At 38.2% G+C, this 117,486-nt stretch overlaps 7 protein-coding genes and 1 long non-coding RNA gene across 16 annotated transcripts; 5 read left to right on the top strand and 3 right to left on the bottom strand.

Moving 5' to 3' along the window:
• Nucleotides 1-1,695: 1,695 nt before the first annotated feature.
• mtx1a (metaxin 1a) lies at nucleotides 1,696-19,253 on the top strand. Its single transcript, XM_023284606.3, has 8 exons — nucleotides 1,696-1,800; nucleotides 8,549-8,618; nucleotides 8,711-8,790; nucleotides 12,963-13,055; nucleotides 13,133-13,315; nucleotides 16,639-16,715; nucleotides 16,917-17,074; nucleotides 18,532-19,253. The coding sequence occupies exons 1-8, from the start codon at nucleotides 1,720-1,722 to the stop codon at nucleotides 18,759-18,761; spliced, it is 972 nt and encodes a 323-aa protein (XP_023140374.1). The 5' UTR covers nucleotides 1,696-1,719; the 3' UTR covers nucleotides 18,762-19,253.
• A 5,134-nt stretch (nucleotides 19,254-24,387) lies between these two features.
• On the top strand, nucleotides 24,388-70,986 carry thbs3a (thrombospondin 3a). The gene is made up of 23 exons (XM_055013453.1): nucleotides 24,388-24,766; nucleotides 30,091-30,297; nucleotides 36,988-37,241; nucleotides 40,305-40,407; nucleotides 40,508-40,534; nucleotides 40,629-40,711; nucleotides 40,893-40,944; nucleotides 41,047-41,195; nucleotides 41,614-41,751; nucleotides 43,551-43,625; nucleotides 45,052-45,204; nucleotides 47,011-47,121; nucleotides 48,021-48,128; nucleotides 48,228-48,387; nucleotides 49,052-49,170; nucleotides 49,506-49,558; nucleotides 50,845-51,026; nucleotides 52,218-52,396; nucleotides 52,664-52,712; nucleotides 52,803-52,999; nucleotides 53,858-54,030; nucleotides 68,767-68,906; nucleotides 69,623-70,986. The coding sequence occupies exons 1-23, from the start codon at nucleotides 24,685-24,687 to the stop codon at nucleotides 69,682-69,684; spliced, it is 2,856 nt and encodes a 951-aa protein (XP_054869428.1). The 5' UTR covers nucleotides 24,388-24,684; the 3' UTR covers nucleotides 69,685-70,986.
• On the bottom strand, nucleotides 55,280-74,228 carry LOC118471259 (uncharacterized). 2 transcript variants are annotated; one of them, XM_055013455.1, is made up of 3 exons: nucleotides 71,762-74,228; nucleotides 61,099-61,170; nucleotides 55,280-58,523 (listed from the first exon to the last, which is right to left on the bottom strand). In XM_055013455.1, exon 3 carries the CDS (start codon nucleotides 58,475-58,477, stop codon nucleotides 56,828-56,830), a length of 1,650 nt encoding a protein of 549 aa, XP_054869430.1. In that variant the 5' UTR covers nucleotides 58,478-58,523; nucleotides 61,099-61,170; nucleotides 71,762-74,228; the 3' UTR covers nucleotides 55,280-56,827. The 2 variants fall into 2 exon arrangements, with proteins under 2 accessions (XP_054869430.1, XP_054869429.1); XM_055013454.1 differs by having other exon boundaries at nucleotides 55,281-61,170; nucleotides 71,762-74,227.
• Nucleotides 74,229-76,307: 2,079 nt separating this feature from the next.
• hjv (hemojuvelin BMP co-receptor) lies at nucleotides 76,308-89,136 on the top strand. 7 transcript variants are annotated; one of them, XM_035958620.2, is made up of 5 exons: nucleotides 76,308-76,520; nucleotides 83,029-83,079; nucleotides 84,030-84,152; nucleotides 84,964-85,534; nucleotides 87,674-89,136. In XM_035958620.2, the coding sequence occupies exons 3-5, from the start codon at nucleotides 84,097-84,099 to the stop codon at nucleotides 88,301-88,303; spliced, it is 1,257 nt and encodes a 418-aa protein (XP_035814513.2). In that variant the 5' UTR covers nucleotides 76,308-76,520; nucleotides 83,029-83,079; nucleotides 84,030-84,096; the 3' UTR covers nucleotides 88,304-89,136. The 7 variants fall into 7 exon arrangements, with proteins under 7 accessions (XP_035814513.2, XP_054869431.1, XP_035814511.2 ...); XM_055013456.1 differs by having other exon boundaries at nucleotides 84,025-84,152; XM_035958618.2 differs by having other exon boundaries at nucleotides 76,309-76,520; nucleotides 84,996-85,534.
• Nucleotides 89,137-90,800: 1,664 nt separating this feature from the next.
• Nucleotides 90,801-96,984, top strand: LOC129349620 (uncharacterized). Of its 2 annotated transcripts, XM_055013458.1 has the most exons (5): nucleotides 90,801-92,637; nucleotides 93,653-93,810; nucleotides 93,914-93,973; nucleotides 96,329-96,454; nucleotides 96,831-96,984. In XM_055013458.1, coding segments are annotated over exons 1-5 (492 nt in total). In that variant the 5' UTR covers nucleotides 90,801-92,636; the 3' UTR covers nucleotides 96,978-96,984. The 2 variants fall into 2 exon arrangements, with proteins under 2 accessions (XP_054869433.1, XP_054869432.1); XM_055013457.1 differs by having other exon boundaries at nucleotides 96,329-96,984.
• A 1,212-nt stretch (nucleotides 96,985-98,196) lies between these two features.
• LOC118471849 (uncharacterized) lies at nucleotides 98,197-104,765 on the bottom strand. The gene is made up of 6 exons (XM_035958624.2): nucleotides 104,681-104,765; nucleotides 102,684-102,983; nucleotides 101,030-101,335; nucleotides 100,693-100,806; nucleotides 100,511-100,548; nucleotides 98,197-99,971 (listed from the first exon to the last, which is right to left on the bottom strand). Exons 1-6 carry the CDS (start codon nucleotides 104,718-104,720, stop codon nucleotides 99,906-99,908), a joined length of 864 nt encoding a protein of 287 aa, XP_035814517.2. The 5' UTR covers nucleotides 104,721-104,765; the 3' UTR covers nucleotides 98,197-99,905.
• On the top strand, nucleotides 100,573-116,513 carry LOC129349729 (uncharacterized). The gene is made up of 5 exons (XR_008602843.1): nucleotides 100,573-100,892; nucleotides 101,079-101,489; nucleotides 102,721-110,184; nucleotides 113,853-114,029; nucleotides 115,865-116,513. It is a non-coding gene; the product is annotated as an uncharacterized LOC129349729 (long non-coding RNA).
• si:ch73-139j3.4 (tetraspanin-19) lies at nucleotides 105,890-114,952 on the bottom strand. Its single transcript, XM_023293202.3, has 8 exons — nucleotides 114,727-114,952; nucleotides 113,936-114,014; nucleotides 111,187-111,299; nucleotides 110,066-110,140; nucleotides 109,292-109,390; nucleotides 108,991-109,188; nucleotides 106,800-106,883; nucleotides 105,890-106,674 (listed from the first exon to the last, which is right to left on the bottom strand). The coding sequence occupies exons 1-8, from the start codon at nucleotides 114,790-114,792 to the stop codon at nucleotides 106,417-106,419; spliced, it is 972 nt and encodes a 323-aa protein (XP_023148970.2). The 5' UTR covers nucleotides 114,793-114,952; the 3' UTR covers nucleotides 105,890-106,416.
• Nucleotides 116,514-117,486: the final 973 nt, after the last annotated feature.

The following is a 117,486-nucleotide window of genomic DNA, read 5'->3' as shown; positions in this document are numbered from 1 at the left end:
ACAGTTTCATGTTTTGGATTTTTCAAAGTAGCAACTGCAGCATAAGACAGAAAACAACCATAAAACACAATACAACTGTAGAGGGATATAAAACAGCTATAACGAGACATAAAACGATTGACAAGAGAGACAAAACAACTGCAAAAGACATCACATGACTGCAGAGAGACACACAAATCGATGAAGAGATGCCAAATGAACACAAAGAGACACAAAACACCTGCAAAGAAATCCAAACTGTCAACAAAGAGATGCAAAATAACCACAAAAGACAAAACAACTGCAAAAAGACACTACATGATCAAATGACCCTGAAGACATGCAAAGTGACTATAAGACATGAAATAACCACAAGAGGACACAAAGAGAAAGAGAACAGACACAGAAATTCACAAAACAGCTGAAAAAAGACACAAACTGATGAAAAAGAAATACAAAAGGAACACAGCAACACACACTGACTGCAAAGTGATGCAAATGTACAACAAAGAGATTCAAGACACACAAAAGAGACAAAAAACAAGGACAAAGGAACACTGAACACCTGCAACGAAATGCAAACCGACAACAGAGACACAAAACAAATACAATAACATGCAAAATGATGGCAAAAGACATGAAACGACTGCAAAGAAACACAAAAAGTCTTAGGAGAGACTGAACACAAGCACATAAAGTTACAATTTGACTGCAAAGAGACACAAAATGCCTGAAAACGACATGAAACTGCCATAAAAAAACACAAAAGAATTGAAGAGAAACAAATGAGTGCAACGAGACGGCATGGGCACAAGTAATCATAACACAAACATTGTGAGTCATCATGAAGCAGCTGAATATTCAAAAGGCACAAACACAGCAGAGTTGTATGATGCTGGGAGATGAAGCAGAAGGTGTCATAGAATCATCACATATACAAAGATGGCAAAATATTTGAACAACAGCGGTGAAAAATACTCGAAAGACACAATTCATGCAAGGAGCAATGAAGATGTTTGTTCTTTTACTGCTGATACTTTCATTACACGAAACTGATAGTATTTTTGCATTTTTACTGTGTAGTTAGAGCTTGTAATTAACTTTTTAAGAACCTCTGTGCTCCCATATACTGTATTTAAATACAGTAAAAAAAAACTCAAATAAACTGTCCTCATTTACAAATTATTTTTGTTTGTTGCTGTTTACAGGCAGCAGAATGAGTATGAAATAGTAAGTGAAACACTGCTGTTCTGCAGCTAAAGTCCTGATTTTATATCATCACCTGACAATCTCACCAAACACAAATTAAAGAAGACGGCTGTCCTATAAATTCAACTGTATTTTAAGATGAGGATTTTAATAGAAACTTGGATTTCTTTTTGAGTTGCGATACAGACTTACACAATCACTCGTTTTCACACCGCTGCCTTATGCAATAAGATACAGCTTGTTAGTACAAAATAAAGTTAAATAAAATGTTTATTTTACTTTCTTGAAAGAAAATGAATCATTTGGATCAATCGACTAATTAGTTGAAAGATTAATCAAGAGAAAATAATTGTTGTTAGTAGCAGCAGTCTATATAGCTATATAAATAATCATTTATTTAAAACATTTGTACAAACAGTCAATGATTTAAACTTTATTTTATTTTATTTACTTATTTATTTATTTATTTTGTAGAGTGAGCTTTTATGTTGGTAGTCTGTGCTTCTCTTCCGGTGTGAGAGGTCATCTAAGATGGCGGCTCCGGACGAGCTGTTCTGTTGGGAAGGAGACTGGGGTTTACCGTCCATCAACACCGACTGTCTGGTGGTTCTGGTGAGTGTCCGTTCACACCGACACCGGGTCCGGTCACCGGCTGTGTGTCGGCGCCGGTCTCGCTCAGAGAGGCGGGTTAAAACGGCTTAGCTACCGTTAGCATGCTAACGGCTCAATGAACGATGCGGTTCACGGACGTGAGTGGAGTGAAAACAGTGAAGACAGGCAGAACATACAATGAATAGAGGTATCGATAAGTTGAGCACTAAAAATATTACAAGGAATCATAAACTGTCTGCAAAAAGACACTGAAAGACCATAAAGAGGCACTAAATTGACACAAAATGACCATAAAGAGGCATTAAATTGCCATAAAGAGACACAAAATGACCATAGAAACACTAAATTACCGTTAATAGGCACAAAATCACTGTAAAAAGATGCAAAGTGACCATAAAGAGACATGAAACAAGCATAAGGAAACACATAACAACTGCAGAGACAGAAAACGACACAAAGTGTCTAAAAGAGACAAAACTACTGGAAATTGTTGCAAAAGACCGTAAAGTGACACAGAATGACTGTAAAGAGATGCAAAGCTGCTGCAAAGACGGATATGAAACAACACAGACAGAGCTACCATACGGAGACATCAAATGACAATACAGGGATGCAAAACAAGTGCAAAGAGACAAAAAACGGCACAAACTGTCTAAAAAGAGTACAAAGAAACATAAAGGGACACAAAACAGCTGCAAACAGACACAAAACAACTACAAGGAGTTAAAAACGGTCTACAGTGAGGCACAAAAATGACAAAGGGTAAACAAAACAACCGCTAAGAGACACAAAATGACCACAAAGGCAAACAAAACTAACTGAAGAAGATACAAAATGACTGTAAAGAGGCTTAAACTGTGTACATAGAGACACAGAGCCAGAACAGGGAAGCAATCAATGACATTGTGATATGCATGGTCAAATGGTCATCTAATACTCTAGTGTATATGTATTTATTCTGAAATTAATTCAGTACTAAATGTTTTCTAATTCAACCTTTATGTTTACATGTACCTACGTTAAATAGAAAATTCCTAGTTGACCTGCATCTAATGATCATTTCTGTTGTTTAGTAAGCAGTTGATTACTTTCTGGATGGTCCTTTGGTGCTTCTCAAGGACTGAGAATGTCTTGTTTCATCCACAAGTCAAAGATATTCAGTTTACTGTCACAGAGGATGAAAGAAACCAGAGAATATACACATTTAAAAAGCTGAAGTTAGAGAATCAAGTCTCTTTGTTTACTAAAACAAGCTGCTTGCAGGTTGGTTTTGTACATACAGCACTGTGCAGGCAGTGACTAAGGGAGGATGTTTCCAAAAATAATGCCATTAGTAGATTTCATTAATCCATGAACCAGATACTCGGGGAAAAAGATTGTATTTGCCCCTAAAGTCTATTGAAGCATTTTCAGAAACACAGAGCTGATTTAGATCTGGCTGCTGAACCTAATTTGGAACAATTCTCAGGAAATGAACAGATTAATTGCAATAATAATAACTGGCAGTGACAGTCTTACTTCCAGCCAAAATATGCTGAAAACAACATAAAAGTTGTGCATAAATACAGAATTGCATGCACTTTCTGTCCACTAAATTTCCTTAACTGGCTTTTAGAAGGTAAAAGCTGCAGGAAAACAAAATATTTACTTGAAACTATTTGCAGTACAAACTGGTAGAAATCCTTGATTTTCTAGACCTGTTCTGTGCTGGAACTGGTGGTAAAACCAGAAGTTTTTTGGTGGAAAAAGTGTCCGAGTCCTGGTCAGAAAAATAGTCACAGATAAATGTTTGTAATTCTTCCGACCACCACTAGACAGCACCAGTGTGTGTTTAAACCATGGTTTAAACTGATTCTCCACCTGAGTTCAGCTGTTCTGTGATGCTCTGTTTCTCCTCCATCTGACTGATGTTGTTTTTTACCAACTTACTTTTTCACTTAAATAATTTAGCAATCAAAAAAGCGTAAATGCTGTCTGCTTCTGTCTGCTTTTCCTTGTAAATGTAATTATGAACTGAATACTTTTATTCTTTTGTTTTGAAAACAAGAGTCTCATGTTGTTGGGCTTTAGGATAATAGAATCACAACACATCTATGTAACTAATTGATTATGAGCTTGTTATGGTGTCTGATGCCAGCAAAGGTGCTCCATATTCTTGTGCTTGATCTATTAAGTGGTACATAATGAAATACTTTTAAAAGTAAAAAAAAAAAAAAAAAATCCACAGCGACTCTTTAGTAACAAGAATGCAAGGTATATTTATTTAAAGTTGTAGTGTCCAGGATTAATCCATTAATTTTGACACTGGGAAAACCAGCTTATTTCATGTTTACTGAACGTTTACTGAAAGTCAGCTTCTAACTAATTGTCACTAGAGCTGCAATGAATAATTGACCAGTTAATTAATCACCAACTATTAAATTAAGTGGATAATAAACTGTATATAATAAAATAATAAAACCGCTTTAATATTTGGTTTGAGACACTGTTTATTGAAAGTCTAAATTCTGTCATTGCAGCTTCATAAATATGATTTTTTTTTTCTTCCCACCATTATCCCAGTAAATTGAAAATCTTTGGATAAAACAATACATTTGTCATCTTTGGCTTTAAGAAACACCAGCTGACATTTTTTTGCTAATTTCTGACACTTAATTGACCAACTATTCGAGTAATCCAGAAATTATATCATCAGATTAATCAATGGTAACAACAATTCTTCTTTACAGCCCAAATCAAGGAAACTACGACCAATCATTTGGTTGAAAAGTGGGTATTGCTTAATCGGCTTCAGTAATTTTTTAAGAAGAAATGTTCAGATTCATGATTACAGCTTCTTAAACATATATAGATAGATAGATAAAACCTTTGTTGATCCTGCAGCGGGGAAATGTTTGATGTTACAGCAGTGAATACAAGAAATAATACAAGAAAAAGAAAAAGCAGCACACAATGCGCACAGTGCACAGATATAATCATTTTCTCCTTCTAGAAGAAATACAAATATTTACAGAAAAGTTTCTGAGACATTGCACATAGTGTACTTATATACATATATATCAAAACCAAGTAGTATATACACTATTTTCCAGTTTCTTTCGTCCTCTATGAAAGTAAACTACGTATCTTTGGATTGTGGACTAAACAAGATATTTGTCATCTTGTTCCTTGCAAGACACTGATGGACATTTTACATTATTTTCTGATGTTTAATGGACAACTCTTCAATTATTCCATAAAGTAAAAAAATTAATAAGCAGTGAAAATAATTATTTGCAGCTCAAATCAAGATAAAATGCAGATTTTTTTTGACCACATACTAAAACAAGAGCAGATATGACTTCAGTCCACCAAGATTTTTTTTTGCCCAAAATTGAATAAATGATGTAGAAAAACCATCCTGTTAGGCTTCACCAGGCTGAAACACGGCAGATTGGACCTTTAAGTCAAGTTCCTGGTTGTAGTTAAGGACTCGTGACCACCCAGAATGCTTTGTGGCTGCAAACAGTTTCCATGACTGATGTGGTCCTGAGAGTCTTGTGACAGCGTGGATACGATGATCCTGCCTGCAGACCGCCCTGAGGGCTGCATCGCTTCTCTGAATAATTAACTTTGATTGAAACATGTTTGTTTTGGACTGACATCACACAGCAGAGTAGCAATGCAAGCTGGGTAATGATGCTGTGGTTGGAAAACAGTAATGTGTTGCTGCTGCTGAATCACAGCTGGATTTTCCACACCGCTGCAGGAACGGGAATCTGCTGCCGCAGTTTGTCTACTGCTTTTCATCGTTGGCTTGAAAATGACTCAAAAATCAGTATCATCAGGTTACAGCCGACCGGACGGGAGGCGGGCTTGGGGTGAAAGTGACCTCCAACACCTCATCACGATAAATGACGTCTTACTATTGGACTGAAACAGCTTGATGAGGAGTGTTTTTCCTGTAACTGTCCCTCAGCCCAAGTTATTATTGGATGCTCACAGCTGGACAGAGACAGTAATGACCGACTGAGTCTGAGCCTGTTAGCGTTACGTAACAGCAGCTTTTACAAACACATTTCTGATGATTTTACAGCATGTTTGTGTCAGCAGGAGCTCTTTATTAGGATAAATGGTTCTTTCCCATAAAGCCAAATTCATTATAAAGGACCGTTTCAGTGTTTATTCATGTTAAACACATTAGTTATGACTCGCTTGTCTTAATACTGCAGATCATTATTGTACACAATGTGGTGAAACAGGCAGCCGTAGATATTTACTCTCTGGTTTCTGTCAGCTGATGCAGACAGCAGATATTAGACTATATCGTGCGTACAGTTTTCCCGCCATACTTCCCCCAAATGAGGAACTTTTTAAAGATTAGGGGCTTTGTGAGAGAGTTATATCGTCAGGTTTAAACCCGCAGAATTATTTCACGGCTGCAGTTAGTACAAAACATGATTCTCAGCTTCGTAAAGAGCACATCAGTCCTATTTCAACCTTGCTCACCCTTAACTAAATAGTTTCACAACTGATTACTGATCATGTTTAAAGACTCTGTATAGCAGCGAATTAATCAAAATCTGTCATGTCTCTCATTTCAATGGTTTAAATTAAAATTTCTACCAACTCTGAAAGTCCCACAGTGTTACAGTTTCTGCAGAGCTTGGGCATACCATTAACGCTACTGTTAGCCATATAGCACGCTGATACGTTTTTACTGTTGTGGTGACATTTCCATCAATAATAACAGTAATCCACTGGATGTTAGTCCCTCAGATGCTGGGAGTTCATGCAGACTGTTGTGTTCACTCTTGCAGCCAACAGCAGAACATCTGGGGAGCTTTGGTAGTAGCTCAGACATTTTAGAGTTAACAGAAGCTGCTCAAAAAATAAACAGACTTGGTGGACTGTTAAGCAGCTGCTCATCTGAATGGTTCACCTAGATGTAGTAAGGGGGCGGGCCTTGACAAAGCTGGACCACTATTGGTTCCTCAGTTTCTACATAGAATAAAGTTCATACTGACTTGTAAAGCTGGGAAGCTATCTAGCTGAGGAACAGCAGGACTTAATGTTGTCATATCTTAACATATTTAACTTTACATCTCCAAGTTTTTAACAAAAAAAAACAAAGAAAGAATTTTCACTATATGTGACCTTTAATGCACTCACTAGTTCTGATCTCTATCACAGATCTTTTTAAAGAATAGTATATTTTTAAAAAGCCTTTTACGAATGTAATTTTTTTCTTTGGTCTGTACATTTCATAATATCTGATAGATTGTGTTGCCCTCTTTATCTGAACATTATTATTTAATTAGTTTTTAGCTGTCTGTACTTTTCTTTACTTTTAACATTTAGTTTCTTTTATTACACTCATTTATTTTATCTGGATTGCTTTTTGTAAATCAAATCAATGTTTTTGAAAAGTGCTTCATAAGGACATTTCTTGTTATTGTTATTACTTGGAGTTTTTAGTTCCAAATGCTTTATATTCAATGTTTTAGATAAAGTTTCTCTTTCAAAAATATTGTTGTTTTTGCTGGAGATAACCAAAAAACCATAACAGATGCACACAGTCAGTAATCCAATGTAACCTGACTGCACAGCATCATCTACGTGAAGTTATTCTTCAGCCTGTGGTCAGTTACTCTGTGTTCTTCCATTACTTTAACACACAGATCCAGCTGTGCAGCCACAGCTGTGTGTCAGTTTCTCTCCGTGGAACAAACGTCTTCACCTTCATCAAACTCTGACTTCATGGCTGCACATTTACGAGGAAATTCCTCCTCAGTTTTTCTGGTTGTAAAAGCTAAACGACGCGGTCGACTCGGAGCGAAACCTGTATTTTTTATTTCCAGAAGAACTGAGTCATCTCCAACTTTTACTGTAAGAGCAGCGAGACTCAATCCTTCACTTTTTCTTGCTCCACACTAAGCCCACAGTAAACTTTTATTATGTAGTTTTTTTTTATTTTAAATGACACTTAACAAATGATAAACTTAAAATGCCACTTTGAAACAAACTGAAATCCAGCATTACTCCATCATATTTTGAAACACAAAACATCATCAATCCCAAAATCCAAATACGCATCAAGACATGAATGAATACAAAAGAAATGCTTTACATATGAAGACGCGAATCAGAAATCAGCATAAATACGACAACAAATTCATCTCTTCCACGTAATTCATCTGTAACTTTAATAAGCCACTCCCACTTTCCAAATTTTTATTAATATGGTTGTATAGGTTTGGAATGTGTACATTTTCATAAACCTATTGAACTGATTAATATTCAAGAATTTTCCAAACTGTTGCATGATCAATTAGAGGTCCGTTGCTGTTTCATGTCACCTGAATTCCTGAATTCCTGCAGTGAAAAATTACCTTTTAGTAATGCTGGATGCAATAATGAAGACAAAATATAATTAAAACAGTTTTTTCTGTCCGTCTGTTTGTGAACTTTCTTACGACGCTCCGAACCTGCCAGATACTAAGACATGGTGTTTTAGGAGCACCTCTTAAGCATAAAGATTCCCTTTATTTTCCAGACACGTTGACAGTACATATTGTAGATTTTATCCAAAGTTTTTGTACTACCTGGTTCAAGTTGCCTGTTAGAGCTGGATTTGGCCAGATTCTGTCTAACCTCAGAAACTTCAAGCTGAAGAATCCAAAAAAGTGTTAAAATGTAGGTTGTGATAATGTTCAAGTGCAGTTAGTTGCTTGTGTAGCTGACCTGTAGTTGTGTTTTCTTTTTTTAGGCTTACGCTCAGTTTGCTGGAGCTCCTCTCAAACTTCGGAAGATCTCCAACCCCTGGAGGAGTCCCAGCGGTAAGAAACATTAGACACATATTAAAGCTACACTAGGGAGGCTATGCAGAAGAAACTCTGACTTTTCCATGTTTTTTTTCTCGTCTTCAAAGGTTCTCTTCCTGCTTTGAGGACCAATCAGAAAGAGACTCTTTCCCGGCCCTCTGACATCATCATCCACCTCAGAAAACAGGTAACCACCCCCTCCATCCCAGTATGCCTGAGGACTGATCAACCCCGCTGTCCAAGAGTCAGTCCGACAAGTGGCATAAATAGTATAGAGTAAAAATACAAAATGTTTAAAATTTCTGCTTTTTGTCAGGTAGATTAAGAAAGTTAATTCAAGGTTCATCTTATGTTCCATTTGTTTTCAAGGTCTTCAGAAATCATTATAAATCTGTTAATCTTCTCTGTTAATCTTATCTGTAGAAATTAAATAATGGAGTGATTTTTTTCTGACAGTTCTACGTCTTCATTTAATATTTGAAACAGTTTGTATCTAATGCATTATTCTAACCACAAACTGAGTTTGTTCAACCAACAGATCAGAACAAAGGAGAGGCAGAAGCCCAGTACAGTTCAATTTTCCCACAATAAAAAAGTTTATAGTAGCAAATTAAAACTCGATTTTTTTTTTTTATTTTCTAATGTTGCCTTTTTGTATGTGGTTCTTACGTTTTTTCACTATTAATATTTATTTAATGATTAATTGTACTTCAGGTGACACAAATAAAGAACTATTATGTTCAAACAAAACGATTTACTGTAGGTGAGCATCAACAAACACTTTCATTTTCCCTACAGAAATCCCATTTTTTCCAAAAACAGACCATTTTAACTTGAGTAAATCTGACATTAGAGCAACTTATTTCACTGTTTTCAAGCTAGTTTCCTTTGGCTGTCTGAGCTGCTGCAGTAACTGATGGAGACTAGAGGGTTTTCTCTGTGCAGCCACCAAGTTAGTTTCTGCTGTAGCCTTGTGACACATCTAGGAAACATCTGCAAATTCTATTATTTATACATAAGCAGATAGTCAATCAGTGAGGTGTTTTGTGTTCACTTTAATTAACATTTTGCCTCAAGGAGATACACAAAAATATATTTTATGTCATATTTAGGTGGTAGTTCCTGTACATTAGCAGGGCATGGACGATACAACTGCTAGCAGGGCTTTTTGGTCCTGTCCCAGTTTTCCTCAATGTGGGCTCATTTTTCACTGCAATGGCGACTCTACCAAATGTAGATGTTTAACTATGAACAGTTTTACAGCCTCCCCAAACTGTATCACTCTGTTCAGCACGTCAGCTGTAGAAAGATGTTTCACTATGCTGAATGTATCTTCCAACTACTTGCTCCTCTGTTTACTATTTTTGAGCCACGCTGCATTTATTGTATTGATCCAGTTTTATTTTCATCTCGGTCTCACTTGTCGTCTCCCCTCTGCTCTGTGGCGACACCGCCTGCAGTTCACCTGAAAAGTCAGATTTTTGACTGTTGGTCACAGCTGAGGTTGTGCTGAGGAGCTTAGAATTTTTTTGTTTTGTCAGAATTTCATCAAACGCTCTTTTTTGGCAGACTTTAAGATGAAAGATGTAGAATAAAGTGATTTTGCTGAAATTTCACAATTTCAAACTTAGATTTGGTTGATTTTCCTGAAGGAACCACATGTCTTATGGTTTTTAAGTTTCTGGTAAATGGAGTCATCTTGGTGATGAGGATAACCTCTCTTGTAGGTTTTAGCAAAGCTGATTTGAATAAAAGCTCAAATCTAGTCATTTTTAATTTCCCTTCTTTCTATCCAACAGTCAGTAGATAATTATTTGTTGGTCTGCTGAATGAAAAATACAGTTTGAGGGAGGCAGTAGTAGTAGTACACCAGTTGTGGAGTAATAATAATGATACTTGTACACAGACAGTAGTTTGATATGCAGGAGGCTCAGTGTTGATGGGATCCAGCTGACAGAGCTGTAAGGAATAAAACTCGGAGATTCACTTGTTATTTCTACAGTTAGAACTTTTCTCTCAGGCGTACGGTGTAGTACTAGACGTGTGTGCGTGTGCGTACGTGCGTGCATGTGTGCGTGTGTCTCCAGCCGACTGGAAAAACTCATTAAACAACAGGAAGTTGCAGCAGAGACACATTCCAACAGAGCTGATAATTCTCATAAAGCTGAGCAGGGGGAAGCAGAAAGAGAGCAGGCGATCAGCAGCATATGGATTTACATCTTTAAAAACGTGCCATGTGGATGAAAAGCTTGTTCTGGTCGCTCTAAACACAACTGGACATGTTAATATCACACAGAAACACTGATCAGAGGCTGGATGGATGAGGTTTTTTGTCTCTTTCTGGTCTCACTTTCATCCAGCACGTTCCACACAACAGCTTGGCAAGTTGTGTGTCAAAATATCCACTAACTTTCCAAGTTGCCGCTCAGACTTGAGGGGGCGTTCGCATCAATTTGTGTCTTGTCTTTTGTTAGTTTTCATCTCTGTTGTCATTTTGTGTCCTTTTGAGGGTCACTTTTCAACTCTTGTTAGTCATTTATGTTTTTCTTTTTGTGAGTTTATGTCTTTGTTGTGGTTATTTACATCTTTATGTTATGTTTTTGTCTTTTTATGGTCATTAATGTCTGTCTTGTGAGTTCACATCTTTTTTTGTTCATGTACATGTCTTTTTTCTTGGTTTTCATCTCTTTGTGGGATTTCTTTCGTCCGTACAGGACATCGACAATTCGAGAAGTTGTGTGCCAAAAATTTATACCAAATTTCTAAGTTGCTAATTGAACTTAGGGAGGCATTCACTTCATTTTGTGTTTCTTTTTTTTTGCATCTTTCTTGTTGTTCAGTGCCCTTTTTGGAGTCATTTTTTATGTCTTTTTGTGTGTTGCATTTTGCATCTTTTTGGGGTCACCAGTGTCTCTCAGTGGTTATATGAAAAAACTAAATTGTAAACCCAAAATCAAAGCCCTTTTCAAAAAAATTGTTCGAAAACAAAGGGGAACAACCCAAAGAGAACAGATGATTCATAAATCTGCATCCTCTTCCTTCAGTTGGTTGTCCTCTGACACACATTCCCCTCGGTAGAAGTCACGTCTCTGAGCCAAACGCTACCCCCAGCCTCCATTCAGCACCAAACGGGCAGCTGGAAGACATTACCCAGCATGCTCGGTGCCTGCACGCTGCGGTAGGTTGTTCAGAAACCACAGTGACAGGAAAGCTGCTGAAGAAGCTCAGAGGAGAAAACTACTGGCTTCACGCTCGGCTACAGAATTTAACTCGCGTTTATTCCCTTCACTCACACTCCGTTCTTCTTTTTCCGTCCTTCTTCCTCATCAGCCTTTCCAATAAAACTTCCTCTTTTTTCTCTTATTTTTGGCTGTTTTAAGTGCCTTGTAATTTTATATATTTTTTGTGGTCATTTTGTGTCTCTTTGTGGTCGTTTCGCGCCACTCTGTTGTTTTGCATATTTATTTGGTGAATTTGGTGTCTATTTGTCATCATTTTGTTTCTTTTTGTGGTCGTTTTTGTGTCTTTGAAGTCAGTTTTGTCTGTTTGTACTCAGTTTTGTGTCTTTGTGGTCATTTTGCACCTTTGTTTTGGTGCTTTTCATCTCTTTATGGTCATTGTGTATGTATTTGTAGTCATTTTGTGTGTCTTTGCAGTTAGTTTTGTCTGTTTATAGTCAGTTTTGTCTGTTTGTAGTCATTTTGTGTCTCTTCACAGTTGTTTTGCACCACTGTTTTTGTTTTGCAAATCTATTTTGCTGGGTTTTGGCTTCATTTAGTCTCTTTTCGTGATCAATTTTGTTTCTTTCAAGTCATTTTTGTGTCTTTGTGATCATTTTGTCCCTTTTTTGTTTTTTCATCTCTTTGTGGTCCTTTTGTGTCTGTGTGGTTATTTTCTCCTTTTCTATGATCCTTGTGTGTCTGTTTTTGTTAGTTCATGTTAACTCCCATATACTGCCTTTAATGCAGCTCAGTTCCCAATAAAGCTGTTGTCCATTTTTATATTTCTATTTTATATTTTTCTCTTTTTGTGTAATCAGGCAATGAAATAAGTCATTTATTTTTCTTTTTTGTTTGATATTTAAGACATTTTTTGTTACTATATTGACACATAACATTAAATGTCAAATTAGAAAAATATCTGACGCGTTCCAAATGAAGCTGTTTCTCATTCACATATTTTTCTTTTTTGTTTTTTGGAACATTTGAATCAGGTGTGGTTGGACAGCACCAGTACTTGGTTTGGAATATTTTGAAGTCTTTAATGTGTATCAGTGACCTGCTGCAATGTTCTAAGTTTCTTCAGTGTCAGCTGTCTTCTCAGCTTCTCAACATGAAACGTGTTTTGTGTATTTTTTAGAAATACAATGCAGACTACGATCTGTCGGCCAAAGAGGGAGCCGACAGCCTGGCCTTCATCTCTCTGATGGAGGAGAAGCTCATGCCGGCACTGGTGAGCCACGTTTCTTTCTTTTAACATACACCGACTGAAAATCTGCTGGTGCTGAACTCGTTCCTGAATCTCTGCAGATCTACACCTTCTGGATCGAGCCAAAGAACTATGTGGACGTGACTCGCCGCTGGTACGCCGAGCACATGCCGTTCCCCCTGAACTTCTTCCTGCCAGGTCGAATGCAGCGGCGACAGCTGGAGAAACTGCAACTGCTGCGAGGAGACGAGAGCCTGGAGGCCGGAGAGGAGCTGGAGAAGGAGGTGAGGAGGTCGGAGTCGATCTGCTGTTTGTGACCACACATCTGTCGGGCAACTTCTACCTGCTCACAGCCAGGACAGGAGAAGTACTCAGTCAAAGTTTCATCTGTGGTTTGTTCAAAAATCACGTAGAGATCATTCATTCATTCATTCATGTATGTGTGTGAAAATCTGCAGGAAGAATTAAACAAATCTTCTTGATGTATAAACATATACATAAGCAGGAAAGAAAACAACATGGATAAGTCTGTTTTTGTTTTTCCATTCTTTTGTTTTCTTTCTATTTAATTTTTTCTTTCCAGACTTTCTTTTACTCATCTTTTTGTCTTACCTTTAAATCATCATTCTCCTTCTTCTCTTCAGTTCTTCCTGTCATCTTTCATTCATTAGTCCTTTCTTTCTTTCTTTCTTTCTTTCTTTCTTTCTTTCTTTCATCTATCCTTCCGTAATTCTTCCCTTTTTTCTTTGTTTGATACTTTCCTTGTTTTTTCTCAGACCTCAGGAAAATGTCAAAGTGAAAGAATTAGGATATTTCTTCTATAATTAAACATGAAGTCAAAACTGCCATGAGGTCACAACATGCACCAAATGTTCATCAGAACCACAGAGAGCGTTTTTGTCTGTCTGTGAGGAAACAGGACAGACTTTGATTTTGTGTGTCGGCCAGCTGCAGTAACTTCAGAACATGCAGCAGTTTTCCAGTTTGTACCGAGATATCGTTTCCATGTGTTCGGGCCGCTGAAGTGGTTGGAACAAATGTAGAGCGAAAGGAAAACTTTCTTCAGTGGGCTTTTCTGCTGGAAAACTACTGGTGTGGAACAATCAGCCCACTGGACAGAGGTCAGAGGTCACACAGCGTTCAGGGGAATGTCACTAAAAAAAAAGTTGTTCCTGTCAGCGGGAGAAACCTTCAGAGAGGCGACTTTTGAAAGCCAACCTTGGTATCCATGTATTTTTCCACAATGACTTTCTCTGTGCTGACTAGGATTATTCAACTTTAGATCACAAGATCCAAATACCAGTGTAGAAGGCTGTTTAAAGCGGCCACTAACAACTGTTTTTGTATCAATTTATCTATTACTATTTCATGAATTAGTCAATTAAACTAGGGATGTCCTGATTAAAATGTTTTTGTTGTAGGGGTTTAGCTATTAAAGAGGCACCATGACAAAGATTTCTGTGACGCCTAATGATGTCCAGTCAGAGCTCAATGTTGAATCAAGCTGGGGCGATTACATACGTCCCTGCCTTAAAACAGCAATGTCTGCACAGGACATTTGTCCAGGGTGCCTAATTTAACAAATGTGTGTCATGAGGAGAGACTCTTAAAAGAAGATTCTCTGTCATCCACACCTTTATAGTTCATCATTAGTTGCTGGAGGAGCTTTAGAGGAGCTTTAGAGGAGCCTTGCCGGCACAGCCCAGCTGTACTGTGAACAGAGCCACATGCATCCTATCAGATCAGTTTAAAAAATGCCTCGATCAGGACATTTCTAACCGAACCGATTAATTTTCCTCCAAAAATTCTAATTGGTTATCTAATTTAGGTGAATTTCATTTTGGTAAACTGTATACCATGGCAAAAAAACATGTCAACCGAGGTTACACAAAGAAATGTGCTTAAGATAATAGCAAAAATACAATTGTTTTTAGGTAAGGAACACTGCATGTCAAAGCAGAATAAGTCCTAACATTGCAGCCTTAACATTTTCTCTTATTTGATGGAAATTCTCAGGTAGCAAGCAGACAACTTTGGTGCTTTGTGAGTGTATTTAGTAGCTACAAGGACAAAAGATATCACCAATGAACAGACATCACTTGTGGTTTTGCCTTTTGTGTTTTCTCATCAGGTATTGGTGCATTGCATTGTGCTGCTGTGGTCTGCAATCCAAACTGCGCGGTGCACAAACCACCTGTTGGTTCTGTGATCATTTAAAGTACTCCAAGACTTTTGCAGACTTGGGTCCTTGGAAACTTTTACACTGAAATGACGTGGAGCTTTCAACCACATTTTTAAGTCTTTGGAACGTACAATGTTCCAACTGCTTGTTATTATGCGACCAAAATTTGTGATGATGGTTAAGCCAGCTGAGCCAATTCACTGATTAAAACTGAAGTGCCTTTTAACACTCATGAAAAGGCTTCCTAGTGGACGATGAGTAGAGGATAATTTGAGAAACTGTTTCCTAAATAATTACCTTTTAACACTTGGATGATTCCTTAACTTGTGGTGACCTCTTGGCTTCACATTGAAGAAATAACCCATATATTTCTTTTTGAATTGCATGAATCTGCCACCTGTTCTGTTATTTCACATATATGTATACATTTTCTGTCTACTGACAGCTTCTGCAAACTGTTTAGTTTAGTGATTTAACCTGAGATCACCTGCTCTAGTACAGAGATGTGACCTTAACATGGCCTTTAGAAGTTAAGCAGTGGAGGTATTGGCAAGTCTCAAAACCCCACTGGTCATAAAACTCATCACAGAGAAGACAGTGGAAACTTTCAGTTACAGAAGTTGGAAGAAAGCTCCTAATACTGGGCTGAACTGAAAAGATATTAATGATGAACACATCTGTCATTCACGACCTTTTTTTACCACCACCATGTACATGTTTAGCTCAGGCACTCCCATTGGGCTTTAGACCTTTGACCTTGACCATGTTAGTTTCTTGCCTTACCTTCCACAGTGTAATTTATGGTTGCCTTTGGATCTTTAATGCATCCTGTCAGCAGTAGTAAATCAGAGATGCTGGCCGTTGTACAGCTGTGTACACAGCAGGAGGATGAACAATGAACTGCACTAAGATTTGCCCTGGACAAGGAGGAATAAGGTCAGGGTCAGGAGATCCCAGTGGGCCATGTTCCAAGACTTTGTTGTGCAATCAGCTGGTTTACGGCTGAATGCTGGTGGCACCTGCTCTTGAACCGCCCTTGAACCTGCTAGAGGAAACCAGTTGTGAAGACCCTCCTGAATCAGGCCTTTTAGGTTTAACTAGATTTTGGAAATAAGCTGGCAGGTCTCAATGGACCAAGATGACCCCAGCTGATGACTCTCAAAAACCAGTAGAAGATCATTAAGAAAGAAGGAGTTGATTGACTGCAGAGTGGTTCTGACAATCTAAGAACTTTCTGGTAGATTTTGGCTAGTCTGGACCAGATTCCATGACCAAGAGCCAGGAATAGTTTTGAGATGTTGACGTCTTCGCTCCAGATTATGTTTTGCTGTCTTTGTTCACAGCATTGCTGATTTGCATCCATCAAAAGACCTGCTGGATTGTGGGCGGTGTTTTTACTGTTTGTCTTGGTTTTGTGTTTTTCAGTTGTACCGTGATGCTGCAGAGTGTATGAACCTGCTGTCCCAACGACTCGGTTCGCACAAGTTCTTCTTTGGAGACTCGTAAGTTCATCCACGGTCGTATTCATGGAAAGGCAGTTACTAAAGGCCTGTAAATACTAAGCCAACATGACCTCTAAAACCTGCCGAAGCTGCTGTAAACAAATGATGCAGTGATTGATATAATATCTCTGGTAAAGTTCTTGTTTCTTGGTATTGCAGTAAACGTTGCAGTTTGTAAAATCCTTAGCTTTTCCTCTGTAGGCCCTCATCTCTGGACGCCTATGTGTTCGGTCACTTGGCACCCATCCTGAAGTCCAAACTGCCCAACGGGAAACTGCAGCAGTGTCTGAAATCCCTTGACAATCTGACCAACTTCTGCACCAACATCTTGCTGCTCTACTTCCCCAGAGATAACCGAGGTAAAGCGAACACACCCAGACTGGAAATGTGTGATGATAAGCAGCTGATTTATTGTAAGGAGTGACGTAATTTACTGAGAGCTGAACTTTGTGTGTAAAGACTGTACAGACTTCTTATTTTCAGGAAGAAAAGGTTTTCCTACTCATTTCAATATTCTTACGTTTTCTGACAAACCACAGGCTTTAAAATCAAACTCACCAAAGAATATCATGTTGCGTTTTGTTTTTAGAACCATCGATTTTTGAAGTGTTTGACAGAAATATCCGCTCAAGTTTGTTCTGTCTTGAGTCTGGCTACATTTTTGTACCACTGAGATCTTTTGGAATCAAAATGTGTGATGTCATGTAAACCGTTGCTGTAAACAGATTGTCTCATTGAAGACAAAAAACACATGGAGACATTTGCTGCTCAAACAAAGATGGTTGAAATCATTCACGCATTTTGGGAAAAGATGGATAATGTGAGAAGACATGTATGTAATGACGTTGGATCTATTATTATTGGACCAGTGTTTCAGGCAGACTTTTTTTTTCATATTTCATGGTCTAATTTACAGATATTGCTTCCCCACTGATGATTTCTAGAAAGTTTTGGTGTTAAATTTATACCGTCAGCAGCACCAGCGTCTGAGAGGCTCCCAGTTTGCTTTACGTTTGGTGTTTTTATGCTTCTGAGGTTAGAAAGTTGAACAGATTAAATCCCAAACTCAAAGTGTTCCAAATCAACATGGGTGGCATGTCTTCTACAACCTATAGGTAGATTTGACTTCAGTAGGCAAGTTGTCCATCTTGAAACACATTTAACAATCCAAGTCGTCCATTAAAATAGAACCTGATTTACACATCATGATTCAGTTGGAGTCGTGGTTCTGGTCACCTGAATGACTCTCAGCTCTGTTTTTGCTCTCAAAAACAGCTCTTGAAGAAAAAATGTGACCGTTTCGCTTCTATAATGCTGCTAAGTCATGTCAGAGATAAAGAATACAATTAAATAGAAAAGAAATTGATTCAAATCAAGTCAATAAAATTTTGGACTGTTGTGTGATCTCAGCATGAAACCTACTGAGGAATATAACAGACAAGTTAGCTGCAGTTTTTGAAAGATGTTGGTTGTTGAGTTTGAGTTTACAAACTCCTGCCTGCAAAATTTACACATGACTTTTTGGCCATCAGTTTGAGCAAAATACAGCCACTCAGACGACTTCTTTGACATCAGTTAGTTTGGAGGCGACTCCCAGTAAACGATAAATAAGTCAGACCTGAACCAGTTGAGATAGTTCAGGCTTTTGATAAAACGGGGATGTTCACAGGTTTCTGTTCCTCCTGCAGCTAACTAGTCTAGAGATTGTCCGGTCTGATGAGAGCATATAGACCTCAATCTGTCATACTTGTTGAAGTGTTTCCTTGAACGCAGCAACAGAAACATGGCTGGCATCCTTCACATTGTGTTTTTCCAGAGAGCTCCAGCCAGAAGACGTCGTCCCAGCCTGAAGGTGGAGACTTCGACCACGTCCCCAACAAGCGGAGGAAGCAGATCCTTTCGGCCCTGGTGGCTCTGGGTGCCATGCTGAGCTACGCCCTCCTCACCGGCATGGTGTCCATCCAGCACGTCCAGCAGGAGGCGCTGGAGGAGCCACCAGACTTGCAGCCCATCGGATCTCACGACGACGAGGAAGGAGACGGCTGAGGTGGACAGGCGTCATCACAGGATTTCATGGACAGAAGTAAAAGTATTCTGGATAAGATCTGGATGTTACAGATAATTGATTAGCTGTATCTCACCAAAGAGAGCCACAAGAGATGTGTTGGTATGAAATTTCTCTTACTAAAAAATTATTTATCGACACATCGAGCCTTTCAGTGGACACAGAGCTGGTGCTGGTGTATGTACAGAAATAAATTTTAAAATTATTCACCAGATATTCATCAAATTGGGTACCATTGTTTCTTAAAATGTAGTTTTGTTGAACTTCTCTTAACTTTTGTTGCATTTTTTACAAACATTGTTCCTTCAGTAAGTAAAGTTAGCTTAGGATTACTTTGTCATTTAGAATGGGTTCGTTCTGTTCCCTAAACCCAAATCGTGTTCATAAACAATCAACACAGCTTCTTTTCTGCCTTCGACAAAATTAATCACATGACAATGACAAAAAATAATAAATCTACAACTTAAGACTGATGGGTTTTTCATTCTGTGGAGATATTCAGCAAGTTTCTAATGTGACAAATGGGATTATTCTCATCACTTTATTGGACTCTGAGATTTAATATTCACCAGTAGCTGATTTCATGCGTAGAAATGGCCAGTTGTGGCCAGTATTGATGAGGATAAAGACAGAAATTAGGAGTGACAATAAAAACAGGAGCAAAGGCAGGAAAAAACAAGGTTAAATTTTCTCATTTAAAAATATATTAACCAAGAAGACAGAAGATGAGGGACGTGCATGTCAGAAAATGTAGATTAGCGGTAGTACCTGGTTGCACCTCTTTCTGATAAATGAGATGGAGTTACAGGTGTGTTTGCTGGCCGCCCATCAGGGTCCATAAAACAAGCGCACCTCTCTGCTGTTTAACTGTGGCAGTCGTGGTGATGGACTCTGCAGCATCAGAGTGTTTAGAGGTGTCTGGTCTGCTGTCCAGTTTAGCTAGCTACCTGAGGCTAATGCTAATGCTAAGTTAGATATTTTTTAATGCTAGCAACATCACAATCAATGCTCTCCACTCGCCTTGCTTTCCAGATGTGGCTCCACTCAACTTTTTCCTCCTCCCCCAAATACAATTCAAGTGGAAGGGCCACCGTTTAGACACAGTTCAGGGAATTGGAACCTGACAAAAAATGTCACCTGAAATCCTGACTCATGACTTCCTGAAACTTTTAATCAGAGCTTGTGTATTTTGCACAAGAGTAGCTTAAACGTACACTATCTAGTCGTGATGACTGCTGTAATGGATAGATGTGTGTCCTGCTCGCTGTTGCTCACGGGTGTATTCATCTGTTACTTAACTGTTTTATTATTCATCAACTATTCACAGTCACATCATACGTTCTGAATGTGAAGATTTTCTCATTCTAAAGTTCACAACGATTGAAAACCTCCTGTTTTAATTTTCTGAAGGCCATGATAATGTCTGCAAATGTCTAGTTTTGTTTAAACATTCAGTTTACTATGTATCTGACGTGTTTACTTAAAAAAATGTTTTATTTTAAATTAAAATAGTTGCAGATTAATTTCATGACAGCCATTAGTTGGTTCAGTTAAAGAATGAATTAAACTGAGTGAAAAGTTTTTATTGCAACTGAAGAATAAAACTAAACAAACAAAAATACTAAAAGATGAGTAAATGAATAAAAAAATTTCAAATTCTATTTTTTAAGCGTTATATTTATTAAGTTTTAAAGGTTTATCTGAACGGAAATATGAGATTTAGTTTATTTGGTGGGGTTGCACTATTATTTATTATCGTTTTTTTTTTCTTTTTTTTTTTACTGACTTCAAAGGCTGCTCCTGTTTCTGTATCGCCTCCAGGTTTTCTGACATTTTTTAAAGAAACTTTAAGGGGTTTTCTTTCTGACAAGAACTCATTCATCAGAACAGAGTGGTCAGGAGCTACAGTCACTTTAATTTGGTCATGTGGTAATTTTTTATCTAAACTAGCAGAGTGAGTGGAGGTTAAATAGATGAAACCCGAAAAAGACACACTCGTCTAATTACCTGTGTTAACAATACATGAAAAGCTGATTTGATTGTACTTTATGTGGTGTGATTCAGTGAAAAACTACACATAATCCTCTGAGTGAACAGTGCTTTTATTGCAACCAAAGAACAAAGCTAATCCAACAGGACACTTCTGGCAGTGAGCTACTCCAACCAAACAACAGACATCCACATGTGAAGATAATGGAAAGTCATTTTTTTGACTCCAGCTTGCCCAAACGCCCCTCTTCCCTTCCCTCACCCCTCCACCCTGAGCCTCCACCCGTCCTGACCGGGTCTGGACCCCGGGGACGTACAGCTGCACATGACGCCACCACACAGGAATCCTGGCCTGGCTCCTGTTCGCCTGCCGCCGCTGCTGCTATTAATGTCCCGTCACTGCAGCGTTTCCCCTCCTGCTCTGCTCTGCTCTGCTCTGCTCTGCTCGAGGCTTAATGAGCTGATCTGGAAGCAGTTTTTGGATCTGAGCTGTTTCTCGAAGTGAAAACACTGTTAAAATACCAAGAAAAGACCCACATTTACACCGTCTCTCCCTCTGCACACACACCTCTGTTTCAGGCCGAGCAGAGGAAACAAGTCGGAGGGGTGGGAGGCGGAGTTTCCTCCCTCCCCTCACCTGCTGTTAAACGCCGGTTTCCACGACAACGCTCCAGAATCGGAAACAAACAGTCCCGAAGTGTGAGAGGAGGCCTGCGGGGAGAAACCTCCCGCTTCAGATCCTCCTCTCTTTGTTCCGCTGATTTCAGCTCTGAAAAATCACTCCAGTTTTTACTGATTTACTGAACTGGATCATGACTTCCCCCACCCTGGGGCCCCTGCAGGGTTCAGGAGCCCGAAAACGTCTGTGAGGGTACTTGGAGTTGAAATTTTGACATCATGAATACGAAGAGACTTTCTCTTTGTCATTTGTGTACTTGTTGTCATCGCCAGTCGCCTGTTCAGTAACCCTTCAATGCACCAAGCCATATTATAGTCGTCATTATAGTTGTTTTGTCTCTTTGCATTCATTTTGTGTTCCTTTGTTGTCATTTTGTGTTTCTTTGTAGTCATTTTGTGTTTCTTTGTAGTCATTTTGTGCTCCTTTGTTGTCATTTTGTGTTTCTTTGTTGTCATTTTGTGTTCCTTTGTAGTCATTTTGTGTCTCTTTGTATTCATTTTGTGCTCCTTTGTTGTCATTTTGTGTTTCTTTGTTGTCATTTTGTGTTTCTTTGTAGTCATTTTCTGTCTCTGTAGTCATTTTGTGTCTCTTTGTAGTCATTTTATGTCTCTTTGCATTCATTTTGTGTTCCTTTGTTGTCATTTTGTGTTTCTTTGTAGTCATTTTGTGTCTCTTTGTATTCATTTTGTGTTCCTTTGTTGTCATTTTGTGTCTCTTTGTAGTCATTTTGTGTCTCTTTGTAGTCATTTTGTGTCTCTTTGCTGTTGCTTTGTCGATTTTTATTTTTTGATTTGCGTTGGTGTAGCTGTTTTGTGTCTTTATGTAGTCATTTTGTTTTTCATTGTAGTTTTCTGTCTCTTTGTGGTTGTTTTTGTGGTTTGTTTTGTGTATATGTTACTATTATTTGTAGTTTTGTCACATCTTTGTAGCACTGCTGTTTGCTTTGTTTCTGTCTCTGCTGTATTTTTTTCGCCGAGGCTGCAGTGAGGGTTCTCATCATCTGGTTCTGGGCCCTCTGCAGGCCTGAATGGTGGTCCAGGGTAAAAGCTGAACGGACGAACTGAGAGGCAGCTCCTGACCTCCCACCTGCAGGCTGCTGTGATGGATGGAGGGGCCTCCACAGCTGCATTCATCTGTTACTTAACCACTGAATTATTGATCAAGTATTTTCAGTTAAATCATCTGGTTCCAGCTTCTGGATGTGACAATTTTATAGCATAATTAGTAAAAACCTCTTGTTTTAACGACAATCAGTTAGTCGACTGACAAAAAAAAATCATCAAAATATCAATAATGAAAAAAATTCATGTGTAATTTTATACAATGCTTCAATTTAGACAATAAACTTAAAAAATATTGAGTTTTATGAGTTACATAAGTTAAAATCTTTAATAAAATTTTAACGTAAAACAATAATTAAATAGAAAAACAACACAATAATTACAGCGGCAATTAAAATGAAGTGTAGACTGAGTTAAAAAAAATTCACTCCATTCATGTTTGTTGTCGCTATGGTCATTTGTGTCTCTTTCTGTGTTTTTTGTGTGTGCGTATTTTTATGTTTTTCTTTCTTCCTTTATGGGCTAGTGCCACTGAAGTAAACTTGTGTCCCTTTGTAGTATTTTTTGTCTCACTAGTTGTTTTGTGTCCCTTCGTAGCTGCATGTTTTGTTTTTATGTATCACTGTGTGGTTGTTCTGTGTGTCTTTGTGGTATTTATGTCTTTTTGTACATGTTTTATGTCTCTTTGTATTTATTTCTTCTGTTTGTAGTTGTGTATCTTTTTAGCTGTTTTTACTGCATTTTACGTCATTTATGTCTCTTCGTAGTTGTTTTGTGTCTTTTTGTAGCTTCATGTTTTGTTTGGTTAGTGCCACTACTGAAGTAAACCTCCGTCTCTTTGTAGTATTTTTTTGTCTCTTTGTAGTAATTTTGTGTCAGTTTGTATTTGTTTGTGTGTCTTTGTGTTAATGTTTGCCCATTTGTAGTAGTTTTGTTCTCTTTGCAGTCATTTGCGTCTTTTTTCATTATTTTGTCTGTCGGAGGTGTTTGTGTGTTGCTTTGTAGTAGTTTGTAGACGTGTCTCTTTGTAGTTGTTTTTGTATCCTTGAAAATGTATCTATTTGTAGTTGCCTTGTTTCTATTTGTAGTGGTTTTGTGTCTCTTTGGTAGTGTTGTATCTCTTAGTAGTTGTTTTGTGTCCTTTTTTTGTTTTTTTTCTCTCTTTGTACTACTTTTGTCTTTGTCGTTTTGTGTGTCTTCGTCCTGTTTCGTTCTCTTTGAAGCCATGTTAGCTTTTTTGTAGTCGTTTTGTGTCTCTGTAGTCGTTTTGTGTCTATTTGTTGTCGTTTTGTTTCAATTTGTAGTTGTTGTGTGCCCATTTTTAATCATTTTGTGTCATTTTGTTGTACTTTTGTTTCTTTGTACTTATTCTCTGTCTTTGTAGTTGTTTGTAATATTGTAGTTGTGTGTCTTTGTAGTGTTTTATTCTTTGTAGTCATGTGTATTTTTGTAGCCTTTTTTTGTCTTTGTAATACTTTTGTTTCTTTGTACTTGTTTTGTGTATCTTTGTAGTAGTTTGTCTTTGTGTAGTTGTTTTTCTGTGTGTGTCTCTGTCATAGTTTTGTGTGTCTTTGTAGCGTTTTATTCTCTTTGTAGCCATGTGAGTTTTTCGTGTCGTTTTGCCTCTTTCTGTAGCATCTATTTGACGGAAATATAAAATTATCACTTAAATTCTCTTTGTTTTCTTTTAACTTTAACCAACTGCAGATTGACTAACCTGTGGGGATTTTTTATTATTATTATCAAATAATGTAATTCGGTTTAAAGTTGTTTATCTGGTTATGAACTCGATGCGCTCCCTCCTCGGTCGCGCGCATCTGCTAATCACGCTGCGCGCACGCGCCGCTCGGAGGCAAGTTGAGCGCGCGCCAGCAGCAGCTTCCAGCTGTGCTCGTGAACCGGACCGTCAGTGAGTCCTCCGGTGGACCAGGCGCTCGGTCGGTCGGTCGGTCGGTCTGTCGGTGCTCTGTCTATCCGCTCCCCGCAGCTGTCTCCCCGGTGTGGATCCAGCCTGTTGCCACGACCCTCCTGCTCCTTCCTCCGGACTCAAACTCTCCATTCCTCGGTTCCCCCCCGCTGACAGCTCTGGGAGCTTTTCGGACCGGTTCTGTGTGTCCTCTCCGAAGCTTTGAGACCCGGTTCTGCTGGTTCGGACTGCCCTCCTCCTGCTCCACCATGGGCTGGAGCGTCCCGGTTCTGCTGTCAGTCATCTGCGCTCAGCTCACGGCGGGAGTGCCGGACGGACCAGCCGTTCAAGGTAACCGAGAAGTGTCTGGAGAGTACTTTTACTGCACAGATGCTGCTCTCAGGTCCCCATCTGAACTACTGCATACCGTTTTAGAAGGAAACGTATTTGTGTTACTGTAACACTAACATTTTATAGAAAACGGCTGGTATACTGTCTTATGTACGTTTATTTAATAAAAAACATTTATTATTGCACTATAAGCGATTTACGAAACGATAATATTTTACTGTATTTTTACTTAAATGGTTAATGTATACCTGATGGCAATACTCTCCATTAGAATATGGAATTTGCCGTTTAATACTGAATTATATGCAGTATTTATCTACTGTTGCCATTTTAATCATTATTAATTAACACTGAGTCTTTAAAGATGTATAAACACTACTCTGAATTCCAGACCTATACCATAAATGATAATCCCAGCAAACAGAAACCTTCAAGGAACCTTTAGGGAGCTTTCAAGGAATAGTCTTTGAAGGTTTCTGATTGCTGGCATGTGTCTTTACTCTGTATTTACTCATTGGGGTTGCCAGATTGTTATCAATCCTCCCTTTTTTGTGTTTTCAGCTCTTTATTTGACTAAATTCGAAATTTAGAAATGGATCCGTAGCACTTATATCTGCAAAAATGTCATGATCTATTGGCCGTTTCCTTGCTGCAAAACTTATAATATTCACATGTAGTTGTAGTCTTTGGTTTTGTGTCTCTCTGTAATTGTCTGCTCGTTGACATTGGATTTCTTTTAGTAATTGTTTTGTGTCTTTTTTTTGGTTGTTTAGTGTTTCTGACCATTCGTTTGTCTCTTTGTGGTTGTCTTGTGTCTCTTTGTAGTTGTTTTGTGTCTATTTGCAATTTGTGTGTCTTTGTTATATGTCTATTTGTTGACTTTTGTGTGTCTTGGTAATTGTTTTGCGTCGTTATGTAGTTGTTTTGTGTCTCTTTGTTTCTTTGTAGTTGTTTGTGTTTCTTTGCACTTGTTTTGTGTCTTTTTGTGGTTGTTTTGTGTCTCTGCAGTTGTTTCGTGTCATTTTGTAGTCATTTGTGCCTCTGTCGTTGTTTGTGTGGCTTTGTACTGGTTTTGTGTCTCTTTACTGACATATGTGTCTCTTTGTGATTGTTTTGTCTCTTTGTTGTCATTCTCTGTCTCTTTGTAGATCCGTGAATCTTTGTTGATATTTGCGTTTCTTCGCAGTTGTTTTCTGTCTGTTTGTGGTACTTTGTCTCTTTGTAGTTGCTTTATGTCTCTGTAGTTGTTTGTGTCTATGTCGTCGTTTTGTGTTGATTGTCTTTGTAGTCTTTTGTCTTTTTGTGGTCATATTGTGTGGCTTAGTTGTAGTTTGTATCTGTAGTAGTTTAGATTCTCTTTGTAGTTGTTTGTGTCTTTTCACAGTTGTTTTTTGTCTCTTCGTCATTGTGTGTCTCATCAAGGTTAGTGTCGTGTTTTTCGTTGTCACGTGTCTCTATAGTCGTTTGTGCCGCTTTGTAATTGTTTGTGTCTCTTTGGAACTTGCTGTCTTATTTGGTTAGTGCCAAAAGTAAACAAAAAAGTAAAGTAAACCTCTGTCTCTTTGAGGTCATTTTTGGTGTCACAATTCGTTTTCAGTTTTTTTATGTGGTTTTGTTTGTCTTTGTTGTCATTTTGTGTCTCACTGAGGTCATAGTGTGCCTCCCTGAATTTGTATTGTGTCTCTTTGTAGTGGTTTTGTGTGTGTTTGTCATCATTTTGAAACAAACCAGAACGTTTCCTCCACCAGCCTTTACAGATGGCGCAAGGCTCTTCTCCTGAAGAGCTGCCAAACGTGTCGACTGTTACTGCGACCAAGCAGCTCTGTGTTTGGCTCGTCTGTCCAGAGCTCATTATTTTAAAAAGCCTTCTCTTTGCGTGCGTGTTTACTGGTAAAGGCTTTTTCCTGGAACACCTCCCCTGCAGCTCAAATGATCACTTGCTGATTGTAACTGCAGCACTTTGACACCAGCAGCTGCAAAATTACCTGCAGATCCAGGGCTAAAACCTTTGGCTTCTTGAGGACTCTTTTTTCAATCTCTGCTCTTGGGCTAAATTTGCAGATGATTTTTTTTTTCCTGTGGAATGATTGATTTTAAATCATTTGGAGATCTTTATAAATCCCAAATACATCTACAGTCATTTCATGATGATGCCACACACTTCATCTCTTCAAAAAGAACAGCAGAGCCTCTAAGTGGAGGTTTAAAGAGCCCATATTCTGCAGTTTCACCTTCATATTGTATATCTGCTTTTTCTGCATTTATAACATCTGCACAATTACAAAGCTCAAGTCCTGTCACCCACAGAAAACCTCGCTCAATGCCTGACTGAAATGCCTTGTTTGAAGTTCACAAGTTTCTTGTGTTACTTATCTACATCACCACATAACACATTTACATAATGCCTGCATAGAGGCTAGTTTGGCAAACAAACAATGAGCAGCTGCCTTGTGGTCCAACGTTATTTGCTAACTAGATTTTCTCCTGCACGGGCTACAGCCCTCACATCTCCACAAGATTACTGTACTTTCCCATACAAATGAAAACATTTTGTATCAGTCTTAAATTTTGAAAACATCGAATGAAATTATGTTCAACCAACAAACTGCACTGAGTGAGTGAAATTAGCTTTTCCCCCAAAATCAAAAGCATTTTAAATTTTTTAATCATTGGTAGCATAAATGCAAGTTTTTAAAGTGATTGCACATAAAAGTTAGTTATTTTAAAGGAATGTTTAAGTGTAATGTACATAATTAACATTGTGATGAACACAAGGTTTTAAGTTGGCAAATTAAAAAGATTAAGTTGCTCCAGTGTGAGGTAGACAGGTGAGTGGATTCAAAATCCTGACCTCAAGGTGAAGAAAAAAATAATTAAATCAGTTTTATTAAGTTACCTCAACTTGAGTTTAGGTAAAAATCAACTAGTGCAGAATTTTACTTTAAGTTACACGTTAAGTCGATGCAACATTATTATGTCAACCATTTAGATAATGTTAACTTAATATTAGTTCAGGGGATATAATGGCATCTTTTCTAAATTTTCATTGAGGTGTAGTCTTAGATGTATAGCTTTTTGTGGCTTTAGCTCTTAATGCAGTTCGCTGAAGTCAACAGTTACAGGAAAGTTTGCGTAAAAGTTTTTTGTTTTTTAAAGATTTTGCACAATAAAGGAAAGCAGCATCATTTCAGTGTGCGTTTTTAAAAAAGCGAAGATAAAAGTCATGAATCCAAAAAAATACGCTACCAAGAACCTGTAAGATAGGAATCAGGCAAACTAAAAAAACTGATAAATAGAATAATGTAAAGCATGTTTGAGCTCACATTTCAAATTTTGACTAGATTAAAAGCTGTTTTCAGATTTGTAAAACCTTAATTTTATTTATTAAAGAGAAATCGTTTATGTCCAGATTAAACCAAACACATGATGGTTTTACAAATCTGAAAACTGTGCCTTTAAACTCTCCCCATTCCAAACTGTGTTTTAAACAGTTAGTTAATCAAGTCCAGGTTGGACAGACAAGTGTAAATGTGGTCTGTGGAAATTGAGGGCTTGATCCCATCTATCATACCAGGCTCATGTCCTGGAAAATCATTTATTCAAAAGAGAGGGAAGCCTGTCAAGTGTGCAGCTGTGGGTTTTGGGTTACAGATGTGCTGCAGCTCTTTTCCAGAAGGTAAAACACTGCACTGGAAGAATCAGATAAAGAGCTAAAGTGTGTTGAGCTGAAGGAGGATTTCCACAACCTGGCAACCTAGAAATTACTGTAAACAGCTTAGAAATGGAAAAACAGGTTGTAGAAGCATCAACACTGTAAGGAATCAAAGAATATTTATTCAGATCATTCAGTCAAATTCAGTGGGAGAGTCTGAGCAGCACAGCAGAGGAACAAAATACATGTTACTGTATCAGTTTATTGTGAAGTCACTGTTTTAGTCCTGAGGTTTTTCTACAACTGTGAGGTCTTGTGTTGACATGTGGTAACTCCAGATGTCTTGATTAATGTTTTTGTCCCCGTCCGACATTGGATTTTCCTAGAAAATGCACACTAACACACACACATTAAAATTACTTTAGCCAATCCAGTCTCTACTGAGGAGGTTCTATAAGTTGTTCAAAAGGTTCTGTTGGTCATTAAGATGTTCTAGGGGTTATTTAGAAAGTTTAAAGTCATTCAAGAGATTTTATTGGTCACTGAAGAGGTTCTTTGGGTTGTTAAAGAGGTTCTATGGGTCACTGAGGAGGTTCGCTAGGTTGTTGAAGAGATTTGCTTGTGGTCAGTCAAGAGGTTCTAGAGATCACTGAAGAAGTTCTGTGCTCACTCACTCACTCTGAACATTTTCACTCAAAGACTCAGTCTCAGCTTTAGTCATACATCAGTGTGTTGTTTTAATTTGGACAAAGGCGTCCTGAATGGAGGACAAGCTGAGACAGATCATCAGCTTCTTGTTGTTCTTCATCCGAGGTGTTTGTGTTCGCCAGCTTAAGTCAAATGCACTTTACTTTTATGAAACAAGCCTGCAGGGAGACATTTCATGTATGAACAGGTAAAATGAGTCCCTCCTTTTAACCACATACAACATCACTTGTAACCATAGCAACAGTTACACAAAATATGACAGACCTTGGAATTTTATTCCTTTTACCTGTATTATTTTTAGTTATCTGATTTCACTGCCTCATCGTATTCCTTCAAGTTTTAATCCTGGTTTTAACATTGTGTGACTTTACTTAGAAAAGTGCAGTTTAATTACAGTTATTTTTGTGAAAGACCTGTTTAAAAAGATCTTTAAAAGGCTTTAAGCTGATGAACCTGCAGAATTCCTTTAGCTATTCACTTGTCAATCTATTCCCTTGTCAAGCATATACATTAGATTGATTTTAATAACATTAATGTACTTGATGTGTGTACTGGCTTTGAAAATTGGACTGGGACCAATATCAGCACATACTAAATTGTAAATGACTGATCAAACCTGGGACCATCCTAACTTTTCTCCCTCTGAAATAACACCAGTAATTTTCTGACCACTGACAGTTTGTTCAGATGAGAACATATCGACCAACCAGACGACCAGTCCACCCGGATGTTACAGCTCCAGTAAAAAGCTTTTGGAACAGGTTGTTGGAGTTCTGGGAGGAATCTGTGCTGTAGAGATGGATTTAAAGTTACAACTATTGTCATAAAATAACAGATCAGTTTAAAATGCAGTCAGTGTTCATAAAAATGAACCAAATAGTGCTATAAAGCCAGATCTTTTCTGAGTTCTTTTCCTCTTTCTTTTGGTGTTAACGACAGGTGTTTGTCCCTCTTTCTTCCTCAGTGATTGATGTGTTGAGCCTTCAAGACTCGAAGCAGAGCATTTCAGCCGTGGAGAAGCTGGCAGGTGGTCTGAGCGCGCTCAGTGACGTCTATGTGGTGTCTACGTTTCGACTGCCAGCGAAGCTGGGTGGAGTCCTGCTGGGTCTCTACAGCAAACAGGACAACAGAAAGTACCTGGAGGTCGCCGTCATGGGGAAGATCAGTAAAGGTTGGTGGAAACATAACTGCTGAGCCTGACGGCACTAAGCCAGACTCCATTCAAATCCTCTTCACTTTTAAATCTCAAAGTTTCCACAGATCCTAAATCTGTCAGGATGAATTAAGGGGAACATGTGTGACATGAGGCAGCAGACCTGTAGAACATTTCCACAGAAACATGGAGTCTGTGGTTTGAATATTTCACTCAGTGGAAACAGCACAGATTCTCAGAGGAGGTTCCAGGTAATTAGGATGAAATGTAAGGAAGAAATCCTGGTTCTGGAGTCAGGGGGCAAGAAATGTGGTAGGAAATAATGTACCTTCATTTTGTCAGTGAAGGATCTGTGATATCTGACAGAACTGAGCACAAACCTCTAAATGTAAGGGAACCTGAAGATTTTAAGATAATACGCCATACGTCACTAGGAAACATATCAGAGTCTTTTAGAAAGTTCTAGTGGTTCTTTACAAAGTGCAGTGGTCCCTGGAAAGTTACCCACAGGGGTTCTATGAGTAAATGAAGGGTTCTAGTGGTCACTGAAGAAACTCTAGTTTTTCCTGGGGTTTTTTGGGGAAATCTAAAAGGTTCCAGGTGTTAGTCAGGATATTCTGTCAGTGATTAAATATGGAAGCTCTATGATGAGCCTCTAGAGGTCATCAAGGAGGTCCTATGGGTCACTGAGGAGGTTGTAGTGGTAGCTTGGGATCTTCATGGGGATACTGAAGACCTGATGGTTAACTGATAAGTTTTTATGGAGGATTGAAAGGCTATTTATGGGTCAAGAAAGAGGTTTTAGTGGTCATCAAGAAGTTCTAACTAAAGACCTTCTGTGGTTCACTAAAGAGTTGTTATGGTTTGTGTCCTCTGAGTGATGGTCCTGTGGGAATGTTCTTTGGGTCTGCCTCATTATTTTGCATACATCTCCCTGGAATCCATCCTACCAGACCCCAGACGTGTGGAAACTCTGAGATCTCAACTAGAACTTAATAAAGATGACGACGATGGTCGACTGCAGAAGAAATATGACATTTAAGGCAGATCTATCAAGTGCTCAGATGATGCTTAATGAAGCTGTGTGCGACGGACTCATTGCTGCATCTCGTTCTCAGAATGCCCTGAAGTTTTACGTTTTTGGATCTGAGGATTCCGTCTGGTCTGATAAGCCGGTCTGTGCTGGGCTTCAGAGCCCTGTACAGGAATCCGGTTCTGGCTGTGTTGTCGTTTTAATACATTCTTTATCCAGATAATGACAGAGTGTGAGTTCAGCCTGCAGCTGCTCTGACAGCATGATCACTATAATCTGAGCCGACATTTCATAAACTGCTCTGTGTTGATGTTTGGGCTCAGCGCCACCTTTGACCTCCAGACAGGAGACTGAGTTCAGCATGAAACCTTCATCTCTCCTTCTCCTGCTGCTTCCTGAAGTGTTGTTTGTATTCTTTGTATTTATATTAGATTTATTTCAAGGTGAACAGTCGGTTTGTTGATATCTGCGGTATTCAGACAGAGCAGCTCTCAGCAGTGTCTCATTTAAGTGAAATGTTAACATGGTTGTTGCTGATTTCAGCTGGTGGGTGGCAGTTGTTCTGTTGAATGTATATTATTATCAGAACTGGGAAGCAGCAAAATTCTCCATCAGAGTATTAGAGAACTTTCATTCACTAAATCAGTACAATCACATTTTTGTTACCACAGAGCTGCAACCTAAATATTTTATCTATTAAATTAAAAAAAAAAAAAAAGTGCCTAATAACGTTTCTTCTCTGAAGAGGTGCCAGTGGTAATTTTAGAGACTTTAGGGACCATGTGATGTGTGATTTCTTCTGAGCAATATCTGGCACAAAAATCTCCCTCATGATTCATACATTTCTGTCTTCGGTTCACAGTATTATGCTCTAGACATCATAGAGGAGGTTCCCGTAGGTAGTAAGGATATCCTAATCCTATCTTCATCCTAAGTTACAGAAGAACAGCCAGTGGTTAGTGAGGATGTTCTATTGGTCGTTGAAGAGGGTTTGTGGATTCTTAAAGACTTTCCATTGTCCATTAAAGAGGTTCCCGTTTCCATTGAAAATGTTCTAGTGGACATTAAGGTGGTTTTATGGGTCACTGAAAAGGTTCTATTGACTGACATCTATGAAGGACACTCTAATGGTCATTCAGGAGGTTCTCGTTCCCACTGAGGATGTTCTTGTGCACAATTGTGCAATTAGAAACTCCCTAATGACTACTAGAATGTCTTCAGTGAAGATGTTCTAGAGGTCGCAGAAGAAGTTCTATGGATCTCTAAAGACATTTTAATGGTCATTAAGGAGGTTCTTAAGAGGAGGAGGAGCATTACCTATGAGGTGGTTATTCAGGAGGTTCTTAGGGTCAGTTTAAAGGTTCTAGAGGTAATGGGGAGGATCCACTGGCTGGTGAGGATGTTCTGTGGGTTGTGAAAGAGATTCTGGTTGTCTTTAAATACATTCTATGGGTCACTGGGGTAGTAAAAATCTCTTCACTGAAGAAGTTTTAGGGGTTGTCAGAGAGATTCTAGTGGTCATGTGGGAGGCTGGAAGGGTTGAGAACCTTATATAGCTCACTGTGGAGGATCTGTGGATTGCTGAAAAGGTTCTAGTAGTCACTCGGGATGTTCTAGGGGTTATCAAAGACCTTTTACAGTTCACTGAAGAGTTTTTGTGTGTCACTCAGGACAAAATAAAAACAGAACAGGGAAGCAGCCAAATCCTGCATTTCTTGGAGAACATTCAGTCACTGAATCTAACTGTACAATTACATTTTCATTACAGCAGAACTGCAACTACTTTTTGAAATAGTTGATCAATTATTTTATTTCTAAAGTGTCAAGAAATTGTGAAAAATATCTGTTGAGCCTTCCCACTGGCAAATGTTTCACCTTCATGTGTCCTGTTTTGAACAACAGCCTAGAATTCAAAAATATTCAACTGACAGTCATGTTTGATAATGTAAAGCAACAAATTCTCAGATTTTTGAAGCTGGAAGCATAAAATATTCATTTTTTTGTTGTGTATCGCAACAATAATTGCCAAAAAATTTTGGCACGCAAAATATGTCTTGTTTTGAACAACAGATTTAATATTCAACTTCTGAAAGAACCACATAAACTTGTTTCCTATTGAAAATGTAAATGTCAAACCGCTTCACGCATGAATTGTTTCATTTTTTAAAACCACTTTTTTCTTTAACAGCTGCTAAATACAGATTTTATTAAACAAGGAAATGGTTCTGGGGACTATTTTCAGTCATGAATGAATCGACATTTGGAATTATAGACTCATTCCATTTAAATTATCAAATTTTTGGAAAATATTCAACTTAATCATCTCTAATTTGCCTGAAAATTACATTAAAAAAATATATTTATGAAGACACTGGTGAAATTTTACCTTGATCTATCAAATACTTTACAAAGCTTAAAGAAAAGAAAAATGTACCTGTCAACCGTCTTTCTGCACATTGTTTTGCACATTAAAATTTAAGGCCATATCTCAGGATAAAGGTGTCCTTAAAAAAAAGTACTTTTGTAGGAGGACCCTTTTGAAACTCGAGAACTCTGCTCTACTCTGATTACACTATTTACCAATATTTTTGTCTTTATAGTACAACTTGTCATGCCTGCTCAATCAGTTAGTTGAAGACACATGCAGCTTCATATGGTTCAGAAAATATCATGAGTTAAGCTTCATTTTTTGGGATTTCAGAGACTATTTGATTTTTTTGTCCAACATTGCAGATGCTGAGTCAATGACATAATGAGAAATAACAGTGAAATTTGCAGACTATTGTGGAGATATTATGGTTCAAACAACTTCCAATTTCAATGTGCAAAAATAAAGCATGCTGAAAGTGAGTCGATGGGCAATTTTTAAAATGATTTTAGTTGGAAAATCTTGGATATATCAATCTAAAATGTCTCAGATACCATTTTAAATATCTATAGATTATAATAACTAAAAAAGAATCAAGACCCTCATGATTTATGATGGAATAACTGTGTTGTGAGTTTCTGGGGCAGCAGGATGGTGTTTTTAATCATTTTTGAAGATCAGTGGAGCCCCTCACCCCTAGACTGGAATTTGTGTTGTTTTTTTTACACTCTAGTGTTTTTTCTTTTCATGTTGTGGCCCTTTATTGGTCAGCGTTCCTTCTTCGTGCTGCCAACAGTCCACTCCTTCAGGCTGTTTACTCTCTTTAATGTTTTCCATGAGGTTTGTTCCATTTTCTCATCCGGAGTGCAGATGAAACTGCTGCCTGTTCACAGCCTCGCTCTGACCAGGGGCAAACGTCATGTTCTTGATCAACCCTCAAATGCATTTTTCTGACACCAGAACACCCAATACCAATATTTATTCGAGGCAGATGAAGACACATAATAAAATCATGTTGCTGTAGCCTGTTTATAGCTTGTTACTAACAACAACAAGCTCAATAATAGTAATAGTAATAATAATAGTTTTTATCTTGATGATTATTCTTCAGGTCAAACTGATATATTTGATGTTTCTACTGTCTTATGTTGCTCTTCTCGTAGAGCCACACCTAACAAATCAGTCAGCGCAGTAATCATAAATCACAGTCATGTGTTCTGCAGTGTTTCTTTGGTCCGGATTCTGTATAACCTAACCCTACCCAAGACTTTTTGACTTTCATCGGTTTTTGAAAGTCATGGCTCCTCTTTCCTTTTCTGCAGCTTATGGTTTACCAAGAGACTTTGTCCAATCTTCTGGCTTCACAAGCTGCAAATTTGACCTTGAAAACTACCTGTGTGTTTATAGCAGCAGGATCGATACAGCTGAGGGAACTATAGGACGCTAGATGATTTTGCCATCTTCAAGCTCTGGTTCAGCTTCTAAATGATCTGATAGCTCATTTTTATCTTCATCTGCAAATACTTCAGTGCTGTTCTGCACTAGGTGCTGTAGCATCATGTGACAAAAAGCCTAACAGACACACTTCTGCATTATTGTGTCTAGATTTAGGTGAGACAACACTACGACTATCAGGTCCCACTCTAATTACTATCCTATCACTCACACACTTAATGAGGTCAGTTAATGAAAAATCTATCATTGTCTCCTACTTGACCTCCTCAGAATGAGCACATTTTTTTTTAAAATTACAATAACTTTAATATATTTAATGAAGCCATGCAAAGTTTTGTCTTCATACTATGAATATTTCCAGAGTTACAGACCCTAATGTTGGTGGGTAACAGTCCTTAATTTTTGTTACTTTTCTATTATTTCTGAGCCTCATAACTTAATAAATACAGGAGATAGACACAGGAAAGTTTAGGGCAGAAAAACACATTTGAGTTCTGTTAAAAACTACAACCAAATCAATTTTACATCCATTCCAAGTGTCATAATCTAAAGTTATGAATCTAAATATACTGTTTTTGTTTATTTTGTCTGTGACCAGCTATGGTCCAGCTACAGTTTAATGTCTATGACATATAGTCACAGAAACAAGCATCGGTAGCCTGGATGAGTTTTCTGTTGTCAGATAATTCACCAGAGAAAACTTTAAACAGTGCATTTTGATATGAGGCTCATCTTCTAGACATATTCCGTCTTTGGCAAAATAATAATTTGGTTGCTATGTTATAAAGATTAAATGTGTCAATCTTCTTCATGTATGGAGTTATGAGTCTCAAAAATGCTGGAAAAAGCAAAATAAATAGTGCAAAATGTCAAACCACTGTTAGGGCGAGGGGTGAACCCGAGCAGAGAGCACACAGAGGAGGCGAGACTGGATCAAAGACGGATTTATTATACAATGGTAATTCTGGATGGAGTGCTGGGGGGGCGGGGGGGGGCTAGGGAGTGTGAAGACTGAGTGACTAACTATGGGGAAGTGGTGGGGGAGGAGGGTGATGGTACCAGGGACCGGCGGTCCGGTTGGCGTCTTCGGTGGTGGACGCTGGTTGGCGGTGGAGAGCGGGCAGGAGAGCCTAGTTCCAGGGAGGCAGCAGGCTGGGTTTTCTGGGGACAGAGGTGCGCAACTGGTGGGATCCTTCCAGGGGCTGGAGCTCGGCTGATTGGGGTCCAGGAGCAGGAGGGGGGGAACGAGTCCAGGGGGAGAGAGGTCTGGTCAGGAGGGGAATCCGGACACTGCAGGGGGTAAGTGGGACTGGAGAACCGGGCAGCTGGTCGGCGATCTAGGCAGGAAAAGATAATATTCGTACAGGGTTTTCTCATGAGAAACGAACTATAGGTAGCTAGAGTGAACTGACTGCTATAGCAGAGTTTACGATCTGGCAGAGTGTGACGTGAGAGACCGGCTTTTATTGCGAGGATGATTCTTAGGTGTGCAGCACCACAGCTGCCCGGAGTTCTGAGGATGACAGATAATTAATAGTTATTAATTATCAGGCATCAGAGGGAGAGGGGGAGAGAGGGAGGAGGAACGGAGGTCAGGCGGGAGCTGGAGCAGGGATGGAGGTGGGGGCCCTGACACCCACTCCTGTATACAGTACTCCAAGGGCTTGTAACACTAAAATAATAGAGTATGATGGTCTGATTTTAATGAATATACTAAAGGTTTTGTCCAAAAAAAAGCAGCTGATTCTGAGGGGTTCAGGAGGGAACTAGTTTGTACACAGTTTGTTGATTTGTATGGAATGAACTTGATACCATCAAACCAGATATCAGACTAATTTTTCTTCTTCATCAGTCCTGGTCCGTTACGTCCGCGCTGATGGGAAGCTCCACACGGTGAACCTGCAGAACGCCAACCTGGCCGATGGGCGGACTCATTCCATCATCCTGAGGCTCGGCGGCCTCCACCGTGAACAAATGCAGATGGAGCTCTACGTCGACTGCCGATTGGCCGACTCCAGCCAGGGCCTGCCACCACTGGTTCCTCTGCCCAGGGAGGCAGACATGGTGGAGATCAGACATGGACAGAAGGCATACGCCAGACTCCAGGTTAGAGAGATAAATGAATAAAAAATAAATTATTAAGTCTTTAATTAAGGAAAAATGCTAAATATCTGTTGTGAGGATATTCCTTGTTATGTGTAAACTGGACTAAAGACAAAATCAAGAATAATGTTGATATGTTTAGCAAGAATATGAACTTTGTGAGGACTGAGCAGTGAGGAAAAGATATCACAGCCTTTTGATGGTCAATATAAGTCGTTACCATTAGAATGGAGGTACTTTGATTGCAGAAAGATCCTTCATACCCACCAGTATGGTTCTGTTAACCCTTAGAACCCAACAGATGCATTTTGCATTGAAATTTAAATCCCTTCTTCTCAGCTAAATCGCTCTTGAAGTATTTATTGCAGCATTGTGTGTCACATATCAAATGAAACCGAATGAGCTGACATTTGCAACAATGTCAAGTGTTTCTCTGTGGGATGAAGTGCTGTCGAGAAAAATACATTTGAAGTTATAACAAATTTAATCATAGTTAGAACTTGCATACTGCTAAGTGTACATCTCAACAGTCATTACTGTTACTGAATAAGTCATCATTGAATAGCTACATTAATATGTGGATATAATGATATCTATGCAATGCAATCACTGCATATTAACATATCTATGTATTTTCAGGCCTGGCTGAATTAGTTACCAAGCTCCTATTGTTCCATAAATATGGATTGTTCAGTCAATATAAACAGCAGGACTTGCCCTCTCTGCTGATACTAGTTGTTTCTTTGTGTGCCAGATGGTAATAATGTTTAGAAATGAAAGCACATTTCTGCATCGTGTCTGAAACAGGGCTGATATTACATCATTACAACATTAGCCTGGTTTGCTGCCTCTGCAAGTGGACTATAGGAACACATCAGTAGAATAATGACAGTTATTTCTGTCAAGTGTATATTTTTCCAGTCATACAGTATTTCACCATCATGATTTTGATGATGCCAGATTCCAAACAAACTCTACACAACTATAAAAAAATATATATCTCTACTGCCAACATTTTACAGTGAGATATATGCTACCAGTCAAAAGTTTTGAAACACCTTCTCATTTGATGTTTGTATTGTTTTCTACATTGTAGAATAATACTGAAGATTCACACTTTTTTGTTTACAACATAATTCCATATGTATTCTTTTATAGTTTTAATGTCAGTATTAATCTACAGTGTATAAAATAATTAAATAAAAACCATTGAATGAGAAGGTGTGTCTAAACTTAGGACTGGTAGTGTATGTAAAAACATAACATTTCTATAATCCAAAATAGTTTTTTTCTTTCTTGATTATGACATTAATACTGCAACTATGGGTAGTTCTTCTAATGACTAAAATCAAAGCATTTAAGTAAAGCTAACCTGAAAATAACCAAGGGCTCATAGGATTAAACAAATCCACATGATAGAAGGTGTGTGTCACTTGGACCTTTGTTGTCCTGATTGTGGGTGATGTTGTTGTGGAGCATCTAGTTGTTTAAAGTCGGACTGTAATTATAATATCTATTGTGTTGTGAGTGAATTTATCTGACAGTTGCCATAAGCACATAGGGACTTTCTGGAAGAATAGTAAACAAAGATAACTATTTGGCCATGCTACTTTGGAAGAACAGAGAAGAGATGAAAGTACAAGGACGTGGCTCTGGATTGGATTTAAATTACAGGAGGAGTGGCAGCCAGTTTCAGGAAAACAGGAGGTAATTTCTGTTGTAATTATATCTGAAGAGAGGGCTGAAAAAAGACTCACCTACACTCTGGAGTGGATTAAAATCACTGACCAGGGCAGGTAATATTAAAATGACTCCACCTCCCCATGAGACATAAATCCCATCTGAATGGGCCTTTATGTTGGAGCCATAGACAGAGGAAAGACAATAATACATACAAATATGATGTGCAGTGAAGCAGTGGTTATGAAAGCAAGCTCAACTGTAAGGTCTTTGGTTAAAATTTAGCTATATATCAGTGATGTGTTCATAATGACTGACTGACAAAATGTTTTTTTGGGTTCAAGCCTGCAGTGATGCCTCATGTGTTTGTATTACACGAGGGATGGAGCTCCAGTCTTATTAAACTCTCTTCTCAATGTGTGAATGTAGACTTTGTGGTGTGGTGTTGAACCACTCAAGACAAGCCAGTGGAAAAGGGGTTTTGTGTTCAGTGTCATATCTTAAAGAAGCTGTCATTTTTTTATATTATTTATGAGAGCTGGATTGATTCTGCACTTCTTCTTTTTGCATTTGATAAAAAATTGATTTAATTTTCAAAGTTTTAAGAGTCATAGCGGCATTTCCACAACATTTTCTGGGGGCTCGTTTAAAAACACAAAGTGACCTTTGCTAGGCCAAATTATTATTACTGTTTTAGGAAACACTTTTAACTCTGTGTTGTTGTTGTTTTGTTTTTTCTTTTTTTTTATCTGGAAGACTAAAGTTGTTCTATTTAGGAGAAGGTAAAGCTGTAAGTGACCCCCCTGGTTCTTAAACCCTCTGAACTTAAAGCAGTTTCTGTCTCATTTTTCCTCACTGTAGGCTCATTTTTCATTGCAATATGAAGTCCTGCACCTCTATGGAAACAGCAGACAAAAGTAGAGAGAACTCAGCCATGTCTTCTGTGCAGTGTGACACAGTTAGAGTGCTATAAATGATAAAGAAGAAGAAACAAAAGTTGAATGTCTTTGATTATTTGGTCTACAAAAGATGAAAAAACTGGAATCAGCATGTATAACATTTTTCCAAGTGCCCACAGGTGTTAGTGGAAAACATGTTGGCGCTATATATTATGGATGTTTTAGCGCTTACATTGTAAGTTTGTTTCCATTCTTGTGTTGGAAACAAACTGAAAATGTTGAAAATGGGATTTTTTTTAATGACACGTAGAATAATGTGATTTTAATGAAATATCACTATTCTAAGCCTATTGTTGTATTTTTCTGAGAAAGCCAAAAGTCATGCGATTCGTTGAAGAACAATCTGACCACTTTTACAGTTTCTTACTATGATAAGTGGTGTAGCATTAACAGGAGGTGTTATTTCATCTCACACTTTCCCTGTCAGGGGGCGGTGGAGTCCCTCAGACTGGCTCTAGGGGGCAGCGTTGCTAAAGCTGGAGCTCTGACCGACTGTCCGTTCCAAGGAGACTCATCAGCCTACAACTCAGGTGAGCTCAACTCGATCTCAGTGTGAGCATACACCCCTTAAAGCAGCTCTCTTATGGCTTGTTGTTCTCATCCTGACCGACAACGTTTTTTGTTTTTTAGTGAACGGCGACGTCAACTCCATCCTGGGTGAGATTTGTTTTGTTCATCGAAACTTGTCAGTATTCACCTATATCAGCTAGTGTTCTGATGACTGATTGTTTGTCTGAAAATTTCCTGACAGGCGATCACACGAAGGCTCTAATTGGTCAACTCATCATCTTCAATCAGATCCTGGGAGAGCTGCGACAGGACATCAGAGAACAGGTGAGACAGAGTGTCAGACAGGTAAAGGTAAATGATGGAGGGCAGGTGAGATGGGACATCAGAGAACTGGTGAGAAAGGACATTAGAAAGCAGGTGAGACAGGACAGGTGAGGATTTATGTCAGAGGACAGGTGAGACAGTAAAGTCACTGAGGAGTTAACTGCTGTGTGCTGGTCCTCAGGTGAAGGAGATGGCTCTGATCAGGAACACCATCCTGGAGTGTCAGGTTTGTGGTGAGTCAGCAGCTGCATTTCTTCTTGTCACCGTAAACTAGTGTATAAAATCCGAGGACCTGATTGAAGCCAGTCTGTTTGTGTGTGTGTGTCTGTGTGCAGGTTTCCACGAACCTCGTTCCCGCTGCTCTCCAAATCCCTGTTACAAAGGAGTAACCTGCATGGAGAGTCTGCACTACCCTGGATACACCTGTGGACCCTGTCCACCTGGAACCACCGGCAACGGAACACACTGCAGGGACGTGGACGAGGTGACAACACAACTACGCAGCAATGCTACAACATACAGCAACACTACATCATAACACAACACTACAAAATGCAGCAACACTACAATAATAAAACATACAGCAAGACCACAATAACACCACAACATATAGCAACACTACAACATACACCCACATTACAACATACTGCAACAAAACTACAAAATGCAGTCAACATACAAGAACACTATACTACACTATACTACAAAAAGATGCAAAATGACCACAAAGACACACAAAGCAACCACAAAGAAAGTCTAAATGACCATAGAGGCACACAAAAAAAACACAACCAGACACAACACTATGACAAAGAGATGCAAAATGACCGCAAAAATGACACCGGTACAACAACAACAGTAGAACAGCAGTAACTACCAGTAACACCCTCCTGCTCTGTCAGTGCGAGCTGCAGCCCTGCTACTCTCCTGAGGCCTGTGTGAACACTGTGGGGGGGTTCAGCTGTCAGCCTTGTCCTCCAGGCCTGTGGGGGGCGCCACTGGCTGGAACCGGACTGGACTACGCCAAAACACACCGACAGGTCAGACACATGAATGAATGCGGCTTGTTTAGGAATGTTACATGTGAAGTGGTGGCTGACAAAGGCGAGCTTGTTTCCTACCTCTCTGGGTGTGTGTTAACATGTTTCAGTGTCCAGACTTCACACTCAGTCGGAGCAGTTTTACAGTCTGAGCTGTTTACACTGGAAAAGTCAGTATTTGAGTGCAGATGGAAACAATTAAAGCTAACCTTGGATGGAGGTGAAACAGCTCAGAGCACCAAAATACACTATTACATCCTTGGAAAAAACATCTTCTGTCTCACTGTGATGTTATTTTCTACACATATTGCATAATAAACTGCTCTGTGTATTATATTTTTAGCTAAAAAACACATACTTTAGCCTGTGATTTAAAAATGCTTCTCAAATTGTCTGGAAGAGTTGACATTTTTCTCCTTTTTGGTTTACAGTTGATCTGTAATGTTGTATAAGAACTTAAACATGAACACAAGTGTCCCTTAGGAGACAGAAACAACATTAAAAACGTCACTTACTTTAGAGCTGCAGCAATTAATTGACTAATCGATTGGTTGTTGATTGTTTAATTCATCTGCAACTATTTTGATATTCAGTAAATCAGGTTGAGTTTTTTTTAAAGGAAAAACAACCTAAGTTCTGTGATTATAGCCTCTTATGTGAATATTTTCTATTTTTTTCCTCTTCTGTGACAGTAGACTGGATAACTTTTTGTTGGGAAACAGTAATCAGCAATTTTCACCATGATCTGACACTTTATAGACTAAACAACTTATTCATTTTAACTCATAATTATTAGTTGCACCTCTCATGGACATACAGCAAACCTAGAATTTACAATTTTGTTTTAAAATTATCCAACATATTTACCTTTACATAAGTTATTTTATGCCTCAAATTTGTTTACATTTGAAGAAAGAACTTTATATTAGCTCCGATAGAAAAAAAAATAAATTATGCTGTTTTAGATGTCTGTTTTTATATGAGGTGCAACTAATAATTGATTAATTGTCCACTAATAAAATTAATTTCCTACTGTTTTCATAATCAATCAGTTTGAGTCTAAATTCTGTGATTGCAGCCTCTTAAATGTGACTATTTACTGGTTTCTTTCCTCCTCTCTGACAGTAAACTGAATATCATTTTTCACCATTTTCTCACATTTTATAGATTAAGCAGCTAGTTTATTAATCCGGAAAACAATAAAGAGAATAATTGACAATGAAATAATTTGTTACAGCCCTATTTCACACCGTATTCAGATGCAGCAATGCCAAAGAACTCAAAAATCAGAAAACAAGAGCAGCAGAGTTTTATTATTCTTTTAAACCTGACAATTGGCACCTGAAACAGAATGTAGTTTTGTCGGATGTGTGTTCTTGTTTGTGCATTTGTCACCAATTAAAACTCATAATAATAAAAGTTGCAATTTATTTTTTTGCTTTTATTGTGTGAAAGATCAAGTAAACAACTAAACATTCTTCTCTTGGTTGTATTATTAGAATTACGCAGTAACAACCAAAAACTCCTTCTCTGTTCTAATTATTTCTCTTAAGGCTATAGTTTATTGTTCGACAAATAAGTGAGATAAAATAGACACCAAAAAAAAAAAAAAAAACCCGATCCCCTTCACCACTCACATTTAAAAATTAGCTGTAGATGTGTTTACTTTCTAGCCCGGCTGAGGGGAGAGTTTGAATGTTTTGACTTGTCAAAGCAGGAAAATCATGAGTCAGTCCCACCTGTGGTTTTCCTGCAGTGACAGCGTGTCTGTGAAGTAACGTGCTGAATGTGTTTCTCAGGAGTGTGCGGATATTGACGAGTGTGTCGACCTACCTGACGCCTGTGTGTCCAACTCTGTCTGCATCAACACTGTGGTGAGTTTCTGTCACTGGTTGTTTCACACAGACGAGCATCACTGTGCTGTTACTGTCAGGAACATGAATGAAACTGCAGCCTATTTCTATCTTTTAGCCTCCAGTTTCTACAGCAGGTGTTTTAGTTTAACTGGTGTGAGATTAACTGTGGGGCTGCTGTTACAGCTGCGATGTAGATTGTAGTTCAGTCTACGAGTATCTTGTCTCATTTTTCGTCACTGTGGGCTCATTTTTAAATACAATATATAATCCTGCACCTCTATGGAAACAGCACAACCATGGATAGGAAAAGAGAGACCTCAGAATTGGCTTCTGTGCAGTATGACACAGTTACAGTGACACAACATTGTCAAGACATAAGAAAAAGTTGAATTTCTTTATTTATTTTACAAAAAAAAATAAAGAGATTGATGAAACATTTTTTCATGTTTCCACATTTTTCCAACACTGAAAAAAGACTCCACAAACTACAAATATTTAACTATTTACATTTTTACAGCCTCTCCAAACTCTTTTGCTCAACTCAGCACATCAACTGCAGAAAGATGTTTCACCATGCTGACAGTATCTTCCAACAACCTTCTAAACACATGCTCCTCTGTCTACTGTTTTTTTAGCACATGCTGTATTTAGTAACCACTAGGAGACACAAAACGACCACAGAGACACGAAACAGCCACAGACTGATGTACATCACTTTAATGAAACAAAAACAACCACAAAGAGACAAAATGAGCACAAACAGGTGCAAAACTACCACAAATAGACACAAAATGACTACAGAGATGCAAAACTGACAGAGACACAAAACAACTACAAAGAGAAGCAAAATGACCACAAAGAAACACAAAACAACCATAATGAGATGCAGAACAACCACAAAGAGACACACCGCAACCACAGAGAAACAAAATGAGTACAGACGTATGCAAAACAATCACAAAGAAACGCAAAACAACCACAAAAAGAGGTCAAACAATTGCAAAGAGATGCAGAGCAACAACAAAGAGACACAAAACTACCACAAAGATACAGAAAACAACAAAAACAAAGATACATTCAGCATGGTGAAACATCTTTTCAAAGTTGATATGCAGACTACAGTGAAAAAGTTTGTCTTGGTTGTAAAAATGTAAATAATCACATCTTGTCAACATTTTTTCGAGTACTGGTAACACCTGCATACACTTGGAAAATTGTTGTACATGTGATTGCAGGTTTTTTCAATTTTTGCAAAATAAAAAACTCTAAGAAATTCCACTTTTTGTATTTTTTGGGTTGTGTCATTTTAACTGTGTCATGCTGCACAGAAGACATTCCTGAGTTCTCTTATCTTCTGGTCATGGTAGTGCTGAGCCTCAGTGAGACGGCGCCCTCTCCTGGACTCTGCTGATGCAACATCCTGCCCTCTCTGTCTCTCTCTCAGGGTTCGTACAAATGTGGAGGTTGTAAACCTGGTTTCCTCGGCAACCAGACGTCTGGTTGCTTCCCCAGAAAGTCGTGCAACGCGTTGACGTTTAACCCCTGTGACACCAACGCCCACTGCGCCATGGAGAGGAACGGGGAGGTCTCCTGTAGGGTGAGCAGAGATCCTGTTTAATTCAAGTTTATTTAATACCATTAGGAACACACGAGTGTCAAGTCACCGTTAATTATACAGCAAATTTAAAACAACAGCCTTCAAGTCAAAGTGCTTTCCAGGAAAAAAAATATGATCACTCTTACGGTAATTAAATCCACACAAATATAATATAAACACAACTTTACCTGGTTCCAGAACATACTAAGGCTAAGACACATCAGCATTATTAATTATGGGGATTCACCTGACTGATTTTGAACTAAAGTTATGGATTCCCAAAGATTCCTGGATCCCCTACAAGCAAGCTTTGCTTTAACAATTATTTTACTTGTTTGTTTGTTCATTTGTTAGACAATGCTCCTCCTCACAGGACTAGCATCAAAATAATAAGTAACAAAAACATAAAATCATCACGTGTGTAGTTGTCAAATGTGGCAGCAGAGTGAAATATTCTAATGCTCAAAAACTGTAGCAAATGTTAAAATAATGGCAAATGTCTGTATTAAATACAGTAAAATTTGTAATTTTATGGTCACACATTGTGAAAATACAAATTACTATTTGTAAAAAATCAATTTTAGTGTGTTATTTACAATTTTGGCCTTTTTTAATCCTTACTATGTAAACAGATGCTTTTTTCTCTGAAAATCTGTAAAATTAGTTTAAAAAAACTATTCTCTCAATTATTTCTTTTCAAATAACAAGAAAATAAAGTAAACTGGTTATTTTTTGCAGATTACATATAGTAAACATTATGCAATTTTGCAGTCAAATATAAGAAAAAACATGTTATTATTTATAAAAATGTAGTTTTTTTTGTTGCAAACATTATTTTCAGTTTTTGTCTGTTTTCTTATCATTAACATGTGAACTGATACTTTTAAAAGTGGTTTGTTTTGCTACTTGTATTTATTATATGTATTTATGCACATATCTATACATGTTTGCCACACTCATTCATGCACATACTAACCCATATACTTATACACACAAGTTCACAATAAGGATGAATATTTTTCTCTAAAATAAGACATTTTCTTTGCTGGGAATCCTGGAGCATCGACTTGTTTTTATGGTATTACTTCAGCTGCCATCAAAATGCTCTCTGTTTTGCAGTTATTGTTGCACCTCTGCATTGTTTTACCTGCTCTTTGCAATGGAATTATAATACATCCAGCATTTTTCAGCAGCTGAAATAACTTTAAAGGACCAATTCAACTCATATTTTGCAACTACCAGGTGCAGCTACTCTGACTGACATATTTATGCACCAATAGGACTTTATTTCATTCATGGATTTTAATTTAAAGGACATAGTTGAAAAAGAGATAATTTCTTTATTTTATATATAAAAAACTCATCTATAAATTAGGATTATCTCAGTGTAGTTTCCACATTTAAACAATGGTGTTAGACATTACCAAACATATACAGGTTAAACACTGGAAACAATATTATAGCATTGCTTATAATGTAAATGTAATTATGAGAAAAACTTCCAACATTTCTTTGGTCACAATTATTTGGTTATAAGAAATCTTTGCTATCACCACATATATAAAGTTATGTGTATTTGCAGACTGTGATTGATCCATACATAAATAAAGTTCTGTTCTGACTTAATGTCTTTATTTGTCTCAGTAAATTGACTTTTTGGAAGATTACGTGTTTTGATTAGTCCTGCATGGGCCAGTCCTCCTGGTACTGTCTCTCTGATAAAAAATGTTGATTATTTAATGGAATCGTCTTTCATGATTTACTATGAGGCAACGCTGACAGCATGTGAAATGTGTGTGTTTATAGTGTAACGTGGGCTGGGCCGGTAATGGAAACACATGTGGAGTGGACACGGACATCGACGGATATCCCGACCGCTCGCTGCCCTGCATGGACAACGACAAACACTGCAAACAGGTCTGACGTGATCCATAATTAATCGATGTATCCTGTCCTGTCACATTCTGTCATGCATTATTTCCCTGTCAGATGTATCATAATATAGAATAAAATGATCACAGTGTCAAACAATGGAATGTAAAATCACAAGTTATATACATACAGATGAAGATTAAAAACATATTCAAGATATATTCCCAGCAGCAGGTTAAACCTGTAGTGCTAAAGTTTCATTTACTTAAACAGATATTCCCTTTTAAATGTATCCAAAAGTTCTTGAACCTGTTAAAATCACAAGAAATGACTTGGAAAATCTACAGTTTTAATAAATGTATTGGATATTTTGTTGTTTAATCACTTGATCCATTCTTTTATCCTTCCATCAGTTCTTCCGTCAGTTAATGACATCCTGTGTGTAATTTTAAATGCACAAAATGATACTGCTTGACTTCAGCTCCTTTCAGAGCAGCAGATCTCTCTCTTCATGTGATGGCAGTTTAACAGGTCGTCTCCTGTATGAACAAACAGCAGCTCTGCCTTGCTGAGTTGAGATTTCTGTATTCTGTATTAAACAAATCTAAATGAATGCGATCATGTTGACAGATAAGCAGCACAAGGATATCACATATTGACGTTGGATTTTTTTTACCTGCCGTGTGTTGACCAACCAGGAAAACAACAGCTAGCCAATCCGAGACAGCACTCAGTAATAAGTTAATATGCTCTGGGTGTGAATTCTGTTTTTATACCACTCTAACATAAACTGACATGGGTTTTGATTTTGGTAAATTAAATTAACCTGCTGCAGCAGATGTTGTTAAATCATTGTTTTTGTTTTAAAGGTGAATTGACAATGTCAGAGTCACTACTTTAACGACATCAGTGTTGAAGTTTGACATGGTGTCTTTGTCCTCCAGGACAACTGTGTGTTCACTCCGAACTCCGGTCAGGAGGACGCCGACAACGACGGGATCGGTGATCAGTGTGATGAGGACGCAGACGGAGACGGCATCAAAAACGTGGAGGTTTGACAAAGACTGTGTCTGCAGCTATAACAGACTAAGATTATTGCAGCTGTAACAGCTACTATCATGTGACCACATGACGTGTCCTCTGTCCTTCAGGACAACTGCCGTTTGGTCCCTAACAAAGATCAGCAGAACTCAGACAGCGATTCGTTTGGAGACGCCTGTGACAACTGTCCCAACGTCCCCAACAGCGACCAGAAAGACACCGACAGCAACGGACAGGGAGATGCCTGCGACCAGGACATTGACGGAGACGGTAAGAGACAACCAGCCTGTCCTCACATACATGATCTGATATTGCAGATAGACCAGGAGACAGAATCTATACTGTCCTCTACAGGTAGAGACAGGAACTAGAGAAAAAGTTGAGCTGCAGAAACACTGCCCCGGACATCAAATTGATATTGTTCATTTCCCAATACGATAGTATAAAACACTATTCTATAAACAAAATAACCAATAACTAAGCACTGCTTTAACCTTAAAACATTTCCATACAGTAAAACAGATGTCAGAAAGCCAGACATCAAACTTGTAGTTCCAGAGTTTTGGCTTTGTAGAGCAGATACACATCATGTAAATACACATCATGAAGGTTATTTGATTCAAGGAAATATAATTTCTGAGGGTGAAGGTTTCACAAAGAAAGAAAGTCTCCACAGCTACAGGTCTTCATGAAATATGTGTGTCTGCTATCGACGATAACCTCTAGAACATTCCTCCTACGCCCCCCTCTGGACAAATTTTACATTTGTAGCTCCACTGTTGGTTTAAGAGCAGATGAACCATCAGAATTTTGTTTGTTTGGATCAGCATCACTACCAAATATGTTTATCCAGAAAGGAGCAAACTGACCAGCCTTTAATGTCCAAAAACAGACCCGGTGAGTGAATAATGTTTGCATTTGTGTGTGTGTTTAGGTATTCCCAATGTTCTCGATAACTGTCCGAAGGTACCAAACCCGATGCAGACGGACAGAGACCGAGACGGAGTTGGAGACGCCTGCGACAGCTGTCCTGAACTCAGCAACCCAATGCAGGTACAACCAGTCAGTCAGCATGTGAACCTTAAAATCAAACCATGTTCTTTCACGACAAATGTGTTTCAGCCTGCATACCTCTACTAAATGTGAATAGCTCAGTTTTTTCCATACTCTTTAGGGACCTAAAACACAAATACACAATTAAAAGAAAGACTTCATATTATGAATTTATGTACCAGGGTTATTTTATCTTTATTCTGTGACCTGTTGATCATCTTTGGACCACTGTGATTTATCTCTTGGCCCATATTCAGGGACTTCATGTCTTTCTCTTACGGCATTAACAAAAAGGTCATAGTGTGTTTCCATGAACATCTCGTCTCTTTTTCCAGACAGACGTTGACAACGACCTGGTGGGAGATGTTTGTGACACCAACCAGGACACGTATGTCGGACACACACACCTTCTTCTGGTTCTCTAGTTTGTCTGGTTGTGTTGAATAAGAATAACCAAATGAAACATACATATCACATACTTGCAAAAAGATACCTGATGACAGGCTTGAGTTTCTTCATACCTACAGTTCACTGGGATATCAGCTATGTAAATGTGTTACTTGCTGGAATTAAATGCTTTAACCTACATTAAGTTTTAGCCCAGTGAAATAAATTAACCTACCAGCACGAAATGAACAATCATTCCCAAATATTTCTTCTGTTAGTTAAGTTGTCGCTATTTCATTTTATTTCTCCTTCTCCCTTTTCACTGAAATAGCTGTACTTGTTTTCTCAATAAGATAAAATTCTCTGTAAAATGTCAGAAAACAATTTAAGTGTTAGGTGTAAAAGTGAATATGTTGGATCTTTTTAAATCAAAGCAGTAACTACTAAGTTCATGTTATGTGCATTAAGACGAGACATGATTATTTCTGTTGTCAATTAAGCTGTTGATTTTTTTTTTTTTTTATTGTCAGGGTTTTGCAAAAGCCCGAGATGACAAATGTCTTGTTTTATCCAACAATATTCAGTTTGTTGTCATAGTAGAGGAAATAACTCGGAAAATACTTGCTATTAGGAAGCTGCAATCAGAAAATTTAGTCTGTTTTTCTTAAATAATTACTCAAAATGGTTATTAAAGTAGTTGTCGATTAACTTAATAGTTGACAACTAATCAATTAATAGTTCACAATGACATAAACTTGTTTCTAGCAAATGTCTTTAAATGTACACAAATTCAAGTCATAGAATAGCTTAGATGTTAAAGCATATATGTTTATCCATCATCTAGCTATTAGCTGTATTTTCATCAGGGCTGCTATTAGCAAGTATCTTCATGTTCCATTATTTTCTGGATTGATCGATGAGTTGTGTAGTCAATAAAATGTCCAACAAATTTGTAAAATATTGATCATGTTCCCCATCCCAAAGATGTTCAGTTTGCTGTCGTAGAGGAGGAAAGAAACAGGAAAATGTTCATATTTTAGAAGCCTCAATCAAAAATTTTAACATAAAAAAGAAGAAAATTGATCAACTATTTTATTAACTGGTTAATCATTACCACTCTACAGCAGTTAATCTCAAGCCTGTTCCATGTTGTCTAAGGGTCTCTTAATAAAAGAAAGAGCTGATACACAAAACAAAGACAGAGGTATAAATATTTTAAACAGTAACAGTTTTAAATCCTGAATTGTGAAGCAGGATGAAAACAGTGAAAGTTTTTAATCTCCGCAGGGATGGAGATGGTCACCAGGACAGCAGAGACAACTGTCCCGACATCCCCAACAGCTCCCAGCTCGACTCCGACAACGACGGCCTCGGAGACGACTGTGACCACGACGACGACAACGACGGCATCCTGGATGACTACGACAACTGCCGGCTCATCGTCAACCCCAACCAGAAAGACTCTGATGGTGAGGATTGTAAAAAAACACGCACGGCTGCCGGACGAACAGCACTGATCAATAAACTGTCCATCAGATTTAGTTTGTATTGTCAGCACATACAGGTATAGCATTTTAATCTGCATTCAAAATTAGTTTTCTGTGGCAAACTCCAGTAATCTGTGGTATATTTTAGTTTATGTGCCAAGGAAGTGACCATAAAGTTGGCATTTTACAGCTCCAGGATGCATTTGTGACTGTATGTGAGGCCTTTAGGGGACAGCATTAAAGTGTAGTGTCTACTGGTAGCCTGCAAGTGAGGCATTTAGGGATGGTCTGTAAATTTTACCATCTACCAATGTCAGACATCAACAAATTGTTGAGTCTAACAATACATGGAAGGCATTTATCGAACATCGGTGAAACATAGCATCTCAGACTAGTTAGCATGTGAGGCGTGTAGAAAACATCTACCGATAATTTGCATGTGGGGCTTTTGGTGTAAACTGGTTCACTGTAGCGTCTACTGACAATGTGTGTGTGACATTTAGACAATATTAGTAAACTGTAGCTATCTAATGAAAGACTGCATCTGAGGTGTTTCGGGAACATCGGTCAATTTTAACATCTTACAATAGTTTGCGTGTGAGGCATTTAGGGAATATCTGTGAATTGTAGCACCTCAGAACAGTGTGCATGTGAGATGTTTATGAAACATCCGTAAACTGTAGCTTTTACTGGTAGTTTGCATGGGAGGCGTTAAGGGAACATCAGTAAATTGTAGCACCTACTGCTTGTCTGAATGGGTTTAAGGAACATTGGTTCATTGCAGTGTCTATCGTAGTCTGCATGCGACGTGTTTAGGGGAGATCAGTAAATTGTAGCATCTAATGATAGTTTGCATGTGATGTGGTTAGGGAACGCTGGTAACTTGTAGTGTCTACTGCTTGTCTGCGTGTGTGGCAGGTATGCTTATGTGTACCAGAGCTGACAAAAAAGTTAATGCTAAAAATGTATTGGTTATGGAGAGAAATTTTGGGTGCACCTGAATTAAAAATGGTTACTGTGGAGCTTCGCAGTACGACAGTTCTGCTGTGAACCGCAGAATTTAATGCAGCCACAGATCTTTGAACCACTGCTGCCATATCATTCCTGTAGATACCAAACAGTGTTGGACTCCCATCTGTCCATAGTTCTGTCTGACTGTCTGTCTGTCCTCAGCGAACGGCGTTGGCGACGTCTGCGAGAACGACTTCGATAACGACGCTGTGATGGATCTGATCGACGTGTGTCCAGAAAGCGCTGAGGTCACGCTGACGGACTTCAGAGCCTATCAGACGGTCATTCTGGACCCGGAGGGCGACGCCCAGATCGATCCCAACTGGGTGGTCCTCAATCAGGTGAGCTCTGGTCTCAAACGCTGTTGTTTCTGTACCTGTTCTCTTCAAGTTGACAGGTTTTCAAATGAGAGGATTTGATGCTGTTGTTTGGCTCATATCACAGTAAACTCAATGTTTTAAAAGCTGTCCTCCTTTAACAGAAATAAATGTTTAGACAAAAGAGAACTGTCAGATTAATGACTGGTACTGCACATAATTATTCACCCCAGCTTTCCTAGAAAATACTCCTCAAGATCAAGACTAACTCAAGCTCTCTTTGCTCTGCAGGGCATGGAGATCGTCCAGACGATGAACAGTGATCCTGGTTTAGCCGTGGGTACGTGTTTTACTTTAACCTGTTTTAAATCACAGCCATCCTCTGGTTCTGGTACTACAGCAGGCCGTCTGCTCCTCCGTGCATCTGCAGGCTACACGGCGTTTAACGGCGTCGACTTCGAGGGAACGTTCCACGTCAACACGGTGACGGACGACGACTACGCCGGCTTCATCTTCGCTTACCAGGACTCATCCAGCTTCTATGTGGTGATGTGGAAGCAGACGGAGCAGACGTACTGGCAGTCCATCCCCTTCAGAGCCATGGCCCAGCCTGCACTGCAGCTCAAGGTCTACTGGCTTCTACTCGTCTTTATTCTGCTGTTCAGAGCCATGGCCCAGCCTGTGTTTCAGCTCAAGGGGTTCTATTCTTTATTCTGTGACTCTTTTTGTCACTGTTTCATGTTTTTTTTATTCTCCTCTACTCTGTTCTTCATTCACTGGTCTTTATCCTACTGTTCTTTATTGTACTGTATTCTACTGCTCCTTTTTTAGTGTTTATTTATTCCACTGTTCTTTACTGTTTTTTACTCTACTGTTCTCTGTTTTGCTGTGTTGTTCTACTCTGTTCTGCTGATCTTTTTTCCAATGTTTGGATTTGACTGGTCTTCATTCAACTTTGTTCTAGTGTTCTTTTTCTACTTTTTTAAAATTCTACTGTTTGTTATTCTACTGTTTTTATTCCATTGTTCTTTATTTTACTGTTCAAAACCATGGCTCAGCCTTCTCTGCAGGTCAAGTTCTCTACTGTGTTTCTCTGTGTTCTTTATTCTGCTTTGTCCTGCTATTCTTTATTCCACTGTTCTTGACTCTGCTGTTCTTTATTCTGCTGTTCATTATTCTGCTGTTTCTACTGGTCTAGATGTTAGGTCAGTCCTCAGATCTGGGGTCAGCGTTCTGCAGTGGTTGACAATGTTTCTGGTGCCATCATGAGTCAGTCTAACAGGTGTCAGCAGGAGGGAACAGGTAGCAGTGATGTAGAACCTGCAGGTTTTCAGTTGTCTCAGGTAGTTGGACTCCTCAGCTGTTGTCTGCACCACGCACAGTTCTGCTTCTCTGTGTTCTCCTGGTTCTCCTCTCAAACTGAACTGAACTCAGTGGGAATGGTGTAGAAACTGAATACTTGTTGGTTACATGTTGGTCTTCCAGGCGGTGAAGTCTCGGACTGGACCAGGTGAGTTTCTGAGGAACGCTCTGTGGCACACTGGAGACACCCCTGGAGAGGTGAAGCTGCTGTGGAAGGATCCTCGAAACACCGGCTGGAAGGACAAAACCTCGTACCGCTGGCAGCTCAGCCACCGGCCGCAAGTGGGATACATCAGGTAAGACCCCAACCAGACTGCACCTGCAGGGGGTTGGACTAAAACTACACCTGCATGGGGTTAGACTAAAACTACACCTGCAGGGGGTTGGACTAAAACTACACCTGCAGGGGGTTGGACTAAAACTACACCTGCAGGGGGTTGGACTAAAACTACACCTGCAGGGGGTTGGACTAAAACTACACCTGCAGGGGGTTAGACTAAAACTACACCTGCATGGGGTTAGACTAAAACTACACCTGCAGGGGGTTGGACTAAAACTACACCTGCAGGGGGTTGGACTAAAACTACACCTGCAGGGGGTTGGACTAAAACTACACCTGCAGGGGGTTGGACTAAAACTACACCTGCAGGGGGTTGGACTAAAACTACACCTGCAGGGGGTTGGACTAAAACTACACCTGCAGGGGGTTGGACTAAAACTACACCTGCAGGGGGTTGGACTAAAACTACACCTGCAGGGGGTTGGACTAAAACTACACCTGCAGGGGGTTGGACTAAAACTACACCTGCAGGGGGTTGGACTAAAACTACACCTGCAGGGGGTTGGACTAAAACTACACCTGCATGGGGTTGGACTAAAACTACACCTGCAGGGGGTTAGACTAAAACTACACCTGCAGGGGGTTGGACTAAAACTACACCTGCAGGGGGTTGGACTAAAACTACACCTGCAGGGGGTTGGACTAAAACTACACCTGCAGGGGGTTGGACTAAAACTACACCTGCAGGGGGTTGGACTAAAACTACACCTGCAGGGGGTTAGACTAAAACTACACCTGCAGGGGGTTGGACTAAAACTACACCTGCATGGGGTTAGACTAAAACTACACCTGCAGGGGGTTGGACTAAAACTACACCTGCAGGGGGTTAGACTAAAACTACACCTGCAGGGGGTTGGACTAAAACTACACCTGCAGGGGGTTGGACTAAAACTACACCTGCAGGGGGTTAGACTAAAACTACACCTGCAGGGGGTTGGACTAAAACTACACCTGCAGGGGGCTGGACTAAAACAAGCCTTGTGGGGTTAAAAAAAACTGCAGTACGCTTTAATACCAATACTTTAGTACTGTGTGGTACACATACTAATGAACTGTATACTACAAAATACTGTCGTACTATGTACTACAAAATATTGCAGCGCACTGTAGTACAGCTTATAAAATAATCTGTAGTACACATACTGCAGTACTGTATAGTACATATACTATAGTATTGTGTAGTACTATAGTACATATACTATAGTACTGTGTAGTACAGATACTGCAGTTCTCTGTTGTACAGATATTGCAGTACTGTGTAGCATAAACACTATACTACTTTGTAGTACAGATACTGCAGTGTTCTCCGGTACAAATGTTACTGCACTCTGCAGCACACGTACTTTAGTACTGTGTAGTGCGCATACTGCAGTATTGTGCAGTACAGATATTGTAGTACTACACAGTACAGATACTGTAGTGCTGTGTAATGCAGATGCTGTGGTATTATATACTACATACCTGCAGTTTGGTGTAGTATAGATTTTGCAATATTCTCTGGCAATGTTCCCTGTATTTTTTCATGAGTCTGAGCAAACACACAAACTCCCTGAGCGTCCCTTGGACCACTGTGAGCAACATCAGACGTGTGCACTGTGGTCACACCAGCATCACATCCATTCAAGTTACATGGTTCATTCAAAGAATCACATTACAGCATTTACATTTCTGTTAAAACACTTTGTCAACAGGAGCCAGTTGAAGGCTGCAGTGATTTTAGTGACACTACAATGTATAAGAGTGAAGTTATTGAATATTTGTCTCTCTTTACTGTTGCAGTGGTTTTGCAAATTGCAGATGGACCCTGTTCACTCCATAGACACCAATGTTATTCCTGTAGCTTGAAAGACAGCTACTTTTGATAAAACTGGGCTTGTAGCACATTGTCTGCCTTGCAACAATGGGAAAGAGACACCGTTTATGTTTTGACAACCTATATCTAATGAGTTATTGATGCTGGAAGTCCGAATCTGTGAATATCTTTCCAACTTTACTGAACTTGGGGCCACTACCACCTAAGGAGTGATATATTTAATTTTGAAAAAAGCATTTAGCCATACTTAAAGCTTGAATGAATATTTGTTTTCTATGACCAGAGCTAATGTTGGTTCAAACATTTACTCAGTGAAAATAGAAATTAATATTCATGTATAATATCTGTCAGAGTTTTTTTTTACTGAAGGACATTTGTGTAACTTTTTAAAATTAAAGCGCAAGAGTTAAAATAATTATTTCAACCTGAGTTTAGTCACAGAGCAACCAAAATCTAAACCTATTTTCAATGTTAATTCATTTCCTTTTACTTCACTGATGTGATGAATTGAAATGTTGAAACTAAAGTCTCACTGATAAACCTTCTACAGAAAACACCTGTCAGAAAAGTCTGTTAAAGTCACTCAGAACAAACAAATTCTGAGGTGAAACTCATGTTGTTGGATTGAAGTGAGAAGAAAGAATTCATGAAAAGCTGCTGCACTCAGTCAACAAATAGAAAACATGTTCTGGTATTATGATTTTTATTATTTTATTTTTTTTTTGAATTTTGAGTTCATTTGTTTTAGTTATATTTTAAATTTGAAGTTTAATTTTTGATCTCTGTTTTATTATAAAAGTTTGTTAATCTAATTCTAAAAGTTTGTTAATCTAATTCTAAAAGTTTGTTAATCTAATTATTAAAGTCTATTAATCAGATCATCCATTCATCTTGAAGGAAAGATGCTTTCGGTGCTGTTTTCTTAAGATGGATGAAGACATTATTTTGAAGAGTCATCGTTGGTATCTTGCTTGTTCCTTTTGAACCGTCTCTTGATCGCTGAGAGGAACCTTTCAACTGCTGACTTCATGCTATCTGGCCGAGGAATGATTTTCAAATTAATTTTTAAAATCATCAGCAGAGCATAATCAAAAGATGGATCTTCTGCTGTCAAAGCTGCCTTCAGCAGATTTTCTGCAGATCCAAACTCCTTGTGAAGATCTTTCAACATGGACTTGGATATTTTCTTATTCGTCTCGCTGATTCTGCTGGCAGAAACGCTGATATCATCCAGCGGCAGGGCAAGCACACGGTTCAGGACAGTCTGGAAGTCCTTGGTGATCACAGGGTCTCTGGATTTATCAAGGGATTTCAACAGCACCCTCACTAGCAGAGCATTGATAGCATCGGCGCTATCTTGGGACTTGTTGGAACGAATATCTGGGGTTTCGGTTTTAGCTTCAGGTTCGGAAGCAGCGATGAGTTTGGTCATCGGTTCTGCAGAAGAGGAGCTCTGATGGGGCTCAGGCTCTTCATGGACTGAAACCAAACTGCAAAGAGACTCAGAAAGAGACTCAGAGTCCCTGAGGGCTACAACCGGTGTAGACACTTCAGCTGGACCCTCATCATCACCCTCATCATCACCCTCATCATCACCCTCATCATCACCCTCATCATTACTGCAGACAGATTTGGAATCTGCTGCAGCAACAGCGGGACTCAGAACAGGACTCAGATCGGCGGGTGTTGGAGAACGTTTGTGTCCAGCAGCAAGAACCTCTGGCTCAGTGATGAAGTTTTCTTCGTTACATGAGCTCACAACGATGTCCTCCTCTACAGTTCCAGAAACCTCCTCAGTGTGAGCCTCCTTTGGTTCCCCTGAACAGAGCAGCAGGTTTCCCACTGAGCAGTGTGTGCACAGCTTCTTTGCATATTTTTTCAGACATGCAGCCGCTTGAAGCACCAACTGATTCAGGTTTCTGATGCTGGACTCGGAGCCGCTGATATTAGTGGCCAGTTGTGATGGTAAAACAGAACTGCTGATGGCCAGAGACACAGCAGAGTTCACCTGCTCTGAAACTTCCATCTCAATAAGTTCTGTCAACTGTTTCATGCTCTTCAATTTTCTCTCTGGGAGGCTGAGAGACTCTGCAACACTGGCAGAGATGGAGTCTCCCAGAGAAAGCTTAACATTCTGTCTGCCAGCCGCTGATGCTGCTTTGAGCTCAGGAATGTCACGGACTACCCGTCTGACGACTTCTGCACCAAGAGCCTGAGTGATGTTGGATATCACATCACTCAGAACTCTAACCGTCGCACAGTCGGTAGTACCTGCAGCCAACAAGTTCCACTGCAGTTCCGAGATTCTGCTCAAAGACAGTTTTATGATTGGCAGAACATCTTCTTTGGACAGACAGACAGTTTGTTCTGTCTGCAGTTCACACTGGTCCACTGTGGTCGGTTCAGATTGGTCGCTGCTTGTGTCTAATGGAACAATACTTTCCATCAGCGCTTCCATCTCATTATCAAAGTCAACAATGGTCTCCATCATGTCTTCCCATTCAGGTCCTAATTGCTGTTCATTTCCCGACATGTTTTCGGTTTTCGGTACACGGTTCTGCACGGTTCTTCTGGTTGGTTCTCGGTCCATGGTTCGGCGTCGTCACGAAGGAGTGTGGAATCCTGAATTTTCTGACCTGAATTTATAGCATTTTCTAATCACTTATGACATCACAGATGACATCACAGATGACATCATAATAAAGACATTCAAAATGTACAGTGTAGGCAAATGAGCCTTATGACATCACAGTTGGCATCATCGATGACATCATGTCATCAGTACAGCAGATAGACAGATGACATTTTAGGTGGAAAAACACATCTGAATTCTGCTAAAAACTGACTCCAGATCAGTTTTACATCCATCCAGGTGTCTCAGTCTGAAGAATAAATCTGGTTTCTGTTCTTTTTCTCTATAACCCTCTTTGAGCATCAATATTATTAGATGCATCATAGTATGAACAGCAGTTTAAGTGATGCAAAATGAACACAGCAAGATGCAAAACAACTCCAATGTGACACAAAATGAACAAAATGTGACAGAAAACAACCTAAATTTGATGCACAATTATCACCAAAAGATGTAAAACAACCAAAATGTGAGAGAAACAGACTAAAATGATCACAAAATGTTGCAAAACAAAACAATTTCATCCATCCAGATCACAGTCTAAACATTAAATATGATTTTTGTTGATTTTCTCTAGAACCAACTGTGATCATGGGCATTATGGGATGTATCCTAGTGTGAACAGTTTAGAGTCCTACAAACAATCATTGGTTTAAAAAGGTCATTCTGGGTAAACTTTAAGGCTCATATCAGCATGTTGGTCAGAACTATTAGACCATGGAAGGATCGTTTTAGTGACACTACAATGTAGAAGAGTGAAGTTATTGAATATTTGTCTCTCTTTACTGTTGCAGCGGTTTTGCAAATTGCAGACGGACCCTGTTCACTCCATAGACACCAATGTTATTCCTGTAGCTTGAAGGACAGCTACTTTTGATAAAACTGGGCTTGTAGCACATTGTCTTCCTTGCAACAATGGGAAAGAGGCACCGTTTATGTTTTGACAACCTATATCTAATGAGTTATTGATGCTGGAAGTCGGAATCTGTGAATATCTTTCCAACTTTACTGAACTTGGGGCCACTACCACCTAAGGAGTGATATATTTAATTTTGAAAAAAGCATTTAGCCATACTTAAAGCTTTAAGTGCTTTATTAACACGGAACTAAAAATTTTGTATTGTTTTATTATCACAGGTTCTGTCTGAAAAGAGGTGGCATCATTTTAAACAGTGAAATCAAACTAATAAAATGTAATGACCAACCAGTGAGCAAGACTGGATTCTGCAAAAACATAAACAACTTTTTTAAAAATCTAAATCTTATCTTAACACAGTTAATGTATTAACTTATTTTTGTGTGTATGCATGTATTTATTGATTTATTTAGTACTGTTAACATAGAGTTCTGAGTGAGTTTTTCTTAAGATAGGCAAAGGCCATTTATTGATTACATATAGGCCATTAAATGTTTATTAAAAACTAAAACGCATTTTAAAAAAAACTATTTAGGCATTTATTGAGTCACTAAAATACTGTAGAGTACAGACCACATCAGCATGATTATAAGCATCCTCTGGTAAATTAACAACCAGATACTGATGTCTCTCACCATATGGACTTCAGGAGATGACTGGGGGATGATAAACTGTGACCTACTGGTTGGGTTCTCTCTGTTCTCATGTTTCTTACATGTTTGTCCCCTGACAGCCGGGTCCTAATGTTTTTTGAGCAACACACCATACTATGACGTTTTTACAATGATGGTTCTACTATGGAACCAGTTTGACATGTTCAGGTGTTCTTTGTGTGAAAACTCAGAGATTTCAGGTATCAGAAGGTGGTTTTCAACTTTCTTTGTTAACTTTCTGCTTCAACTTTAAACTGAATTTCCTTCACTAACCCAGCCCTCTGGACTTCCAGTAAGCTGTGTTCCTATTGGCTGTCCAGGTGGCTGCTTGGTGTTATCAGGAACACCTGAGCAGCTCAGTGTCTTCCTACTTTATTTAGCTGCAGACAAACATTTCCTCTGCTTCTATTCACCACTGAACTGGGTTTGGCTCCATTACTTTAGTTTGTTCTTTAGGCGTTGGCTTGCAGCTTCCAGCAGTAAAATAGACTTTAATGTGTTTCTTGGTGTGTTTTAGGGCTTTGTACTGGATAGTTGTCTTGGTAAATGTGGTTCTTTAGCTGCAGTTAGCACATGGTGCTAATGTGTGCAGTGATTAGTGGATTTGGTGCAGCTGAGTTGTGTCTTTATCTTGGCTGTAGTGAGTCTTCAGAGGTTTTTGGTCAGACACATTCTGTATTCTTGTTTGAGAACCAACGTTGGTTGTCCAGAAGGTAAGAATTCCTGTCCTGATTCTCTGTTCTCAGAGGTTCTCTGGTAGGCTGCAGGAGACTTTAGTGTTTGGGTTGTGCTAGTTTGGTTTTTGTATGGTTTCATTTGGACGATTATCTTGAGGCCCCTCCATGTGGTTTAGTGAGGTTTTCTGCAACAGTTCTACAAAGCAACCTGCAGCAGAAGAGACTTTGAGAGTTTTTAGGAAGTTCTGGAGACCAGACTTTAGAGCAGCAGAAACATTTGTCAGCAGTTTGAGCAGGAGAAGGTGAGCTTCAGAGTAGAAATGAGATGGAAACCTTCTTGACCCGTGTGGTGAGGTCCTGTACCAAGAGTTTGAGCAGGTTGTGAAGAGTCTGTAGTTCTTTGGTCTGAAAGCACAAGAAGTCGACTCATTAAAGGAGAAAACAGGAGATATTGTTGGTTCTTCTGTCGCTCTGCAGTTTCCTTAGACTGAATATCAAGTTTATATTTTAAATGATTTCCCATGTGAGCCCAAGAAGACTTCAATAAACTCCCTCCATCCCCTGGACACAACATATTTTATTACCATATTAAATCTTTTTTTTTTTTTTTTTTTTTAATGTTTTTGAGTTTTAATCATAGTTTTAGCATGTTTTTTTTCTCTTTGCTTGTTTAGTTTTGTCATCTGTGTAAAAGGTGCTAAACAAATAAAGTTGAATTGATAAACTGAATAATTGACTAACTCATGATTGTGACAACAGAAGTATTTTCATTGTGATTTAAGGGTTTATTTAATTTTTAAGGTTGGGGTTAAAATCTTGACAGAAAAAGAAGATTAAAGAAATAAACTACATTTAAAAAAGCAATTAAATCAAAGGAAAAAAAATTAATCCAAAAAACTGTTAAGAAGTTTTATTATTTAAAAGTATTTTTTAAATGTGTAATTTGTGAAAATATTTTCTCTGTGATTTTTAATATTGTCATTTTAAAAATTTTGTTTAATTTCATAATGACATGTTTTGTATCTTGTCTAATTATCTAATTCAATATTTTGTCTGTTTAATATAAATAAACATTAAATACAATTAAACTATATTAAACAGACAAAATATTGAATTAGATAATTAAAAAAAAAAAACCTTAAAGATTTAATCGAAAAATTAAATATTGGGAAAGAAAAAAACAATTCAAACAAGCCGATAAAACATTTGAAAAAACAATTGAACATTAAAAAGACAAAACATTTCTAAATCAAATCAGACATTAGAAAAGAATAAAAGGTGAGAAAAGAGCAAAACTAAACGTTTAAGAAGAATCAAACTAAAGACAAAACATTTGAAAAGACACCAGTTAGACTTTAGAAGATCAAATTAAACAGAAGAGACAATAAAACGATGAAAAAGAGCAAAAACAGATAAAGTATTAAAGCGTTTTCTAGTCTGAAATGAAAACATCAAGTTGTTTGTTCAAACATTTCCTCTTTCTATGTTCTTGGTTTGATTGTGGACAGATTTACTAAGTGCTCATTTCAGAAAACTGCTTTCCAGATAAAGTCTACTAGTAGTTGAAGGCATCGATCAAACTGTTACCTTCTGATCTCCACAAACTTTACTGTTCAGTGAAGAGAATCAAAGTTTGTTGAGTATTTCTAAAAAACCCACAGGTGAAAGTCTGAGAAGAACTCAGATGGATGGTCTAAATGTGAAATCAAGACTCATGGTCACAAGTTTTAAGGCTTCTGTTAACCAGAAAGTTCAAACTAACAGAGAAGTACTGAGAAACTTTTAAGATTTCAGTCCTCAGACTGTCTAAAGGTTCAAACTAACAGAGAACTACTCAAGAAGTTTTAGGTTTTCAGTCCTCAGACTGTCTAAAGGTTCAAACGAACAGAGAAGTACTGAGAAACTTTTAAAACTTCAGCCCTCAGACTGTCTGAAGGTTCAGACTAACAGAGAAGTACTCAGGAACTTAGAGGATATCAGTCCTTGGACTGTCTGAAGGTTCAGACTAACAGAGAACTACTGTGGGACTTAGAAAATTTCAGCCCTCTGACTGTGTGAAAGCTCAGGTCCTGAGGACTCGGGAGGTGTGGAGGCTTTGGAAAGTCTTGGAACTGAGGGTTCCACCCTCCAGCACAAAGGCTGAAGTCCAACCTCCTGAGAAAAACGGTCGAGTCGAGACTCGAGTTAAAAAAAAAACTCGAAAACGACAAAAAATAGATGATAAATGCGCAAAAAAAAGAAGAATTAGTATCTGAGCGAGTAGCTCAGGAGGATAAGAAGAGGACTACCAACTGGAAGGTTGTGGGTTCAAGACCCACCACCGGTAGTTTTCTTTCTTTGTCTTTGTCAGGATTTTGAGAAAATTTAAGAAGTGTCTGGTCTTGAACCAGCGACCTGCAGCTCCATAGGCAAATCCTTAACTCACTGAGCTACAGATCAGATAAAAAGAAATAAATTCGTCGTCCCTTTGACATCGTAGTTCCTGAAGTGACCACATGGGTGGAGCCAGGGTGGAGTCTGGGTGGAGTCAGGGCGGAGAGTAGGCGGGGAGGTGGGTGGCGGCCTCCCCCCTCTACTCCCCCACCTCCCCCCACCGCCCACCACAACTTCCCCCGCCCGACGAGTTCTTCGAGTCTCCACGAGTTCTTCGAGTCTCGACAGGTTTTCCCGAGTTTCTGGAGTTTCCACCAGGTCGGAGGCAGAACAAGTTGTCATGAAGAGGTGTTGAAGTCGGTCAGGATGGACTGACTTTTTACAGCGACTAGAAGGAAGATGACTAGAAGAGCAGGTCTTTAACCACCATCCATAAAATCCATGGAGTCGCTCCAGAGAAATGAAAGAAGGTCAACTTTTATCAACCTCCATCCAGATGTTCAACTTGATATCTTTACTTTGACATTTTTAGCACCACAAACCTTTAGTATCACACTTTATTATCATTCATTAGGACTTTAATGGAATCCACCAGCAGATTTAGTTTTTGTTGACAAACTTTATTCTTGTCGTCATGGGATTGCAGTATTTAAAACTGTTCCTTCTATTTGACCTTATTTATTAGTTTTAGTGGAGAAAGTTTGAATTGTCAGTCTCTTAAAAACTAAATAATAAATTGGATTAGTCAAGAGGTTTTAATTTCTTACTTTGTCATATTTTAGATATGACAAAAAAAATATAAAAATAAAGCGTCTTGAGACAATTTGACCTGTAACTGGCATTATATAAATAAAATTGAATTAAAATTGTATATATCTTGTAATGTTGGAGAAATTCAGCCATATATGTTGGAAAACACATTTTCTTTGTCCATTAATCTGTTGATTGTTTTCTCCAGTAATTCATTTCTTGTTTTGGTTTATAAAATATCAAACCCAAATATATTCAGTTTACTGTCATAAAAACCAAAAAGATTTACAATCATGATGCAGGAATCAGGCAGTTTTTCACTTTTTATCTTAGTTTAGTCAGAAAGATAGTTGACAATGTGTGAATTGTTGCAGCTTGTGAGCCGTAGAAGGTTTTAATCTTTGGGGCCGAGTGTCAAAAAAACATTTAGAAACCAACATCAACAAAACACTCAACAAAGATTTGAGCATCGTTTGCATGACAATGTCAAATTAATGGACATTTATTTCCAACGTAAATGTGTGATATTCATCCTCTGGAGCTTTCTCTTCACATCGTCTTCCACCTGGACTGCTTTGGTCGGGAGCATGTGCAACAAACATTTGAAAAACTGCACTTTAACATCAATGAATGACACTGAAGTTTAATCTCTACATAAATGAGACTGAGTCTGGATGTGCTGCTCTGTCATTAACTCCTAAGTTTAGGGAAAGTTCAAACAAAAGAGGACAGTTAAGAGAAGACTTGAGAATGAGCTTATTTTGAACAAACATCTCAGACTTTCTGAGCTTCAGCACCTCTAGCAAGATATTTTAACAACAAGCAACTCAAGAGATCCACAAGTTGAAGAGAGTTAGCTTTAGCTGAGCCAAAGAACATGTGGGGCGCTAACCTAGCAAACATTTCAGACTTTTCTCTGTGAATTCTGAGAAACAATTTACTATTTAATGACAGAGCTACACATCTTAACTCAGTCTCATTAAAACAGACTCTAATTCAGTGTTATCCATCCATATTAAAGTGCAGTTACCCAAAATGTTTGCTGCATGAGCTCCAACAAAACCTGTCCAGGTAGAAGGCCACTTTGACAAACAGGAAGTGGAAGATTCCAAGCAGATTTATAGAAGGGGAACCAGACTGTACTAAGTGTCGTCGAGTATAGAGGGGTGTTTTGTTGGTTTTTAAGGCTGATAATGATTATTCGTGAGACATTTGGAGTAGATATTCATTTGCAGTAAATGAAAGTATTTAAAATCTTGGAGTTAAACTTAGAAGAACACAAACTCTAACAGAAGACTTTGTTGATATGTTTTTGTTTTGTTTACAGATGTTAAGTTAAAGGAGTTTTATTTGTGACGTATAACCAATCAAATCACTCCAGAAGACAGAGCGACCACAGGTAGATAAAGGTTCAGAGCCAAAGTAGCACCATTTTTAAATGTATTTATTACAGTAAATCAGTAAAAAAATAAAATACTGATAATCAGTAAATCAGTCAGCCCACAATTACTAGAATTCTACAATGTATGTCTCTTTCCTTTGACTTGTTATTTGTACAATATACGATGTATATGATGGTGTTTTTTCATACCAAAGGCTATACAACGGTGGCTGCACATAAGGACGCCTGACGTTGATTAGCTGCGTAAATACCATTATATACAGTCTATGGTAAATACATGTGTGAATCGCATCATTGGCTGCAGCAGCCAGTCACTGACTCACACTGAAAAATAGCACAGAATGAATTGTTACGTGTTTATTTTATTTACAATTTAGGTTGGATTTTTTTTTTGTGCGCAGCGCAGATTTTCTGTGCACGGAGACCGTGTCAGCAGTGCGCACGCACGCATCTTAGAGGGAACAGTGTTCTCTGGTACTACAGAATGTTGTTATCTGTCTTACAACTCCTGCAGTAATATTTATGGCACATTTTGCAGTGCTGTAGTACAAATATTACAGAACTATGTTGTACAGATACTGTAGTACAGTGTAATACATAAACTGCAGTGTTATACAGTACAGATACTGCAGTACAGTGTAGTACTCTGTTCGCCTGCAGCTGTGGCTCTTCCACTCGTCTGTTTACTGTCTCTTTCTGTCTTCTCTTCTTTTCTTTTCGTTTTACTGCATTCTTTCCCCTCTGAAACTTCTTTGTGGCTCCGGGGCCCCCGGTACTCTATTGTACTCGTGTCCATGGCGACCAAAGCCCTGGCAAGAATCCGCCTCGGCAACCGTTGATATGCAGATCAGATGGAGAGACAGAGAGACGCACTGGAAAACTTCATCACATTAAATACCTGCTGCATCCAGTCAAAGTCTGATGGAGCTTCATGTGTGGTTGAAACTGACTCAGCTCAGTGTTCATCATTCGTTCTCACTGCAGCCTCTCAGTCTCTTTAATTAATAATAAAATAAAAACTTTAATTTTATTATTAGTTATTAGTTTTACAGCAGTGTGGTGCTGACAGGACGATTTAAAACATCCATTCATGTTTCAGAGATTTTCAACTCTGCTGTTTCTGTGCTTGTTTCTGAAAACATTAGTTTTTTTGATACAGCAGCGGATTAAAAAAAAAGTCTGAACTCACATTCTTCAGTCAGTCAGGAGGAGAAAAAGAAAAGGAATAAAGGAAGGACAGACTGCTGCAAGAGGAGGAGGAGGAGGTGGAGGAGGTTTGTAGAAAGTCTGTTCAGGAAGTTGAAGAGAGAGAGCCCCCCCACCATTCTCTCAACTCTTTCAGCCACTATATTATTTTAAAGTCACAGTTCAGCTCTTTCAAGCAGAGATTTTATGTGCAGTTTGGATGTTTTATTGGGAATAAAGTGTTCAGAAATGACCTCTTTATATCCTAATTGTTCTGCTTTGCTTTTATTATACTATAAAGATGTGATCAGTCTGATTTTTATCTTATCAAAGGCCCAAACGAAGCACACATTGTAACTTAAAATCAAGACAACCAGCAAAGTACATGAAAAATAAGGCCTGTTTCCACCCACAAACATCATGTGAATATAAGAAGTTAGTTGACTGAGATAATAATTGCAGGGATCCAGACATCATATAATTGTTTGCCCAACAGTTGGCAACATTATTAATCAATAATCAATTGCACAAATTGAGTGCACTGGACATCCTTCCATATAACTGTTTTAATAATGGACACATGACATAAGGCACAATTACAGCTTAATTATTTAGCCATTGTGCTACAGGTACACTGTCCTTATAACTTAGGTCTGGTTTGATAATGTCAGTTCTGCATGGTATCCATTACCCATCACAGAAGACTTTGTCATGGTGCCCTTTACTAGCTAAACCCCCACAATGCTCTCAGCTGGCCAACATGAACTGCCCGTAGAGACCATTTCTTCTGGTTAGTACAGTATTTAACAGTAAGAGATTCCACTTGGTGCTACTTCTAATCTACAATACATTTCTCTGACATGCATGTCCTTCTTCTTCTGTCTTACTAGTTCATTTAGTTTTTCAATTGTTTAAATTGTCAAACAAGTCAAAAATCAGTTTTATAACCAAGTCAAAAACCAGTCCAAATTCATCTCAGAAGATACTCTCAAACCAGTCTAAAAGCAGTCCTACACTAGTCTCAAACCAAGCCCCAAATCTGTCTTAAACCAAGTTTAAAAGCAGACTAAACTCAGCCCAAAATCTATATTTGTATATGGGAGCTCTGACCAGAAGCCATTAACAGCCACAGAAGTCTATACCATATTGACCCACTGCGATCTAAACTCCCACAATGCTCTCTGCTTGTAAACACTAACTGCCCATAGAGTGGCAGTATCTTCTGGTCACTACAGTAATAAACACTAAGAGTCTCCACCTGGTGGAACAATCAGGTACTACAGCCACAACTACATTTTGTGACATGCATGTCCTTTGTCTTCTGCCTTATGCTTTGATATACTTGTAATTGGATCAGTAGTTGATTAACAGTCATCAACATCACAATCCTACCATTGTTTTGTAGTGTTTTGCGACACACCTCTGGAGATTCTCATTAACGTAGGGAGCGTTTGATTGTCAACCCACTGTTTCCCAGGTTTGTTTATTTCAGGGGTCATTTGGTTTCGAAGCTGCCCAGTCCCTGCTTTCATCTTTTTTTTCAAACTGATTGCTAACCTGCGGCATCCAAGAGTTTGTGCGCAGGGCTGTTCGGTTTCTCAACATGAGTGTACTAATGTTTACCTCTGGAACAGTTTGGTTTTTCGTACTACGCAACAAGATTATTGGGCTAGCGAGGTATGTTGAGCCTAAAGCCACAGTTTTTAATGTGTTTGGCTAACTCACCATGGTAGCTGATGTTGCATAGCTAAATTTTCCAAAGGTGTTTTTGTTCAGAGTTTGGAATTTAGTAACGCCGCTGAATGAAGCCGTGCAGTTACAGCAGGCAAACTGTATGCACTGCATTGCCAAAGGAACCTGCATGCAGTTAGTGAAGCAGAAAATGTAGAAATACACTACCAGTCAAAAGTCTGGACACACCTTCTCATTCATTGGTTTTTATTTAATTGTATTATTTTCTACATTGTAGATTAATACTGAAGATTCACGCTTTTTTTGTTTACAACATAATTCCATGTGTATTCTTTTATAGTTTTGATGTCTTCAGTAGTAACCTACAAAGTGCAAAATAGTTACATAAAAACCACTGAATGAGAATTTGTGTCTAAACTTTTGACTGGTAGTGTATGTTCATATGTTTTCTAGATTCTAGGTGAGAAAACCAAAGTCTAGAAACACTTTATGAATCTTCCTCATTTAGTTTTTATTTATGTATCCCAACCTTCCCTGTCTTGGCTTTAATCTCAGCGAGGTTTCTGAACCGTTGCGTCTCTGTGCTTTTGTGATTCCAGGGTAAAGCTGTTTGAGGGGATGGACATGGTGGCAGACTCCGGCGTTGTGGTTGACACCTCCATGAGAGGAGGCCGGCTCGGTGTGTTCTGCTTCTCCCAGGAAAATATCATCTGGTCCAACCTACGCTACAGATGTAACGGTACGACCTCCAATCACACCATAATTGGGGAGTATAATATCATGTTCCTCCTTTACATGTGCTCAACTCTGCAATCTCTGGTAACTACAAGCAAGATGCAGCTGCTTTCAGCAATCACATTTGAAATATCTCAAGGAATTGCCTATTCTAGTTCAAAACAGTGGCAATGGTGGTGTTTTCAACCAGGACCACGTCCCTAGTTGATACCCCAGTGCTTCCAGGCCGCCACTGTTTGGCCCTCGAGCAAAGCCCTTTACCCCATCTGCTCCAGGGAGACCTCATCATGCCTAATGCAATATTTCACAACGCAGTAAATGATCTGTAACAAATTGAGGCTTCTTTCATTCAGTAAGAGGGAATTTAGCATTGTTTTTTTTAATGTAAAAGTGCAAAAAAATGTCAGTGAATAATTGTGATAAATTATCGTGATTATCATTTTTTCATTTCCAATCCAGATTCACTCCCCTACAGAATCACCCCAGTCATTTTAGAATTATTAATTCTTCTCAAAGTTGTTCAAGTCATCATTTTTTATTTAATTGTAACAAAACAGAAATGCTTTCTTTTTTTTTTTTTTTTTTTTTTTTAAATTGCACAGCCCTACATTGAATTGCTCTTGTATCTGCAGGAAACATAAATATATTAATTCAGAATTGATCCTAAATAATCAGCTAACTAAAGTTGATTCTTTTTTTTTTTTTTTTTTTAAATTTCAGACACGGTGCCTGAAGACTTCCAGTCTCATCGTAAACAAGTTATGATGCACATTCAGGTCTGAGAGCTGCAGACAGACTCTTCACACACACACACACACACAACGCAAATACATGGATACACACATCCCCCAAACACTTTAACTGTAGTCTGAATGTGAGCTGTGTGAGTATGTGTGTGTATGTGTGTGTGTTTGTGTGTCACATGAATGAAAGGGAAGTCGTTGAAAGACAGAAACCAAGCGTCAGAGTGGACAGTCTGGGGAAACACTTCGGGAGCGCCTGAACGCACCATCAGTGTCGGTTTGTGTAGCTTTTAAATGTTTGTTTGTGTATGTCTTTACATAGAGTAAGGTTAAACATACAGCTTTGGAACAGAGTTTTTGTCAAGTTCATCAAGTTAAGTTTCACGAAACAACATGAGGAAGCAAGTTAACATATACAGGATAGGTTTTGGTTTCTGGCTTCATTAAACAAGAAAACAAAACCACAGTCACACGAAGCTGGTTATCAGTTAAGTCAACTGGGGTCTCTGGACTTGGCTTTAAGTATTTTCACATAAGAGGAGTGGCGATGGCAACAGATAACTGACCATAAACATGGACAGGAGCTCCAAAACAAATATGAGGAGTTTCAAAAAAATAATAGGAGCTAAAAGCAACACAGCTGGTGAAGCTAAACTCAGAAGAGAAAGGAAGGATTCCAAAATTTGAACTTTTTTAGCAGTTGGCTTCTTCTATGTTTACTATGGCTAACGTAGCCTATAGCGCCACCTCTTGGCAATAAGGCACAGTCTGGTTTATCTGCTCCAAAGAAGTTAATGGAAACAAATTCATATTTTCTGAAACATATCTTAAATTCTGGTTTCTCAACAAAAAGAAGGATCTCCTTTTGTCATGTGTCCACAATAAAATGTTGAGCTTTTTGTGATAATTGTGAGTCCTTGACTGTTATCAGACAGTCCAGTCTTTAGAAAAAAAAAAAAACTCCTGGAGACTGTTGTGGAAAGTTTTGAAGTGTTTCTTTTCGATAGAACGTCGGTGTGCTCGTCTTTCAGTCGTGTTTCTTCAGACAAACTCCTGCTTTGGCTCCTCACTCATCTGAGTTCAACAGTCCTGAATACTGTGCAGCCATTAAGGATTTAAGGAAAAAGCATAAACTCTCTTTTTAACTGATCCACAAACCAACAACAAGAATAATTTCAGGCCTTTACCGACCCAGACGATCCTGCTGAGACCTGATAAGCTAACGTTACACAGAAGAGATGCTTTTGATTCGAATGAAAAGTGGAATGCCTGTTTTTGTGTATTTTCAAAATGTACATAACTTTGTTGAAATAAACTACCCGACCAAGACTTTTCTTACAATGCTGGTTTGTGTTTCATTATTTTTACAGCACAAAGACCGACTCAGACAATGTGGAAATTTATAGAAGCAGTATAAATCTAAATTTGGTACCTTGTACACAGTTACTCCAACATTTGGATGTTATAGCTTGTCAGGTGTTAGACCTTTTATCTCCACAGCTCTTCCACAATGACTCTTAACTACTGAAATACAGATCATTTAGTCAGCTTTTATGTTAAGTTGTTTTACTTCATCTTAGTTACTTTTGTTCTAAATGATGTTCAGCATGTATGCTGTTAGCATGTCAGGATGCTAACATTAGCTAACTAGCAGTAAACACAGTCCAGCTGAGGCTGATGGTCAGAAACCAAAGCGTTGGACACATTAAAATGTTGACTGGATGGTGACTCTGGAGGAAAACTGAGATTATCGCCAAAGTTATTGCAATTAATCTGCAGGGTAACATGAATGTCATCATAATCCATCCAGAAGTTGGTGAGATATTTGAGTCTGGACAAATTTAATTTAATTTATTAATCATTTATTGAGACGTATTTTCTGTTCTTGCACCATTTGCACAGGAGAATATTCATTTCTATTTGTAAAAATACACAAAAACCGAATCTAAAATTAGACGACTGACTTGTAGACATAAACCACCGTCTTAGTTAAAAATAACCATTACAGTGATTCTGCAGCAGACAGAATATTATGAGTGAAATGAAGTGTTTTGGGTGTTTTATTGTTGAATGTAATTAGATAAAACCATCAGTTAGTTCATGATCTTTGTTCTACCTCGACTCTGTGATCTCCGGATGGGATCCTCTCCTGATGGTCCTGAGGTGGGGGGTCGTGACCCCTGGGCCGGGGAGGCCGGGACGAGTGCAATATTGGAGGAGGGACATGACAACAGTGCACCACATCCCGGACCTGCCCGACCCTGGGAGGAAACACACTGCACAACCTGAAACAGACGGACAAGCTTTGTCATTTTAAAACACATTACAATGACCTGCATTAATTTCATGGAGACTTACCTAATCTTAAACTAGACCTAACCTTGATCTAATATCAGCCTAAACCTAGCTGGATCTAACCTTAATTTAAACTTAACCAAAACTTAACTTTAACCTACCTAAACTAGACCTAACCTTGATTTAAACTGAACTTTCACCTTACCTTAAATTAGACCCAACTTTGATTTAAACCTAACTTAAACCTAATTTTAACCTACCCTTAAACTAGACCTAACCTTGATTTTAACTAGCGTTGCGTTCGTCAACGAGAATTATGACGAAATGTTGTCAACGAACCTTTATCACTTGACAAAAACGAGACGAAACGAAACGTAAATGGTGGTTATGTGACGATAACTATAATAAAATATATAATACAATATTGTTGACGAATAAAAACGAGACGAAATTCAGTTTACAAAATAAAAACTCTGCTGAAATGTCTCTTCATTTTTGTTGACCGAGACGAGACGAAATTATTTCGTCTCGTCTCGTTTTCGTCAAGTGATAAAGGTCCGTTGACGACGATATTTCGTCATAATTTTCGTTGACGAAAGCAACACTAATTTTAACTTGACCTAAACCTAAGTTTAACAAAACATTACACTACACCTAATCTTGATTTAAACTTAACCTAAAACCTTACGTTAAATAAGACCTAGCATTGATTTAAATTTAACTTAAACCTAACTTTCAACATCCTGTTAATGTTGCTGAGATTTAATGCCTTGACACCAGCTTCAAATCTGAGTTTTTTGAAAATTCTGTTCCTTTATTTGGAAAGACATTGGCTTCTTTTATATCTTTTGAAAGCACAAAGTCTCACGATTAATTTTCTATGTTACAATAAAACACAACAGCAACAGTAGCAGCAATAATTCATCATACTGTAATACATGTGGGCACATATAAAAATTGAAGTTTCTTTTGTCCCTGTTGACTATAGGAGTACAAACTATATATCTCTATCTATATATATCAGATAAACAGCCTAGCTTAGCTTCTTTAGTTTTTATTTGAAACCAGTTTGTTTCCAAGTGAAACCAGATATAAACAGCTCCTGGAAAATGAGCTGGAAGGATTATAATAGTGTTAATGTTGGATATTAATGGGATGTAGCTGCTGCATTTGTTGACATATTTGTAGTTCTTCACTCCAACTGGGAGATGTGTTGATTTGTTGTCTAAATTTCACAATATTTTAGTTACTGTAGCGTTCATGCATTGATTTTCATACCCAAAAAATAAATGAAAAATATTGTCATTCAGTTTGTTTGAGTCTGCTGCAGGATTTCTCCACCACTCTGGTTCTTTATGACTCTGGCTGGATGTCTGAGCTTGTTGTCCTGCTGCTGGATAAGTGTGGTAAGAACCTGAAATCAGTATTTATAGTTGGAACATCTTTATATTCACAGTTTATCTATCATGTATGTTAACTGAGTGTCTGCAAATCCCTAATTTAAGGCCACAAAATGTCCTAAAAAGTCTTGTTTTTATTTTATTTCATAATTAATTCAGGTTTTTGGATATGTAACAGCTTGTTTCTTGTCACGTATAGCAGTGGAACACTGCTGGCTGCTGAATAATGTTTTTTTCTTTTGAGTTACATATCAGTATTTCGTGAAAAAAATATATTAGCTATGTGACTGATTTAAAACATGTCCTTTAGCACTGATCTGCTGACTGAAGGGAGTAAATATTTTAATCAGCATGCACGTTACAGACATCAGTTGAAGCTTTTTTATTCTTTATTGCAGACATGGTGCACAATTAAAAGCTGAGTTAACAAGCAGCTAATATACATGTATTGTGTCTGAGCAGGCAGACAAAAGAAAACCACACAACAACAAATACACTACTGAAAAGTGTGTGTGATATAATCAAATGAAGTACCAGAGTATAGTTTATATAAATCTGATTCCATCTATTCACATAGATTATTGGAGATGAAAAGCCTTTGAGAATGCAGAAAGTCTTAACTCATGTTCAGGAGGAGTTTGGTTGTTTATTTTCCTCCTTAAAACCTGAATCTGTTCAGCTTTTCTGTTCACACAAATTCACCTGATGAATTTAGTTTAGAGTCTTTAAGCAGCATGATTGAACGTCTGAGTTTCACACGGCGGAGAATAATCAGCACAGCTTGTGAGATAATCAACATTTCTGGCAGATTTTATCATGAAACTCTGGATCAGATGTTTCATGTTCAGATTGGAACTAATGTAAAAAGTGGAGGAGAACTCACCTCAGTACTGCTCCGTCCGTCTGGCCTGCTGCTCTGTGGAGGGTCTGGGTCTGTCAGTGGTGCTCTGGTCTGGACCCCCCTCCACCCCTAAACCCTAACAAAGGCTCTGAGCTGCTCAGTGAGGCGTGGAGGGGCCCCGCTTCACGCTTAAAGGGCCATCCACTCAACCTGCTGCACACAATTAAATCATCATTCAAACTCACAGAACTTGTTTTAAGCCAGCAACGAACAGGCGAGATGGAGCTGAAACACACGAATTCTGCACAGAAACTGATTTGTTCTTCCACCTGCAGGTCGAAGCCACCTGAAATCAATTCAAACAGCAGCAGGTGGTTTTACTGCAGCTCTGTGAGTCAGTGCTGCCCCCTGCTGGCCATACTGTGGCACTGCATGAAAGATACTGCATGTCCTTTCTAGTTTCATTTCAGACATGTTTTTCCTCACTGAAGGCTCGTTTTTCACTGCAGTGAGTCCTGCACGTCTATGGAAACAGCACAGCCATGACTAGAAGAAGAGAGAGAGCTGAAAAATGAGTAAAATTTCAGAAATCATAAAAAAGTCGTTTTGTTTTTTTCTTTCAACTAAAATTGAATAACAATTCACATGTCCAACATTCTCCAAGTGTCCACAGGTGTTAGAATACCAGGAAAGTAATGGCAACTGTAATCCAAATAATATTTTTAGTGTATTTAAATACAGTAAAACTGTGTAATATTATGGTCACACACATTGTTTAAATAAATTCGAATAATGACTAAAATCTGTCAAATAACATTTTTTGCTGATTTAAATACTTAAAAACTGTGTAATTTATGGTCAAACATTTCAAAGAGACAAATTACCATTTGTAAAATTGATTTGATTTTGACGTTATTTACAGTTTTGGTCTCTGTTTTTTTCTATGACGACCATGCAAATTAATACTTTTTAAAATGTGATTTCACTAGTTTATTAACTTTAATTTAACAAAGCAAATAAATTGGCACTGGATTGTTTTATCATTCAGTTTTTACGGTAAAAACTGGAGTTTCACTGGAGGATCTTTAACACACGTGATTATTTTTTAGATTTCTAACTTTCAACATTCAGCATTTTGCAAACTGAATTAGAGATCTCCATCCAGGATGTTTGTTTTCTGACCTGATCACCAACATAATCATCCTCATGTACAGGGAGCTCTTGTTTTTTGCTTCGATATTTGCTGGTTTGTGCACATTTCTGCAAAAATGTACAACGTAGGCGGTGATTGCAACACAATCACACACATTAATGGAAACACAGCAGTCTGAAAAAAAGCCGAATCATCCTTTAGGATTTACATACTTTGCATTTCTATCAACGAAACTAAACTAATTGTCAGATTTTTTCATTGACAGCACACCAGAGGTTAATTCCGTGTTCTGAAGTTTTGAATTCTCACGCCTGACAGATTTCATCATGAAACTCTGAGTCTGGATCAGACTTTTCCTTCATTTCTCTATAGGTTCTTTTTCCCTGCTGCTGCAGTCCAGGTGAGTTTTATACTGTTTGATATTTTAATACTTTTAAACTATTTTATACACAGTTCAACCTGTAAATAATTTTGTTTTATAAACAGTTGCCATGATACAGTGAAGAGTAATGTGTGAGTGCAGCTGTCAGATGAATGCAGTGCAACAAAAATTAACATTACAGTTCAAGAATAAAGCAGCTGGAAACGGAAAAAGTGAAATAAAGTGCAAATGGCTGACATACTTATATTCCACCCCGAGTGTAATTCGATCTTTAAAGAATCCAAGAAATATTTACTGAACATCAACTTGTTTGTGTTTTTGTAGAAATGAAATCAAACTGAAGTTAAGGTTCTGCTTTGGTTAAACGAAGCAACAGCCGGTTACAAATAGAGTTTGACTTCCTGGAGGTCTGAAATAAAAATAAACTGCTGCTGTGTGTGTGTGTGTGTGTGTGTGTGTGTGTGTGTGTGTGTGTGTGTGTGTGTGTGTGTGTGTGTGTGTGTGTGTGTGTGTGTGTGTGTGTGTGTGTGTGTGTGTGTGTGTGTGTGGACAGTTGTCGTCGTGCAGCAGGTGGTTGTTGGTGATTTATTTAGAAGCTGCTGAAGCTCCTGGTCAGCTGTGAAGGCAGCACAAGGCTCAGACCAGACCCAAAGGTGGGACCACCAGAGTCCTGGACAGACCTGGACCGAGTCTTTGGAGCTGTAGACAGAGACCCTGAGCGTCCTGCTGGTTTTGGAGTCTTTGGATTATTTTCCTCTGACAGTTTGGCAACATGGACGGACTCTGATGCTGAACCAGCTGAAGGTAAGAGACAAATACATACTGTATGTTTACATGTGGTAAATCTACAGCCTCTGTTTTTGAAGCAGTAATATAAAACAGAATATAAAATAACCCGAAGCAAATAGAATAAATATGTAAAGACATATTTAATATATACATATGTGACATTTATGTGGCATTACACACAAACATAAACAGTATACAACAAGTGAGTGCATGCATGTACAATATCATCTAAATGTCAAATAATTCAAAACAGTATCACCTTATAGTGATTGCTTTAATGTTTAATTTAATAACTGTAAAATGTCTATGCACCTTAGGTAGTTTGATACAACTGTGTTCCTACTGTCAAAGTCACTTTAAAACACTTTGAGTCACTTTAAATCACTTTAAATCACTTTAAATCACTGTGCCTTGAAATGTGTAAATATTATATATTGAATTTTAATTACATTTAGTATTTCTATAGATTTTAAAATTAGAAGTGTTTTTTCATAGTATTGTACAGCAAGTTTTTCAGAGTAGATAGATAGATAGATAGATAGATAGATAGATAGATAGATAGATAGATAGATAGATAGATAGATAGATAGATAGATAGATAGATAGATAGATAGATAGATAGATAGATAGATAGATAGATATACTTGATTAATCCTGAGGAAAGGTCAAGTTATATACTACCCTTTAATGTTAATGTTGCTAACCTGCCTGTCCTGTCTTTTTGTTATGTTGTTGTATGTAAGCTGTTGAACACTTGAATTTCCCTCGGCATTAATAAAGTATCTATCTATCTATCTATCTATCTATCTATCTATCTATCTATCTATCTACCTATCTATTTCTATCTATCTATCTATCTATTTGCTCATCTGAACAATCATAACAAACACTTAAGACAGACATTATTGAAAACGAGGCCCCGAAGTAGAAACTCAGTGAAATATAACTGAGTCCACTTGTGATTTACAATCAGTCTAACATGAACATGGCTCTATAATGAGCTGTGAACAGCAGAACTTTCTCAGTTTTGGATCTTTGGGCTGTTTCTCCACGTGGAAAAGAATCACCAGAGGAACTGAAAAATCTGAGTTTGAAAGACACTTCATAACATCAACTTCTCGGAATTGAATAGCAAAAAAAAAAAAAAAAATTCATTTTTTGCTATTTAATTCAAAACTGCCGGATTAATCTTTGCTGTGAAAAGAAGTCTGGTGAATGTTGGGAGCATATTCTTTGATCAGATGCAGTGAATTTATTGGGCTCAGATGGATTCCAGCATGCTTAATATGAATCTCACCAGGACAACCACAGTGAATGCATCGTCCTGACAGTGAAGCTCGGAGGTGGAAGTGTAATGATATGGGGCTTCATGAGTGCGAAAGGTGTTGGGGAGATGACATTTTTAGATGCATCATGAATATCTGTGGATATATAAAAACTGTGACAAGATGACAGTCTGCAGGAGCTTGAAGAAGAGGAATATTCCAGCATGAGAACCATCCAAAACACAAAATCACACAAGAGTTTCTAAAGAAGAGCAAAGTGAAAACTATGACATGGACAATAGTATGTGGCCTGACTCGAAGCTAAAAGAAGACCTTTGGAGTATTTTAAAGAGAAAGCCAGAGCAACACAACCCGTCCAACAGAGAGCAGCTAAAACAATAGTCTCTAAAGAATGAGAAAACATTCTTCAGAGTAATGAAAGGTGGATTGACTTTTGTTGCACTGAGTTCGTACTGTAGGGGCTGTAATTTTATTCCAGTAAATATAAACTGTTAGTTTTTAGTTTTACATCAGTGCAAATACTCTACAGTTCAACCCAGAAGTAATCTGATTACTGTGAGGCGACTCAGTCTAGAATCATTTCACATTTAAGTGATACTGCTCAGGACTGTACTCAGTTCTCTTGTATTCTGTATATTAATATTACAGAAACTCTGTTGCATGCCATGAACTTCTGATCTCTGCTCCTGATTTCACATCTTTACACTTATGTTACAACTTTACTTTGTCTCGTGGAAACAAACAGGATTTCAGAATCTCTGAACCTTAACTTTGCTCACTTTGTTTCAGAGTTGTCTGGAAACATAGGCATTTGTAGAGTGGATTATTTCTCCTTTATTTCTCCTCAAAAAATACATTCTATTGAATTCAAGGAACTCTCACAATACAGATCAACAAATGGTCAAATGTCAATAAACACTTTAGCAAAAGCATAATAAGAAAAACTTTTAGTTTGCAACTAATGCAAACTTTTCTGTAAAATTAACACAAATTTACAAGAGATTTCATACACTATATATATCTTTTTCTTTTTTTCAATGTGTAAACGTGATACACTGAAATAAAAAATGTGTTTTTTTAAGATACTTGTATCAGTTCCAACTAATATGCAATTTGTGCAGTTGTGTCTTAAATTTAAAATTACAGATGTTTTTCTCAATAGCTAAAAAAACAACTTTTAAAATAGCACATAATTTTATTGTGAAGTGATGTCAAAAAATCTAAAAAATAACCACTAGCTGTGAATTGAATTATTTTTGAAAAGATATGAAATTAATGTAAAATTATGTGAAATGTTGTGGGAATTTAATTAAAAGTTTATATTATTATTTTTTACAGCGATACTACACATTCAGTTGTAATAGAATAGAGGATTTTCTTCAACAGTAACACCATTCATTTTTGTAATCTTGAAATTTAAATGTAAAATGTTTCTTTGGATGTGTTTTTACCAACAAAGCGAATACAATCAACTTTAAAGTACTGACCTTTTATTAAAAGAATTTTTTCAAAATCATGTCATTTTTGTGTAAATCGAATGCACAGAAATGATTGAAATAGTTATTAACTGTAAGTTTAATGATGCTTGGCTATTTTTTAAAAATATGAACTCTATTTCAAACAATGTTATATGTTTACATGATATTACCTGATGTTTTATATAATCTTATATGTATCTTTTTTTCAGTGTACACATGATTCAGTCCTTCACAATAAAAGAGGATATTTCAGAATATAGTTATAAATATATTTGAATCACATGATCTGAATTGTTTAACCTAAATAACTGCATCAAAATTAAATTAGAAAAAATAAAACTCAGTAAATAATAATTTTGAACTTGAAAGTGTAATTTGAAATTGGATTTATTAGATTGAAACCATAAACTTGAAACTTAATCTAATGTTTTGCAACTGATTTCAGTTATTCTAAAATGTGCTTGATCCTCACTGACAATTAATTTTGTCCTTTCAGTTTTTGCTATTAAAATTTAGTTCTTATTGTTGATATTTAAGTAAAGGAGACACACATCCAGGTCATTCAGGAAGAGCAATCGAGGGCAGACCCATGGATCAGTTTATGGCCAATAAACACCTTTGACTAGGTGCAAAATAATAACTCAAAATGTTATGTTACATTAGAAAACAACACACATGTAAATTAAATAACCAAATCAGGATTTTCTCTTTCGATCAAGCTAGGCTTCCTGTCTTAAGCTAGGCTAACCAAGTTGCATGCTGCTTGCAGGAAAAGTGAAACAATCACATGAAGTCAATTCTTATGCATTTCTTAAATGTCACCAGAAAATCCATTGTCCATTATTAATTCCATTATTAAAAATACCACAAATACTTCTTCCTAAATACAAATAAGAGTAATACCAGAGAAAACACCACCCTGACTGTGAGTTCTTGTATGTAAACTCCACATATGCGGGTATTTATAAGTCTGACTGTAACTCTGGGGGGCAACTGGAGTTTAAATTTAGCCAAAACACACACAGCCACGTTTCCATCACGTCAGAGGACATTACAGCGGCTTACATTTATTTCCTGGAGACATACCTTCACCCAGTCTTACCTGAAACTAACCTTAGCCAAAACTTACACTAAACCACCACACTAAAGTTTGATGATTTACCAAATGAGGACGATTTTGTCACCGTAATGCATCGAGTCCCCACAATGTGACTATTTAGACATGGGTCAACCAAACACACACACACACACACACACACACACACACACACACACACACACACACACACACACACACACACACACACACACACACACACACACACACACACACACAGTAAACCCTCCCATCTGTTAGATAGGAACAAAGGTCAGATGACAGTCCTGGTGGAAAAATGTCATTCATACTGAAGGACTAGTTCACAGTTTTTGTAGAGATCCTTTAATTGTCTCTGAGAGATGGATGTTCGGATGGAAATCATTTTAGCTTAGGATAAAGACTGGAAACAAGGAAATACAGCTAGCTCACCTTTGCAATAATGACTTGAAAAAACGAAAGACTACTCGTCTAGCTCAGCATAATGACTAGACCCAGGAGATAATATCTGAACTAGCTTAACATAACTGGAGAAAGGGGAAACTCCAAGCTTGGCCCAAAGACTAGAAACAGGGGGTTTAGTTAGCCTAGCTTATTATAATGACTAGAAACAGGGGATTTAGTTAGCCTAGCTTATTATAATGACTAGAAACAAGGGATTTAGTTAGCCTAGCTTATTATAATGACTAGAAACAGGGGAAACAATTCGGACTAGCTTAACTTATAGACTGGAGACAGTTAGCTTAACTTTCCATAATGGCTGGAGACTTAGGAAAACATCCAGGCTACTTAGCATAAAGACTGGAGACAGGGAAAAGTGTTTTCTAAACTTTGCATAACAAGAAACAGCAGCTGGCCCAGTACAGTAATAAAACTAGAACAGGGGTAAAGAGCTAGCCTAGCTTAGCGTAAAGACTGGAACTAGAGGAAAACTCCTGGACTAGCTTAACAGAAAAACTGGCAAAAGGGGAAACAGTTCTTGAATTTCCCTCAGGATGAATAAAATATCTATCTATCTATCTATCTATCTATCTATCTATCTATCTATCTATCTATCTATCTATCTATCTATCTATCTATCTATCTATCTATCTATCTATCTATCTGAGTTTTCATTAGTTGTCACTGACAGCAACTGAAAATTACAATAAAAGCCATAATAATCATAATAAATATTTTAAAAATAATAAATACAGATAATTACAGAACATTTTGGAAATTAAAAGGTGAACTGCTGATTTTTAAATATCAACAATAAATTCTTAGGGGTTTCTACTGAAAATAAGCCATTCTAAACATCACACAAATGATGTAAATATAAAAATTGTGTATAATATGCTTTACTTATTGAAAGCTAATTAAACATTTTTATTTGTCCTTTATTGGTGGATTTTAGCACAAAGTAAATCACTTGCTACAACCTGGAGCCTCTGAGGCCCCTCAGAATCTGGGGTCATACATGATAATTCAGCATTGTGTTTGAAAGTTTCAGTTTTGGTGGCGTCCTCGCTGTCAGTCATGTGGTTCATGTGTCAGTCTTTTTGATGGTGGAACCAATGACTGAAGAGCACCACAGTAAACTCCACCCCCTGCCTACTGCTGTTTGTTCTACAGAAAAAAAAACTAACACATGCAAACAGACGAGAGTCCATGTTACAACACCGAGTGACCAAAACACTCCGTCTGGTCCTTATTATTCAGTCAGTGCTGAATGGAGTCGACCACAGAAACATGTTCATAATGTTTCGTCATTTCATTCATGGGTTCATCACTGAGGACCAACACTGACTCTGCAGGTAGGCCTCAGATTGAAGCTGACAATCATTACATATCTAAATGAGTAATAGCTGAAATTATTCAGGTCCTAAAGGTAACGAGAGACGCTTGTTACTTGTTCTTAAATTCTACAATGACTCTTCAAACTGCTAATTTAGAGCCAGAAAAATGCTCGGTGTAAACAGATAAAAGCAATAAATCCTCACATTCAAGTAAAGTTTATTCAAACAGCAGCCTTCAGACAGTTCTGTAGCAATTCAAAGTGCTTTAGAAGAGAATGACGAGGGCACAGGATGGTTAATTTTGATTATATCAAAAAATAGAACAAGCTGACTTGTTAAGTGTAAATAAAATAAATAAACAATACATTAGAAAGACTAGTATTTAATAAAATCTACTTATTAATTGAGCAATATAACAAGAAATTCTCCTGTAGCTCAACTTTTCTCATTTCATTTTACCTGCGCTGAATCAACACATATATAGACATGATTAACTCTCCTGTCCTCTTCTGTGTCTTTTGTTTGGGGTCTTTAAATGTGCATGTGACACTTTTTATGTAAGTTAGAAATTAATTATTTGCATTTGATTTGTTCAACCTATTTATAAACCCCTGGGGTGTTGAAGCTTATTTGTGTTTCAGCAAGATTTCTGCTCGAGTTCAAATGTTTTACAAATTCAAAACATCACACAAAAGCTACACCTATGGTTAAAATACTAAAAGAATATACTAAAAGACAAAAATCTAATATTATATCATCAAGAATTGTAAATATTATCATACAAACACAAGCAAAACACAGAGGGTTTAGGAATGATTGGAATTGGGAGGAAAATGAATCAAACTGTGAACTAGTCACTCAAGTGATGATTTCTTTGTGTTGCAGGTTGTCTGATGGCTCCTGAAGAAGAAGAAGGTCTCAGCTAACATCAGACAGGTTTGTTCTGTTGGCGGCACTCTGACAAACATCATGCATGCAGTTTTTAGATGGAAGCAGGTGTTTAAAGTGAAGGTTTTGTGGCTGGAGGTCAAGTTAAAATCTCTGTGTTTGACTCACTGCTGCTGTTTAATCACTGTCAGTCCTAGGCTCATTATAAATGACGGTTCGAAGAACAAAGAGTGATGGGTTTTAAAGAGAACGATGATCACAGTCAGAGACATCACTAATGGACTGTAATACATCATAATCAATCAATCAATCTGTTAGTGATTCATACTGAGACTCAGAGAGGTAACTGGAAGCTCTCACATGGAGCATCATCATGATCAGAAATCCTCCACAGGCAGACAAGAGCAAGAAACGAGCTGATTTACACCTGAAGGACAGGTAACACTGAGGTAACGCTGAAGTAACAGACAGGTAACACTGAGGTAACAGGCAGGTAACACCAAGTAACACTGAGGTAACTGTAATGTAATGAGTATAATAGTGACTAGTTAATGCTGCACAGTGCATAGTGATATGAGACCAAAGCATTGCTGGTTCTGAGGTCAACATGTTCAACGAGACAGGAAGTTGGAAAAGTGCGCCAGAGAATCACATGTCCATATTCACGGACTGATATATACATTAGATTAAACCTCCTGAAGTGACACTACTCTCGACTGAGCATGAAACAATACAGTAACAGACCAGTAACACTGAGTAACACTAAGGTAACAGACAGGCAACACACAGGTAACACACAGGTAACATAGGGTTAACACACAGGTCACACACAAGTAACAGAAAATTAACATACTGGTAACAGACAGGTAACAAACTGGTAAGGCACAGGTAACGTACCAGTCAATGCAAACGTAAAGTACAGGTAACACAAAGGTAATGTAAAGTTAAGACAAAGGTAACACTCAGGTGTGACATACCTGCGTGGTCTTTCAGAGCAGCGCTGATCGGTCCAGCTGTCAGCCTGCTGATGGAGCTTCGGGCCACCACACGCCATCCTGTGTTTCCATGGCAACACTGCATACACCTGACTCTGTTGCTGGTCCAGCTGACTTTACCCCAAGGTACACACACACATACACACACACACACACACAAAACACAACTCACATGTTAACTACTTTCACCACTGAACTACACAAACACACTGGGAGTTTACTTGAACAGCAGCTGAGACAACATTCATGTGGATTTTAACCTTACAAGTATGCATGATGCAGCAAATGTCTGTCTGTCGTCGGCCTGAAAGAGTGTGTGTGTGATTGTGGATCAATGAAATGTTTCAATCTGAAGAAGTTACTTTCTTATGATTCATCCTGGAGTTGAACTGCACATCACTACAGTAGTGGATCCAAACACATAGATCATACTTTTCCCATGATGCAACACCACTAAATACCATCAGTACTACTTCTGCAAACTTGGTGGGTATCAGTAACCCCCCTTTTATACTCTATAGTATATCAGAAACAGATTGGATATGTCCCGAAACATATTGTGTCCAATGCAGTATGGCAAAAATAGCAGGATGTTCTGCTGTATCCAGTTTGCAACCCTGCATGCTGTTGTTCTCATTCTGATCCTCAATCCTGTGTACAAATTAATCTCATCACAATGTCTCGTGAGTGTCACGGTGTCACAAACAGGTTTGAACTACAGAGAAATAAACACATACATGACAGCTTTTTTCACGACAGACTGCAACAAATTAATAAGGCAGACACAGCTTTAAGACAAAGTACTATGTCCTCGCTGTATGCATACTACATGAAACAGTACAAAGCTGTAATACGAACTTGGAGTAAAATATATTATGTAAGTATGTAATTTGAAACACAGCCACTACACAACAGATATCCACTTGTGGATTTTCAGATGTTCAAACCAAACTGTTCCTGTGTCTCCAGTCGGAGCCTCTTGTCGTATCCTGAGGTGTAACTCTGACTTTGTGGCTGCAACGCTGGACCTGGGCAGCGGCAGCAGCAGTGGCGGTGCAGCACCAGCAGGGGGAGCAGCTCTCAGCAGGGAGGCGGTAAACGCTGGTTACTGCAGCGCCCTGCGTTCCTACGACATGTGCACCAAGAGGATGGCCCGGGCATGTCGCGGTGACCTCGCATACCACTCTGCGGTTCAGGGCATCGAGGACCTGCTGATCCAGCACCGCTGCCCCCGGGCGGGACCCACAGCCCAGCCACGGCCCCCGCCTCAGGGGACGCTGTCAGGGGACACCTGCCTCTACGACAGGAGCTTCTTCGGCAGAGAAGGACGGACGCCGGAGTACCTGCACTGTGGCGTGTTTGGAGACCCACACATTCGAACTTTCAACAACGAATTCCAGACGTGCGCTGTGCAGGGGGCGTGGCCTCTCATCGACAACGAATACCTGTACGTACAAGCCACTAGCTCACCTGTGAGGGGAGGGACGCACGCCACAGTCCTCACCAAGGTGAGTCAGAGTTCACAGGATTATTTGAATGCATCAGTCAAGGCCATCAGCTGTGTTTTTGTTTTATTTTTATGTATTTTTATTGCATTAGAAAAAGTGGAAACAAAAAAATGTTATGCTCCAGTGAGGAAAATAAAAGAATATTTGATAGTTATGATCAGGTCTGATGTTGGTTAAACTATCTAATTCAGAGAAAGTGAAAAAAAGACTTTTATTTTTAAGGTCCTGAGGGTGTTATTTTTGATATCTGACTCAAAAAAGGGAAGAGTCCATATTAACTGTTGACTCAAACTGTGGCAAGGAAATAACATGTGCTAGCTACATATTAAATTCAATTCAGTTCCATTCAGTTTTACATCACGCAGATTCACAACATATTTCATCTTTTAGCTTAGCATAGCAAGGTACAGGCCTCATGAATTATAAACAGAACAGAAAACTCAACAATATGGATCAAACCAACAGCCTGCCTTTGGTTTCCCTAAGAGCAACAGTGAGAAAGAACAACAACAACAAAAAGAATAGGAAGGGAACAAAAACAACCCTCAGACAGAACCAGGCTCAGGGAAGGCAGCCATCTGCCTCGACCAGTTGGGTGAGGGGGGGTGAGGCTAGCAGGATAGCAGCTGCAGATCAGAGATGTGTAGCTCCAGATCCATTAAAGGAAAAATAATACTTTTTTGGAGTTTTTCCTCATGTGACATCATGTAAACAAACTGTCATTTAAAGGGAGTCCAATCCTGACAATTGATGAATATTTGGCAGTTATGATCAGGACTGATGTTGGTTAAAAGAATCTGACACTGCACAAAAAAAATGCATTAGAATCGTTGCTAAGTGTTGACCCAGACTGCGATGAGAAAAAAGCGCCAGTTACCCATTTAATAGAAAATAAAATTTTCAGTCTTTTTCCTTAAAAAAAACAACAGTGACATCTTGTAATCAAACTGAGATTTAAAGGGTTAAATTCCTGAAAGTGAATAAATATTTGATACTTATAATCAGGACTCATTACAGCTAAATATCTAACTCACTAAAACTGGAAGATAATCTTAATATGTATGAGGTTCATGGCTGTTTTTTGTCACGTTGATGTTTGTCCTTAAGGTTCTCTGTGTCACTTTTGGCAGGGCTTGTGAAAACCTTTTCTGAATAAATTGTGACATAGCAAAAACTTAACTCATATGAGGTACCAGCTGCTTTTCTCCTCATCTCTACCTCAGGACATTATGAAGCATGGCTGATGTGAAAGAATAACTCTAATTTTGCCGATTAAAAAGAATTCCTGATGACTTCTCCTTTTTTCTCTCATAAATGGAAAAAGTTTGGTTTGTTTCTTCTTGTTCTTTAATGTTTTTTTAGTAGTTGGCAAACAGCCGATTTTGTTTCCAGCTTCATCTTCTCTGTTTGTTGCAGCGATGTGGCCTATAGCACCACCTTCTGACAAAACTATTCTGCATAGTTTATTTGCTCCAAAGCAGCAAATGGAAAAAAGCAGTTTATACAGAAAAACAGCTGTAGGCTGTAAATGAAAGATTAACGTAGCCACCATAACCATGCTCTTTGGTTTGTGAACTACTGTCTTTGAAGCCTAGAATTTGTCCATCTAGGTTTTTTGAAACCAGATGTGATGATTGATGGTTGGATCTGAGACCTCAAGGGCACAACACTCTGCCCTTAACTTTCCCTTATTTATATTATGTTTTCCTCTATATGAGACCGTAATTTATGAAGTAAATGAGACCATAAAATCATTATTAAAAGTTTACTGAGATGCCAGATCAAGTGAGGAGTAAACTCATTTTCTCATAAACGTTTATATGATCAGACTTGTTTTTGCAACCAAAGGAGTCGCCCCCTGCTGCCTGTTAGGAAGAATGCAGGTTTAAGGCTAGAGATACAAACAAGCCATAGCATTTCTTTGACCTCTATATCAGAATGATAATAAGGTGCAAAACGGCCCAAGTCTGTGAGACTAAGTCATACATTAAGCTCCTGATCTTTTCTAAAACACATAGATTGTGTCACAGACACATCAGAAGCCAGCATCACAGAAAAACTGGTATTTATTTTATTTGTATTTTACGTGTGTCAGTGTTATATAACGTGTGTTTCTTGTTTTCTTGGGTCCCCTGTCAGATCACCATCATCTTTAAGAACTGGCGTCAGTGTATTGATCAGCAGCTGTACCAGGCAGAGCTGGATAACGTCCCTGCAGCATTTGCCGACGGCTCGGTGTGGAGCGGTGAGCGGCGGGGTCATCGCAGCCTGACAGTCAGAACTCAGAGCCCCGGTCGACACGCCGAGATCCGAGCGGCTCACATCGGTACCCTGCTGGTGGTGCGTCAGAGCGGCCGTTCACTCGGCCTGTCGGTTCGTTCGCCACGTGGCGTTGTGGAGGCCTTCGGCCCCGAACAGGACCTGCAGCTGTGCATGTGGGGCTGCCCAACCTCACAGAGACTCAACACACTCCGGCCACCACCGCCGGACTCCTTGGCATCCGCCCCCATTGGTGCAGAGGCCCACTGCGCTGCACTACTTCCTGACCGAGACGTCTACTACCAGGCCTGCGTGTTTGACCTGATCACCAGCGGAGACCTGAACTCCAGCACAGCCGCCATCAGTGCGTTACAAGATGCCCGCAACATGATCTCTGACAGGCAGGATGTTCACCTGCTGCCGGTCGCCTCCGCAGGACAAGCGCGACCAAACGTCACACTGCTGCTGCTGCTGCTCGGCATGCTGGGAACTCTGAGCTGCAGAGACTGACCTTGAGGTACGTCTCCACGGGAACGTATAAAGATCATAGTCTATGATATGGATGCCAGGGATTGGCCCGCCCCCCAGCATTGGATGCTCAGTGGGAAAGCGACAATGTGATTGACAGGTGCTCTCCAACAGGAAACCAATTTAGGCCCTGCCCCTTTTCACCGGCTGCACCTGAACTGTCCACAGGTTTACCAGTATTCAAAACATGAAACTCTGCATGCAGTAGAAATTTGACTACTTTACATTTAACTTTTCATGTATTTGTTGGTCACAGCTGAGTCAGTCATGGCTTCTCAGTTGCAACCAGCAGTGCCAAATTTTTCTTTTTTTTTACAGCACTAGAGTCGAGCAAAAGGTTTGCTTTTGTCAAATATTTAAAGTGATTTGGATGAAATTTGGTAACATTTCCAATGAAATAACACAAACCAGCTAAGTATTTCAAGAACTGAACAGAACACTTTCTGACTCTGATAAAGTGTGTCATTTTGTCAGTTTTATTCAAAGAAAACATGCCTTTTAAAACCACCAGCAGGTTTTAGGGTTCAGAGGATTAAACATGATGAAGGTGACTCTTTTGGTAAACTGAAGCAGATCAAACATGGCGTCCTGGTTTGGATGAAATGAAGCTCTTCTGAGATTTTAATCGACTCCTCATGAATCACTGATGCTCAAGCTCAACCTGGAAACAACCAGAACCAGAGCACCTTTGAACTGTTAAAAAAAAAAAAAAAAAAAAACAAGAGCAAAAAGCTGCTGATGCTTCTAATGATGAAAAGCTGTACAAAGATTTGCTTAATAAAGAAATATGTACTATAAATTGTTGAAACATTAAACAGTTGTGATTTTATTTTTCAGGTTTAAAAGTTGACATTCAGAAATATGGAAACAGAAGTGGAAAAATAAACTTAAACAAAATTAGCTGGACTTTAAATCAGATTTTTAAAATTTAAGCCCATAAAATAAAATAACCCCCATTTTAATAAAGATATATTGAATATATAGTTTTGTCCAAGACTTTAAAAATCTGATAAATACATTTTGCCAATTTTACAGATCTAGAGTCCAGCTCTTGACATTCATTTCATAGAGAATGTTAATTGGTTCTTTTGGTATCTGAATTTGGCTTCAGAAACCTTAAACTAAACATGTTTCAGATGCGTGTCGCTTTGGATAACAGCGTGTGCTAAATGGAACTGTAGAATTGTTTAATGTTCTGTTTTTATATGAAACCCCACCCACTGAGGTGTTGCAGGCACCTATTCCTGTACACTGCGAATTGTTGCACAAAAATCACCTACAGCGAAGTAATGAGGTGTAATTAATCAGAATGACAGCATGACGCTGGTTTGTTGGAAGTGAGAGGTGACATCAGAGCTCTGGCAGGTGAGTGGGCGGGGCCACACGTGAGCCTGTCTGTGAGAAAATGATGCAATGATGAAGCAACAGCACAGATGCAATGTTGCAAGACAGAAAAATAAAAAGCATCTTGCTGAAGTTAAATCTGATTTTCACAAAAATCAGAACAAATACTTTAATTTTTCCTATAAACAGACTGTAAATGTTCCAGGTTCACCTTTGATGTTTTTTTGCTGTTTGTGTTGGTTAACAGTGAAACAGCTGAGTGATTGACATTACAGATAAAGGTCATTTTGCACCTTTTTACCATTATTTATGTGCATTGTGGTCATTTGACATCTTCTTCTTTTAGTTCGTTTTGCTTGTTAACTCCATTCTGCAGCTTTCCAAGGTCATTTTTGCATCATTTTGTGATACCTTTGCTTTTTTTTTGTGGTCATTTTGTACCTTTCTGTAGTCATTTTGTACTCATTTAGCATTATTTTGTGGACATTCTGTGGTAATTTTTTCATGATTTTGTGATCTTTTGCTTGTTTTGGTGGTCATTTTGCAACCTTTTGTGGTCATTCTGCATCTTTCTGTACTTATTTTGCATCTTTCTGTGGTCATTTTGAGATTCTTTCATAATTTAATGTGGTTTTGCAACTTTTTTTGATCATTTTTTCCTGTTTTGTGGTAATTTTGCATCAACCTTGTGTTTCTATTTGTTCCTTTTTTTAAATCTTTTGGTACATTTTATGGTCATTTTGTTTGCTAGTTCTTCTCTCATGGTGGTCATTTTTCACAGTGCTTTGGTCATTTTGCATCATTTTGTGGTCATTTTACATTGTTTTGCTTGTCTTTGTAGTGAGTTTTCACCATTTTGTGATCATTTATCATTTTTTGTGATCTCTCATGTCGCCGTATTGTCACGTCTCTTGTATCTTTTTACTGGAATGCACCTTTTTGTGGTAATTTGTCCTCTATTGTCATTTGCACATTTTCTTTGGTCACCTTTGCCTCCTTGTGGTAATTTTATGTTGCTTTTTGCTTGTTTTGCATTTCATTTTGAACAATTGTTGTGCCTTTGAAGTAATTTTGTATTTTATATTTTCCAGTGGAGCAGTGAGATGGTCCTTTAGACTTACCCGCATGAATGTGAGGCAGGAAAAGCTTCAGACAGCGAGCTGTGTTGCTACATGTTTCAACATCCACCCACCTCATGAGTAAGTTATGGAGCTCATATTTCTAGAGAAATGCAAAGAACCACTGAACATTATGAAATAGCGATCCTGCAATGGGAAACTTTTCTTCTTCTGTAGCCACAAAAATAAAAAGCTGCTGTTAACAGCTTCTGCTGTGGAGATACAGTTGATTTGAATCACTGTGAGAAACATGATCCACAACAGGACTGACTGTAAGTGTGACTTCACTGATACGGTTTCCTCTGGATCTCATTAGTCAGTGAATCACAATGATGAAACATTTCCATACACAGAAATCTGAATAATGATGAATGATGAAACAATGAGTCGCTGTGATTGCTGCTGATAATGAACAGGCCAGAGCATTGTGTGGTTAAATCTTGTGATCAGATCTTCTGATCGGTTCTCTGAGGAAATCAGTGGAACACGTTGGTGCAATAGTGACGGTAAACTTCACCTCTACAAATACAAATTAATTTACACGTTAACCATAAAAAAGGTCCAAATTGTAAATAATGTCGACATCAAAAATCTGTATTTGCATTTTACTATATCCTCCAATATATTATTTTACAGATAATTCCCATTATTTTAACTGTTATGGTATTCTGTTTTTTGACATATTTTTCTGGCAGCCTTGTTGCCAGATTTTCTTTTTTTTTTTTTTTTTTAAACAGGATTTTTTTTGTACAGTATAGAACAAAAGTGAGCACACTCATGAGTTATGTCACTCAGTTGTGAAATTATTCCATACTGCATTGTCTCTCAATAATTGCATTATTTCTAGGTTTTGCAGTAGAGTATTTGTTGTTATGAACAAGTCTTTTACAAAGACTGAAGTGAATCTACTTGTGATCACTGAAACTAAACTTACTAAACCTGTGATTTCCAGTCAGTCTAACTGCATGAACATGGTTCTAGAATGAGCTGTGACCAGAACTTTCTCAGGTTTGGACCTATTGGCTATGCAGCCATCATCCTCCTAAAATGACTCCACAGACAGAGTTTTAATGAAGCTCAGACAGTGTAAAGGACACTTCATAGCATCAACCTTTATGGATGGAGAACAAGAAAAAAACATTGTTTGTTCACCACAAAATAGCAACATGAAACTTTGCTAAAAAACATAAAAAGTAACTTGATGAATGTCAGGAGCACATTCTTTGATCATGTCAGATCCATTTATTGAGATCAGATGGAGTCCAGCATGTTTGGTGTGAACCAGACCAGGACTACCACAGTGAACGAACAGTCCTGATAGTCCTGATAATGAAGCATGGAGGTGGGTGTGGTGATATGAAGCAGCACAACTGCCAACAGAGTTGGGAGATTTAAGAATGCACCATGAATGTCTGTGAATAAACCAAAATACTGACTGACAAGGTGACTCCCAGTCTGCAGAAGCTTGAAGAAGAGGAATATCACAGCAGGAGAACATGGTCTCAGTGATGCAACAAATGAAATTGGAATAATGACAAAGATGTAAATTTCTGTCTGTGGTCGGGCAGGAAGTGCCTAAATCTGGAGAGACACACCTTCAGTCTGACTCTGAGTCAGTGCTGAGAGACTCTGAGAACTCCTGGAAACCGAGCCCACAGAAAAAACTGATGTCAAACCTTCTGAGAACCCAACAGCCGGCTGGTTTCCTCAGAAGACACTTTGATTCAGGATGGACAGAGGATAAATATCAGCATCAGCAGCATGAAGGCTTCACATCACATCATTCACAGGACAAGACCAGTGGACCAGACTGAAGTCTCCCAGCTGCTGCACACCTCCATCTCAAGGCAACAAGTCAGTTTTTATTTCCTTACTTGCTTAATTTGGACAGTTTTAGCAGAGTCAATACAGCTAAGGATTTCAATATTATTATTTTATTATTTTTCTGTATTTTGTCATATCTATGAATTTGAGTTTAAAAATGCATGTTTATCTGCAGCAGCACTCAAACCTGTAGGGTAGAGTTCAGCTTTTAAAAAACTTTTTTTTATTGTTTAGTTGTTTCACAGTCAACGTGCAAATTAATACTTTTTTCAGGATTTTTACTGGGGACTAGCTGTAATTTATTCAAACAGGGAAAATCTGTAAAATTAAAGGTAAATGTAAAAAAAAAATTAAAAATGCAGTCAGAGACTGTTGAAAGTCATTATTTTCTTACAGCACAGGGAACAGTGATGTGTGTGGTGAATAATGAAAGGACAAAGACAACAAGACAAAAATCACTGCAATGACAAACATCCTAATATTATATTTCAGGGTGATTAAAATATTACTTTAAAAAAATACATGAAAAAATAAAATAACCTACAGAAACCTTCACCTTTTTGCAAACTGACATTAAATTATTCAATAGCTCAATGAAGTTTGGTGTTGATATTCTAGCTGCGTCAAATTATGATTAGAAAATACATGAATGAATAAAATAATATTTACCTACATGCAAAGTGATATTAAATATTTGAATGGAGTTGGGTGTGGATTTATAAACGCTGCTTTGATTTGTGATTAAAAAGTCCATTAAAAAATAAATCTGTTTTCACTTTCATGCAAACTGATATTTAATTAATCAATATTTGAACAGAGTTTGGTACTAATTGATGGTAGCTGCTTTGATTTATAATTAGAAAATGTATGAAAATAACATTGATGGTCATGTACATGAAAACTGAAGGTAAACTAGCCAATATTTAAGTGGACTTTGCTGTTACTTGTGTAAATCTACTGTGAGTAATTGTCCAAGTCTCACACCGCAGTATCCCGTGTCCATTTGTGCTATTTAAAATAAAGCCTTCTCACCTTCTTGTTCCAGTGCATTGTGGGTACCTGCGTTTCCTGTTTCTGGTGCTGTGGGCGGAGCTTGCAGCAGGTAAAGCGTTACCTACCGACAGACCAGACACTGAAATGCAAAGCATCATTGAGGACCTGCTGGCGGCGCTGCAAAACTATAGTCGTGTCCTCAGAGAGACGGTGAGACTGCCGACACCAAACTCCCTTTAACAGACGTGCATTTTAACAGACGCACATTTCTATCACTGTCTGTAGGATGTTTTAATGCTTGTTTCTGGTGCAGGACTCCCTGAGAGATCTGCCAGTACAGCCCTGCACAGAGGCTCCTGCTCACCTGACCCAGGTATCAGATGGCTTTTTTTGACAAAGATTTGAAAAAAAAAAAACAAAAAACTTTCACGTAAAGATGACAACTGATTTCTACAAAGTATTGTCAGCTAATTAGAAGGGTAAATAAGTGATTGCATGGTGTTGACCCACCTCAAGTCAGTATTTAGTCAATGCACGTTTGGCTGTAGTGACAGCATTGAGGTCTCAATGAGCCTTGAACATCTGGATGTTGCAATATTAGCCCATTCTTCTTTGTAAAACTGCTCTCTCAGGTTACACAGGCATCATGAATGAACAGTGATTTTTAAGAACAGATACAACATCTCAGTTTGATTACACTCTGGGCTCTGACACGGCCACTCCAGAACATTCATGTTGTCTTTAAACCAGTTCTGTGTAGCTTTGGCTGTTTGCTTTGGGACATTGTCCTGCTGGAAAACACATCTTCTCCCAAGCTGCAGTTCTCTTCCAGCCTGCATCCGGTTATCCTGCAGGATTTCCCTGTACGTTACCAACTTCATTCCATCTTCTACCTTTACAAGCCTTCCTGGGCCTGCTGCTGAGAAGCATCCTCACAGCATGATGCTGCCACCACCATGCTTCACTGTAAGGATGCTGTGTTTGTGATGATATGAAGTATCTGGTGTACAAACATACCGTCTAGTCTGATGAGCAAAAAGCTCAATTTTGGTCTCATCAGACCTTCTTCCAGTTGAATTCAAGTCTCCAGTATGTCTTCTAATGAACTCTAGTCCAGATTCATTATGAGTTGTTTTTTTTTTCAACAGTGACTTTCTCTAATAGAGATAAAGAGACTTTATTGTCATTGTGCAGAAGAACAACGAAATTTGTAATGAACCTTGGACTGGTGAAGAACAGCCAACAGTTGTTTTAAATACAGTCTTTCCCATCTCAGCTGCTGATGCTTGTAACACTCTCAGAGGACTCATAGGTGTCTTGGTGGCCCTCCTCACTGTCCCTTTCTTGCTCCGTCACTCAGTTTTTGAGGAGGACCTGATGTTGGCAGATATACACATGTGCTATAATCCTTCCATTTCTTAATGATGGATTTAACTGGACTCCAAAAAATATTCAGTGACTTGAAAATGTTCTGTAAATTATTGGCAGAGATGCTTGGAGTGTTCTTTTGTCTTTTCATATGGTGTAGATGTGGCCAGGAGTACTGATTCACAAGCTACTGGACCTTCCAGATACAGATATTTTTATACTACAATCACTGAGACACATTCACTGCACTCAGGTGATCTCTATTTCACTAACTGTGCGACTTCTAGCTCCAGTTAGCTGCACCTGTGTTGAACTGGGCCAATCACTTTAAATGGGGTGAACACTTCTGCTATCAATTTTTTAAAATTTTATGTTTTTAATCAATTAACATTACTTTGTAGAAATCCGTTTCACTTTGACATGAGTGCTCAATTTTGAACGTCAGCATCTATTTCTGATGTGTGGTGTGTATCTATTTGTAGCCCTTCCAGTCTGTATGTTGTCATTTTGTGGTTCTTTGTAGTTGTTTTTTGGTCTGTTTATGCCACTGCAGTATTTTTTTAGAACCTTTTCTCATTAATTTGTGTCTCATTTTCCATCGGTTAGTCTCTCTTTAGAGCCATTCTCTTGCTCTTATCTGTAATTAGGCATTTATTTGGTTTGTATGCAAATCTCTTGTCTCTTTGTGATCCTTTCGTGTTTCGTTGCTGTCATTTAACATCCATTTTTGCTTATTTATTATTTTTCAAGTCTGTCTGTCTCTTTTCAATATGCTTGCAATCTATTTATTTGTAGATGTTTCACATTTTTGTTTTGCGTCTCTCTGTGGTCACATTGAGTCTATTTGTAGTCATTTTGTATTTCTTTGTAGTCGTTTTTCTCTGATCTTTGTATGTCTTCTGCAGTAATTTCAAACTTATTTGCTTTTCTTTTCTGTTGGTTCATCTCTCTTTGTAGTCATTCTGTGGCTCTTCATACTTGTTTTGCATTGTTTCATAGCCATCCAGCATCTTGTGATCCTATTATATCTCTGTCATTGTTTTACATGCATTTGAGTTTTTTTCCCCCATTTTCAAGGTTTAGAAGTTTATTTTTGATATGTTTGCATGTATTACAGATCATTTGGCATCTATAATACATATTTGTGGTCTTCCATTTAGGTTTTTTGTGTCTCTTTGTGGTCATTTTAAGTCTCTTTGTAGTCATGTACAGTCGTGGATAGTTTTTAAGAAAATGTAGCCAATAAAACATACAGAAACATGTGCAAGTACACCTGACTCCCAGTATTGATGTACTATGTACACTTTGTTGCCGTCGGGACTGCTTAAATCGAGTGATTTTTGAATGTGGTTTGGTGCAGAGCTTGACTGTGGCCAGCAGACTGTTGCACTATAAGAACTGTGCTGAGAAGCTCCGAGCCTTCTGTCCAGACAACAGCGCTCTGTGTCGAGTCGTGGTCCTGAACCAGGACCTGCTGCAACACCTGGTGAGTCTCTACCAGCTGATTGGACGAGGAAGGAAGGAAGAAAGGAGGAAAGAGGGACGGAAGGAAGGAAGGAAGGAGGGAAGGAAGGAGGGAAAGAAGGAAGAAAGAAAGGATAGAAGGAAGGAAGATAGATGTGAAGGAAGGAAGGAAGGAAGGAAGGAAGGAAGAAGAGAGGGAAGGAAGGAAAGAAGGAAGGAAAGAAGGAAGGAAGGAAGGAAGGAAGGAAGGAAGGAAAGAAAAGGACAAATGATTAAACACAGGGGAAAAAGGCAAACTGTCCCCTGAGCTCTTGAGACAACAAAACACCAATTAGATCAATTAGAGGGACTTGACTGATTGATTGATTGATTGATTGATTGATTGATTATTCCTTCAGAAAGGAACAGACGAGGACTCTGCAGATTGTTCCACCTCGTCCCCCCTGTCCTCCTCTTCGCTCCCTTTGTTGGACTTCACTTCCACCTGTCAATCACTGCAGTGTGTTGAGTGCTGGAACCAGCAGGTGGCAGCACTGCGCAGATAACTAATAATAATCTAATGTATTATACATATATATATATATATATATATATATATATATATATATATATATATATATATATATATATATATATATATATATATATATATATATATATATATATATATATATATATATATATATATATATATATATATATATATATATATATATATATATTTATATATATTTTGCAGGGCGCCCGGATAGCTCAGCTGGCTGAACAGGCGGCCCATGAACAGGGGCTATAGTCCCCGATGCAGCGATCATGGGTTCAAATCGAGCTCATGACAATTTACTGCATGCCATTCCCCCACTCTTCTGGGGGCAGTGGTGGCACCACGGTTAAGTCTCTGGACTACTGATCAGAAGGTCAGAGGTTCAAGCCCTGATGTGGCCACTGTTGGGCCCTTGAGCAAGGCCCTTAACCCTCCCTGCTCCAGGGGCGCTGTACCGCAGCTGACCTGTTGCTCTGATTCCCCCAATTGGGGAGATATGCAAAAATCTGAATTTCCCCTTGTGGGATTAATAAGGGATCATAATAATAATTTATATGTCAACATTTACCAGAGTTTGTCTTGCTGTGATTTTTATCTCTGGCTCCATATTTCTTGGTCTCCTATGTTTAATCCTAATGTATTTGTGGTGTTTATGTGTGGATTGATGTAATTCTCTGTGTGAACGCCAGGGGGCACTGCTGCTGTAGTTTTGTACTTTATCTGTACTAACACAAAATGTAAACAGACTCATGAACATGTACACTGACTGTACACTGGTATGGACTTTAGTTTTTTACAAAATGACTGTTAATATATTCATATTTTATGAATTTGAATCTGTTGAATTGTTTTGTGATCAGAAAATCTTTTAATAAAATTTTGAAGATAAAGCATTCAAAGAAGAACTTTTTGAGATTTCCACTGGATCTCTGGAAACACCTGAGGGCCTCCTGCAGGCTGTGAGGGGACCTGCAGACACACATTGATGTAGTTTGCAGGTGCTCTCCCTTGTTTTGTGGTCACCTAGCATCCTGTTGTGTCTCTTTGCTATAGCTTTGCGTCGATTTGTGTTCATTTTGCGTCTCTTTTTCTAATCTTTTCGGTTTGAATGCATCTCTTGCTGGTCGTTTGCCATCTCGTCATGTTTTTTTTTTGTGCTTCTTTGCAGTCGCTTAGCTACATGAAATTACAACATATGTAGTTAGCGCAACACTTCATGCTTCTGTCCGCTGCTGTTGTGCAAATCGCAGTGACAAAAACAGTTGATGTTACCAAAACCAGCGAAGAAGAAAATAAGATAAAACTTACAGTGATGGACGTTTTACTTTCAGATGTCCAGCATTTATGCACAAATTGGAAAAAAAAAACAGATGGGAACACTCTTAGTAAAAGATAATTCATTGAAACAAAAGAATGGCAACTCTCTGGTTTAGAGATGTCAACAACTAATGACCAACAACGAAAAACAAGTTTTCAGGAAGTTCTCAAACCTTTCCATCTTTGAACTCCTTCCTGTTTGGTGTGAGCTCATGCTTTGTAGGTCAACAACTAAAATGTTGATACTGCCAAAAAAAAAAAAACAACTGTTTTAAGGCCAACATTTTGCAGGATGTCAGCAACCAGAAAATCAAATGAGCACAACAAATCTGCAGAAGGAGAGTTTCCACTGAGAGTTTCCACTGAGAAATAGCTGAGTGAACAGACACAGCTCGATGCTGCTTTTTTGATCTGCAGCCGACACACTATACTCTGGTTTTTTTGTGTGTGTTTTCTTTTCTCTCACACAGACGGAACATTAGTTAACGCCAAACCTTTAATACAGCTCTGCAGGAGCAATAAAAACAACACAGTAAAACACATTATTGACCATAATTACAGTTCATTAAAGCTGTTGGATCCAGTAACAGAGAAACAACTGTACAAAATGTTACAACACAAATATGTTTTAGAAATATAAACACAAGTCTCTGTATACAGCTGGAGGCTAACTGATGCAAAGCAACAATTGCAAAAATGAAGACAATCATTTTTGTAACTTTTTTAATAAAAAATAAAAATTTTGCAATTTCAAATAGTAGCACAATAATAATACAAGAAAAGCATTCAGAGAGCGCAGTACTCCACCTGTTCATTCCCCCATATGACATTGTCAGAAATGCGGCATTTTGTTTTAGAAATGCAGCATTTGATTATCAGAAATCACTGCAACATAGGATGTGGCTATGTAATATAGATGTACCCACAAATTAAATGACTGTGCCCTGAGCACAGGCGTGTTTTATGCATATGTACGTTATGTACAGATACTGAATCACGTGACCTAAATATGGAGCGGGTGGCAGGAGTTGATGGGACTCGGAAACACCTCCACAATTTAATCAATTGTTCCTAGTTTGTGGGTACATCTATATTAAATGGCCACATTCTATGTTGCCGCGATTTCTGCCATAAATTTTTTCAAGATTTCATGCATCAGAAATGACACAATGACTGAGCAGCCTTGGTGGAGTACTGCACTCTCTGAGTGCTTTTCTTGTTTCAGTTTCGTATCTTACTTAAATCTTGCTTTATCTTATCTTGTCTTATATAACAATGGTGTAGTTGTTTTTAGACATTTTAATACACAAATGTTACGTAGAGCTTTTACACTGAAAAGCAGTGGATGTCTGTTGGCTGAGTAGAGGCATTGCGATCAGATCTAAAGCTGCAAGAAAATTTTCAAAAAGTAACTTTTAATGGAACAAACACAAAACTCCCTCATTTCAGCACTGAGAAAACTCAGTTTGTCCAGTTTACAGAACGTAAAGGTCTTTTTGTTCATTTTAAGTTGGTGATTTAAACTCGTATTTTGAAAGAAAAAGCTTTAGCTACTCAGTATCGTTGGCAGTCCTCAAATGTAAGGTTTGAAGAAGCAGCAGAAGATAAGCTGATTTCAGGGGACGTTTCTTCTGTCTGAAGGTTTAAATCTCAGAGCGGCATAATGAAGCTCTGCTGAAGCCTGCAGACACATTATCATCATCATCATCATCATCATCACTGTCATCATTATAGTTGCTGTTGTCATAATCATCATTGTTAACTAGGGATATCAAAATTGAGGCAGATCTAAGCGCCTTTTAACTGATTAGTACCTGCATAAACCTAAACCTGATCATTTGTTTGCATCCAATATCATACAACTGTGGTAAACTTGAACAATTTTCCTAATAAATAAACTAATAGACTCTTACATTATACAGTCTATTTTTACTCAAATAAATAAGGTACCTCATGTTAAGCCATTAGCCTTGGCTCTGTATATTAGGAGTTATGAAATCAGAAGGAGACATCTATCTACTTTTATATTTTCTTAAATTATATATATAAAAATTGTAAAAAAGCAAGGGAAGAGTTCAAAAATATTCATAGTTATTTGAAACAATATTCAAGAAGTGACCTCGCTATATATCCAACCATTTTCATACAGTCCCTACAGAAGAAATGATGCAGTTAAAGTTCAACAGTTAGAATCCAAAACAGGCTGTAAATATCTGTTACCTCTTCACTGATATTTGGTGGACCCTCTGATTTTCCTCCTGTACACAGAAAACAACAAATATTTCACATAGATTTTTTTTCCCTCACATCTGAAATGTATTTTTCTTCCTTTCCTCAGATAAACACAAGATACTGTTCATTCAAGGCAGCTTCGGGGAATTTGGTGAAGATGCAACACTCACGGATTCGCCTCTGTCGGCACAACAACAGGACGCTGAGCGCCATGGCGACGGTCAACAGGACGACACACACGGCACCAGTGATGGAGGCCAGCAGCACACACTGACTGGACTTTCCTGCAGACACATCGAGCATACAGGCGCAGTAGAAACCTTAAAGAATATCTGGATATCTGGATTTCATCTCACATGAAAAACTCTTGGTAAGATAATAATGAAACTGCAAAATATGTGTATAAGTTTCATTACTGATGCCACAAGGGTCAAATGAACTTCATGGACAATAATGAAGAACAAATAAGAGGCACAAAAGTGACAGAGAGCTCTGGTTGAACCTTACCTAGTCTGCTGCTGACAGTCTTTCTGATGCTCAGCTCTCCGTCATTCAGCACACAGGACACCTCCACTCCTGCAGACCAGCTCTCTGCAGGAACATGAACCTGTTGGCTGATGACGACCGCCTGGCTGACGGGGAGGATGGTGGGACTGAGCTGCTGGATGCCATCAGCCCCAACCACCTCCCAGTCCACCGTGACCTGATCAGGGTCCTTCACTCCAGACACCAGACAGGTCAACGGGATGGGGAGGAACGAGTTGACGTCTGAGGGGACCAGGAGCTCGACTGCAGGACTTTGGAGCTGCGACTCTGATGAGAAAGTCCACAGTTTTTTGATTTCAACTTAAACCAGACTCTAAAGTTGTTAGTCTATTAAGTTACAGATTACGCTCTTGCAGAGAGGAACAGAAGTTCACCTTTGGAGGATGGAGGAGCTGTTGGACGCAAAAGACTTTTCAACAAGGTAAACTGAATCTGAGTCTGCCTCAGATCTTCATTATAATTTCTGTTTTTAGCTTTTGTTTTCAGTCACTGTTTGGTTAAGTTTAGGCACCAAAGGTACTTGGTTATGCTGAAGCGCCAAAACCACTGAGCTAAGTTTAGTTGCAAGAACTAGTTGGTTGAATTTAGGCGCCAAGCTACTTTGTTACGTTTATCCCTCCTGTTGTCCTCATTTATGGGAACCAAAATATATTGTTTTCTTGTCTGAAAAAAATCCCAGAATAGAAAAGAAAATTCCAATAATTCCTTAAAAGTTTTCCTTAAAAGTTTTATTTTTTTTTAAAAAATCCCCCAAATTTGGCAAGAAAATTCTTGTAAATATTTTCAAAAAATTAACAAAAATCTTCCAAAAAAATCCTAAAAATATCTAAAGTGATTCCATATATATATATCAGTAAAACTTCAAATATTTTTTAACATTTCTTTTTTTCCACCAAAAAATGTTCAAAGATTTCCCGAAAATGTGGACATCAGAAGTTTGACATTTTCAAACTTTAAAACGGGTCAATTTTGACCTGCAGGACAACACGAGGGTTAAGTCTATCAAAACTGTTAGGTTAAGTTTAGGGATCAAAAATACTTGATTAAGTTTACGCAAAAAACCTACTCTGTTTAAGGTGCCAAAACCAGTGGGTTAAGTCTAGGTACAAAACTAGTTGGTTAAATTTAGGCACCAAAGCCACTCTGTAAAGGTTTATGCACTAAAACTACTGGATTAGGTTTAGGGACCAAAAATGCTTTGTTAAGTTAAAGCCCCAAAACAGCTTGGTTACTCTGAAGCACAAAAACTACTTTGTCAGGTTGAGGCGCCAAAACTACTTGGTGGAATTCAGGTGCCAAGAGTACTTGGTTAAACTTGACAGTCTGGATGCTGATTTGTTGAAGTCAGTGAGGCAATGAGGGCTATTCTTCTGCCTTTCAATGTCTTTTTCCAGAATCAGTCTTTTCCTCTCATGCCATAAAGGCATCATAGCTCTGTTTCTTACATAGAACCGGCATTGCATCCAGCAGCTACTGTGTCATTGTTCTGGTGCACTCTGAGTTAACGCAACAGTCGAAGCTGTTGGATCCTGCACATTAGACTCACGAATGTTGTTTCGTCTTCTTACAATCGAAATTAATCAGCCAGTAATATCCGTAAAAGGCCACAGCACACCTGTAACAGTCAGCATGGTCCCGCTACTGATCTGCAGCAGGAGTCCGTTGATGTAGACGCAGTAATGCCTGCCGACGTCCTGCAGGGTGGCCTTGGAGATCTCCAGCCGACACACCTTCCCTCTATCAGCTCCAGACACAACGCTTGAGACTCTGAGGTTGCTCACCTGTCCGACGTGCAGCCACGCCACCTCAGAGCACCGCCCACCTGTCTCAGTGACGTCACACTGGAGGTTCACTTTTGATCCAGCCGGCACTGATAGAAAAGGTGGAGTCTGAACCAGCAGAGCTCCAGCTGTGACTGCAGGCCCAGATGGAGGAAGACTGGTTTTATTACTGGGTCAGTACTGTTACCCCTCCGATTTTGTTCAGAATTTACATATTTGTTATTTTGGACTCAGCCAAATTATGTACAATATTTTTGGCAGAATTTTGAGAATTTCATATGTTGTCAGACCTGGGAGGTTTCTGTATTTTCACCTTCAGAAAATACCCAGAAAGCCATTTTATAGGCTTAGAAGTCCCACAGTAAAGAAATTCAGTGACAACATGGACAAAATAGTTTCCAGCAAACCCAAATGATGAAATAGCTCCATTTCAGGTCAGATTTTTGAGTACTGGCCCTTCAATTTGGAAAAAAAAGTGCAAAATTCTAGCGTAAGACTTTGAGCAAAGAAATTTCAGTTTGAGTTATATCTCATTTTGACTTTTGTTTTACATTCAGTTTTCCATCACTATTCAGCTAGGTTAAGGAACCAAAACTACCAAAAGCATGCCACTAAGCTTAGCCACCAAAACTACACATTTATTCTTAGGTGCAACAATTACTAAGTTATAGGCACCAAAACTACTTGATTAGGTTTAGGTGCAAAAAATTACATCATTAAGTTTGAGCACCAATAACTTGATTAAAAATAGCTCCAGTGGAGGCAACATTTTAAATTATTGGCCCTTGAAAATGTTCCACGAAGGTTGTATTCTGGCCTCAGAAAGTTCCCTTAACTGTATATATACTGTATATGGATGGAACCATATTTCCTACTAAACATACAGTCTTTGGTCAACATTTCACCAACTTTTAAGGCCCCTATATTCAGTAGAATTTGATGTGTTGCTTTTATGACAAGTCAAGGTTCCAGCTTTTTGCTATGTTGGCTTAAAACCTGTCTAAGATGACTTTAAACTTTTCAAAACTTACAGAATATTTTTAAGAAAAATGACTCAAAATTATGAATTAAAAAAAGATCCAAAGTAACACAAATTGTAAAAAATGACTCAAGATACTAGTCTTTGGTCGACCTTTCAGCAACTTTTGAGGCCTCTAACATCAGTAGAATTTCATGTGTGGCAAGTACAGCAGGACAGGTTTCCAGTTTTTTGCTACTGTGACAAAATGATGATATGGACTCATTAATTGAAGACAAATATTAATGTGCGTAAGGGTCTATATATCTTCATTGTATGTGCAAAGTTACAAGCTGCCAATGGCTGTCTTCATGATTAAATTTAACAGCACAGGAAGCTTAGTTTACCTTAAATGTTCCAATACTTATAAATAACCTATATGTGACATATTTATGACAGCCAAGTCTGTCTTGTAAATAAGTCATGGAAAATGAGAACCATGTGAGCTTTGTTTTTGTCTTAATCAGCAAAAAAGCGTTGTAGCCTGATATGTTTGAGCTGATTTGCTTTTTTGACATTTCACTTCTTGCTGAATATATATCATGCAGCCCAAATCCACACAATACTGACCAGTATATGCACCAACTCAAGAAGACAAACAAAATATACATTTATGATCTAGTAATCATGTATACAAGCCAAACTACATACACAGATATTACATAATTGCTCCACTATATCAAATATACCCCACTGGACTGATCAAGTCTTTTGTCCAGAAGTACAAGAAGTTCCAGTTGGAAAAATATGTATAATTAATAGACATAGCTTATATTTTATGATGCGAAAATCTGAGCTTTTTGAACATCTTACCACAGAGCGCGCTCACACAGATCAGAAGCAGTAGATTCATGTTGCTCAGCAGACGATCAGTTGACAGGATGACGCTGTGATGGTGATTTCAATTTAAAGGTCACCGCAGCAGTTCCCCCGCCTCCAGACACACAGCGACAGGACGTGTTATCACTGTACACCAGCTTCAAGTCTTCAAAGAGGACCACAAAAATATACAACTGCAGCAATATTAGACCTTTGATTGTTCTGTTTTGACTCCAGTAGCAGCTTTTTAGCTCAGAAAAGATGGTGGCCTGCTTTTAGACAGAAAAAATCCACAAAGACTTGAGACATAACAATTTAACCCACACTGCCATCTTTCTCTAAACCACAGACATGAACTTCAGCCTCTTGTGTCACAGTCTTGAACTTCACGTACCCTCCATCCACCCCGACCTCCGCCTCCTCCCTCCTGGATGAATTCTTTAGTGTAGAATTTCATTTCTTCCATTAATTCAAAAATAAATAAATTTTAAAAATGCCTCTAAAAGTAATCCAGCCAGAAATTAGGCTGCACTTTAAAAAAAAAAGCCCATATTCTGCATATTTACAGATTCATGCTTTTATTTCTAGGGTTTATTACAACATGTTTACATGCTTTAATGTGCAAAAACACCTTATTTCTCTCATACTACGTTGTGCTGCAAATATTACTGTCTTAAATGCTTGATTAGATATTTAGTAGACAAAATTCTGTGTTTCTGAAAGCCCAAGATCACAGCTAGCTTTGTCCAAAGACCTTTAGTTTACTGTCATAAAAGAGGACAATAAACAGAAAATATTTACATTGAAAAAATAAAAAGAGACCATTTAGAAGCTAAAAGCTATTAAAATATGCAGATGTTTCCTTCTGCCATTCTTCAAGCCCCCATCTTTTTAAAGCGAGAATTTATGCTATGTACCACTTAACCAACCACAATCCAAGCTAGTATTAGCATTAGCCTCAACACTAGGAAAATCCTTAGTGTTAGCATGTTGTGCAGCTAATGTTAGCACTAGCTGCACAACAATAGGAAATTTCATACTTTTAACATGTTGTGCAGCTAATATAGCTAGCATTAGTATTAGCCACATCAAAAGAAAAAAATGCTCAGGTTTATCATGTTTTTGGCTAATGTGGCTAATATTAGCTTTGGTGGTATTCCCACAGGTCAGAGCTCTGTAAAAAGTGTAACACTGAAGGACATCCAGAGTTGGTGGAAACTTTAATTTAAACCAGTAAACAAGGACTAGGTGGGTGACCGTGTTTTCATGTCATCCGTTGTGCTTCAGTTCACCCTAAACTCAGCTGCTGTTTACATTTGTTAGCTTCTCTTCTGCTCTCTGTGCTCACATAATCTGCATTTTAATACTCTGAATTGACAATACAGCTGTTCTCATTTACAGATTTTTGTATTTCTGTTGTTAGACAGCAGAACGAGGATGAAATAGTATTAGATGTGTTGTACATTATTATAGTCATTGATGGGATTGTAATGATTATTGCAGGAACAATAGAGGTGTACTACTTGTCATCACAGCTTTAAATATCCTTAAAGAGGTTTCATTAGTTCTTTAAAAGATGCTGATGGTGAATGAGTCAGGGAATCAGGAGGACTCTATGGTTTCTTTATGGTCACTTTAGGTTGTTTAGGTGGTCACAAAAACACCCTGAAACAGTTCAGAAGCAGAAGTTTTCTTTTCCAACCAAAGGTTTAGGTTTTTGGTAAAGCAGACTAGTAGCGATAAGCCGGTTCACTGTATGCCTGGTAGGGGTTCTGGTCGTCAGGATGGTAGGCTGGGTGGTTGGGACCTACAACGTTTGCGTTGTTGATGTCTACGTAACCACCATCAGGCTCTACGTAGGCATAGTTCTCCTCTCCATAGTCCACGTCATCGTTAGGGGTGTAGTCAACCAGCAAACTGGATCTTTTCAAAGCCGATTTTTTACCAAATGCGCGATACAGGTGCACAACGACGGCGAACTGAAGAATCTGGAGAAGACAGTCGCAGTTTAACCACAGAATAAATTAGTGTTGGACAGGAAGCAATGAACACGGGGTTTAGAAAATCTCAAGCTACATGTTTGATAAACTGAGTCAGATTCCAACTTTATTACCTGGATCAAGATGAGGCTGAAGTCTATGACGATGATGGTCACTGCGTTCTCCTGCAGCCAATCAGTGAGCTTCTGACTGCAACCCTGAAACGACAAACACATCATCCTGATAGACAAAGAGCACACAGACAGCATGGAGTCAAATAAACATTACATTAACATAGAGGACTTTATGGCTCCTGCACGTATAACAGACTCTCAGTAGAGCACAACACTGTGGGACAGTAGCGTCCTGGTCAATCACTTGGTCATTACGCTCTTAAGCGACCACATTTCATTGGTTCTACAATCCCTGGTGCTACTTTCATCAGGAGGAAAGCTCTAATTCAACAGCCTTCCAGGTTTATTTCATTATTCTTGCTGTGGGAGGAACAGAATAGCTGTGAACATGCCCACAGATGTGAATTTGTCCCACCTAATAGAGACTGCTAGGTCTAACTTATTTAATGAACGTTTAGTTGGAGCCAGCTTGAAACTAGCCGACACTAGGTCGAACAAATAAAACAACACCCAAAGCCACATAACAGAAACAAAGAGACCCAAATAACTGCAATAGAAAATGACCAGAAAGAGACACAAATGGACCACAAAGGCACAAACAGATGCTATTTCTATGCAGAGATAAAACCACACAAAAAAGTACTAGATGCAAAATGGCTGCAATGAGACACAAAACAACCACAAAGAGACTTAAACCAATAAGAATGAGAATCAAAATGACCATAGGAAGTTGCAGAGAGGACACACAAAAAATTCCCGTATAGAGATTAGAACTGTCTTTAAGAGATGCAAAATGCACACAAACTGAATGCAATCACAATGCAAACAAAGACAACCACAAAGACATGCAGAACTACTCAAAACAAACAGCAAGAGCTACAAAATGCTGAAAAACAGTCACAAAAAACTACAAAGACGCACAAAAAAAAAAAAACTAGAAAGAGATGCAAAAGACAGAAGCGGTCAGCTCCAAACTAACAGACACCATGTCAAAGAAGTTGTTGGTGCAGCTGCATTTTGTTCAAACTGACTGACAAACAATAGCAGATCATCTAAAAACTGCAGATAATTTATCTGTGTTGGATTCCTTAGTAGTTGCTCTCCTGAATCACCTGTTGATATAGTTCTATTTTCAGATGTATTTTTTCCCCTGCACCCAATAGATTAGCTGAATACTAGGTACGATTTCAGTTGACCAAGATTGTCTTTTGTTGATTACAGGCCTGATAAGCTGAGAATTGTCATTTTGCATCATGGCGGTCATTTAGACTTTAGTAAAATGCAGAAAGTGGAGCAGACGTCATGAATTTTTCATTCCAGTGTGGAATTTAAAGACAACACAAAGTGAATTTATGCATAAAACTGTTGCACAATTATATAAAACAACAAAAAATCAGGACAAATGGACACAAAACAACTACACTGAAACAAAAATGACCACAAAGAGATGCAAAACAGCCATGAAGTGACCAAAACTGATTACAAAAACACACAAATGAAGCTGCAAAGAAACACAGAATGACTATAAAAACACAAAACATCCACAAAATGACACAAAACAACCACAAAGAGAAACAAAATAATTGCAAAAACATACAAATCAAACTGCGCACAAAATAATTACAGAGACACAAAATGACCATAAAGAACATTTTGTTCTTTGTGGTCTGTTGGGAGGAAATAGAGTCAGAGCTTCATGGTTGGACTGCTGCAAAGTAACGAAGTAGAAGACAAAGAAGAAGAAGAAGACGAAGTAGAAGAAGAAGACAAAGAAGAAGAAAAAGAAGACGAAGTAGAAGAAGAAGACAAAGAAGAAGAAAAAGAAGACAAAGAAGAAGACGAAGAAGAAGAAGACAAAGAAGACAAAGAAGATGAAGAAGATGAAGAAGAAGAAGACAAAGAAGACGAAGATGAAGAAGAAGACAAAGAAGAAGACAAAGAAGAAGACGAAGAAGAAGAAGACAAAGAAGACAAAGAAGACGAAGAAGAAGAAGATGAAGTCAAAGAAGACAAAGAAGATGAAGAAGAAGACAAAGACGAAGAAGAAGAAGACAAAGAAGAAGAAGACGTAGAAGATGAAGAAGACGAAGACGAAGAAGAAGAAGAAGAGAACTCCTGAAACCCATAACACACTTTAATTGGTAATTACCTCACATATGTTGTTTTATATGTCAAACATTTACTGAAGTACCTCACTGAAGGTGCCGTTTCCTCGTCCAAACAGCGGCTCGGTGAAGTTGAGGAGCTCGGAGCACCAGGGTGAGCTGAAGCCGGCGGGATACGAGATGAAACAGGAACATGGAAGCACGTCTGGACTCGACAGGTTCAGACTCTGGATGTAGGAGTTCTTCAGCCAATCACTGGAGCCCCTCATCCCACAGCAGTTCCCCTGCAAATCAGTCACAGTCATTCAGTGTGGTTAGTTGACACTCAGATTTAAAAAGGATCATTGTGGGAATAGAACCAGCAACCGTTCAACAACAGAGACTCACATAGTGCTGCACGTTGTCCAGCAGTGTGTCGACATGGTTGCTGCTGTTTCCGTACTCAAAGATGACCTGATCCACGGCTGCAGTCAGACTCCGTTCAATCTGGAAACAACAAACATTTGTAACAGCTGATAATCCAGCTGCAGATTTACAGCATCTTCATATACATCTACAGTCTAAAAAAAAAGAAGGTACAAATAATAAGAAGAAAGTAACAACTGGATCTTTAAAATCACCAAAACCCCCAAGAATATCACTTTACTGGGACATTTGAGAAGCCACTTCCCATTTTATTTGCTGTTAGTCATCTATGGAATTCTGGTTCAGACCCAATGTTATTTTTATTATATATTTAATTCATTTAAATATTAAGGTTAAGACCCTACAATATGCATTTATTTAAATTTTTAGAGTAAAGATTCTACAACATTAGTTATTTTATCATTTACCAAATTTAAATATTCAAAGCAAGACCTGACAATATTATATAAAACTTTACCTATCCTATTAGGAGGTAAAATCTAGTGTATATGGGCCCAAACCCAAATGTAAAAAGGGATGAATGTTGTAAATAAGCCATAACTGATACCTTTTTATCAATTAGGTTGTTATCCAATTTTGAAAGAAATAGATTGGATCTTATTTGTTGATGTTATCGTAAAACTTGTAACAAAACATGGCAAAAACAGGATAGAGATGTAGAAAATAAATTGAATCATATAATTAAGCACCCAGTGTGCAGAGGATTTTAAAAATACATTTTCAAGTTGTGCTCACCTTCTCTCTGTTAAGGATCAGCAGCAGTGTGACGAACATCTGACCCAGGACCAGGACGATGAGGAAGCCGATGTACTGAAGAGGAAGAACAGAGTTCAGTCGCACCTGCAATCATTTCTGTAATAACTTGTGAAATCAGGTTCAGGCGTGGTGATTGTAACAAATATGCATTCAGTTTGATGTTAACCCTCGCGCTGTCCTCATTTATGGGCACCAAAAAATATTGTTTCCTTGTCTGAAAAAATCCAGAAATTCAGCATAAAAATTCCTCAAATTTCAGAAAATTTGCAAAACCTTCAGGAAGAAAATTCCAATAATTCCTTAAAAGTTTCCCTTGAAAGTTTTATTTAAAAAAAAAAAAATCCCCCAAATGTGGCACGAAAATTCTTATAAATATTTTCAAAAAATGAGTAAAAATCTTCCAAAAAAAATCCTAAAAATATCTAAAATGATTACATATATATCAGTAAAATTTAACCTATTTTCTTTAAGAACATTCACAAAAAAATCAACCAAAATCCAGCAAATTTTGCTGGATTTTGGTAGATTTTTTTTTTTGTGAATGTTCTTAAGAAATATTTTTAATATGTCTTTTTTTCCACCACAAAATTTCCAAAGATTTCTCAAAAATGTTGTAAATGTGGACATCAGAAATTTCACTGTGAAAATATATATTTTTTTCCACATTTTCAGACTTTAAAACGGGTCAATTTTGACCCGCAGGACAACATGAGGGTTAATTACAATGAGAGATTTGCTGTATATTCTATTTGTATGTATCTGAGACCAATAAAATATTTAATTGTTCGTATTTAAATGTACAGATGTCAGTACAGCCCTATCCAATATCATGTCAAATGATTCTAAATTGCAGAACCACACAGTAATCAGATTATTAGTCTAATTACTAATAATCAGACTAATTATTAATTTTGACATTAAATGTCAGTCTCTCAGATATTTTCATCCAAATAGTCTGCAAGAGTAAGTACCCAAACAAAGTAAGGGGTTGACTTTAAAATTTAAAATATCCTGACATGATTTATGTTTTGGTTTAGTTTTAAATAAATTAAACTGAATCGAGTTTGGAGGTGTCATGAAGCGATGATGGACCAACTCACCACCAGCAGCAGGAGTCTGTTCTGGTTGTTAGCTCCAACACATCCAATGACACTGACCGCCACCACCACTCCACCAATCAACAGCAGACCTGCTGCCACCACACGCAACTCCTCTGAACACACACACACACACACACACACACACACACACACACACACACACACACACACACACACACACACACACACACACACACACACACACACACACACACACACACACACGCATAGACACGTGTACTCATTGTTCACTCTATTAAGTACACTTGTGAAATTTAATGAAATCTAGTGTAACAGCTCTGCTTAAATTCCCTTTCAATTTGTCAAAAAGGTGATTTTTATGGTTGTTACTGAGATCAAAGTGGATGGTGTTGGTAGTGCACTGGACTGCAATACCTTTACAGTGTTCCTAATATTTCGTCCACACCTTTACCACACAGGAGGGAGTCAAATATAAACATAATTAGCACCTTTTTGACCAGAAAATGGAGAAGCTTTTTTCAAATATGTGGCAGTGTATTGGCCAACATTAGATTTCACATGGTTCCTAATAAAGTGGCATGTCAGTGTATATTTATGTTGACAGGGTTGGAATTACGGGGGTGGGGGGGGTGTCTGATCCCTCTGATTAAAACATGAAGTTCAAACGAGGTAAAAATCAACTGGTCAGGACTTTGAAGCATCTATGTATCATTCTTTTTAGCTGTAATTGTTAACTTACCATGTATTTCTCTTTTTTGTGGCCGAGAGAATCTTCTAATAAGATTTCACACACCCCTAATGCGGACCGTACCATTTTCTAACCTTGACGTTAGTTGAACGTCTAGGGTTGGCTGGCAACTTGGCATCCGATCCGTCTATGCTAAAGCTAATGGAGTTTCCGTCGGTTAATGTAAGCAGTGTAACGTATTTTACTTTCTTACGTTCAGAGTTTGTGAATTTGAATGTATCGTTTGGTGAACGGTAACGTTAGCTAGCGCATGACTTTTGCCTTAGGTTGGAGTTTAGTTAACAGTTTAGCAAGCTAAACGTCAAGTTGACTTTGCTAGCCGAAGCTAACGTGCCGCTTACTTAACATTAGTTAACTGTTGTTGGAAGGACGCCAAGCAGTCAGCACCAACCTCCAGATCAATTTTTTAAGGCAAGACTGATTTTATTTTGATATCGGTTCAATCACGGCTCTATAACAGGGATGATCACGTTGGAGTAAATTTTTAATTGAGAGTTTTCTGGCAGGTAACGTGATATAAGTTGTCATATTTTTTTTTTTATTTACAAGTTGGATTTTTCAGTCCCTTTAGGTAGTTGTCACCCACATAGTTGCCATCACATAAACCAAAGCTTATTTGATTCCAACCAGGTTTGTGGTGTATATATAGAAAAATCATTTGGGGTCCATGGGGACCCCAGCCGGCCTGTGCGTCTTTTATTTTTTTATGTTGCTCTTGTGATGACTGCTTCAGTTGCATTGTGTTTCATTTCAATTCAGAGGTTCATACACTAATATTGTTAACAATGCACGTTTGTGATTATCAATAGTAATTTTATTGTTTCTTTCATATTTGTATCTATAGACAACACGTTTTAGGAAAATATACATTGAGAGGATTTGGACAGGTACAGAAATATGAAACAGATGAAATTCTTCTGGGGTCCAGCTGGACCCCAAGTGTACGGCTATAGTAGGTTTTGCCACATGTACTGATGAGGGTTAATTTGTTTCCATTCTTGTGTCCTTTGCTCTGTAGAAACACAGCCTGTAGTTCACCAGTAAACTCTCTGGTCAAACCTGAGTCTGGAATGGCGTCATGGTTGTGCCAAAGAGCAGAGAATTTTTTGTTTTTACATGTAAATGATTACTGCAAATAGTTTATTTTAGGGGAATTTTAAATGAAACATATAGAATGCAATCATTTTGATAAAATATCACAATCTAATGCTTAGATTTAGTAACAATTAGTTCACTGATGACTGGAAAGTTGAAAATCAACTATTTTTGCTGCTCTCACAGTTCCTGACTAATAAATGGTGTAATTTTGGCATGTAAAAGAATGAAAAAAAGATAGTTAGTTGATGAATTCAAAATCTGGCGACTTTTAAACAAATTGTCAACTATTCTGATCGTCAAATGATCGATTTAAGGAATTTTGTAAGAAAAAAATGTAAATTTTCTAATTTCACTTTTTTATCACAGCTTCTAAAATGTGAATATTGTCTGTATTTTTGTCCTCCTATATGATTTTAAGTTGAATATTTTTGGGTTGTGGACAAAACAAGACATTGATTAGTTCTGTTGAATTAAAAAATTATCGACAGATTAATTGACAATAAAAATAATTGTTCATCACAGCCCTAATCAAAAGTACTTTTCATTACAGGTTAATCCTTAATCCAGGTATTTTCTTCATCAATCTGTTTGGTTTGCAAAAGATTATTCGTAGTGATTTAATGTCCGTTCTATAACTTTTGTCAAGTTATAAAAATCCTCCTGAATTTGTAGTATAATTGTCAAACTCGTTTTAAGGTGCAGATGTTTTTACATGTTTTTCATGATGATTTTTAAATTTCTTCATATAGGATGGACAAGATGAGCTTCTTAACAACATGCAACATTTAAGTCAGAGTTTTGTGATGGAGCTGGGCTGACAGTTTTCCTCTGCTTCCAGTCTGATAAGCTGCACAAGCTCTGGACTTCTCTTTGAATGCTGTACTGTTCCTTTGGCAAAAATCTGGAGTAAAGCAACGTTACCAGAGGAGAGGATGTTCAGGAAGCTTCCACTGTCAAACAGGATCCAGACTCCACATCCGGCTACAATCAGACCCAGAACCTGCAGACGTCAAAGGTCAGACAGGACTCTTTTATTGTACTCTATTCCTGTACAGATTGATTTAAATGCTTTCATCATATCAGCAGATGCAAACTGGTTACTGATGGATATATTTTAAAGGTTTCACAACCCAGTTAAACAAATAAAAGGAGCATTTATTTATGTAGTCATCATCATAATTAGCTTTACAGAAACCTAAGTAACTAGGTGACACCAACAAGAAGACCAAAGGTCCAAAAAACAATAAATGACAAAAAAAAAATCCATTAAATTAACCAAAGCAACCAAAGATATAGGGTTTTAAAAATTGAAAGAACAAAAAATGTGTAATAAAATAGAAAATAAAGAAAAAGAAAGAAGAACCAACAAAGCCCAAAAAAGAAGATAGTAGTCAATTAGATGTAATAATTATCGGTAATTATTGTAGGCCTCCGTATTAGTAGTAATAATAATAGAATGTCTTTTTGGTATTGCACAGTCACTTTGCTTTTGACTCCACATACTGTATGAGTATGTAGTGACAAATGCAAACTTTTCAATGTTGAGGTATTGTTACTGTAGAACCCTTTCCAGAATAATACAAACAGATCCAGTTGCCTTTGAATAATTACATCGTTGTTGTGATTCTGAATGAAGAAAAGGTGTCTGGGTTTTTTAGGTTCTATTTTTTCATGATTTAAGAGACAACTGAGTTAACAGCGAATCTCCTCACCAGGAAGAGGATGTTAAAAACTGCACAGCAGAACTTCAGCAGCTCGATCTGCACCTCCAGCTTCATCTCCCTGAACTGTGACGACGAGAAGCTCCTTAGTTTAGACTCTCTTTCCGTGGAACCAACACACCAGGTTGTGTCGTTGTTCTTCGTTACGTTCTCCAGCAGAACCCTTTAGCTCCTCTCTGATCCTCGGAGAGCCGAGTCAGTGCTGCAAACATACCTGGGATCAGAGTTCACTTCCTCATTGTGTCTAAACTTTAAACTGACCTGAGTGTATCCATGGGAACACACACAGACACACACACACAGACACACACACAGAGTTGAAAGTATCGATACCTCTTGAGTTTGTTGAAACTGTTACCTAGTCAGTTGTTGCATTTTCTGTTTTTCTACAAGCTGCTATATTTAACTTTAAAAACTACATTTCCCACATTGCCTAGGGTGATGTAAAATCCTGGTAGAAACAATGCAGGAACAAGGAAACACACTGATAATTTAGCAGTTCCATGTATCACAGCTTTCTGCACAGTCAGTTATGATTTACTGGATACAGTCACCAGGTTTAATTCACGTATATAAGCGTAGAGATGGGCGATGAGATTTGTGTTTGCCAGCTAACCATTAGGGAATCTATTGACATATTTACCAACACTGCTATATTAATGTGGGATATAGTATGTGGCATTATGCTGATCCCACTCAGGGAGTTTTTTACTGCCCAGTTTTATCAGGTGACTTGTTTCATTTAGGCCCCTTGAGGATTCATTTTCTGTCTGTCGTTTTTAGTGCAAAAATACTAAATGTTTGCTCTCATTAGCTTCTCAAAAACATGAAGGTTTGCTACTTTTCTTTATCACATAGTAGTAGTAGTAGTAGTAGAAGATGTTTAAAGTGACTATACAGTCAGCTGTCACTGGATTAATGAATAACTGAAGAAAACTTAAAAACATGATGATTCTCAGATTTTCCAGCATCTTGCTTCTCCTATTTCTAATGAATTTGTAGAGGTTTGTTTTGGACGGACATCAGAACAAACAGAGTGTAAAAATACACTTTTCATGTCTGAGTATTAACTCTGAATTTCTTTTTTGTTTTGCTTTTTTGACCTGCTGTCTGTGTCCTGCTTCTTCAGTGTAATCGTGATGCTGCTCTCAGTCCTGTGGTTCAGCTGAATGGCCAGCAGAAGGCGCTGTTTGACCTCAGCTATTCAGGTAGAACTTTTCGTTTTTATTCTGTGCTGCTGTTCTTTGAAATTTTATTCATACTGTACTCTCTAAACCACAAAAACCGCCCGTGGATTTTAAAAAGTGCTAAATTGACATTATTTATTGGCCCCAGATTGTTGGATTTTACACTTTCTTTTAATGATTATTCACATTGTCATACTCCAAGGAGACATTTCTCAGTTCTCTCTCATTTAGGTGTAGGACTTTATACTGAGGGGAAAAGGATTTTTTTACTGACACATATTTCTTAAAAGCTGTTAGTTTTCAATTTTTTGTTTTTCATTTTGTATATATAGATACAAGTCTATAGATAAGGGTTGTCTAGCATCAAAAGTTTAAATTCTAGTTTTATTTATTACTAATTTAAAATATTCTGATATAGCTTAGGAAACTCCTCTAATGATAAACTTCATTTATTTGAATAAATTTAAACCTTTTACCTTTTTGTCAATCACAAAAAGAGTGCTTGTGCACTCAGAACTAAACATCTGGTAAAAACTGCACAGATTTTAGTCTCAAACAAACAGCTGAAAATCTGACTTTGTTCCTGTGTGTTTTAAAATTTAGACTTGCAGACTGAATTCAATGTAACCACCAAAACACACTATGAACTATTACTTGGGGTTCAGAGGGTTAAAGTAAAAATAGTCATCAAGTAGAATTGTCTCTGTTTTTATGGATTTTCAGGGCACCTTCTAATGTCAAACTGTTATTGTTTCTTTTTTTTTTTTTTTTTTTTTTTTACAACTTTGAGCTTTTGAGGAAACTATAGAAAACAAATATAAGGAAAACTGTTAAACATCTAACAGAAAAATATAATGCTGTATAGTCACATAGAGTCTGAAAGTAAAAATAAGTACAAGACATAGCCTGAGAATTTTTCAGCCTGCAATGGCAGGAAGAGAAAATGTATTAACATCGTAAGACAAGAATGGCCCTAGTGTCTTCCAGAGACTGACAGATGCCCCTATTTTAAGGGGGAAAATTGGTCCTTGTTTTCCCTGAAATTCCCCGTAGGACCTCAGGCAGGTTTTGAAGGTCCCCTGGAGGGTCCTCAGACCGCAGTGTGAGACCCTCAACTGCAGTTAATGAGAAATACAAACAGTCAGAGTGACCTCTGACCACAAGCCAAAGAGGAAGACATTAAAGTCAGTCAGAGGTTGCAACTCACCTCGTTCCCACGTCCATCAGCAACAGTACGTGTTTTCACAGCTTGGCAGATGGCCAATCTGCTTCATGTGCCTAGTTGGTCGCCTGGTTACCACGGTGATGTATGATGCATTAATTTGATGCACAAACAGAAAGTTCAGAGCTTCTTGTGTGTCTGTCTTAAGCTGCACATCACACATCACTTTTGGTGATGTCACCATAGCATCTGTGATGCCATTGTGACACGTATGATGTCACCAGTGCGGTTTCCAGCTGAGGACGCATTGCAACGAAGAATGCTCCTCTCCAGTTGGCAGCCAGATGTCAAAACAACCTTAATTTAACTTTACAGCCATGGCTCATGAAACTGCAGGTAACC

The sequence above is a fragment of the Amphiprion ocellaris genome, chromosome 9 (genome assembly GCF_022539595.1).
Source record: "Amphiprion ocellaris isolate individual 3 ecotype Okinawa chromosome 9, ASM2253959v1, whole genome shotgun sequence".
NCBI classification, from domain to species: domain Eukaryota; kingdom Metazoa; phylum Chordata; class Actinopteri; family Pomacentridae; genus Amphiprion; species Amphiprion ocellaris.
This window is presented reverse-complemented; position numbering and strand designations above follow the sequence as displayed.

What these genes read in the sequence shown, in the direction of transcription:
- thbs3a (XM_055013453.1), top strand. Translation starts at nt 24,685, where the DNA reads ATGGGCTGGAGCGTCCCGGTTCTGCTGTCAGTCATCTGCGCTCAGCTC. An exon ending in ACTGCAGGGACGTGGACGAG is followed by an intron (nt 41,196 to 41,613) that starts GTGACAACACAA and finishes CTGCTCTGTCAG; the next exon opens with TGCGAGCTGCAGCCCTGCTA. An exon ending in CCAGGACATTGACGGAGACG is followed by an intron (nt 48,388 to 49,051) that starts GTAAGAGACAAC and finishes GTGTGTGTTTAG; the next exon opens with GTATTCCCAATGTTCTCGAT.
- hjv (XM_035958618.2), top strand. Translation starts at nt 84,059, where the DNA reads ATGGAGCTTCGGGCCACCACACGCCATCCTGTGTTTCCATGGCAACAC. An exon ending in CCAGCTGACTTTACCCCAAG is followed by an intron (nt 84,153 to 84,995) that starts GTACACACACAC and finishes CTGTGTCTCCAG; the next exon opens with TCGGAGCCTCTTGTCGTATC. An exon ending in ACGCCACAGTCCTCACCAAG is followed by an intron (nt 85,535 to 87,673) that starts GTGAGTCAGAGT and finishes GTCCCCTGTCAG; the next exon opens with ATCACCATCATCTTTAAGAA.
- LOC129349620 (XM_055013457.1), top strand. An exon ending in GTCGTGTCCTCAGAGAGACG is followed by an intron (nt 93,811 to 93,913) that starts GTGAGACTGCCG and finishes TTTCTGGTGCAG; the next exon opens with GACTCCCTGAGAGATCTGCC. An exon ending in CTCCTGCTCACCTGACCCAG is followed by an intron (nt 93,974 to 96,328) that starts GTATCAGATGGC and finishes GGTTTGGTGCAG; the next exon opens with AGCTTGACTGTGGCCAGCAG.
- si:ch73-139j3.4 (XM_023293202.3), bottom strand. Translation starts at nt 114,792, where the DNA reads ATGAAGCTGGAGGTGCAGATCGAGCTGCTGAAGTTCTGCTGTGCAGTT. An exon ending in ACAGACTCCTGCTGCTGGTG is followed by an intron (nt 110,141 to 111,186) that starts GTGAGTTGGTCC and finishes CTTCCTCTTCAG; the next exon opens with TACATCGGCTTCCTCATCGT. An exon ending in TGATCCTTAACAGAGAGAAG is followed by an intron (nt 109,391 to 110,065) that starts GTGAGCACAACT and finishes TGTTGTTTCCAG; the next exon opens with ATTGAACGGAGTCTGACTGC.
- LOC118471849 (XM_035958624.2), bottom strand. Translation starts at nt 104,720, where the DNA reads ATGAATCTACTGCTTCTGATCTGTGTGAGCGCGCTCTGTG. An exon ending in GTGCCGACAGAGGCGAATCC is followed by an intron (nt 100,549 to 100,692) that starts GTGAGTGTTGCA and finishes TTCTGTGTACAG; the next exon opens with GAGGAAAATCAGAGGGTCCA. An exon ending in CACCAAATATCAGTGAAGAG is followed by an intron (nt 99,972 to 100,510) that starts GTAACAGATATT and finishes ATGTGTCTGCAG; the next exon opens with GCTTCAGCAGAGCTTCATTA.
- LOC118471259 (XM_055013455.1), bottom strand. Translation starts at nt 58,477, where the DNA reads ATGGACCGAGAACCAACCAGAAGAACCGTGCAGAACCGTGTACCGAAA.
- mtx1a (XM_023284606.3), top strand. Translation starts at nt 1,720, where the DNA reads ATGGCGGCTCCGGACGAGCTGTTCTGTTGGGAAGGAGACTGGGGTTTA. An exon ending in AGAAGCTCATGCCGGCACTG is followed by an intron (nt 13,056 to 13,132) that starts GTGAGCCACGTT and finishes GAATCTCTGCAG; the next exon opens with ATCTACACCTTCTGGATCGA. An exon ending in GAGAGGAGCTGGAGAAGGAG is followed by an intron (nt 13,316 to 16,638) that starts GTGAGGAGGTCG and finishes TGTGTTTTTCAG; the next exon opens with TTGTACCGTGATGCTGCAGA.